The 144,179-nt window shown below is 43.8% G+C and overlaps 4 protein-coding genes across 6 annotated transcripts; all 4 read right to left on the reverse strand.

Annotated features, from left to right (window-relative positions):
- Window positions 1-506: 506 nt before the first annotated feature.
- PGAM2 (phosphoglycerate mutase 2) lies at window positions 507-9,347 on the reverse strand. The gene is made up of 3 exons (XM_072149039.1): window positions 8,791-9,347; window positions 4,053-4,233; window positions 507-730 (listed from the first exon to the last, which is right to left on the reverse strand). The coding sequence occupies exons 1-3, from the start codon at window positions 9,199-9,201 to the stop codon at window positions 561-563; spliced, it is 762 nt and encodes a 253-aa protein (XP_072005140.1). The 5' UTR covers window positions 9,202-9,347; the 3' UTR covers window positions 507-560.
- Window positions 9,348-28,250: 18,903 nt separating this feature from the next.
- Window positions 28,251-45,000, reverse strand: LOC140127869 (peptidyl-prolyl cis-trans isomerase-like). The gene is made up of 5 exons (XM_072149040.1): window positions 44,896-45,000; window positions 36,127-36,157; window positions 32,809-32,897; window positions 29,649-29,821; window positions 28,251-29,400 (listed from the first exon to the last, which is right to left on the reverse strand). The coding sequence occupies exons 1-5, from the start codon at window positions 44,962-44,964 to the stop codon at window positions 29,250-29,252; spliced, it is 513 nt and encodes a 170-aa protein (XP_072005141.1). The 5' UTR covers window positions 44,965-45,000; the 3' UTR covers window positions 28,251-29,249.
- A 3,830-nt stretch (window positions 45,001-48,830) lies between these two features.
- LOC140127870 (peptidyl-prolyl cis-trans isomerase-like) lies at window positions 48,831-52,339 on the reverse strand. Its single transcript, XM_072149041.1, has 5 exons — window positions 52,206-52,339; window positions 50,697-50,727; window positions 50,516-50,604; window positions 49,457-49,629; window positions 48,831-49,167 (listed from the first exon to the last, which is right to left on the reverse strand). The coding sequence occupies exons 1-5, from the start codon at window positions 52,266-52,268 to the stop codon at window positions 49,035-49,037; spliced, it is 489 nt and encodes a 162-aa protein (XP_072005142.1). The 5' UTR covers window positions 52,269-52,339; the 3' UTR covers window positions 48,831-49,034.
- Window positions 52,340-86,021: 33,682 nt separating this feature from the next.
- ZMIZ2 (zinc finger MIZ-type containing 2) lies at window positions 86,022-118,224 on the reverse strand. 3 transcript variants are annotated; one of them, XM_072149043.1, is made up of 20 exons: window positions 118,115-118,139; window positions 117,783-117,883; window positions 96,957-97,031; window positions 96,312-96,426; window positions 95,905-96,110; window positions 94,691-94,877; window positions 93,995-94,258; window positions 92,071-92,244; window positions 91,181-91,255; window positions 90,810-90,981; window positions 90,264-90,405; window positions 89,960-90,170; window positions 89,032-89,137; window positions 88,788-88,945; window positions 88,620-88,687; window positions 87,817-87,885; window positions 87,423-87,667; window positions 86,857-87,032; window positions 86,287-86,490; window positions 86,022-86,195 (listed from the first exon to the last, which is right to left on the reverse strand). In XM_072149043.1, the coding sequence occupies exons 3-20, from the start codon at window positions 97,004-97,006 to the stop codon at window positions 86,088-86,090; spliced, it is 2,730 nt and encodes a 909-aa protein (XP_072005144.1). In that variant the 5' UTR covers window positions 97,007-97,031; window positions 117,783-117,883; window positions 118,115-118,139; the 3' UTR covers window positions 86,022-86,087. The 3 variants fall into 3 exon arrangements, with proteins under 3 accessions (XP_072005144.1, XP_072005145.1, XP_072005143.1); XM_072149044.1 differs by lacking the exon at window positions 117,783-117,883 and having other exon boundaries at window positions 118,115-118,224; XM_072149042.1 differs by lacking the exon at window positions 118,115-118,139 and having other exon boundaries at window positions 117,783-118,102.
- Between the last annotated feature and the right edge of the window lie 25,955 nt (window positions 118,225-144,179).

Raw genomic sequence — 144,179 nt, forward strand, 5'->3', positions numbered from 1 at the left:
ATGGGTTATATGAGAGCCCTCGCTTCATCCAGTTAAATGGGATCAGAGGAGTAAGTCTATACCAGACCTCTCTGGTGGTGGCTTATCTTTCCTAAGTATTAGGTATTTGAAATTCAGCATGTTGGAACACCTTCTGTGTTCAGCCGACTGTGGCTACATTCACACGACGATGTGCCCTCTGTACATAGTAGCACGGTGCCCGGGAGAGGAGGAGCGCTGCTCACCCCCGCCCCTCTCCGTGGCGATATATATGGCACGCGGCGCCATATTACGGGGAAAGATTGGACATGTCGGCACCTTACGTGCGCCCATTGCCGTCATTGCCCATTATGTCCCCCATATGGCCGTGTGAATGTAGCCTATAACCAAGTCTGTGCAGTTTGGGCTTCCAGTATTCACAGCATTGAGAGAGAAATCAACATAAAATGGACTGATTAAGGAGGCATTAACATCGGAATAAAAAAAGGAGAGAATTTGTATAATGATGAGAAAATGCTAAAAGCAGGGACGCTGAGAGAAGGTTTTATTCTAATAGTCCACTTTTCTTTATCTAAGTGCCTTTACTTCTTGGCCTTGCCCTGAGCAGCCACGGCTTCCATTGCCTTCCTCACAGTCTCCTCATCTCCCAGGAAGGACATGGGCTTAAGTGGCTTCAAATTGTCATCAAGCTCATAGACGATAGGGATTCCGGTGGGGAGGTTCAGCTCCATGATGGCCGCGTCAGACATACCTGCATCAAGGAGAAGAAAGGCAAACGTGTCAGATAATGGAGGGGCTGATGAGTATGGACTGTCATGACCCCTACAATGCAAAAGACTGAGAGAAATGGAGATTTCTGATGCTCTGAGAGCCGGGTATAGAGGGAGAGAGGCTGAGCTCTGAGATATATATGGGTTTATATCATTCCTGTGGAAAATGCAAAGTAAACCCTGACAGGGTTCTTAAAGGGGTTTCCCCACAAAACAAGTTAGGCGCTATCTGCAGGATAAGGCCTAACTTGCTGATCAGTAGAGGTCTCAGTGACGGGACCCCCACAGATCACAATAACGGGGGGGGGGGGGGTCCAATGTATCCCAGTCGGACCCAATATCTATGGAGCTGACAGAGATTGCCGAGCACCGATCCGCCCATAGAGATGAATGGGGCAGACTGGACATGCCCGTCCTGCTTCTCCGCTCATCTCGGGGAGTAACAAGGGGTCCCACTGGGATACATTGGATCCCCCGTTCTTGTGATCTGTGGGGGACCCATCACTGATGACCCGACCAATCAGCAAGTAAGAGATAGTAAGAGTCCTGGTGACCCCGCCCACAGACAATGATGGACAGTAACAGTCCTAATGACTCCGCCCACAAACAGTGACTGACAGTAACAATCCTGATAAGCCCTCCTTCACACTGTGATTGACAGTAACATTCCTGATGACCCCGCCTACACACAGTGTTTAACAGTAACAGTCCTGATGATCCCGCCAACACACTGTGATTGACAGTAACAATCCTGATGACCCCGCCCACACACAGTGATTGACAGTAACAGTCCTGATGACCCCGCCCACACACAGTGATTGACAGTAACAGTCCTGATGACCCCGGCCACACACAGTGATTGACAGTAACAGTCCTGATGACCCTGCCCACACACGGTGTGTACAGAAGTGTGTTTGCGTCTGGTTATATTTGACTACTTGTAACAGTTATGGTTTAGTCTGGCACCGACTTTACAATATCGGATGCAAAAAAATTTCGATTGTGTACTATTTAACAAATTCTTGAGCACAAGTCCACAATAAACTTATTACATAAATTAATATAAGCATTTATATCCCAGGTGCTCTTCTCAACTTTAATTCATATTTTACTAATGTTAAAATCAAAGATTAATCTGTATATAAGACCAAAGCTTGAGCAGTTTTCACCATACATAGTGGCATACAATGTTTGGTATTGGCCCTGGAGATCTGTGAAATCATACCTTTGTGTGTGTTGTTAGCAGCAGGACTTTGAAGAATGAATTTATATTCCAGGATTGTAGCAGGACTTGGTGCACTGGTGTGTGTGTGAGATGTCTTCACTGAACACAGAACAGTGCTGTAGTTTTCAAACCGAAGCTTCTACAACAGGGGGAGGGACTGTGCCGCAGTAGATTGAAGAGATCTCACACACCAGAGTGCTCCAATTCCAGCTGCAATCCAGGAAGATGAATGCATTTTTCACAGTCCTGCTACTAACACCACCGAGGGATTATAGCTGTCTGCAGCTTTGCATGGTGGAAAGTGCTGACAGGTTCACTTTCTACTGTAGAATATTCATACTATGGGTATGATTGAAGAGATCAGTACATTGAAGAGATCTCACACACCAGTGTGCTCTAAATCCAGCTGCAATCCAGGAAGATGAATGCATTTTTCACGGTCCTGCTACACAGGGATTATAGCTATCTGCAGCTTTTCATAGTCAAAAGTGCTGAAAGATTCACTATTTATTGTATAATATTCATAATATGTGACTTTTTGGAATTTTGCACACTGTTTGTGACTCCTTAAAAAAGTGAGCAGGGATCATAGCAGGTCAGATTTACTATATAACTTATGTCTGGCACAGGCTGTAGCTATAGTCTGCGCCAACCCAGGCCCATCTGCAGAATTATAAAGAGCCAGGACCTTCAAATATTGGATCTCAGATAATTCAGGAGGAATAAATCCGTTCCTATGTTGTATCATCTCACAGACTATTACCACTACACACCACAAGGTGGCGCCAGGAGAGGCAGAAGGAGCTGCGGCAGCTGCAGATATTTATGTATGGCTCCTACACTGCATCAGAAATAGTAACAGCAGAGACCATAGACATTTTTGGGGAAGGGGAAAGGTTATATAGAGGTCTTGCGGAGAGTGAATTTTGGTGATGAAGTAATAAGTAATACTATATGATGCTTTGATTGTTCAGGACATAATGATGCAGAATATAAAGGGCGGCCCTATAGGGTAAAATATTAGATGTGTCTTGCTAACCCCAGCAGCAGGAAGGTCGTAAGGTCAATTTAGAAAATGTCACTGTAAGGTCAACTGGAAAAGGTCAGAGTAACTGCACCCACCAGATGAAAAGGGGGACAGGTGTGAGTGAAGTAACAACAAGCCAAAGACTGAAGGTGACATTTGAGAGGGGACTGACCTTACTCTGTATGACCTACCCTGAAAATGTTGCAAATTACCTGGCTTGAGTCCACCATTGCTCTTAGTTATTTTTGGTGGGCACAGTTGTTGAAGTTTCATACATTTCTAGAGGTCTAACACCCCTCAGCTGTTCTCAGCAGAATGGACCATAAAGAAACCGCTTCCATTTCAGCTCAGTTTTCTTTTTATCAGCTGCTGAGAACAGCTTATCTGTGCTGGGGGGTGCTCAGTTGGACCTCACCACTCTGACTTATTCTATTCATATCTTATCAATCATTTTAGCCTGGAAAACAGCAGTTCTGGTGTCATTTTAAGCTTGGAATCTCGTCTTTAAAATAGGATCATGACTAAAGCCTGGGAAATCCCTTTGAATTTCAGTCTTCTTTATCTATTCACTGATGAGTATGTTTGGAATAATATACAGTAAATATATATATTAATTGATACATTTATAGTTCTTAAAAGGATGTTCCAGGGGAACAGAAAGATTCTTATAATGGCTGAACATGGGGCATCTGACATAACAAAATGTTACTTCTCTCTGATCCCCTGCCGCCAGGTCCCCACTGCCCTGGGAGAATATGAATGAGGTGCTGAGACGGGACATCACGCTGCCCATTGATTGGCTGATCAGGCATATCTAAGCATTTCCAGTGTTTTTGAAGGGTGCAATCGGGACACAGCATGGGTGCATTGGGGTACATGAGTACTAAGTGGGTATGTCAGGAGCCCTATGTTCAGTAATTTTAGGAATATTTGTAATTTACTGGAGAATCTTACCGTTGTGCATGAATAACAGCTACTGAACACAAGCTAAACAGGGCTGATATATATAAAGCATGCTGGCACGATGTGTAAGGACAGTCCAGGCGCTCACCTTCCAGATGTTTGACAATACCCCTCAAGCTGTTGCCATGGGCAGCAATTAGCACCCTCTTGCCAGCAAGGATCTGTGGGGCAATGACATCATTCCAGTAAGGAAGTGCCCGGGCAATAGTGTCCTTCAGGCTCTCACATGAAGGCAGCTCAGATGCTGCCAGGGATGCGTAGCGGCGATCCTGTAAAATGATAAAATGCAACGTGAATGATTATAATCAATATGATGGTGATATACACACATGCAGATGATGATGGGTGGAGGTCCCAGTGATGTTACCCACATAGATCGTGTGAATGGCATCCATTGTACCACAAATGAATGGCGCTCTATTCGCTGTTTAAAATGTACTGTCCATAGCATCTAGAGATGAATAAGGCTGCTACTCTGTTCGTTTGGGGGTACAAATGACCCTGGTTCTCGTGATCCGCGCGGACCCCACCACCAATCAGCAAGTTATCCCTTAAACTTTGGGATAGGGGAAAATTTGATGTGGCTGGACAACCCCTCAGTTCCTTGATGCCCATAGGATCCGTGTGCTGAGGAGATCTCCAGAACCAAACCTTTAAAGGAAACCTACCACTTCTGATGTAAACACCGGGCACCAGCTCAGCTATATCGCGGTTTAAACACATTTTGATTTACAGCCCCGAGGTAGCTGGTGCCCGGTGTTTACATCTCATACCTACCTTCAGAAGTGGTAGGTTTCCTTTAACTACAGAAATGTCAATTCATTCCAGTGATCAGAGGTTCGGGTCAGGAGAACGCTTGAGCGCACAGCGCAATTTTCACTGACTGCACTCCCTTGTGGGCAAGAGGTCTGAGGGCACATTCACACATGGTGCTAGGTGGCATTTGTGGATCAGGCCTCAGTCCAATCACACCTGAGTCTCCAGTGAAATGCATGCGATTGGTAACCAGCACCCAATGTGTTGTGTTAAATAATTCAAGACACCGGGTGCTGGTTACCAATCACATGGTACCGGGCACTAGCGTTACATTTGTACTTGGGGATTTGTTACAGATTTGACCATTTTTACCCATCACATTGAAAGAAGCCGAATGTACATTTAAAATTCACAATTCATCCATCCAAATCCATTTTGAAAATGTCTGCACCTGATATGATTTGTTCAAATGTCATACTTTTTTGGTAAATTCTCCCCATTCTTCATAGGTAAATCACCATGTAATATATTTCACCTTCATGTCACCTAAGCCCAGGGTCGGATCCAGGTTCAGTAGGCCCCTGGGTGACTCTGTGGGCCCCTTTGCATTAAAAATTCGGAAACTAAAACCGTCTCCTGTTCCCTTAAATATGGTTATTTTATATACTGTACAGCCCCTTTATATTTATTTTATGCAGCATAAAGCCCCATCACTCCCTATGGATTCATTAGAAACAGCCCCCTCACCCTTCTAAATTCCTTATGTACAGCCATTATGCAGATTCTTAACAAATTTTTGTCTATGATTTTTTTCTAGGATTTTAATAATGATGACTTATCCTTAGGACTCCCAGCTCTACCGCTTCTCAGCTGTTCAAAGAAGGAGTGGCCTATTGGTTGTTGTCACACTTAGCATGCATATAAGGTTCTCGCATATGCGCATGACAGTGTGGTCCCATATGGGCATACGTATGTATTGGAGCGGAGCACTGCTTACGTGGGCATGCGCCGGCGTGTTTGGTGTGCCGCATTATAGCCCCGGTACCCCTGAGGATGCCACGTTCTGTGGCGAAACATGTCCGGGGGGGGCTAGCTTGCACTTCATAATTTTAGATTCAGCAGTGTGCCAAAGCGATCCGCAATTCAGCGCTAATACAAATTGTATGTGTGATGGAATGACTGGAGACTAACTATAGGGCAATATATAGGAATCCTCCCTTACTCCCCCTTCCCCTCCTCCCTTTAGATTGCGGAGGCTGTATAATAGAAATGATGTTGGTCTCTGAATGTGCTGTATCGTAGTTGACAAATAGGAGGCTTAAAGGAAACCTACCATTTCAAATGGTAGGTTTAAGCTGTAAACACCGAGCACCAGCTCAGGGTGAGCTGGTGCCGGTGCTTAGTTTCGTTAGTGTTAAAACCGCGGTATCGCGGTTTTAACACTTTTTAAACTTTATAGCAGAAGCCGCTTCGGCGCTGCGCGCGACCGTGCGCGCGCAACACCTGCGGCATTTCCTACGCAGCGCCGAAGCAGTTTATGCTATAAAGTTTAAAAAGTGTTAAAACCGCGATACCGCGGTTTTAACACTAACGAAACTAAGCACCGGCACCAGCTCACCCTGAGCTGGTGCTCGGTGTTTACAGCTTAAACCTACCATTTGAAATGGTAGGTTTCCTTTAAGGGGCTACACCTTAGTAAGGCTACTCAGCTAGGAAGAAAACTGATGGTCCGGACAGCTCACACAGAGACCAACACCTGATGGGACCTACTACTATTTGCCCTATATGCCTTGTATTCCTGATGTCCAATTCGCTGCGCACCACTGTCTGATAGTTTTAAACTTCACTCATAGTTGAATGATCCTTGATCCATCTTTTTAAAAATTAGAAATAAAAGTTAAATTTTATGTGACAAATGGGTGATAATGTCCCCATAGGACAAATTTCTTCCTTTCCTCAATGGTGTGGAGTGGTCACACCTACTGCTAGCTGTGATAGGGTGTGGTGTGGTAACACCCACTGCTAGGTGTGATAGAGTGTGGAGTGGTCATGCCCAATGCTAGGTGTGATAGGGTGTGGAGTGGTCATGCCCACTGCTAGGTGTGATAGGGTGTGTAGTGGTCACACCTACTGCAGCATGGGGGCAATCCCATGCATTTCACTGGAAACACAAATGAGATTGGGCCAAGGCAAGTCCCAATGCGTTAGTGCTGGGCATGTAAACGCACAGCTATTTATTGTTAGGTGTGACCACACCCTGAAAGGTTCCATCCCCTATGGCCCAGGTATATCATTGTCTCTATCTATTCGTACCCTAAAAAAGGCGAAATACCTGCTGCAATTACTGGGGCCCCCATTTTTTGGGCAGAATTTAAAAAAACCCAATGACCCACATATATTAAAGCTCCTGCACCAGTTTTTTGCCTGACTTTGCACGTTCTTTTTATTGCAAACAGCTTGCACATGTATTTATAAAGTGTCCACAAAACACAGGAATGCCCCTTTCAGTGCAGAATTTTGTGTTGCGTTGAGTATATTTGGGTGTCACGTTGGGTATATTGATGCCGCGCCACAAAATTCTGCACTGAAAGCGGCGTTTCTGTGCGCCACATTTATCATGCAGAGTCCTGTTGCATGCTCTATGTCAGTGATTTTCAACCTGTGTGCCGGGGCAAAGTTCCCCGAACTAAGCTGCCCCGGTGTCGAGCTGCCGCCGCGCCCCTGTATTTCTGCCCCATACTTACCTCCAAGCCCCGCGTCGGCGATCCGCCCATCTTCTGTAGCTCCTGCACCGCGCGGCCCATGTCACGTGACTGACGCGACGTGACGTCAGGTCGCGTAAGTCACGTGACCAGAGGCGCGCGGTGCAGGAGCTACAGAAGGTGAGCGGATCGCCATTAGGAGTGAAGGTACGCGGAAGAAGACATCAAGGGTAAGTATATAGGGTTATTATTTGTATAGGGAAGGCAGCTAGGGTCTTTTTTTTATTAGTAAAGGGAGGCTGAGGCTTTTTATTTGTTAAGGGAGGCCTTTAGGGCCTTTTAATTAGTAAGGGAGGCCTCTAGGGCCTTTTAATTAGTAAAGGGGGGCCTCTAGGGCCTTTTAATTAGTAAAGGGGGGCCTCTAGGGCCTTTTAATTAGTAAAGGGGGGTCTCTAGGGCCTTTTAATTAGCAAAGGGGGGGCTCTAGGGCCTTTTAATTAGTAAAGGGGGGGCTCTAGGGCCTTTTAATTAGTAAAGGGGGGGCTCTAGGGCCTTTTAACTAGTAAAGAGAGGCAGCTACGGGCTCCTAATTTGTAAAGGGAGGCCGCTACGGGCTCTTAATTTGTAAAGGGAGGCCGCTATGGGCTCTTAATTTGTAAAGGGAGACATCTAGGATCTTTTAATTAGTAAAGGGAGGCAGCTAGGGCCTTTTTATTAGTAAAGGGAGGCAGCTAGGGGCTTTTTATTAGTAAAGGGAGGCAGCTAGGGGCTTTTTATTAGTAAAGGGAGGCCGCTAGGGCCTTTTTATTAGTAAAGGGAGGCAGCTAGGGCCTTTTTATTAGTAAAGGGAGGCATCTAGGGGCATTTTATTAGTAAAGGGAGGCCGGCAGGGGCTTTTTATTAGTAAAGGGAGGCAGCTAGGGCCTTTTTATTAGTAAAGGGAGGCCTTTTATGACTGTTTTAGTGTCATTTTGTGCTATTTTGGTTGGTGGTGTGCCTCAGGATTTTCTAAGTATAAAAAGTGTGCCGCGGCTCAAAAAAAGTTGAAAATCACTGCTCTATGTTAAAAGTGCACCAAAAAAACCTGTTGCACTCAATCGGAGCAGTGCAGGGGGCAACTGATTCATGAAGACAGGCGCTTTTTTCATTGTCTGACCACTGGGACCCCCTCAAATATTGAGATCATTGGTCCCCCATGCACCAGGCATTACTTTGACAGCCTCTGTATACAAACAATGACGGCACTGGACCACCAGAGAGAAGTAATTAAAGTGAGGTTGCTATTTTTTACGCTCCCTGGGATACATATAAATTTAAAAAACACTCATCCCAAACGACCCTTTAATGGAAGTCCCAATGGTTTCTTACCTTAGATATGAGCTTGTAGTATGGATGATCCTCTCCCATGGGTGGTGGAGGGATGTCATAAGACCTCCTCCAGATCTTCACTTGTTCCTCTCCATGCTTCTCAGCTGTTTCTGCCTTGTTGAGTCCAGTCAGTCCTCCATAGTGACGCTCATTCAGCCTCCATGAACGGTGCACTGGCAGCCACATCTGGTCTGTGCCCTCCAAGACATACCACAGTGTTTTCACCGCCCTCTTCAGGACAGATGTGTAGCAGATGTCAAACTCCATCTTGGCCTCTTTAATGGCTTGAGCTCCGCGTTTAGCCTCCTCCCTTCCCTTCTCGCTGAGATCAGCGTCAAACCAACCACAGAATCGATTTTCCTGGTTCCATGAGCTTTCGCCATGACGTACAATTACCAAACGGTGAGGCATGGTGGCTATCAAAAAGTTGACCCTTCACTAAGTTGTCTTAGGCAGATCGCCTCTGAATGTTCTTCTACGTGGGGAAACAAAGCTGTGAAGTAGTCTGAAGAATGTCCTGGTCCCTGATATGTCCCCACAGTCACACCCAGGTCATGGCGTTTATATACACAGCGTTACTTTTCATGGTGTCCAATCACTAGACACTAACAGGTGTCCAATAGGAGAGGAGGAAGACGCTTAAAATAGTCTCACCCAACAGTGACAGCTGGTACTGACCTTTAACAGGGCAACTGCAGAGGTATCAGCTAAAGGTCACTTATACCTTTACGCAACGGGAATGTCTGGTATGGAAAGGGTTGTACTATATTTTGTAAGTTGAAGTAGTTCTGTGCTGCTTGCTGATTGTTTCTTTTGATTATTGTGCGTTGCTCTATACTATGTCCCCATCTTATAGCAATGTACAGGGGCCAAGTAGACCAATACTAACAGATTAAACAGTTTGCTTTTAGTAAAAGGACAAAACTCCTGTACAGAGCTAGTCCTACTCTCAGCAATCCTTAGTACATTAGCACTGCACTAATTACACTGAGAGTTTGCTACAATGTATCAGTTCAGGCAGTGTATCTTAACTGTATACAAGACTCGCTACATGGATGTCTTGACAAAGCTTCTTTATGTATCAGCTCTGGGCATGTGGGATGGTTAAAGAATTGTAAAAATTGGGATTTTTTTGATTGACATGAAATATTTGCATGTCCATTCTGCACATACATATTTTTTTTCTGGGGTTGTTCAGCCAAGAAGCTGATTTATATCTCATAGCTCAGAATGGTGTTATAAGAAAAAAAAAGCCCAATGCTAGGGACCGTGTTCACAACGCTCAGATATCCCCATTTACAGATATCACTCTCATTTACTGCCTATGAGATAGACAAACATACCTGAGCGTTGTGCTCAGCAATTTTCAGTGCCCCCATGGTACTTAATGGAACAGGGCTGGTGGGGCCCACATAAGGCTGTACATAAGGAATCCATGGGGTGACGGAGCTGTATCTAGTGAATCCATAAGGGTGGCTTTATATAAAATACCCATGAGGGGACTGTTTGGTATGATATACTTTATTTTAGGGAACATGAGTCTGTTTTAGTTTCTGTAATTTTTAATGCTGCCAAGTGATTTCACTGCAAAGGGACCCACTGAGGCTCTGTCGCACAGGGGCCTACTGAAACCTGGAGCCGTCACTGTAATAATAATAAGAATTCTTTATTTATATCGCGCCCACAGATTGGGGATCCCTGTCCCCAATGGGGCTCACAATCTAATCAACCTACCAGTATGTTTTGGAGTGTGGGATGAACCTGGAGGACCCGGAGGAAACCCACACAAACACAGAGAGAAAATACAAACTCTTTGCAGATCTTGACCTTGGGACTTGAACCCAGATCCCCAGCTGTAATTGGGTCAGCAGGAAATGTAATAATCAGTTGTCTTGATTGGCAGAGGTGAGGAATGGAGGACGTGTCCCTTCTGCCTGCTTTCAGTCTGTGGTTTCGGGACCATTGAAGGTGTAGAAATGGCTCTTGTGTACATGTGTATTGAGAGAAGGAACAAATGTACAAGATATTCATGGGTGAAAATTCCTTCTGAGTATAAAATTTGATGGGTGGTTTGCGTGGCCATGGGCCCCCTAGCAGGCTTGGGCCCCGGGCTACCGCCCAAACTACCTTTATTATAATCCACTACTGAATCCACCGCCTTGTGCAGGAGCCCATGGAGTGCTAGCTGCTGAAGCAATGGCCAGCACACATACCAATCTCATGTTCATGTGCATGGGCCGAAGGCTAAGGACACATGTAGCAGGAGCACTGCACAATTACCTTGTGGATTTAAAAAACATAAAGCGCACATCATTTTGCTCCACAGTCCTATTATGCAACATGTGAACAGGATTTGTCGATTGTAAGGATATCGCCATAATCCCGGGTGATTACAAGCCTTGTTGCCCCAGCCTAAACATATACATTTGTATCAGCATTTATACAGGTTATGTCCCTGGGTGACAGAGATAAGCAGCTGTCAGACACCTCTGGCGCTGCTTATCTCTAGTGTATACAGAGGATTGAGCAAGTTAAAATGCTAGCTGACAGCTGTGAGTATATATTCCCTTAGGATATTCCGCTGTTATTCGCACTACAGAATGAGCAGCTTCCTGGATTCACACATCCAACCTGATCACATTCATGTATACAGTTTATATGGAAGCAGAGGGCTGGGGCATGCATTGTGTTCTTTGGTGCTAATATCTGTAATCTTTCCTCCTGGGATAACATTTCTTAATCTGTGACATGTGACATAATAGGGCAAATTTACTAAGGGTCCAAACGCCACATTTTATGTCGGGTTTCGCAGGTTTTTTCTGTTTTCCCCTTAATTGCCCCGGGTTTTTGGCGCACACGATCGGATTGTGTCGCATCGGCGCCGGCTTGCATGCGGCACAAATCGGGGGGTGTGGACTGATTCAGACAAACCGTGGAATTTACATGCACCGGGAAGAAGAAGGTGAACTCTGGTATCTCATATATTTTTAACCAGTTTCTGATTTCAGTTGCATATTAAGACACAGGGCTGGTATTGCACAAAACATGTACCTTATGGAGCTTTGCATCTTACCACCACCTCAATGGGAAGAGCATGGAATCAGGGGTGCAACAATTTAGTGTAATTTATAGATGACCAGGAATGGGATTTTTAGCTGCTGATGATTTTAAAAATGCCATTTTCTAGCATTCCAAATTATATCTCTAGTTTTTAAACTTTATAAAACGTTATCTCACATTACCTGACCTGTGGTGAGTCTCCTCATGCATTCTTCCTCTCCTCCCTCCCCTGCATGTTCAATGCACATGACAAGGAGAGGGGGGGGGGGGGAGTTGGATGAGTGTGAAGGAAAGGAGACTGAAATACAGGCTGCTAAATTTGCTCTCCCAAGACTCACCACATCCTCCTGATAATGTGAAATAGAATTTTATAAAGTACTGAAATAACCCGACTTTCATGCGACACAAATCGGGGGAAGTGGCTGTCAGACAACCCGACTGATTCGGAAATACCGCGGAATTTAAAATTCAAATTGTGTTGCAATGTCAGCACTCACATACACCGGGAAGAAGATGGTGAACTCCGGCGGACCTCAGCCGCACACTGTAAGTGAATCGCGGCAGCTCCGAATCCTCATCGGACATCCTGGATCGGCGGACGCAACAGGACGGGTAAGTAAATATGCCCCGATGTGTACAAAGCAAGGTCCACATAGACATATGTGAGTTTTGTGTGGGTGATCTCAATGCAGCACCGAGCCCTGACCTAAACCCTGTTCAATATCTATGGACTGAATGAGACCTAATAGCCAGACTTCCTTGTCCATTATCAGCGTCTGACCTTATAATTGTATGAATTCCCACGTAGACAATCCGAAATCCTGAAGAATAGAGGCCAGGCCAACTCTATATTACACCCCTAGGTTTTGGAATGGGACTTCCGATGAGGTCGCATTGGTGACTTTGGGACATTAAGTATAACAAATAACATATTACTGCGAGCAAGTTCTGTTGCAAGACCAAAGATCACTGTGTTTCTATGTGAGTAGTGTAACTGAATATGGCCCCGGGGTCTCTAAGATTGTGACTCTCAGTCATAACAAAATACAGCAATGATCGACTTTTTTAGCAACTTATGGCTAAAATCATAGTATAGCCCCAGGCTTATTGATCCACAAGTGACTGCAACACTATTACTATGAAAAATATCATCTACTTTTATAACACCCACAATGCCACAAATGGATATGAACGATAAATAGAAAGTCAATGAGGGAGATTTATCAGAAGATTCTGAGGTAAAACTGTTCTAGCTGCCCATGTAAACCAATCAGAGATCAGCTGTAATTTTATTTACAGCTGTGGGAAAATGAAAGCTGAGCTCTTATTGGTTGTCATGGGCAACTAGAACTGTTTTACCTCAGACCCTTCTGATAAATCTTTCCCAGTGACTACAGTACTGATCAGTAACAATAGATACCCTGTACCCCATAGATAGATTTTTATAAAGTAAACCCTAAATAAATATTTTATTCTCTAACAAATTTGGACACTCCCAACTGAAACATATTGAAGTTATAGGTATATAATAGAAATTGACAAAAGTCCAAACCTTCAGCTTTCATTTTAAGGGGATCCACATTAAAATTATATGAATGGTTTAGGGTGCGGTCACACGTTGCATTTAACGCATGCATTTAAAAACGCATTGCATCAGCTGAAGACAGATTTGCCTAATTAAACAGCTGTTAACACTTGCGTTTACGAAACATGAATGTTAATATTGCATTAACAAATGCATGTGTTAATGCGATGTTAATGGAGCCGCCATTTTGCAGCGGATCGTCGCTCCCAGTGACGTTATCGGGTAACGCCGATCCATCGCCATGACAGCGTCGGGTCTTCCGAAGACCCGAGGCTGTCTCGTTTTAACCCATTCATTACAATGTGCTATCAGCACATTGTAATGTATGAGGAATAAAATCCCCATATACTGCCATACTGCAGTATGGCAGTATATGATAGGATCAATCAGACAAGCTAGGGTTAAAGTACCCCAGGGAGTCTGAAAAATAGTAAAAGTAAAAAATAAAAAAAAAAAGTTTAAAAAAAATTATAATAAAAAAACCTAAAAATTCAAATCACCCCACTTTCCCTAGAACTGATATAAATATTAATAAACAGTAAAAATCATAAACACATCAGGTATTGCCGCGTCTGAAAATGCCCGATCTATCAAAATATAATAACGCTTTTTCACTGCGTTTTACCCCGTAACGGAAAATAGCACCCTAAGTCGAAAATGGCACTTTTTTGCCATTTTGAAAAATATAAAAAAATCTATAAAAAGTAATCAAAAGGTGGCACAGTCCTAAAAATAGCAATGAAAACTCCATCAAAAGTCGCAAAAAATGACACCACCCACAGCTCTGTACACCGAGGTATGAAAAAGTTATTAGCGCCAGAAGATGGCAAAATTAAAAAAAAAAAATTTGTACAGGAGGTTTTCAATTTTTTTAAATGTATGAAAACATTATAAAAGCTATACAATTTTTTTATCCCCATGATCGCACCGACCCAAAGAATAAAGTAGACCTGTCATTTGTGGCGTACAGTGAAAGCTGTAAAATCCAAGCTCACAAGAAACCGTCGCAAATGCGTTTTTTCACCAATTTCACTGCATTTAGAATTTTTTTCTTGCTTCCCAGTACACGGCATGGAATATTAAATACCGTCACTATGAAGTGCAGTTTGTTACGCAAAAAATAAGCCATCACAGTTATAGATTTTTGAAGGTGGTGAGTGAAAAATGGAAGTGAAAAAACTAAAAAGGACCAGGTCGTTAAGGGGTTAAAGAGATCAAAAGTAATTGGACAATTGGCTAAAAGGCCGTACCATGGGCCAGTGTGGGTAATTCCTTCATTATGCCATTCTAAAATAAGCAGATTAAAGGGCTGAAGTTGAAGGTAAAGTTTGCATCTGGAAGATTTTGCTGTGAAGAAAACATATTAAGAGGAGCTCTCCATTCAGGTGAAACAAGCCTAAGTTGTAAAAACAGAAAAAAAATATTTCTTAAAAAATTAGTGGCAAAACCTACAGTTTGGTAAATCCTGGGAAAGAAAGAAAGCATTGGTGAACTCATCAATGAAAAGAACCTGGATGCCCACGGAAGATAATAGTGGTAGAAGATGGGAGAAGAGAACAGCCTTCACAGCAGCGAAATAAGTGACCGGCCCTCTCCAGGATCAATATCCAAACCCACCATAAAGAGAAGACAACATTATAGTAAATTCAGAGGGTTCACTGCACGGTACAAGCCCCTCATAAGACTTACCGTATATACTCGAGTATAAGCTGAGTTTTTCAGGACAAAAAAATGTGCTGAAAAACCTAACCTTGGCGTATACTCGAGTCAAGAAAAAAAAAATACAGTGTATCCACCATCCGACGCCCCCTTCGACAGGTCCTCTTCTATACGGCTCTGTGTGCCCGTGCGGTTCGTTGCAGGGATCACGACTAAAATCAACCTCTACAATTTATGATCAATGAAGGAAAGAAAAAGGTAAGGTGAAGGTAGAGTACAGCTCATGATCCAAAAATAGTACATCACCTATATGCTCACAGCGGAGGTAGTGTGATGGCTGCCAGTACCACTGAGTCACCAGTGGTACTGGCCCCTGGGGGCCCGTTTCTTTTACCAGGCAGGGGAAACAGGAGCATCCTTACACTGCCCCCAGCACAAAAAAAAATTACTCATTAATTAACTTAGTACTTACCCTCCAGTGCTCTCCATTTTGCTGTTGTATATGCGCCCTCCCATACCTTAGTGTGAATGCAGCCTAATAGACATTGCTAATGAACCTGAAGGTCTCTGTTGGGTGTTTTCAGAGCCCCCCATGCTGCAGCTTTGCAGGCTGTTACTATATTTCGAGAATATTGGATTACCTTACAACCCCATTCAAGTTCCCCAAGAAGGATGGTCACCCTTTAAAAACAAATGCAAGAGAGGACAGGATAATGCAAACAATCTCCATGGATAATCGTTTCACCACTGCAGCTGGAATCGCCTTTAGTTAAGCACTGAACAGGGTAAGGATCTGTCTTTTCATACAGTGTCTCAACATTTTCGAGCATTTAGACTGAAAGCCCACTCTACAGTGAGCAAACCTTTCCTTAGCAGAAAGACTCACCATAGCAGAGGAGCATGTTGTGTGTACAGAGGAGAAGTAGTCCGCATTTCATTTTAGTGAAGCAAGTTTAATTTATTTGGATCTGAGAGAAAACATTAGGTTTAGCGATAAACTGTGAAAAGACTGAAACTAAAGTGTGTAAAGAAGTTAGTGAAAGTGGTGAAGGAAATGTTTTCTGTCATACAGCTGGCAGAGAATGGCAGAGTTAATGCAAGTGTGTATCAGAACCTTCTTCAACAAGACAATGGGGGTCATTTACTAAGGGCCCGATTCGCGTTTTCCCGACAATTAACCCGAATATTTCCAATTTGCGCCGATTTCCCCTGAATTGCCCTGGGATTTTGGCGCACGCGATCGGATTGTGGCGCATTGGCGCTGGCATGCACGCGGCGGAAATCGGGGGGCGTGTCCGAACGAAAACCGCATTTAAAACAAAAAATGTGCCACGGAGCTTGCACTTACCTTCACTCAGCCCGGCTCGGTGTATTCCAGTGCGTTCCAGGGAACTTCAGAGTAACCGCGCCACCTGGTGGACGTCGGAGGAACTGCCTTAATAAATCCCGGCCGGACCCGAATCCAGCACAGAGAATGCGCCACTGGATCGCTAATGGACCGGGTAAGTAAATATGCTCCAATGGGGCTCATTTACTAAGGGTCCGCAGACCGCACAAACGTCAGATATTCCAAAAATTACCGTTTTGCGCCGCATTTAAAAAGGGATTGATCCGATTTTGGCGAATCCGACGGATTCGGACTGAGCGCGGGATTTAACATTTGAATTTGTGTCGCAAGCCAAGCACTTACATGCATCGGGAAGAAGATGGTGAACTCCGGCGGACCTGAGCGGGGAAGAGACACATGCAGGAAATTGGGCGTAAGATCTTAGTGAATCGCGCTGGAGTCCATGATCGTCGGACAACGCACAGCGGGGATCGCGCAAGGGACGGGTAAGTAAATGTGCCCCATGGTTCCTTCCTTGTATTTTTCATTCAATCATCCAGCAATTTTCATGCAGGACAATGCTGCCTCAAAGACAGCAAAACGGGTAAAGCATTTCCTTGAAAGAAAAAAAATTGAAACAAAGAAATGGCCACAGTCCAGATCCAGAAAAGACCTGTGTACTTCCTACTGATTGGTACTGGTTGTAACTTTCAGAAAATTTTGTTATAATCTTTCATTGCTCTTATTATGAAGATCACATTTTTTGCCAAATAAAATTTTCATGTTGATAGATTTGTAAGTTTGAAAAACACTGATTTAGTGGCATGGTGTACTCCTTGCAAAAAAATCCATCAATGTAGATTGTCCTCTAAGTGTGTATGTTGCAGTGTATGTACATACATTCATAAATACTTAGATAGATAGTAAAAAAGTAGCAGCACAGAAAATAAAAATAAAACACAAAACCCTAACCAAAAAGATTCTTCTAATTTTTTTTTTTTTTAAAAAAGACAGCGCTCCAATATTCATAAATAGTAAAATCCCTGTGCTTTATCCCCCTCATGTAGCTGTGTTTCAGCTGTACAATACAAGCTTGGTAGACCAAGCGCTGTGATTTTCTATTTATGAATATTAGAGCGCTGCCTATTTTTTCTTTAACAATATTTTTATTCAGGTTTGCCAAAAGTCATAAAAACAAGAATGCACAAACCTACGCACCATGAGGGGCACCAGGCAGCATCCGAAATTGTAGCAAAGCGCTCTATGCATAGTACGTCAAGTAAAGAGAAGGACATAGGGCAATCTATAACAACCATAAATAACTGCACTAGAGACCGGATTTTCATATATTTACAGTGGGAATCCATTAGGAGGCTCCCAAGTTTGAAAAAGTTTTGGAAACAATTGAGCCGAGACTTGACCAGGATGGATAGATCTACATAGATAGATAGATAGATAGAGGCTTGAAAAAGGTGTCCAACACCGAAACGTTGCCACTTGCCTCAATAAAGATCACCAACTTTTGAATTCTACCTTTGGAGTGCTGCTCACTTTTTCCAATTTGTAGATAGATAGATAATAAATCCACTTTTCTCGATAACTATTTCACTACTTCCATTTGCTTCAAAACTCCTGGAACAACATGTCCATCTAGAACTATCTTCCTACCTTTTGTCCAACTGCAATCTGGTTTTCGGCCCAATCACTCCACTGAGACTGCCTTGACCTATGTCTCTAATGACCTACTGTCAGCTAAGGCAAAAAATCACTCCTCTGTTCTCCTCCTTCTTGATCTGTCCTCTGCCTTTGACACTGTCAACCATTCTCTCCTTCTTCAGTCGCTATGTTCTCTTGGTATCAATGACCGGGCCCTCTCCTGGATCTCCTCATACCTCTCCAACCGGACATGCAGTGTCTATCACACCACCTCTTAACCTTGCCTGATCTCTGTTGGTGTCCCTCAAGGTTCTGTTCTGGGACCCCTGCTCTTCACTCTCTACACCTATGGCCTGGGACATCTAATTAAGTCCCATGGCTTCCAACACCACCCCTATGCAGATGGCACACAGATCTACATTTATGGTTCAGATATCTCCTCTCTTCTAGCCAGAATTCCATATCCTCGTTCTTCTCTTCCCGTTTTCTAAAGCTTAACATAGACAAAACACATTCCTCCCACCAGACCTGGCCGTCACAATTCTTGGCTCCACACCCTCGGTGATCCCTAAAGTCTGCTGCCTTGGAGACTTTACCTTGCCTTATCTTTTAAGATAAGAATATGCCATCAGAAACTGGCCTAAGAAACTCCTACCAGAATGTTAACTAGCAGCTTTACACCTTACAGATGATGTTTCTTTCATAGTCCAGGATGGCTCCATCACCCAGAAAATCAACATTGAAGTGAAATGTAAATTGGTAGTATAAAGTCGAGGAGGTGGAGGGTTTAACAGTGAAGTTCAGCTCTCCCTAACTCTGAACACCTCTTCCCGAGACTTACATCATGAACCAAACTTCAGTAGATCTGATTAGCAATGTCTCTGGGTGCAGGACCATCAGTTACAGTGAGTGGGGCATGATGGCTGAGTGAGTAGCACTTCTGCCTTGCAGCGCTGGAGTCCTGGGTTCGATTCCCACCCAGGTCAACATCTGCAAAGAGTTTGTATGTTCTCTCCGTGTTTGCGTGGGTTTCCTCCGGGTACTCTGGTTTCCTCCCACACTCTAAAACATCCTGTTAGGTTGTTTAGATTGTGAGCCCCATGGGGACAGGGACCAATTTGACATGCTTTGTGCAGTGCTGCGTAATCTGTGTGCGCTATATAAATAAAGAATTATTATTATTAGTGGGGATTTCTGAGACAGAGGAAGCTTGAATTCACTGTTCAACTCCCCACCTCCTTGACCTTGTACAACAAATTCATACTCACTTCAAAGTTGATTTTCTGCATGATGCCACCACACTGGGCCATTAAAGAAACATGATCTCTAAGGTGTAAAGCTGCTAATACTTGTATTAGTTTATTAGGCCAGTTTCTGATGACGGGTTCCCTTTAAAGGATAAGGCAGAGTCAAAAATGACTCCAAGGCAGCTGCTCGACAACATATTGGTAGTGGTTTATTAGGTATATTTCTGCTGACAGGTACCCTGTAAACCTCCCATACAGGCCCTTACTACAACCTGCCGCCTCCATCCCAAGAACATCTCTCACATCCGACCTTTCCTCAATCCAAAGTCTACAAAATCTACATCTACATCTCTATCTTGGACTACTGCAACATTCTTCTCTGTGGTCTCCCAGCTAACTCCCTAACAACCCTCCAATCCATCCTAAACTCTGCTGCCCGGCTTATCCATCTGTCTCCTCGCTTCTCCTCTGCCTCTCCTCTCTGCCAGTCTCTCCACTGATTACACATTATATGGCAAATTCTATTTAAAATACTAACCATAACCTACAAAGCCGTCCACAACATGTCCCCTCCATACATCTCTGACCCCATCAGACAATACCGTCCCGCTTGTCATCTCCGCTCCTCACAGGACCTTCAGATTCTTTCTATTACCATCTGCTCTTCTCACAACCGTATCCAGGACTTCTCCTGTGCATCTCCCATACTTTGGAACTCTCTACCCAAAATGTGTCATATTCCAAACCTTCAACCGGAAAATCCACCCGTTCAGGATCTCCTACAACATACTATAACTGCTCTGCTCCCTCACCTCATGTCTCCATCCCCTTCCCCATATACAGATTGTGAGCCCTCACAGACAGGGTCCTCCTACCACTTGTCTCCCAATCACTGTAGTCTTGCATTTGTTCTTGTCTTAATGTAATGTAAGTGAACCCCTTTCTGTTTGCGCAGCTCCATGGATTTAATGTTGCTCTATAGATAATAATGATTGTCACGAAAGGCCATCGTGATCAGAGAAGACAAGTACTGAGAAATATTTTATTCCATTACAGCAAACAGGTTACACATCAGCCACGTCCTATGGAAGAGCCGCAGCTTGCTATCCAGACAAAGGTTCCTCAACAACACTTTTCCCCAACAAGTTTCAAACACAAGACCCAGACCCAAATCCTCCTCCTCTGCTATCTGGTTATCACCTGGTAGGGGGTGGTGGGAATTTATTACACTAGTATAGCAGACCCCCCACTGAAGCTGTGGAATGACTGAGCCTTCTGGAGGACCGTAGGGATTTCAGAGGTCAGTGGTTACGCACATGATTATAAAATAATGAAAATCAGTAACTACACATGTAACTCACTAGCAACACCAATTAGTGATAATTATGATAAAATACCTCCCAATAATAATAATGGATCTGTAGTATATAACTAGTGGAATATTACTGGAGTAGTGACTAGTTAATGTGCTGAGAGCGCCCTCTAGTGTTCTCTGTATTCAGATGCATGATCCTCTGAGGGCTCTCAATTGTCGTGTCACTTTAAAAGTAAAAGTTTCAGCTGGATTGCAATTTCACTGATAGGATTATGATAATACCTTTTTATTTTGACTTTTCAGATGTCTTGTTTCTTTAAGGCCGTGTTCACACGTGTTTTGGTTGCGTTTTCATTGCGTTTTGAAACGCATTACTACAGCTGAAGAGAGGTGATTTGGCTAATTACATTACTGTTTACATTTGTTAATGCAATGTTAACACGTTCATTAACCCCTTAAGGACGCAGCCATTTTACAGCTTAAGGCTCAGCCCCATTTTTTGGATTCTGACTTGCGTCACTTTATATGGTTATAACTTTTGAACACTGTTACTTATCAAAACGATTCTGAGATTGTTTTTTCCCCACATGTTGTGTTTCATTTTAGTGGTAAATTTTGGCAGATAAGTTTTGCGTTTATTTTCCAAAAAAAGAAAAAATGATGAATTTTTTGAAAAATCTCACTTTTTTAAAATTCAAAATCATTACATTTTCAGGCAGATAGATTTACCACCTAAATAAGTTGCTGAATAACATTTCCCATTTGTCTACTTTACATTTTCATAATTTTTGAAATGTCTGGATAATTTATTTTGATGTCTCGCGGCCTACAAATCGAATAGCGATTTTCCGTATTTTCAGAATTTACTCTTTTGCGGATAAATACAGTTTTGAATGAAATGTTACATATTTAGTATCAAAACCCCCGTATATGATCAACCCATTTTCAAATCTGCACCCCTCAAACTATCAGAAACAGCTTTTAGGAAGATTGTTAACCCCTTGAGATCTTCATAGTAATTAAATCAAAATGGAGGTGAAATTTAGATTGGTCAAATTGTTCCGGTTATATGCTCATTTAGCCCTAAAATTTACACATTTCCAAAAGATATAAATAGAAAACCCACCATACAATTTGTTCTGTAATTTCTCCCTAGTGCAGAGACCCCCCACATGTGGACGTTACTTGTTTTATGGGTGCACAGCGAGGCGCAGAATGGATGGAGGGCGCTGCAGCTGCCAGGATTTTAGTTTCCTCTTTGGTCCCTTTTGTAGGCTATAAATTTTCGCTTTTTCGTTATTGGGGCCATTTGATGGCATTTTTTTTTGCGGGATGAGATGCTTTTTCCAGTGTTGCCATTTTGGGGTTGGTATCACCTATTGTTGAAAATTTATGAACTCGTTTTTGAGGGTATGAGTAGAAAAGCATCAATTCTGTACTGGATTTTTTACTTTTTTTTTTTTCGTGTTCACCGTTTAGCCTAATAATCATGTTATCTTTATTCTATGGGACGATACGATTACGGGGACACCAGACTTGAACATATTTTCTTACATTTTACTAAATTTGTCAAATAAAACCGTAATGTGGGAAAAAAACTATCATTTTTGCATTGCCGTCTTCCAAGTGGCATAACATTGTTACTTTTTTGACTTGGGAGCTGGTTGATGGCTTGTTTTTTGTGGGATATGCTGTACTTTGCAGCAGTATCATTATTGAGTACATATGTTTTTTTGATCACTTTTGATGGCATTTTTTGTAAGATTGAATAGGTAAAAATGTTAATTTTTGGTGGGTTTTCAATAGTTTTTTTTAACGGCGTTCATCGTACGGGTTCAATAATGATTTACTTGTATTCTACGGGTTGTTACGGACGCGGTGATACTATATATGTGGGGTTTTTGTTATGATTTAGACTTTTTTGGGGTTATATGTCTCTTTATATGTTATGGAGCTTATGGGCATTTTTATTGATTTATTACTTTATTTTTTATTGAATAACATTTTTTTTTTTACTTTTTCACTTTTTCCACCATGGGAAATGACCAAGCAATCATCTGATTGCTTGTTCATGATAATACTCTGCAATAATCATGTATTGCAGGGTATTATCAGTGTCAGCCTATGCACTTGCATAGGCTGGCACTATGCCAGTAAGATGACGTCACAGTGCCTGCAGGCAGTGCTGGGGACCAGATCGGACCCCAGCACTTCCATAGCAGCGATCGGCGTCCCCCGAAAACGGTTCAGGGGGGCCGATCGTGGGGGAAAGACCCCCAAAGGCATGTTAGATGCCACGGTCGTGCTGACCGCGGCATTTAACGGGTTACACACTTGCGATCGGAGCCCACTCCGACCGCGGGTGTTACACTGGGGTGCCGGCTATTAGTTACAGCCGGCACCCCGTGTTTCCCGAAGCCGGTTCGGCTCTGATCCAGAGCCGAGCCGGCATAGGCGCCGTGGCGGATATATCCGCCACTGAGCGCTAAGTCACTGCGCTCCGTGGCGGATATATCCGCCACTGAGCGTGAAGGGGTTAACAAACCACATGCCTTAACACAATTTTAATGCATTTGTTAACATCACGTTTACGTGAACGTGTTAACGCGGTCTTTCATGCTCCAAGAGTCAGCGAAAAGAGGACAGGGCCCTGCTTTATGTTTTTCATACCATTGACATCCAATTAAGTCAATAGGACAAAGCTGATTATTCCCCTAACCTAATAAAAAAACATTAAAGTGTAGCTATCATTATATTAATATTATCAATATTATAATCATGAAATGGAACCTCTATGATAAAACCAAAATAATAAGTGGCTCCTCTGAATGGCCCCTTTAGCCCTAACCCCAGCTTCAGAAGTGGTGAAGTTTAGAACTAAGGTCACACGTTTCACTAGCGTTGCGTTCATAACTTGACGCACAAGGGGTGGACCTCGGCCCGATCGCATATGCTTTTCTAGGGAGACGCATGCGATCGATAACCAGACGCAGGTGCCTTGTATTGTATCAGGCCGAGGCCCGTCTCCTGTGCGCTAGCGTCGCATTATGAACCCAACTCTAGCGGAACGTGTGACCGCAGCCTAAGAATGACATATGCAACATCCCCCACCGGGGCCAAGTCTTTTCTTGGGGCCTGGAGGCAGCCGGGGCCCAGAATACCGGAGTGGCTGGCTAGTGCAGCCTTGGGCACGCTAGTGTCACGGTGCTTGGTATGGGGAGCGGAGGGCTGTCCTACAGCCTGGCAGGTTTCCAGCAGGGTGGTGTGTGCAAGAAATATGGAGGGAGAGACTGATGTTCTGGTTCTCCCTGGGGCAACCCCTTTGTGTCTGTAGTATGAGTCCCTGGGTAATGAATGGAAGATCCCATGGTGGTAGACAGCCATATCCAGGCATCAGACGGAGGCAACATTGTGCAAATCAACTCACGGTTCTTTATTCAACAGCAGGAAACGGACAGAAATGGATAACAGCAGATTCTTTAAGCTGGAAAGGTGCACGCAGCCTGATGGTAGATGCAGGTTGGGGAGGTTCAGATGGAACTGAGTCCAAGTGGTGGAAGCTGCAGTTCTGGGCTTAAGTTTCCAGACTTGCTATATGTGCCAGGCAGTAGGCCTGAGGCACAAGAAGTTCCTGTTATCAATGGCTGTGGTAGCACTGAAGGTGTTCTGCTCACTCTCTCTTGACTCTGCTGAGACAGACCATGTGCTCTCACCCAGCAGTGGTTTATACACTCCCCTGGTCATGTGGTAGCACCTCTCCAATCACCTTCCAACTCGCATAACAGACACTTCATTGGCTTATTACATACACCAGTTAATTGTTGCCTTGCTGGGCAGTATCTACAGCTGCAATTACACTAAGTTCTCCCTGCATTATCTTCTGCAGGAGTTGTGCAGGCTCACCAGATAGATCCTGACATGGAGAGGGCACTATTTGCAACTACCACCTTGCCTATGCGTTGGCAGGGTTGTTGCACTTGTTCATTCTAATTGATAACTAAAAGAGAGCCTGTTACCAAATTGTATCCCATTAAACCAGTAGCCCCCTCAGGTAGGGTATGAAAAGTCCTTCCTAAGATTCCCTTTTTTATGTATTTCTCACATGTTTACCATAAAAAAATCTGAGATACAGTCATATTGGGTTAAGATACATCAAGTTCAGTGGCTGCAGGGGGATTGGAACAGACAGCGCCATAAGATTTTTAATGCTGCTTGTAATGGTAACTTTATCAAAGACCAGCAACTGTCCCATTGAGGAGCAGGGCTCATGGGTGAGATGGGTCCAGCTTCACTTTCTCTACATTGTTTGGGGCTGCAGAGGGAGCCACAGATGTTTCCATGTCTTTTTCTTGGTCTGTCATCCACTGTAGCTCATGTTTTGTTCGCCAGGGGCCCGGTCATGCACGTGTTGCTCAGATTGTCACTTGGCTCAGGGACAGGTGTCACAGCGTGCAAATGACACATGTTTTATCCTCTGCACATTGCTTAAAAAAATGCCTTTGTGTGCTCAACCCTGGGCACGTTGGGTGCAGGGGTGTACCTCGTCTCTCTGCTGCAATTTATAAAAAGACGCCCCCCCCCCCATCACCCTCCCCCCCCGAATGGTCAAAGAGTTATATACTGGGCTTAGAGGTAATAATCTATTGGGGTAGCCATGGATCACAGATTTGGTAGAGAGGTCAGTGACACATGCTCCCTGCCATGATGTGCCACTTCCAGCACCTCTCAGTCTAAAACGGCCCTTTCCTGCAGATGCCCCCCTCTGTAGCTACTCCTCTTTTTCTGTTGTCCGTCTATAAAAGAAGGGGCTACAGAAAAGGGGACCTTTATAACACCCTTGTCTTTGGCAAAATATACATACAGTACATACCCAAGTATAAGCCGAGGCGCGTAATTATACCACAAAAAAAAGAAAAATGGGAAAACTTATTGACTGGAGTATAAGCCTAGGGAGGGAAATGCAACCACTACTCATTTATAAAATGTCCAGCAGCCTCCCCTCATTGATAAAATGTCAAAATGTCACTGCAGAGTCTCCCTATAATGTAAATAAATTTGCCCAAATGGGATTACCCCTTCAAGTCATTTGCCTATTCCACTGTGGGCAGAGCAACTGCCCTATTATTTGCACAATTTTTTAGCTCTCTAGCCCTTAATAGCCCCATTTTACAGCATTTTTGGATGTTAAAATCCAAAGTTGTGGTCAAGGTTCAGTCCAAATCCCAGGTTCCGAACCCATCAAACCCGAATTTCTGACCTGTACATATACTAGAACATGTTATTACAAGAAACTTTGTTATATATTTTTTCAGAGTACCATAATAGGCTTTCAATCTATAATCTGAGCTAAATTGTATCTTGCTAGCAACAAGAAAGACATGGGCTTTATTGAGAAGGGAGGGGGGCAATGAGTCGCAGCAGCTAGGTCTGAGGGTCTGCAGGTCATATAAAATCACTATATGACTGACCAAAAATCACCCTTTTAACAAGGATACCTCTCCAAATTGGGCTTTCAGAAATCCATGTGCCAAAACAACCAAATTCAGAACGTGCCAGACTTGAACATTGAATAATAAGGGGTTTCCCTTCTCACAATGTATATGTAATAATCAGGGCAGCCATCAGGAAATTCGGGGCCCCATACAGCAAAAGTGTCTGGGCCCCAACACACCCCAAAACCGAACAAGCCTCCTGCCCCCCGCAGTGACCTTTCACAAACAGGGTTTGAGGCCTGTTGCTACGACAAGGCACACTCTTCTGGTAGATTGCCAATAGGAGTCATACTATTGAACGTCACGTGCAATTTTTCACATTTTCATAAAAAAAGCTAAATCCTGCTATTGAGGGACCTGTTCAGGTTTCAAGTCACTTTGAGAGGCCTAAATAAAGTAAAACCCCATAAATTACTCCATTATAGAAACTACACCCCTCAACGTACGTAAAACAACTTTTATGAAGTTTGTTAACCCTTTAATTGGTTTACAGGGGTTAAAACAAAATCGGATGCAATTTCGAAATTACATTTTATTTGGCTAAATTAATGTGTTTTTCATAAAATGTACAAATTCTCAGTGGATAAAATTCCAAAACGCTCCTCAAAATTTGATCCCCCATCTCTCCCGCGTATAACAATACCCCATATGTGGTGGTAACCTGCTGTATGGGCACACGCCAGGGCATTGAGGGGGAGCTGCGCCATTCAGGGCAGATTATGCATTGTCACTTTTTATTGGCTATACAATCTTTATTTTTTTGGCAATTTGGACATTTAAGGGCTTATTTTTTGCGACATGAGATGCACTTTACAAATACTTCATTTAAGTGGGTCTATAGCTTTTCGATGAGATTTTATTAACTCTTTAATGTATGGAGGAAAAGAAAATTGTCAATTTGGGGTTTCTTTTTTTTGTATATTTTGGGGGTCGTACACCATACACTAAAAATACTATAATATTTTCATTCTATAGATCACTACGATTACGGTGATACCTCATTTATATAGTTTTTCATTTATTTTTACAATTTTACTGGAGAAAAACTAATACAGAGGAAATCTTATTTGTTTCTGCATCGCCATCTTTTCGGGAACTTAACCTTAATATTTTTTGGTTGACAGAGCTAGTTTAGGGCTTATTTTTTACGTGTTGAGTTGTTCTTTCAATTGGTACCATTTTGGGGCACATAACTTTTTTTGATCACTTTTTAGAACATTTTTGTAAAGGGATTTTATGAAAATTTATATTTTTGGCGAGTTTTTCGGGTTTTGTTTTTACGGCGTTCACCGTACGGGTCCAATAATGTTTCTGACTTATTGTACAGATTGTTACGGACGCGGTGATACCAAATATGTGGGGGGTTTTGGTGATTTTCAAGTATTTTTACTTTATTAGATGTGTATAGGGAATGTTTGTGTTTAGGGGACTTTAACTCTATTTAATTAATTATTTTTATTAAAAATTGTGTTTATTCAGTGTTTTTAACTTTTTTTTCTTTACTTTTACAGGTTAGCTTGAACAAGTGATCCACTGATCACTTGTTCAAGCTATTCTTCACCTAATACAGTGTAATACAGATGTATTACACTGTATTATGTGAAACACTGAGCATGCTGCGCATGCTCAGTGTGTCACAGCCGGGTCCTGCCAGGAGGCACGGACCCGGCACCCGGAAGAAGATCGCGCAGCCCCGGGCACCGGCAGTCCCGGGGCTGCGATCAGAGCAGCGGGACCCCCCCGGTAAGCGCCGCGGGGGGGTCCGAATCCTGTTAAATGCCCCTAGCACGCCGCGGTCAGCGCGACCGCGGCGTGTTAGGGGTTAACACCCGCGATCGGAGAAATCTCCGATCGCGGGTGTTAGAGGAGGGTGTCGGCTATAATATATAGCCGACACCCGCAGCTTCTGGCCCCGGGCCCCCCCCCTAGTGTCTTAGAGTCCGGGCCCCATAGGGCAGTACCAGTTGTACTGCCCTATCGGCGGCCCTGGTAATAATAGTCATTACCCTCCTGGACCAGCTGGTTCTGTTGGTAGAAGCCATGTTGCTATACCTGCTATGACTGTGACATCTGTATATCACAGCTCTTATGGTATACATTGAAGAAACGTAGCACCAGATGTGTTATCAGCATTTTATTTATACGATTAGACATCGAATAAACATTGATAATGAAGAACCTTGGGAGGTCCTCCAGACGTAAACAGGAGAGAAGAGCGGACACAATGGTCGGGTTCCCTATGGCTAGGGGCATCGATTTGTGATGGTTATTGCTGTCAATTGGCTGTTCAGCTGGCAATTAGTCTAGCTCAGGCAAAAACCGGAACACCGAAACCGGAACCAAACCATCGGGTCTGCTCATCTCTAGATAAAAGTAAACATACAGCAAGTCAGAGGGCTGTGTCTTTGGCGTCATGTAAGTTCTGAACACAAATGTTGCCAAATCATATTTCATATACAAATCTAGGTTTAAAAAGGAAAATTAAGAAAATTCTTACACAAAAATAAGGCTCCGACTAACGTAAAAAGAGCCTAAGGTTTAATCGAATGGGTGGATATTGGTTCGGATATTTAGGCAAGGTCTTTCTGCAGGTCGTAAGCCTATAGCCCACAGCCACGCGCCATTATCATTCATATTCTCAGCAAAATTTCAGAAATCCTTGTCAACATCCGCCATGTGAATAAGCCCTACATGAGATATTACTTAGCAAAGTGATGAAACTAATACTAAAAGGCTAGCGCTAAGTGTACACATAAGATAAATGTCAGTCACGATTGCGATTGATATTAAGGGAGATGTGGATCGGGATTGCCTTGTTCTAGGGGAGATAAACTAACGGCAGCTGGGTAATGATAACGATTACTGGAGAACTATCGGATTTGTACAAGATCAGCTCCACTTTACTAAGGCTGTTATTACTTCAAGCAGCATGGGCAATGCCCTAGTATTCAGTAGAAAGAGTTGATGAGTCCTAGCATGGTAGGACATGGCAAAGAGGTGGGTATGTGTTGTCGAGAGGCACGATGCTCAGCTCTTCTACATGTTGCATGCAGTAAAGTCATGAATGTCAGTCATATGGTGCAGTGTGTTATTCTCTATATGGTTTAATGAATGGTTATTAAGCAGTAGGTGTCTCTTCTAGAATCCCACAGTCAGCAATAACAATCTTCTTGCTGGTCTTTCCACTGTTGGAGCCATAACTTTCCATCTTCTTTATCACCTCCATTCCTTCAACCACGCAACCGAACACCACGTGTTTGCCATTCAGCCTGTGGACACGAAAGAAAACTGTAGATTCCGGGTGGATTAGACTTAGGCTACATTCACACAAACGTATGCCCACTGGGCCGTAGCCTGTACTACGGGGAAAGATAGGACATGTTCTATCTTTTCCCTGTGTACGGAGTGGTAACCGTATCGCTCTGTATGGCGATTGCAGTTTATGGGTTGTGTGCATGGGGCCTAAGTTGGGGCAAGATATGAGGAAATATACACACAGCACAACATCTTTACTCACCAGTCCGCCTTTATGGTTGAGATGAAGAACTGAGAGCCATTGCTGTTAGGCCCGGCATTGGCCATGGATATAGTACCTGGAGCGCTGTGCTTTAGTATAAAGTTCTCATCTTCAAACTTACCACCATATATAGACTTACCCCCTGTGCCATTATGATTGGTGAAGTCACCACCCTGGAACGAGGGGCAAAAGAGAATAAAGATAATAGTTTGAGAATGACTTGTTCTTATGTCTGACCCTAGACTCTTCCATTACAGACGGTGATGCTATCACAAGTGTGAGGGGCCTTAGGTCTTAAACTAGGACAAGGTAGCAAGCTTCCATTTTGATTTGGTTACTGTATTTTCTGGACTATAAGGCGCACATAAAAACCTAAGATTTCCTTAGAAATCCAAAGTGCGCCTTATGTATGGAGGAGGGCGGCGGACCCTACTAAAGGAGAGCAGCGGACCCTACTTACATAGGTCCCCGTTACCGTAGACCGGAGACAGCAGATCTCCAGCGGGAACTGCAGACCACGCGGCACGAACAACAGGCGCCATAGCGCGAACCAACTTCTGCCGCTGGAGATCCGCTGTCTCCGGTAGCGGGGACCTATGTAAGTAGGGTCCGCTGCCTTCCTCCACCTGAACGGACCCCCTTCCCCATCTCCCTGGGGAGACCGCTCACCTCTTGCCGGGTCTGTGGAGAGTCGCTGGTTGCGGCCTCTCCGCTCAGTTTTCACACCACGCCCCCGGACCTCCTCCACGCCCCCGGACCCTGCGCCTTATAGTCTGGTGAGCCTTATATATGGAATTATTCCATATATAAGGCCTTTTTTAGTAATGCGCCTTATAGTCCGGTGCGACTTATCACCAGGAAAATACGGTACACTATTTTTTACATCTGCCGTAAGGTCTCCAATTATAAGTCTTGAATGACCAATGGCAGGGCCGCATCTGCCATGAGGCGAGATGAAAATCTCGCTTCAGGCGGCAGAATGCGGGTCCCTGTAAAGGGCGGCGAAATTCGCCGCTCTAAAGTGGGCGATTCGGGCGTCCATTAACGCCCGAATCGCCCACCAGCTAAATAAATCGCGCCTGTCTCTTTAAGACACAGGCGCGATTTATATGCGGAGCGACGCAGCGCCTTTCCGGCAGCTGCGTCGCTCCGTTCTAAGCAGTGACACAGGCGCCATGACGTCATGGCGCGGCGCCTATGTCACTGTGCGGAGCCGCGTCTCACAGGAGAGTCGCGTGAACACCGGAGCCGCGCCGAGGGAGCAGCTGCCTGCAGGTGAGTGTGATTTTTATTATTTTTCATGTATTTAATTAATTGTGGCTAATAATTAATACTGCGGGGGGGGGGGGGGCTATATATATCATATGGGGCCAGAATTATTTTAAACTGGGGGGGGGGGATCATGGAATGCTATTTTATTTGGGGCTATAATTATTTCTTTTTTACTGGGGGGGATGCAATATATATTTATATTATTTGGGGCTATACCGTAATTATTTTATACTGGGGGGAATGCTATATATATATTATTTGGGGCTATGATTGTTTAATACTATAGATATTATATGGGGCCAGCATTATTTTATACTAGGGGCGGGGGGGTTCTGTATATTTTATTTGGGGATTTGGAGCTATAATTATTTTATACTGGGGGGATGCTATAGATATTATTTGGGGCTATAATTATTTTATACTGGGGGGGGAATGCTATATATATTATTTGGGGCTATAATTATTTTATACTGGGGGGGATGCTATAGATATTATTTGGAGCTATAATTATTTTATACTGGGGGGGGGGATGCTATATATATTATTTGGGGCTATAATTATTTTATACTGGGGGGGATGCTATAGATATTATTTGGGGCTATAATTATTTTATACTGGGGGGGGAATGCTATATATATTATTTGGGGCTATAATTATTTTATACTGGGGGGGGATGCTATAGATATTATTTGGAGCTATAATTATTTTATACTGGGGGGGGGGATGCTATAGATATTATTTGGGGCTATAATTATTTTATACTGGGGGGGGATGCTATAGATATTGTTTGGGGCTATAATTATTTTATACTGGGGGGGGATGCTATAGATATTATATGGGGCTATAATTATTTTATACTGGGGGGGATGCTATATATATATTATTTGGGGCTATAATTATTTTATACTGGGGGGGATTCAGTATATATTATATGGGGCCAGAATCATTTTATACTGGGGGGTGCTGTATATATTATATATCACTATATCACTAAGCTGGGGGGATGTATATGGGATACAGTATATCACTAAGCTGGGGGGATGTATATGGGATACAGTATATTACTAAGCTGGGGGGATGTATATGGGATACAGTATATTACTATGCTGGGGGGGGGCTGTATATCGGGTACAGTATATTACTTAGCTGCAGGGGCTGTATATGGGATACAGTATATTATATGTATATAGATTTTATCCCTATATAATGAAGGGATGTGTTATATGTGGGGTAGCGTGCGGTCAGTTGTGTTGTGAGGGGTATATATTATTTAGGAGCGCAGTGTTGTTTTCCAGGAGACTTTATACTGTAAGTGACTGTGGTATTTTTAGGGACGCCGGGTGGAGATGCTGCACGGAGCTGAAGATATCTGCCCGTGAATTCAGCAGTGATACGTCATGGATTGGAGAACCCGGAATAAAGTCCTCCTGATGGAAGAGATTGTCATCTATAAGGTACTAGATGCCACTAATGCCTCTCAGATCCTGTAGTCAGTCACACAGTGTCAGGGAGCTGTCTGTAGGGTTGTTAATTGTTAGTAAAGTTTTCAGCATTTACTTAACAGGGAGCGGGGGGGGGGCAGCATTTTAATATTCGCCTCAGGCAGCAAATATGCTAGAATCGGCCCTGACCAATGGTACCCAGCTTACCAACTTATTAGACTGGGGTTCCTTGGGCCTATTAGATAAAATTATTCAGTAGAAAATTATTTAAGAAAAACCCATAGAAGTCAGACCCTGCTTATAAAAGGGAGCTTTGGGTTATGCTGAGTTGTCATGGTGTGTGGACAGGGGCCCATGACCATTGCCCCTTCTGAAAAGCATAAACTGTATATAAATAAACAGGAAAGAGTCTACAAATTACATAATAGATAGTAAAAATCAATTACCTGGCACAAGAAGTGTGGGATGATGCGGTGGAAAGTGCAACCCTTGTATCCATACCCGACCTCACCTGTACAGAGCTTAAGAAAATTTTCTGCAAGCCAAAAAGAAGGCAATTAGTCCATATAAAGGGTTGGAATAAATTAAGTTTTTTTAAGGAGAAATGTAGGATTGACAACATATAGCAAAGTTTCATTGTGCTCAGTACAGGCAGTCCCTGGGTTACTTACAAGATAAGTTCCATAAGTTTGTTCTTAAGTTGAATTTGTATGTAAGTTGGAACTGTATATTTTATAATTATAACCCCAGGCAAATTTGTTTTAGTCTCTGTAACAATTGGATTTTAAAAATGTTGGATTGTCATAAGAACCAGGATTAACAAAAAATCTTCATTACAGACGCTTGTAATAACTGTTACAGCTGATTATTGTAGCCTAGGGCTAAAGTGCAGTAAATTACCAACATCCGGAGGTCCGTTTGTAACTAGGGGTCGTATGTAAGTCGGGTGTTCTTAAGTAGGGGACCGCCTGTATTGTGGTTTCCAGCATTAATCAGAGACCATCTAAACAGCAGCATCAGATGCTTCGCGATGGCCTCCAGGACAGCCATGTATGGATATATTTTAGGCTCTGCCAGTGCCTATGTCGGACCAAGAAATAGCATATAAAAGAATTTAAAAGATCTTTTTGGAGTATAAAAGCATAATAATAACACTTCTCCATAATGTGAGCACTGAAAAAAATGTAATCAAAAAGATGGTTTTAGGCACGATGCAGCCCATGATAGGGACATCTGAAGTGACGCTCAGCCTCCAGCTTTTCCGCATGACTCATCTCAGGGAACAGATTTCCTGTAGCCCCCATGCACACTACTGCATGGGGCCCGCATCACGGTCCCTGCAGAAGTCTATGGCCCCGATCCAAGTGTGGTGAGCACACAGTGTCTCATCACACCGTGACCGAGCCAGGGGGGTGCACAAAATATAGGTCATGGCTTTCAACCCTCCTGCGTCCAGCTGTATGCTTGTGTATGTTCGTGTGCCTGAGGCCTTTTCCTGCATGGTGATCGTTTTACAGCATTGCCTGCTTCGTGATCATTAAATAAATGTAATTGACTTGTGACATTGCCCACAATATTTGTCTGAGATTAGAAAATTAGATTGTCAGCCTCACTAGGGACAGAGAAGTGATGGGAGTGATGACAGTCTCTGGACACCGCTAAGGCCAGTAATAATCTGCAGCGGTCACATGCCTTCACCATGGTGTCACCACTGGATCCCCTGTATACAAACAGAAACTGGCGGCGCCATAAGCCATAAACTGTAATGGTGGCTTGTCACAGCCCCTCCAGCTGCTACATACCCCAAAGTATATGATTTATCTAATATTACCACATCCAGTATCCTACAGAAAATTCCTGTGCTCCCTCTCTTCAGCTGGGTCATGTGATCCCATGATGTCCCGCTTGCTGATCATTGGAGATCTCGTCACTTGCGGAGATGAATGGAGCAGAACGGTCATGCACGGCCATCTGTTCCATTAATCTCCGAGAGCGACAAAGGGTCCGACTGAGGTAACTTGGACCCCATTGGAACCCTTGTGCTTGTGATCTATGGGGGTCTGTGGATAGGGCCTAACTTGGCTTGTGGGAAACCCCCTTTAAACATTACATGCCTCCCTTTCAAATTGGTCAACATCTAAGGCACTGGGTAAAATGTACTGTACCACAAGGGAAGCACAAACACATTATAGACACTACAGAGTATTAGGTAGGCTGCGGTCACACAGTTATGATGTAAAGGATCACAGGGCAGCCTCCAGACTGTATATTTATACACTCACCGGCCACTTTATTAGGTACACCTGTCCAACTGCTCGTTAACACTTAATTTCTAATCAGCCAATCACATGGCGGCAACTCAGTGCATTTAGGCATGTAAACATGGTCAAGACAATCTCCTGCAGTTCAAACCGAGCATCAGTATGGGGAAGAAAGGTGATTTGAGTGCCTTTGAACGTGGCATGGTTTTTGGTGCCAGAAGGGCTGGTCTGAGTATTTCAGAAACTGCTGATCTACTGGGATTTTCACGCACAACCATCTCTAGGGTTTACAGAAAATGGTTCGAAAAAGAAAAAACATCCAGTGAGCGGCAGTTCTGTGAGCGGAAATGCCTTGTTGATGCCACAGGTCAGAGGAGAATGGGCAGACTGGTTCGAGCTGATAGAAAGGCAACAGTGACTCAAATCGCCACCCGTTACGAAGAGCATCTCTGAACGCACAGTACGTCGAACTTTGAGGCAGATGGGCTACAGCAGCAGAAGACCACACCGGGTCCCACTCCTTTCAGCTAAGAACAGGAAACTGAGGCTACAATTTGCACAAGCTCATCGAAATTGGACAGTAGAAGATTGGAAAAACGTTGCCTGGTCTGATGAGTCTCGATTTCTGCTGCGACATTCGGATGGTAGGGTCAGAATTTGGCGTCAACAACATGAAAGCATGGATCCATCCTGCCTTGTATCAACGGTTCAGGCTGGTGGTGGTGTCATGGTGTGGGGAATATTTTCTTGGCACTCTTTGGGCCCCTTGGTAAGCTGGAATCATCTCAGACTGGTTTCTTGAACATGACAATGAGGTCACTGTACTCAAATGGCCTCCACAGTCACCAGATCTCAATCCAATAGAGCATCTTTGGGATGTGGTGGAATGGGAGATTCGCATCATGGATGTGCAGCCGACAAATCTGCGGCAACTGTGTGATGCCATCATGTCAATATGGACCAAAATCTCTGAGGAGCTTCCAGCACCTTGTTGAATCTATGCCACGAAGAATTGAGGCAGTTCTGAAGGCAAAAGGGGGTCCAACCCGTTACTAGCATGGTGTACCTAATAAAGTGGCCGGTGAGTGTATATAGATTATTTAGGAGCCTATAGAGAGGAGGGTTATGTTTCTGTCCTCCTAGCAGTCACAAATGCTACTAGCTCTAAAAGCCCATGTGATACCGCGCTGAGGCATCATGGAATTGATCACAGAGCTGGAGAAATCTAGTTGTCAACATAGTCTGATTACAGAGGAGATTTCCCCCTAGGGAAAAAGTTTCTTCAGAACTTTCTACATTGTAATCATGGAAGGGTGACATAAGTTTTGCTGGCGTGCTCCTTTAATATTACGATATAGGCCTCGTATTTTCATCTGACCATTGCATCAGGCTTAAAGCTGTATGACCATCTTTTACTCGTGTAATTAGACCATGTAATGTAATGCAGCCCTGTGCAGAAATGTATTAGTGCAACACATCACGATTTTCTCATGTATCAGTTACCTGCAGTCTTGGGAACAACATCAAACCGGAGCTAAGGGACAAAAAAGAACACAGATTAGTCCAAGTCGTGTTATAACCAGGTAGATATATGACACTGCCTAGGACTAAAGATGGTGGGGGCAAATTGCCAACATGCAGTTCCCAACCCTTTATTTCCTACATTGGGGACTCCACAATTCTGCCTACCGTTACATATCTTATGTTTACATGGAGAAATATATACCGTATGTACAAATCCGATGCCAATCTTTTTTGGACCATCACCATTGTATTCAATTCTTTATACCTTCTCCCGTCTTGGATTGGAGAACAGAGCTTAAAGTGGTTTTCCCACAAAACAAGTTTAGGCCCTATCCACAGGAGCGGAGCAGCCAGTCACGCATGTTCGGGCTGCACCGTTCATCCCTATGGAGCTGACGGAGATTGCTGCATGCCGCACTCTGCATCTGAGTGAAGTTGGTTCCCCCAAAATCTGATCACTGAGACCACCACCGATCCGCAAGTTAGGCCCTATCCTGGGACTGTCCTGCCTATTCTGGAATCGTTGTTACCACTGGCAGTATTACCAACAAAGAGGAAGCAAGAAGACTGATTCTGTCCTGAACCTGCCCCCAGCAGCACCAAGGGGGTCGCATAGATGCCAAAAATTAAGAAAAGGGTATTTTGATGCTTTTAAGCAGTGCATTGTGCATTACTTTAAAGGAAATCTACCATCAAAATCAAGTCGAGGACACTTACTCATAGATCCAGGCAAAGTGGATTTGTTATCCACAGTCTCCTTCCTTCTAAAATCCACTTTAAATTTATACTAATGAGCCAGAAGGGCTCTACCTGAGCCCCTCAGTTCTCTGTCTTCACAAGCTGTCACAGTGTCTCAACCTCCCTGCTCCTCCCCCAGCACTTGCCCCATCTCTCTGCCTGATGTAATCTTGATGCAGAAGCGAGTTTCGGAACACAGTGGGAGCGAGGAAGTGACAGCCTGTGAAGCTACAGCATAGTAACCCTAACCCTCTGGTAACAACCCCCTAGAGCCTTTTTGGCTAATAAGCATAATTTTAAAAGTTGATTATTAGAAGGAAGGAGGCCATTGAAAACAAATATAAGAAGATTACCACAGTCACCGTGCCTGGATCTATGAGTAATGTCCCTTGGCATTATTTAGAAGAACATGCTGGAGTTTAGTGCAGTGCGGAGCATGTTTGTGGTGTGCACATGATGGGGCTTGCTGTCTCCCTGGTGATGACATATTCTGGGTGTCTTGCTTTGTCTGAGTCAGACGCTGGCACATCTTGCGGTCCTGCGTTCTGCTCCCACACATAATGATGTCATAGCTCCTCCTCGCTGACAGCTTTGTGCTAAAGCAGCAGCATCCCTGGGGCGACAAACCCTGCAGTGTGCTCGGCCTAAATCCTGCAGCAAACTAACAACTTCCTCACCGCAGAGCTATTTCGCTGTCATTACTTATTTCATTATTTCCCATTATTCCCGAATACTTAGCAGTCCTATCCCCAGTGCATTCACTCACACCAGTCCCTGCACCCAGTGGGGCTCACAAGCTGAAGCCAATTGACCTACCAGCTTTGCTTTGAAACTAAAAAAACGACATAAAAATCTACGCCACCCAGACCTAGACACACGCAGCTGTATGGGGCCGATATCATTTAACCCCTGATCTACTAGCACGTTAATCCTAGGATTGTAATGAAGCATTGCTGAGGGCAGGGGGAGTTTAAATCGGCTCCAATGCGGCTGACTGAGGATTAGACAGATTTGGGACGTAATGCCTTTGTCCCTTGTTTTAATCAGTTGACATCTGCTCCTATATCATTACATGTCCCATTCGATAGCTATATAGAGCAAACACCAACAATAGACTATTAGTGATCTCCTTACATGAACACTATATTATTTTTGTCTATGAAATGTGTGAGTGAAGGAGAGGGTGTCCTAAATTATGCTTTAAATTTGACAGTCCAGAATATCTATAATCCCTTCTCCCTTCATATTTGTATATACAGGGCACATACTTCAGCTATTCTACATCGAGGCGTATTATAGACTACAGAAGCAGAGAGGACACATTTAGATAAAAGAGATGAGGATCAGATTCCTGTCCCCAGGAGCTTACAATTTATTAGCGACATGTAGCTTAGGACTGTGGAGGTATCATGCATCGCTGTGACATGCCTTTGATCCTTGACAAGAATGTATTTCCATTATATCGGAGGCTTAACCAGACATGGGGACATCCCCGAAAAAGGTTAGTTGAGCTGAAAGGATGGAATTTATTTGTCTTCTGAAGTGATATGGGAATTAGGGCGCTGGCATCTTCTTCATTACACTTTCAGCTTTGTCCTGCCGCTATGGATCAATGCAGAACACACTACTATTATTAGTCCTCACTATTAGTCCTCCCTTTTTATTTGGGTAGTGGGTGACTTCATGTTTATGTGTTATAAAATCTAAATATCGCCATAGTATACTGTAATTTATGACATGCATTTTCGACTTTAATAATAATATTAATAATAATTCCTTTATTTGGATAGCACACACAGATTACGCAGCGCTGCACAGATCTTTGCCAAATTGGTCCCTGCCCCCATGGGGCTCACAATCTAATCAACCTACCAGTATGTCTTGGAGTGTGGGAGGAAACTGGAGGACCCGGAAGAAATCCATGCAAACACGTAGAGAACATACTAAGTACATGTGTACACAAGAGTCATTTCACGACCTGTAGAGTAGACCTGAGTGTTTAAGGAAGGTACCCCTAGATTGGGGCCTGATGTTATTAGATGCAAAATGGTTAAAATTTGAGTACTTTAATGGGATTGGTGATTTGTGCTTTTAAGATGTGTTCCCACCCCTCCCCTGTTGCTCCCAGGTTTATATGGCTGATGACTCAATGTTATCTCCCATTTGAGGAAACTCTCAAGCTGTCCCTCCCTCCCTATGTTTTTGAGATGTTATGTTTTATTTTGTAATGCTTTTCCTTAGTATTTTATAGTTAATTTCAAGTCACAGCAGGGTGAATGGTAGAATATTTGAGATGGTGGTTGCTCGGTGGGCCAACATGCCAGCTGGACTCCCAGCTGGGCACACAGCTTCCAGAATTCAACAATGTGTGATTTTATTCCAAGTTCTTGGTTTTTTTGCATATTACGGGTTAATATACTGTATATAAAAAATAAAGATGTGACCTAATTTTCCACCCAGCAAGAAGTCTCTGTCATATTTTGGAAGTAAACTTATACAGTTAAAGTTTAGTGATATTTCTGTTACTGGTATTTATTAAAGTGCCTTTACAGGTGGTTTATATAAGGTGTTCTGTTGCATGTCCTCCAGTCTTTGAAGGTCCTCCAAAGGTCCTAAAGCCACAGATTGAAAGCAGTCAGATCCTCCATAGCCCAAGAAGCTGATTCTAGTACCATATGTAGGACGTGATTCCAGACTTGTAGGGGCTATAATATTCATAAAGTACAGAACCCATTGCAGTCTTAATCCAAACCTGGGTATGTCATGGAAATGCTTTATGCAGTTACACTATAAGAATATACCTTATGCTAAATTCAGACAAACGCGTGCCCACCATACCGTAGCACAGCGGGCACACGTCGGCACCCCTCTCCATTGCGATGTATGGTGCATGGTGCTGTAGGACATGTCCTATCTTTCTCCCAGGTACGGTAATGTGCCGCACGTGTGCCACTTCATACGGCGCCGTGCACCCATTGCCGGCCTATGGGGGACATATATCCGACGTATATACGTCGGCCATATATACATCCCCCAACGGCTGTCTGAATGGAGCCTTAATTAATAATAAATAAAGAACTATTATTATTAATTAGTAACGTTCACTTGTTGATAATTTGATGCCATTTGCTATAAAATATAAAAATCCTCCTTTTCTCCCTATTTGGTTCCCTAGTCCTGTTTACTACTGGGTATAAATTACTTTGGTCATCTACTGGTTTCTGACTACAAACAGTCCCCAATGTAGTCAGGTTCTATTTGTCACTTCAAATTTGTTGCCAAATTCTGTGACTGAAAAATCAATTCATTTGAACCAGGTTTTTATATGAGTGAGGCAGTGAGCCACAAGTGATATTAGATGAATAGTAGCTAAATCTGTATATTTTGGAAACATTTTGAAAATTTGATGTGCCCGGGGAAGCCATAATTCTTGTGACACTTTTTTTTGTCAAGGGCCAACCTAAATTTCTGGAGATGACATAGGTATTCCCCTCTCACTTTGTCATTACATGCAAGCCTGGCCAAACTGAGCATTTATTGGGGAGAGAGGAGTCAACCAACTGAGAATTCAGCTGTCAAGTCTTATGTGTATCTCCAACTTTAGGGTTACAATTAAAGATGTGGCATTGACAGCCCCAAACCCAATTCAGCTCATGTGAACTGACCTGCATTGCCACATTTGGGCTAGTAAACAATCAGATGGAGTTTGCACACCCATACTTGGCCTTACAAGTGGCCTTAAAGGATGTGTTCACAAATACAAGACAAGTAGCGGGAATGTGGATGATATTTAACAAAATTACAGCAGTAATCAATATGGATTTGCTGAAAACTCGTTGCGGAAGTCAAAACTTAATTTTTTGCCCGTTGTGTACCCCTTAAATATATGGAAAAAGTGAAAAATCAGTAGGTTATTTCTCTTTATTATGAAACATTATCCTTGTAGGGCTAAGACATATCCCAATAGGGTCGAGGGAATATTTATTACTGTGTTGTATGCTGGTCTGGTATGTGATGGCAGTACTGGCAGATATTGGACACAGATTAGGATGAATAACTACAGTGTAATGTGAGCCTAATAGTGGGATTTCCCTTTCTGGTATGTCATCTGTTACATTAGACACAGATTATACTGGACTAAATGGTGCTGCGGAACGAGCAATGACATGTGTTGAACTCTATAACCTCAATAGACCCAGTATTAGCCCCGGACACGCACACAGGACCACAATGTCACTTTATAGTCTGATTTACTAGATTCATAGCGGTGCAGCGATAGGCACGGTCATTGATGCTGATTACCTATGCTACAATGCTCCAGATGATAGAGCGAGGCTCAGCAGGGAGGACTGTACCCAGCATAAAGACTACATTGTGCAGCTCTCCGAGGTTTTCCTCCCATTGACGTTGTCCGTACTGCGGCTGCATTCCACCTTGGGATGTTTCCAGCATGAGGCGGACAGGCCGGCTCTAGACAGCTGCTTCATAAATTAACAGTGCCCATGTAGCTATGCCAGTTATCCCCTATGACTTACCATGGAATTACCATAAGTCCTTCCTATGCAAACAGCAAAGCTCTAGCGCAAAGCTACGGCCAGACTCCCTGAGATCCAGGGAGAATGATTGATCTGTCCGGCTTGTGATTCTGGGTAACAGGTGGGGGCATGGGTCTATGCACCATTAGTACTGGGCAGGGCTGGCACCAGCACTGGGCCTTCCTGAGCAAGTGCCGGGGCCCAGAGCTGCCTACATAGGTAACTCAGGCTTTATATAAAATTACCATGAGGGGGCTGTTTGGTATGATAAACTAGGGAATATTTTAGGGAACTGGACTCTGTTTTAGTTTCTGAATGTTTAATGCAGCCACGTGAGTTCACTACAAAGGGGCCCACCGAGGCTCTGTCACCCAGGGGCCTACTGAGACCTGGAGCCGACCATGGGACAGGAGCATATCTGCAGACCAGTGAGGATGCTGTGATGCTAAAGAGTAGGGAAGTAGCATATGGAAAGTGCATTTATTTACATATATTAAATTAATATATCAATCTACATATAGAAGATTTTGAAATAGTTAAATGGCTTGTCCAGTGGAGAAAACAACTCTTCAGTCTAATATTTTAAGGGTTTCTGTTCCCTGTCCACATACCATGGAACAAGGAGTATAGACGAGCCACTGAACTCAATAAACACTGTGTAATACTTCATTCCCCCTGTGGTGGCGCTGCAGGGAAACAGAACACTTACTGTCAGTTGTTCTGCAGGATCGCTACACTTTATGACCTGCTGATAATTTAGGGACCATTCAGACAAGTGAGAGTTGTTCAAAATATTGAATCCCTACAAAGGGAACCCAACAGGGTTAATTGGGACGCAAGTTTTTATTGAGGGTGTGTCCACATGTTCAGTTTCTCAGATGCAGTTTTTGAAGCCAAAAGCAGGTGTAGAACATAATGGGTTGGGACAAATAATTGAAAGGTGCTGCTCCTCCTCCTCAATAACTGGTTTGGGCATCAAAAACTGCATCTGAAAAACTGAATAAATAGTTGATAGATATGGGTCTCACTGCTGGAACTCATAAATTTCTTGGGAGCAGAGGTCCACCCACCTCCTTCATACTTTTGGACTAAGTGGAGAGTGTGCTGTGTATGAGTGGCCTTTCTCAATTTAATTCTCTTGAAATAGTTGGTGGATATGTCATAAATAGTGTAGATGGAAAATTGCACATTGGGATACTTAACTCATACGCCCATGGCCCAATGCCTATGCACTAAAAGTAGGTAATTTTACTTCAGTTTCAGTGAAGATCTGAACCTCTTCCTGGAGTAGCAGGAGCCAAGGGCAGGGGCGCACCAGCCATGAGGCCAGTTGAGCCAATTGCCTCAGGCAACACCACATGCAGCAAGATTGGGGGCAGCATCAGGGGGCGCAAATGCTAAAAAGCGGAACCTGACACTTAAAATGAATGTCACAACCGATCAGCTTCAAGAAACTGCATGAAGAACCCAATTACTAAAATAAATATATTACTGGATGGGGAAGAGGCGGATCCATCCTATAGTAAGCCTCAGGCAGCAGAGAGTTTAGGTTTACCCCTGGCCAAGGGGGTGAATTTTTTTTCTTTTTTTTCTCAATGCAGTCCCAGACTATGTTTATACAGGACTTTTTCAATACTGACCGCAGTCTATAAAAACCTTGTGTCTAGTTATATATCATTAAGGATGGGTTCAAACAGTTCAGTACAGTTTTTCAGATGCAGTTTTTGATGTCCAAACCAGGAGTGGAGGTAGAAAACAGGAGGAGGAGCAGCTTCTCTCAATGATATGTTCTCACTCATTATCATCCACACCTGCTATTGGCTTCAAAAACTGCATCTGAAAAACTGAACATGTGAACACACCCCTAAAAGCCTCTTACTGGTGCCCTTAATGAAACGGAAATGTAAAGTAGAGGTGTTATATTTCCACAATTTATAGTATTTTAGCAGCTTAGTGTATAGTTGGTGTAGTTTAGGTTTGTATTCACATTTTTGCTATAAGTTCTTAGCTGGAGCCTCCATCACCAGTGGTGTAACTAGAAGCTGATGGGCCCCAGGGCAAAGTCTGTGCCAGGCCCCTGACTATAATGTATGGTTCATAGTACTAGTCTTCCCTTATGGGAAAGTGACACCATAAGGGCCCCCTAAACCTCTTGGGCCCTCATGCTACTGGAACCTCTGCCCCCCCCTCAAGTCCATCACAGTTTCCATTAAAAATAACTTATAAATAATTGTACAGCACGTCTATGAACACCATATTGGAATCCACATAGAACCCTTAACAGTGAATGGGATGTGATGGGACGCAACTAGTGTCCATCATGTAGATCCAGCACTGCCATTGTTTTTGTACAACGGATCGCCACAACAGAAATAAATGGCGCAGATGTGAACAGGGCCTTATCCTGGTGAAGACTGAAAACAAAGCAGCATAATTATTGATCCCTTAATATGTCGTAATCCTTATAGAAGTGGCGAGACTATGCAAGGCACGCGGATAAGCTCATGAGGAATGCATGTTGTGTGATGTCAGGAGAACATATTTGCTTCACATTGGGGCACATGTATTATAAGTCTGTTTTTGGGGACTTTTCTTGGCTTTTCTGCTGGTCAGATGTAGCAGTTTTTTCCTTATTCATACATGTGACGTTTGGTCTTTAGTGAATTTGCGACTTTTTAAAACAAAAGTCACAATCAGTTCTCAGCTAATTTGTACGGATGACAGGGACAGCCATAGATTTGCGACTTTTTAAAAGAAAAAAAAAGTCGCAACTTTCACATCTGGATTCAGGTGATAACTCTAGAACACTAGAAAACGAGACAATAGCGAACTTTGAAGGGTGCAAAAAAAGTCGCGAATGAGCACCAGCACCATGAAAAATTTCAAAAACTGAGGGTGATGCCACACATGGCGTTTTTGGTCCGTTTTTGGCCGTTTACCATGTGTTTGGCTGCTTACAACCTGTTAATCTATTAAGATACTTGGGAAAAATGGACTAAAAACGGACCAAAAACGCCATGTGTGGCATCACCCTAAGGGTGCAGTCACACGTTCAGTTTTTCAGATGCAGTTTATAACGGGAGAGACCCTATCATTGAGAGCTTATATTTCTCCCTTTTTTTTTCTCTCCTGGTTGTGACATTGAAAACTGCATCTGAAAAACTGAACGTGTGAACACACCCTAAAGAAAAAGGCAAGCCAAAAGTTTGATACAGTATTTTCACTTACTTTGGACCATGATTTTGTATAAATACGGTATAAAGTTTTTTTTTTTAAATCTAGTAAAACTATGAGCATCCAGGACCTCAATCAAAGGGACACAGCCAAATATACAGAAGAAGAAACATGAGCAGAATGACATAGCATATGCACTCACATAAAGGGATGTACTCAAGTATCTAAGCAGGTATCGCAAGTATCTGAACTGTGATCTAATCTAATAATATCCCCACTTTATCCCCAAAGTATATCGTACCTCTATCACCACTTGGCCCAAGGGGCTGCCATCTGCGGTTAGGTCAAAGAATACCCGTTTCTTCTCCATAATGAGATCCGGCACCTTGTGAAGTCTCTGAGATGCTGAATTGGGGTCTCTGCGCCCGCTGCCTTATATACATAGACATACTACTGCCTGCTATGTCAATCACACAGGATAACACGTCAGGCCGCCCTCCCCTTCCCAGGAATATTTGATACCAGCTCAGTATATTCCCCTTCTAATCCTGTTGGATATGTCATGGGTAGCACCAAATGCTGTGTGATTAGGGTGATGGGGGAGCGAGGGCAATGAACACAAGGCTATTTCAGTAACCGCACGAACATCTGACAACTCTACTTGTATTGTTCAGGCTCCAAATAGCCCCCCAAGTGCCCGTCATTACAAGGGGCTATCCCTGCTTTCCATCAGATCCCAGTCCTTCTTGTATTACACATTGTCAGTGTGCGGCTTAGATAACACAGAGAATAAAACATTTTAATGGCTCTCATATTTGGCTATGTTACCCCCCGTTTTTTTAGATATTACGTACTTTGCGTTGTGTTGGCCGCTGCAGTCTCAGCGGATTTGGGTATGATAACTTACATACAAATGTCTGCCAAGATCTTTGCGCATCTCTATAAATAAACCCATGGGGGAGATGGTGATTTTTTTTTCTTTCCTAACCCCTAATCCCACGATTAGGGGCTTCCTAATCATATGTTCCCCACCCATACCCATAAATCTTTCATCTAAACTAGAAAAGGACTCTTGCCATAAAAAGGCACAATACACAAGCAGAGCTGGCCATACACTTTACATAGCCGTCCAATGAGGGCTTGTTTATCTGACAGACATTACCTTAATCCCCCAATACACACATACACGCTCGGTTTAGCCAGGAATGCATGTGTTCTGAATGGAAACAGGGGAATAGAATATTGTCACACAGCTCTGGCAGCAACTTATCTCCCCCGGATGAAAAAGGATGGGGCATGTTGACATCCAGCTGTCTGATCTCTGTTTCCTCATAATTTGGAGTAGTTAAAAAGTTGGGAAATCCCATATACACTATAGGGTTAGTGGTTTCTTAAAGGAAATCTACTATCAAAATACATTATGATAAACTTACTCAAAGATCCAGGCAACACGAGTGTGAAAATCTTCTTGTATTTGTTATGCATGCCCTCCTTCCTTCTAAAAATCAGTTTTTAAAATCAATCTAATGAGTCAGAAGTGCTATGAGAGGCATTACTAGAGCCCCTCTGTACTGCAGCTTCAGTGGGAGGGGAAAGTGTTCCTACACAGTGTAACAGCAGACGAAGCTACAGCACAGAGTTGCTCTGGTAACACCCCCAGGAGACCTTCAGGTTCTTAGCATCACTTTCACAGATGATATGAGAAGTAAGGAGGCCATAGATAAAAAAGAAGATTACCACAGTTACGGTCCCTGGTTTATTAGGCATGATTTTGATGTTAGATTTACTTTAAAGGGGTCTTCCGGAACTCATGAAAACGCCTAGGGGGCAGGGGTATAAAAAAAAAAAAGAAAAATGTACAGACAGTCTCCGGGTTATGTACAAGGTTCTTTAGGTTTGTTCTTAAGTTGAATTTTTGTGAATTGTAACTCTATAAAAAAAAAAAAAATTCTGTCCCAGTGAAATGAATTTTCAAAATTTTGTGTTGTCATGGGGACAAGGATTATCAATAAAGCTTTATTACAGACACCTTACAGCTGATTATTGCAGTCTGGGACTATAGTAACATCCAGAGAGCTTCACCAGATGTCGCAGTGGTCAGTCTGCAACTAGGGGTTGTCCAAGTTGGGGACCGCCTGTATACTTATGTTCCATCTTCAGGTTCTTACATCTTTTTCAAGGGACATCACTACTTTGTAGTCCGTTGGTCCAAGAAGTCCAAGGTAAAATTGGCCATTGGCTGAAGCGGGTGCTGAAGGCCACACACCAAAAGTACCAGGGAGGTTTTCCAGATTCCCGGATAACTCCCCCTAAAAGTAGCAGGTACAGACAACTTTAATACATATGGCCAAGTGAAAGGTTCGCCCCTATTCACAGGTTAGATTTTATGATTAGTGGAGCTTCCATTTGGGGGGGGGGGGGTAACCCAAAAATCAGGAGAATAATCTTAATGATTTGTTGCGGTCCAGATAATCACAAGGTTCCACTGCTAGAAGCAGGAATTCTACCCATTATAATAGGGGATACAAATAGCTTGGGACATTTCTTGCTCCTCAGTTATTCTTCCTGGAAATGCACAAATTAACCATCGTGTTTTAATTCCTCATATGAAAGGGACCAGCTCCCAAAAAAGGCTGACACCATCCACCCTACACTTCCAGGCAGACTATGCAGGAGATACAAGTGTGTAGGTAATTTAGATATTTGCAGTGTGAATAACAGGAACATAACAATACAGCGTTCTCCAACTTTGTGGTTTTAGGAGGTAGTAGAGGGGGATATTAGGAGCACATCTGTGCTGTGAGATACTTCCTGATATGGAAAGGATATCCTGGAATCTTGCACAGTGACTGGTTGCTATGGGAAACAAGGACACTTCCTGTTTTGATAAATCAACCCCCTTTTCATCAAAGGAAATCATTTAAGAGCACTGACTGAACTACTAGTCTTCATCTCACTCAACATATACTGATACTGAACTGAGACCAAAATCCAATGATCTATTAGAAAGTGGAAATTAGTATATTAGTAAAATTGAGGGAAACTATAGAAACAAGCTTCTAGGCCCAATAGGATCTTGTGCAGGTGAAGATACTTGCAGAATGTGCAGATCACTGAACTTGCTACTGCAGTCTATTCCAAACAGACTTCTCCCATTTCTCCCGCCAACCCCCCCCCCCCCCCCCCAAAAAAACAAAACTGTTCTAAAGCTCCTAGAACATGCTCGTGTCATATTAAAGAGAAGTATTGCATCTTTCAGAACACATCAGGCCTGCTTTAAAGGAATTTGTTCTTAACCTGTATCTCAGTCATGTCTGACTAAGTCTTAACTGTTGTGTATATTTTTTTACTTTAGGGCAGTTACATTGATTATGGGAATGTTAATGACGCATTACCCTCTACATAATATCACTGGGCAGGGATAGTGAAGTGTCCTAACTATTAGGCAGTGTTTATTGTGTGGTCTGTACAGAATACTTCCCTATAATAGGTTTCTAATACTCCCAATTTCCAAGTACTACATGGCCACTCACCTACAGCATAGCAGTGGACACAAGTATGAAAACAAGTGTTCTAGCTGCTCAACTTTAAAAACCTCTGTATGAAGAACTCACAGCCAAGTCAGTTCCCTACACTGTACTGAAGAGATGCAACAATATTGAAACCGTGCTGTCCAGTTGGGAATCTGTTCTTGCTGCATCCACACATGGCATTTTGATATACAAGGCTCCACCAGAGCATTTCCACTATTAAAATGTAACAGAAATGCAACTTTACACGTAAACACAAATTGAGCCCTGGGGTGCAGTCACACATGGAAAAGCATGAGTTTTCAAATGCATCGGAAAAGCTGAGGAGATTTGCCCAATTAAGTCGCCCTTGATGCGTTTATGCAGCATTACCAGCTACAAGGCAAGTCTATTTAGCTGTTCTGATGGGTTTAAGAGCGCATTTGTTACTGCCATGTGACCACACCCTTATTGAGATTGCATCTCAAACCACCACATGTGGACATGTCCTAAATCTGCCAGTAATTCATGTACTAGTGAGAACCAAGAACTGCAAATAAAAGTAGATTTTTCTACACTAGAAATACTAGGCATAATCCAGCTGTAATCATATGGGCACAACTACACCCATCATACACACACAAATGTGGGGGTCATTGTCTAGAACCCTGCAAAATGTCTAACCCAACCCAGACAGCTGTGATATAAAAGAGGCAGGGCCAATACATCAATTTCATTGTTTTCTCTTTTATTTAATCTCAGTGTTCTGCTGACAGAACTTATGAAAAAAAAAAAATGAATTTGAAAACCAAAAAGATGTTTCAGTGTGTAATGTTACGCTCCAGCAGTCCACAAAGCCTTGTAATAACCGAATGAATCCGAAGCAGTCAGGGAATAAGGAATGCTTGTGATGTAAGACGGGAGGTGGTCCCTAGCACCGACCGCAGTCGGCGATGACAACTTTCTTGGTTGGTTTTCCGCTGTTCTGGCCGCAGGATTCCATTCTCTTTACAATGTCAAGACCTTCAGTGACTTTGCCGAACACCACGTGCTTTCCATCCAGCCTGAACAAAAAAAGTGACATGGGTTAAACACCATAAGAGGCCCAAAACCTGCGCATCTCCCACATGAGTAACATCTAGTTAGGAAATAGCCATAGCAGATTACTGAATAGTTTCAGTACTGGCTGGTGTTGCAAAAACAGCACAGCTCTGCTATACCATTTCTGCAACTCCACCAGCATTAAGATACCATCAACCACTATACTTGGGTCAATGGGCATCCAATTTAACTATGGCAAAGTTACCGGCCACTCTTAAAACAGACAGCAAGGAGATAGCTGCAGTAACTCACCAGTCGGTTTTGGAAGTACAGATAAAGAACTGGGAACCATTTGTGTTTGGTCCAGCATTAGCCATAGACAGGATTCCAGGTCCGGTGTGCTTCAGGGTGAAGTTCTCATCAGGGAACTTGTTTCCATAGATGGACTTTCCGCCAGTTCCATTGTGGTTAGTGAAGTCTCCACCCTACAAAATACACAATGTAAAGAGATGCACATAACTGTAGAGCCACTACACCCGTGGCTTCTAATGGTAGTTCAAGAAAACAAAGGCAATACATGTGTGCACAAAAATAAAAATCCCCTGAGGAACTTAGGTGCTGTAGTCTGAGCACCCCAGGGTAATTTCCATAGCTTTTTAACTATATCTCTGCAGGATAGTTATACTACAAGTCCTTAATAGAACTTCTTAATAGGACACATCCACTGATGGAAGATGTCACGCTCACATACATCATGTACCTTCACTTCAACAAGGCTGTGCCTTATGGAAATCAAGGGAGAAGTCCCATATCACTTCCCATGCAGAAGACAGGAGATGCAGGAAGCTTGAAATTCCCTGTTCTGCCCATTGCGGAGGTTCAGCAGCTGAAACGTCCCCACATCTTTGGAGGTACATAGTATGGACACACATTTTAAGCTAGATATGAAATGTTCACCACTGCAGCGTTAAGGCCTTCAGACCTTTACACACCCCAGTGTGCGGATGTGAAATGGCACAACATCTCTCCCCACTCACTGACAGTAAGCCAAAAAGGAATGGCAAGTATGTTGTATGAATAATCACAGCCATACAAGTTCACTGCCAAAAATTATAGAAATGGTAAAATACCACAACATGGAGAATGACTACTACAGGCTTAAAAACCCTTTACAGACAGGTGGATAAGCAAGTAAAACTAAACAAAGTTGTTTGCAAAAATAAAATAAAAAAACAAGTCCTCATCCAGCTGTGGAAGGAAAGTAACGACTGCAGATTAAACCTAAAATAAGCCTCCCCAGTGGTTGAAGCTCTTCCTGCACAGATCTATGGGGCCCTTTGTGATTCCCAGGGTGCAGGGGCTTGTACATACCTGGCACATGAAGTTGGGGATGATTCTATGGAAGGAGGAGCCCTTGTAGCCGAATCCTTTCTCTCCAGTGCACAGCGCAACAAAGTTCTCTACAGAAATACAAGATGTGAATTACTGACAATGCTCCATCATATGATCCATTTTATCCCCAGCCCCAACATTTGGATAAATGGCTCCTTACCAACGGTCTTGGGGACGACATCTGGTCTCAGCTGCAAAGAAACCAAAGAGATGTGATTAGAGAGACGTCCCGGCAGAGCAGAAGACCCGACTAAGCCGAGGGAATCAGCCGTGCGGTCTGTTTATGTAGGCCGGCATGTGGCAAATGCCTCCGGCTCTAGGTCATTGTCATGCAGGATGCCATAGCCGGGGTCTAGGGGCTTAGACACATGAAAGGCTACCAGTCACGTCAGATTATTCACTAGTGTGCCCTCCAGGTACACCCCGACAGACAGGGATAGGCACCAAGAAGGGAGGGGCAACCGAAATGGAATAATCTGGAGTAGCAGAATGTTATATACAGCAAGAGCTCGGCAGCCATGTTGTTGGAGACATCCTTGTTGCACAGATGCTGCATGGCACATGAACCCCTACAGACCATGCAATACAAGACGTGTGATTGGTGCACAGGGAGACCCCATTGTTTTCAGCAGACACCTAATGCTGCAATAACCTTCAGACACGGAGACAAGGAACTAAAACCCATTTTATACTATATTCAGAATACTGAGACATTGCCCAAGACATTATTAAGGGAGGAGGATAGTCTCCCAGGTAGGGGTTTGATGTATTGAACTCCTGATTGACCCCAGATGAGGTCATAACCTCATGAGAGGATACCCCACGAAATAATAACCCCTTCATGTCAGTACTACCCCTGGTTGGCCTATATAAATGTGGGGATAGATGAAGTGGTCACCCACGAGTCCAAATATGGCCACCCTCCCCTCCGCTATCCCTCATGTGCTACACAGCAGCCATTATAGGGCGCAGTACTGCACCCTGTGCCATCCACTAAACTATAATTATGGGTAAAAATTAAGAAAAATTCAACTACGCTGCAAAACTGCAGAGTAATCACAATCCCATGTGCGTCCATGTAAAAGGACTGTTTAACAAGATTTTTAACATGTTTTATTACAAAACTTGTCTAATGCAACATTTTTTCCAACTTTTATCCCTCAAAAACTGCATCAAATGTCTCCAGCAGTGTGAACAGTGCTCACAGCTCAGAAACAAAAACGCAAGCTGCAGCCCACGCCCGCATCGCTAGATAAGATGGCGCCCCCATCCTCCACCAGGAAGATACAGAGGAGGAAGCAGACATTTTACACAAGCACCCTGCCCAAAATGGATTCCTTCCCGCAAGCCCCGCCCACCAGCCTGCCGAGACGAGGGCGGGGCAAGAAGATACCGACCACGCCCCTCTGCTGTTATTACAATCGCCAATAATAAGCCGGTAACCGGGGGATTACAGCCCCTGCAGGTCCGCCATGACCCCCCGCTGCTGCAGCTAGAAATGATCGGCCGATTGTGCAAGATACCGTACAATGCGATTAATCTTGGTTTGCATAGACGAGGAAATAAAAAATCCTCGGCGCCAAAGCCGCACCACGTGACGCCCCCACCCATTGTGCGAATGAATCAGCAGAACATGAAAACGTAGCACTAAAAGTGTCCCTGTCCTCACCTCCATAATGATGCGGCCGGCGGGCTGGCCATCGATGGCGATGTCGAAGAAAACCTTAGCCATGGTGCAGGGTCGCGGATGCTCAGAGCGATGCCTTCCGGTGCGAGAGAACAACCGAAAAGAACCTACAGAAGGCGGCTCGGCGGCTATTATATGCGGCTCTGACTCCGCCCCCGGCACGCCCACCCGCGCGCGGTCAGGGCATCAGGGGCGCGAAATCAAAGATCGTACCAACCAATCGTTGGTGGAATGACTGTATGATGGGCGTGGCCTACATAAGGTAAGTGGGCGGGGCCTGGGAAGGCGCGGTAGTGGGTGGCGCAGGGATGTGTGTGACGCAGGATGCTGATGGACGGCGCGATTCCTGAGCCGCGGTCACACGATGCCATGCGGTTTTTTTTACGCATTCCAACGGATTCAGCCGTGATCACATGCAGCGTTTTGCAGTGAAAAATCTCAGCATGTGATCACGGCTGAAGCCTTTAGGAATGTGTCAAAAACGCAACGCACCATGTGAACCGGGTCTGAGGAGGGTTATGGGGTGTTCATAAGAATAAGGTCGTTCATCACCTTGTTTATTATGAGGGGGGGGGGGGTGAATGGAGTGAAGACATGTAGGCAGTGGGATAATATAGAGCACATGGCAATGGATAAGCAGTAGGTGTGACAGGCTACATAGGTTGGGTTTAGTAACGCGCTGTATCAAAAAATTAATTTGCGTTGAGAATTTGGGACACGTTCACACGTCCCAATTTGATTTACGTTTCGGAGCTCAATGTACTCTCCATAGTGATATATGCTGTATTCAGGGGTAACATAGGACATGTCCTTTCTTTTCCCTGGGTACAGTATGGCGCCCTTATCACTGTATAGGCACACAGCGGGATACGTCCTTGCCATACGTTGTAAAGACACATGAGGAATAGGGGGATTCCGGAACAAAACGAAATGTGAACCCAGCCTTAATCGTCAGGGGGCTTGTATCAAGAGCAGGGCCACCATCAGGGGAGGGGGGGTTTAGTGTGACGGTGTTTAGGGGGCTCCAAAGAGGGCTTCCCAGGTGCAGGGAACTTACTGTGCACACACAGCCAGATTATCATTCTGTGGGGACTGCCAAAATTTATCAGTCAGGTGCCCCCAAACTTTCTAGGAGTGGCCCACCTTGTTATAGTACAGCACAGGACTCGTCAGGGATGGGAGTCAATTGTAGCTTGAGCCTTTTTGTGTCAGTTTTTGGATCCGGTAGAAACCGCTTTTCACCTCACCCCTTTTTTGAAAAGTGACCTAAAAAACCCCTAAACCTAAATTTGCCTGAATCTTTTTGATGCCCCACATTCACTGAATTCAGGCAAATAATTCAGCCCCCATTCCTCCACCACTGCTCACCTTATACTTGCAATATGCTGTATATTTGGGACAGATGCAGCTCATCAACAGAGTATTCTGGTCAAAATCAGAGAACCATTCACTCCAATGTTGTCATGTTGATGGCCCTTCAATAGGTCTTCAGTATATTTTGGGTGGAAAGGGCATCAAGGTCCATAAATACACTCCTCAAAAAAATAAACAGCTCCATGTTACTCAAAGTCACAGACATTTCTGTGAAATCCTGTCCGGTTATGATGGTTGTGAATCAGATTCTCCTGCTGTTTTGCAAATGGAACAGACGACAGGAAGAAATGAGAAGCAATGAGCTATCCCTATAAAGGAGAGGTTCTGTAGGTGGGGATCACAGTCCACACCTCTGTGCTCAATCTTTATGAATGTGAATGTTGTTTTCCTCACTTTTACATTTTCTTAGTGCTCTTCGAGTTTACAGTCTATGAGGATGAGGGGGTGACACAAGAGCTTACAGTCTATGAGGATGAGGGGGTGACACAAGAGCTTACAGTCTATGAGGATGAGGGGGTGACACAAGAGCTTACAGTCTATGAGGATGAGGGGTGACACAAGAGCTTACAGTCTATGAGGATGAGGGGGTGACACAAGAGCTTACAGTCTATGAGGATGAGGGGGTGACACAAGAGCTTACGGTCTATGAGGATGAGGGGGTGACACAGGAGCTTACAGTCTATGAGGATGAGGGGGTGACACAAGAGCTTACAGTCTATGAGGATGAGGGGGGACACAAGAGCTTACAGTCTATGAGGATGAGGGGTGACACAAGAGATTACAGTCTGAGCATGAGGGGGTGACACAAGAACTTACAGTCTATGAGGATGAGGGGGTGACACAAGAGCTTACAGTCTATGAGGATGAGGGGGTGACACAAGAGCTTACAGTCTATGAGGATGAGGGGGTGACACAAGAGCTTACAGTCTATGAGGATGAGGTGGTGACACAAGAGCTTACAGTCTATGAGGATGAGGGGGTGACACAAGAGCTTACAGTCTATGAGGATGAGGGGGGACACAAGAGCTTACAGTCTATGACGATGAGGTGACACAAGAGCTTACAGTCTATGAGGATGAGGGGTGACACAAGAGCTTACAGTCTATGAGGGGGGGGCACAAGAGCTTACAGTCTATGAGGATGAGGGGGTGACACAAGAGCTTACAGTCTATGAGGATGAGGGGGGGGGGACACAAGAGCTTACAGTCTATGAGGATGAGGGGGGACACAAGAGCTTACAGTCTAAGAGGATGAGGTGACACAAGAACTTACAGTCTATGAGGATGAGGGGTGACACAAGATCTTACAGTCTATGAGGATGAGGAGGTGACACAAGAGCTTACAGTCTATGAGGATGAGGAGGTGACACAAGAGCTTATAGTCTATGAGGATGAGGGTTGACACACGAGCTTACAGTCTATGAGGATGAAGGGGTGACACAAGAGCTTACAGTCTATGAGGATGAGGAGGTGACACAAGAGCTTACAGTCTATGAGGATGAGGGGTGACACAAGAGCTTATAGTCTATGAGGATGATGGGGTGACACAAGAGCTTACAGTCTATGAGGATGAAGGGGGTGACACAAGAGCTTACAGTCTTAGAGTCCAAGGAAGGGCATTCCAGAGAATTGGTGCAGCTCGGGAGAAGTCCTGGAGACGTGCATGAGAGGTTCGAATTAAGGTAGAGATTAATCTAATATCACTGGCAGTTCGAAGAGCACAGGTTGGGTGATAGACTTAGATGAGAGAAGAGAGATAGTGAGGTGCAGCATTATGCAGAGCTTTGTGGATGAGGGTTATTATTTTAAACTGTTACATTTTCTTAGTGCTCTTCGAGTTTACAGTCTATGAGGATGAGGGGGTGACACAAGAGCTTACAGTCTATGAGGATGAGGGGTGACACAAGAGATAACAGTCTATGAGGATGAGGTGGTGACACAAGAGCTTACAGTCTATGAGGATGAGGGGGGACACAAGAGCTTACAGTCTATGAGGATGAGGGGTGACACAAGAGATAACAGTCTATGAGGATGAGGTGGTGACACAAGAGCTTACAGTCTATGAGGATGAGGGGGTGACACAAGAGCTTACAGTCTATGAGGATGAGGGGGGACACAAGAGCTTACAGTCTATGACGATGAGGTGACACAAGAGCTTACAGTCTATGAGGATGAGGGGTGACACAAGAGCTTACAGTCTATGAGGATGAGGGGGTGACACAAGACCTTACAGTCTATGAGGATGAGGGGGTGACACAAGAGCTTACAGTCTATGAGGATGGGGGGGGACACAAGAGCTTACAGTCTATGAGGATGAAGGGGGTGACACAAGAGCTTACAGTCTATGAGGATGAAGGGGGTGACACAAGAGCTTACAGTCTTAGAGTCCAAGGAAGGGCATTCCAGAGAATTGGTGCAGCTCGGGAGAAGTCCTGGAGACGTGCATGAGAGGTTCGAATTAAGGTAGAGATTAATCTAATATCACTGGCAGATCGAAGAGCACAGGTTGGGTGATAGACTTAGATGAGAGAAGAGAGCTAGTGAGGTGCAGCATTATGCAGAGCTTTGTGGATGAGGGTTATTATTTTAAACTATATTTGAAAGGACAACCAGTGCAGTGACTGGCACTAACTGGAGGCATCCGTGTAGCATTTGGTCTGAAAGACGAACCTGACTGCTACAATAAGAATGGATTGTAGAGGAGAGAGTTTAGCGAGTGGAAGAGCGATTAGTAGGGAGTAACAGTAGTCTAGTCTAGAATGAATCAGAGCAACAGTTAGCATGGGAGCAGGCTCACACTAAGCACGAGTTTAGAGACACCATGGAGAACGTTCTTCTGCCCGCAGCATCCTCCACTGTTTTTTCAGTGGGTCAGTAATGGTGTGGAAAGGCATTTCTTTGAATGACCACACAGCCCTTCATGTGCTAACTAGAGGTTCCCTGCCTACCATTAGGTTCTGAGATGAGATCCATAGACCCATTGTCACACCATATGCAAGTGATGAATTTCTTCAGGCAAGACCTCTTGTGGCTGTAGTGTGTCAGCAGCTCCTCCATAATGAAGGCATTAATTCTGTGGACTGGTCTTACCTTTCCCCAGACCTGAATCCAATCCAGTACATCTGGTACACCATGTCTCGTTCCATCCATGAAGGAGTGAAACAGAACATCCGCTGCCTCATCAGAAGAATGACAAGAGTTGTAGGGAGGCCATACAGGCATGTGGAGGTCACACACACTATCGGGCCTCAGCAGGGGCATGCCTACACATTGTAGGGAGGCCATACAGGCATGTGGAGGTCACACACACTATCTAGCCTCATCGGGTGCGTGCCCACACATTGTAGGGAGGCCATACAGGCATGTGGAGACCACACACACTATCGGGCCTCAGTGGGGGCATGCCTACACATTGTAGGGAGGCCATACAGGCATGTGGAGGTCACACACACTATCTAGCCTCATCAGGTGCGTGCCCACACATTGTAGGGAGGCCATACAGGCATGTGGAGACCACACACGCTATCTAGCCTCATCAGGTGCGTGCCCACACGTTGTAGGGAGGCCATACAGGCATGTGGAGGTCACACACACTATCTAGCCTCATCAGGTGCGTGCCCACACATTGTAGGGAGGCCATACAGGCATGTGGAGACCACACACACTATCGAGCCTCATCAGGAGCATGCCTACACATTGTAGGGAGGCCATACAGACACGTGGAGGCCATACAAACTTCTGAGCCTAAAATATGCTCTACTTCCTTCTTAACCGGCCAATCGGAGAGGCTTTTATGAATTGATCCATTAATTATTGCTTTTATTGTAGCTTCCTGGTCTAACATTAATGTGACTAGGCCTTAAGAATGTAATTTCATAAAAATCTTCAGTAGGTATCCCAATGCTTTTGTCCACCAACAACAGCAGAGAGAACAAGATCACCAAAAGACACGGCCACATGCATTCAATGCACATCAAGCATTCCGATTTTAGAAATTGCGACAAAAACACCACATCTGTCACCGGCCTAAGGAGCTCAAGAAAGCACCTACAAGTTACCACAAATACAATCCAATTTCTGCTCAAGAACAAAGATTTCTCAAACTCGTTCCTTGTGGGAAATAAGTGGCGAGGTGCACGTCTATTTCTTGAACAGAAAGATGATTTTCCGATTTCCGATCGTCTAGTTTCAATAACATGTACTACTCCATCTTTAGTTGTTATATCCCAAAGTGGGACTCTGGCAGCTGCAAGCAACCAGCATAGATCACAATGTACAATCATCTACAGGAGCTTAGACCCAACATAGACAATGTGGTTTGGTGATTGTTTTTGGCCCTAATGAAACTGAAACCTGAGGCCACTGTTACAGATCATATGTCTTCAATACTGAGTATAACGTATAACCTGCTGAATGATTTATGTCTTTTGCTATACACCTTGCTAATAGAAATTGGAGTTATGACTGCACCTTCTGGCACCCTTCCATCTGAGCCTCAGGAGGATCTTGCTTTGCTTACCTTGTACTAGTTACCAATTGTACAGACCTCAGAGTTGAATTCTCCCAGCATTCTAGAACTGGCCTTATGATTATAGATATGGACTGCCCTATTGAAAACTTAGAATAGTGAAAGTCTAGCTAATATAATGTAGTTTGTACACGGTGATTAGCTCAGGGTGTGGTCCTCAACTTGTATTTGAGAAGCTGCTCCTGATCTCCAGGGAAAAAACAGGTCCACCTGGTGCCTGCCATGTCTCTATTTTCCAAGAGATTCCAGAGATAACTCTGATTATTATAGCATCACTCTTAAAGGGGTTTTCAGAGCATTGTAACAACTCAAAGCTTATCAGGGGCAGCACGTGGCTCAGTGGTCAGCACTACAGCCTTGCAGCGCTGAGGTCCTGGGTTCATATGATATCCCATCCAGGTCAACATCTGCAAAGAGTCTGTATGTTATCTCCGTGTTTATGTGGGTTTCCTCTGGGTCCTCCGGTTTCCTCCTACAATCCAAAACAAACTGGTAGGTTGGTTAGATTGTGAGCCCTACAGGGACTGATTTGCCATGCTCTGTGCTGCGCTGCGTCATCTGTGTGCGATATATAAAGAATTATTATTATCTCTACAATAGGTGGTTGGTACAAGCACTGCTACTCGAGGGACATAGGTTCTGCCACTTGATATATTACGAATAAAGCTTTCTGCTTAGTGTAACTATGCTTCATAGAGGTAACTCCTAGACTACAGTAGATAAGTTTTAATTTAAGAAGGAAGTTGTCTCTTTGATACCTTCCTGATTCTTTGTAGTAGTTAGGCCTTGTGTGCAGTCCATAGATACATGCTTGTATGTGGGCCTGACCCCACTGACTGCACACCTTACAGAGGAAGGAAGTCCTTGCATTATATAAAAATATTGGGGGTCATTTACTAAGGGCACGATTCGCGTTTTCCCGACGTGTTACCCGAATATTTCCGATTTGTGCCGATTTTCCCTGTATTGCCCCGGGATTTTGGCGCATGGGCGCTGGCATGCACGCAACGGAAATCGGGGGGCATGGCCGAACGAAAACCCGACGGATTCGGAAAAACCGCCGCATTTAAAAAACAAAAAGTGTTGCGGAGCTTGCACTTACCTTCACCAGGAATAGGCCGGTGTACTTGAGTGCATTTCAGCGTACTTCAGCGCAGCAGCGCCACCTGGTGGACATTGGAGGAACTGCCTTAGTGAATCCCGGCCAGACCCGAATCCACCGCAGAGAACGCGCCGCTGGATCGCGAATGGACCGGGTAAGTAAATCTGTCCCATTATGTGCATTATCCCCCACCAGGGCCTAGACTTTTTGGGCTTGGGGGCAGCTGGATTCCCTTTAGTTCCTGAGTAGCTGGCTGAGCGTGGCCTAGTGCTCGACGGGGTCTTGGTGCTGGATACCGGAGGAACAGGTCACATTTGCGGCGCGCTTCAATCACGTTTTGAACATAATTGAATATGGGTTTACAATGAAACACTCGGGAATGAGCACAACATGTTTTGCATGGGTTTTTTTTTTTTGGGTTTGACATTCTTCAGGTTTGTCCTGTTATTCATGTTTGACCCATTCTTAGGAGGGTCATATGTTGGAGCTTGTGCTGATGATGCGAGGGGCGGCAGAAGTGGTCAGGTTCTTCACATACAATGCACAACGTTCAAACTCTACGCAGCACGAAATTCCAAAGGGTGAATATTCTTGGTGACCCATTAAAGGTCCAGTTTCTGGAGTGTGAAAAAATGTGTTGGACTGGCCTCTCTAGTTCGTTCAGGCTTTATCTTCAGTGTTTTCTAGTCTAGCCGTCTCCTTTGTTGATAGTGGACCCCATATGTTTTTATTTTGGAGGTATATATGGATATAGGAGTTGCATGTACTTGTTCTGTTGTATAGTTTATATAAGTTGGGGTGGGGGACAAGGGAGAAACTGATTCATAAATCTTCATAAGGCTACTGCACAATAATGAAATGGGGACGTGTGCTGGCCATATATTCTATATCTAGCACACATCCCCATTACGTTTTATTGGCTTATGCACAAGGACTTTGAATCCAGAACCCTAGTCAGGAGGCGAGTGCTAGAGACATAAAAAATAGAGCAGATCCTATTCTTCCTTGTATTCCTATCCGTGTAGCCTTTTATTATGGTCATCAGTAGGTGTGTGGCACTCCTATATATAAAGAATTATTATTATCTCTACAATAGGTGGTTGGTACAAGCACTGCTACTCGAGGGACATAGGTTCTGCCACTTGATATATTACGAATAAAGCTTTCTGCTTAGTGTAACTATGCTTCATAGAGGTAACTCCTAGACTACAGTAGATAAGTTTTAATTTAAGAAGGAAGTTGTCTCTTTGATACCTTCCTGATTCTTTGTAGTAGTTAGGCCTTGTGTGCAGTCCATAGATACATGCTTGTATGTGGGCCTGACCCCACTGACTGCACACCTTACAGAGGAAGGAAGTCCTTGCATTATATAAAAATATTGGGGGTCATTTACTAAGGGCACGATTCGCGTTTTCCCGACGTGTTACCCGAATATTTCCGATTTGTGCCGATTTTCCCTGTATTGCCCCGGGATTTTGGCGCATGGGCGCTGGCATGCACGCAACGGAAATCGGGGGGCATGGCCGAACGAAAACCCGACGGATTCGGAAAAACCGCCGCATTTAAAAAACAAAAAGTGTTGCGGAGCTTGCACTTACCTTCACCAGGAATAGGCCGGTGTACTTGAGTGCATTTCAGCGTACTTCAGCGCAGCAGCGCCACCTGGTGGACATTGGAGGAACTGCCTTAGTGAATCCCGGCCAGACCCGAATCCACCGCAGAGAACGCGCCGCTGGATCGCGAATGGACCGGGTAAGTAAATCTGTCCCATTATGTGCATTATCCCCCACCAGGGCCTAGACTTTTTGGGCTTGGGGGCAGCTGGATTCCCTTTAGTTCCTGAGTAGCTGGCTGAGCGTGGCCTAGTGCTCGACGGGGTCTTGGTGCTGGATACCGGAGGAACAGGTCACATTTGCGGCGCGCTTCAATCACGTTTTGAACATAATTGAATATGGGTTTACAATGAAACACTCGGGAATGAGCACAACATGTTTTGCATGGGTTTTTTTTTTTTGGGTTTGACATTCTTCAGGTTTGTCCTGTTATTCATGTTTGACCCATTCTTAGGAGGGTCATATGTTGGAGCTTGTGCTGATGATGCGAGGGGCGGCAGAAGTGGTCAGGTTCTTCACATACAATGCACAACGTTCAAACTCTACGCAGCACGAAATTCCAAAGGGTGAATATTCTTGGTGACCCATTAAAGGTCCAGTTTCTGGAGTGTGAAAAAATGTGTTGGACTGGCCTCTCTAGTTCGTTCAGGCTTTATCTTCAGTGTTTTCTAGTCTAGCCGTCTCCTTTGTTGATAGTGGACCCCATATGTTTTTATTTTGGAGGTATATATGGATATAGGAGTTGCATGTACTTGTTCTGTTGTATAGTTTATATAAGTTGGGGTGGGGGACAAGGGAGAAACTGATTCATAAATCTTCATAAGGCTACTGCACAATAATGAAATGGGGACGTGTGCTGGCCATATATTCTATATCTAGCACACATCCCCATTACGTTTTATTGGCTTATGCACAAGGACTTTGAATCCAGAACCCTAGTCAGGAGGCGAGTGCTAGAGACATAAAAAATAGAGCAGATCCTATTCTTCCTTGTATTCCTATCCGTGTAGCCTTTTATTATGGTCATCAGTAGGTGTGTGGCACTCCTATAGGCTGGAAACAACTGTCCACATGAACAATACCAATATAGGTATATAGGACTAGAGTCCCCCAATAGTCATAGACTATGACACAACTTGGAATAAAACAATAATATCAATCTTTATTAACACAAATTATAGCAATCAAGACAAATTATTAAAAGCTACAATAAAAATTCCACAAAAGCACAAAGAAATGTGGTGGTGGTGGCCCTAAGTAAATCAATGTATATACATCTCCAATATCATGTCCAAATAGACATGACCAAAATTATGCAAATTCATATTACCCACCCGAGCGTGACATCATAAAAGATTTAAGGGGAGAGACTTGAAAACCAGCACAACACCCTGACGCACGTTTCGCCGTCGCTTCTTCCTGGGGGTGTCAACTGTCCACATGGACCCCCCACGTTATGTGCAGGTTACCTTAGGCTACATTTGTTCGAAAGTGTGCTCGCCCTGCCGTATCATGGGCCCTGCCGCAGCATGGGCGAGCACACGTCTGCTGGAGAGGAGCAGGGATGAGCTCTGCTCACCCCTCCCCTCTCCATTGCCAAAAACACTGGGAAAGATAGAGCATGGTCTATCTTTTTCCCATGTACGGTATGTTAGTGCCACCCCGGTCACATAGGCATCTATCAGGACATATATCCGGCTACATCTTCACAATAGCCATCTGAATGCGGCCTTAGTTTGAGTTACTTCTGGACTAGAAATTATAGATATGGACTGGAGCTACAGAATTTGGGGCCTGGGTGTATAGCGTGTATACAGTGATATATAAGAGGTGTGTGGTGTGTGCCAGTCATTGGATGATCATTGTTCACATACACTCACCGGCCACTTTATTAGGTACACCTGTCCAACTGCTCGTTAACACTTAATTTCTAATCAGCCAATCACATGGCGGCAACATCAATCACATGGTGCATTTAGGCATGTAGACATGGTCAAGACAATCTCCTGCAGTTCAAACCGAGCATCAGTATGGGGAAGAAAGGTGATTTGAGGCCTTTGAACGTGGCATGGTTGTTGGTGCCAGAAGGGCTGGTCTGAGTATTTCAGAAACTGCTGATCTACTGGGATTTTCACGCACAACCATCTCTAGGGTTTACAGAGAATGGTCCGAAAAAGAAAAAACATCCAGTGAGCGGCAGTTCTGTGGGCGGAAATGCCTTGTTGATGCCAGAGGTCAGAGGAGAATGGGCAGACTGGTTCGAGCTGATAGAAAGGCAACAGTGACTCAAATCGCCACCCGTTACAACCAAGGTAGGCAGAAGAGCATCTCTGAACGCACAGTACGTCAAACTTTGAGGCAGATGGGCCACAGCAGCAGAAGACCACACCGGGTGCCACTCCTTTCAGCTAAGAACAGGAAACTGAGGCTACAATTTGCACAAGCTCATCGGAATTGGACAGTAGAAGATTGGAAAAACATTGCCTGGTCTGATGAGTCTCGATTTCTGCTGCGACATTCGGATGGTAGGGTCAGAATTTGGCGTCAACAACATGAAAGCATGGATCCATCAACAGTTCAGGCTGGTGGTGGTGTCATGGTGTGGGGAATATTTTCTTGGCACTCTTTGGGCCCCTTGGTACCAATTGAGCATCGTTGCAACACCACAGCCTACCTGAGTATTGTTGCTGCCCATGTCCATCCCTTTATGACCACAATGTACCCAACATCTGATGGCTACTTTCAGCAGGATAATGCGCCATGTCATAAAGCTGGAATCATCTCAGACTGGTTTCTTGAACATGACAATGAGGTCACTGGACTCAAATGGCCTCCACAGTCACCAGATCTCAATCCAATAGAGCATCTTTGGGATGTGGTGGAACGGGAGATTCGCATCATGGATGTGCAGCCGACAAATCTGCGGCAACTGTGTGATGACATCATGTCAATATGGACCAAAATCTCTGAGGAATGTTTCCAGCACCTTGTTGTATCTATGCCACGAAGAATTGAGGCAGTTCTGAAGGCAAAAGGGGGTCCAACCCGTTACTAGCATGGTGTACCTAATACAGTGGCCGGTGAGTGTATGTCTCGTGGTTGAATATTGGGAATAGGATATGAGGGCTTCGGAGATGTAGTGGTGGCCGTTCACCAATGTACAGCCAATGCATATGAGACTCGTTGAGGTGAAGAATCCAGTAGTGGCCCATGACAGCAGGTGCCCTACCAGTCAAGGCAATCACTCGATGTCCACTCACGTATAAGTAGGGTTAAAGGAATGTAATGATTCTAGTTTTAGAGTTTGTTTAAAATTTGCAATTGGTTTAGCATGACAAATACGCCATGATAGGGTAGGTGCAGCATATTTTTATATCTCCGTATTTCTCCTTAGATCCTCAGCAGACCTGGAAAACGATTGTATAAATATTTGGCTTATTGTCTGGCTCCAAAAAAATGTATACATTGCGGAAGTCCTACCCCACAGGAAAGCTGGAGACGCGCCAGCTTAGAGTATGTACAGTACAAGATGCTCAAGCTGTGACATAAATCATTAGTATTCATGTACTAATCATTAGTAATGACTAATCCCAGCTACTACGTCCTACACATAATGACAGCTCAGAATTATACATAGCTGGAGGTAGGAAAATTATTCCCATATTCTCCCCCCTTTCTCCTACTGCTTCGGTACCAGCCATAACCCACCAAAGAATTGTGAGGTCATTAACATTCCAAACATGCTTGTTCCATGGAGGAATTCTTGCCAAGAAAAGTTGCCGACCATGTCCGATCATTAGGAACCATTTACCTGAGCGTGGTCCGGGTGCTAGTATGATCTGCAAGGGTAGCTGACCACCGAGCACAGGGGGTCATCATCTTTCATGGGACTGGGAGCATCTACTCTGGTAGGGGAACCAGTAGCCTCACTATTGAAAGTCAGTTGATAATAATGGCCACCAGTCATTGTGCATCTGCATTGAACAACACAGGGCCTAATATCATCTTCATGGAGGACAACGTACCAGCTCATCGAAGTCTCATCAACTTTTAACGCTGCAATCTGATTGCCAGTCAACCATCTTGTTTTTAGCCGTCACTCCATCATTGGTGAAAGGTGATCATTTGCCAATGCCCGGCTTGGGTCTTTGTAAGACCCGAGGCTGTATGGCTTCTACAGATTTGTTACAATGTGGCATTGGCATAGCTCCCAACTGTCCCAGATTCGCTGGGACAGTCACGGTTTTTGGGCACTGTCCCAACCTCCTGGGCGGTAAGGAGAATGTCCCTTTTGTCCTGCAATGTCCCATCTCCTGGTTTCCGTCCCGAAACACTAGATGTTGCAGAGCCCAGACCAGCTACTGCTGCCTCCTCTCTGTTTACTTACTTACCTTTCCATCATTCCCCCAAAGTCCCACTTCCTCCTCCCCACTGGGCTCTGAGATGATGAGGAGGGGGTGGCAAGCACTGATTGTCCCTACCCCTCCTCCTCCTCGTGGGAATGATGGAAATATTTCTTTTGTTTAATAACTAGAGGGAGAGAGAAGCCACAAAATAAGTGAGGATGGAGGACAGAGGCCCCAATATGTAGAGGATGGAGGGCAGGAGGCCACAATATGAGGGAGGATGAAAGACAGAAGGCCACAATATGAGGGAGGATGAAAGACAGAAGGCCACAATATGAGGGAGGGCACAATATGAAGTAAGATGGAGGACAGGAGGCCCTAAAATGAAAGGAATGGAGTGCAGGGGGCCACAATTGGTAGGGGGGTAAGAGAGGGGCAACAATATGAGGAGTGGAAAGGGAGAGGAGTAAAGTATATATATAAGGGAAGATGAATTAAAGTGGGGGGATGAAATGTAAAGGGAGGATAAAGAGGCGATATTATATGTTGCTGAACATTAAGGGGTATCATATGGGTCCTTAGGCCACAGGGAGGGGCAATATTCTATGTGGGGGCCATTAAGGAAGATATTATAATATGTTTGGGGGTGGTGCAATGGGCGTGGTTTATGGAAAATGGCTTTTGTCCCTCTTTCTCTAGCCCAAAAGTTGGGAGGCATGCCAGTGGCACATTGCAATGAATCATGTGTAAAAAAGTCATATACTGCAATACAGTAGCATTGCAGTATATGGTATGAACAATCAGACTCTCTAGGGCAGGGGTCCCCAAACTTTTTACGTAGGGGGGCCGTTCACTGTCCCTCTCAGACCGTTGGTGGGCCGGACTTAAGTTTAAAAATAAATAGCGGTACATGTGACCACATCTATAATACACTGGCACCCCCCTCAATTAATTATTTAATATACTGCAACCCCTTGTGAACTATTTTATATATTGGCCCAATTAATTAATTAATATACTAGAACCTCTCTCCATTAATTATTGAATATGCCTTCCCCCCATTAATTACTAGACTGCCCCCCACCATTAATTATATCCTATGCTGCCCCTCATAATTAATTATTTCCTATGCTGCCCCCCACCATTAATTATTTCCTATGCTGCCCCTCATAATTAATTATTTCCTATACTGCCCCTCATAATTAATTATTTCCTATGCTGCCCCCCACCATTAATTATTTCCTATGCTGCCCCTCATAATTAATTATTTCCTATGCTGCCCCTCATAACTAAATATTGGCCCCCGGCCAACACAATCTTTTTACTGTCCTTTTTAATAAAAAAAATAAAAATCCTGTACTCACCTAAGCACTTGAGCACTATACAGTGACGGGCAGGAGCTTCCTGTCCAGACGGACGGAGGCTCCTGCCCGACTGTGGCAGGCCGCAAGGTCCCGGCGCTGCCGCGGCAAACGTCAGGGGCCATATCGAAACGGTCCGCGGGCAGCATGTGGCCCGTGGGCCGTAGTCTAGGGAACCCTGCTCTAGGTTTTAAGTACCCTAGAGCAGTGATGGCTAACCTATGGCACTGGTGCCAGAGGTGGCACTCAGAGCCCTTTCTGTGGGCACTCAGGCCATCACCAGAGATGACTCCAGGTATATACCTGCAGTCCCAGACAGCCCAGGACTTGCTGTGCACAGAGCTATTTTAAAGTGACAGCTGTACCTGGGACTATTTTCTGCTTTATTAGTGTCCTCAGGTGCTGGTATCAACGAAAACTGAGACAGAGAAGGGAGTATAAAACACAAATTAAATTTCTATGTTGGCACTTTGCGATAAATAAGTGGGTCTTTGTTGTAGTTTGGGCACTCGGTCTCTAAAAGGTTTGCCATCACTGCCCTAGAGGGTCTAAAAAAAAAATTTGTAAAAAAATAAGAGTAAAAAAAAAATTTAAAAAACGAAAAATTCAAATCACCCCCCCTTTCCCTAGAACTGATATCAAAATAAATAAAAATATTAAAATGGTTCTTTCCGGCGGTGAATCCTATAATGGAAAAAACGTCCAAATGTCCCGAAAATTGTAACAAATGAAAATGTCAGCTCATTTTGCAAAAAATGACGTCACACAGCTCCATACACCAAAGTATGAAGAAGATATTAGCGTCAGAAGATGGTGTGCACAATGTTTAAAATTTTTGAAATGTATTAAAACACAATAAAACCTATATAAATTTGATATCACCACGATTGTACCGAAGCAAAGAATAAAGTAGACGTAGATTTTGGAGCACCAAGTGAAAGCCGTTAAAAAAAGTGGGGGTTTTTGACAATTTTGCCACAGAATTTTTTTTCCAGCTCCTCAGTACATGACATGGAATAATAAATAATGTCACTGAGAGTAACAAATTGTTACACAGAAAATAAAAAATGTAATGATTATAGATTTTTGAAGGTGGGAGTAAAAAAATGAGCGGAAAAAGGCTGCCATGCAAAAGTGTGAGGGAATGGCAACTGGAGATCTCACATGGAGGGGCCTGAATCCCATGGAAAACTTATGGGATAAGCCAAGTCTCTGGGTTACATTACCCATAGATGATGAGGCCTCTGCTCACCTTCCATCCCGGGTATATGACTATACATCACTTATGCCTAGTATTCAGCTGTGGTTATGTGACACACTAGGAGACTGTACAGAATGCTATATAACATTCCTATATCTCCTGCATGTAGGAGCGCTGTCCATCAATGTCTATGTCTGTAAGTTCCGGATCAGGAAGTTCACGTTCTTCGAGTTTTTCTGTTTACGCCTTGTTTCAACAAGGAGTGTTTTTTTTATCAGCTCAGTCGCTGGTTTTCTAGACTTGTCTGGATGATCTTGTTTCTGTCTTCCGTTTCCCCTTTGGCCAGGTTTTTGCTCCTGCATTTTATTGGATTACAGCTTTGTACTTTTACTGTGAACCTTTTTTTTTTTTTGACTCTTCCTGAATATTTGTTTTAACTAATTGAACTCTAGATTTCACTATTTTCAAAAAGCCATAAAAATAGAAGATTAACCTATATTTGCCTCTCCGAAAGTATCCCTGATCCAAGCGATTGCTCTCTAGTCTACAGGGCTTCTGGTGCTGATGGACCAGATGTGATCACATCTATATTGTGCATGTGACTAATGGCATTAGCGGTGACGTGCCATTCATTCAGACAATATACATTATATCATCCCTTCTGGTTTGATGGCCCTAAAGCAAGTCTCTTCCGATACCAAATTCAAATCACAATAATCCCCCTCATTCCCAAAGCTCTGCACAATGTGGCACCTCCCTACCTCACCTCCCTCATCTCAGTCTATCCCCAATCTGCCAGTGTTCGAAGATTAATCTCTTCTTTAATTCTAACCTCTAACTCACGTCTCCAGGATTTCTCCTGAGCTGCACCAATTTCCTGGAATTCCCTACTTAGACTAATAAACGACTACCAATGTTTCAAAGGTGCCATAATAACCTCTTCAGGCAGGCTGATCACACTCATTCAAGGAAATCTACCATTTGATTTCATGCATTGTGAACCAAACATACCTTGAGAATGCTGTAACTACACTGATACAGAACCATATACACTGAGCTGAGTGTTTTTGCTGAAAAAACAATTATAAACTTATGATAATGAGGCTCTGTCGCCTTTGTGCTGGGGCTCCACTCTTCTGCTCTCACATTAAGTATACACTGCTCCAGAGGATGATGTAATCACTGTGTTGTGCCTGCAGGGAGAAGTAATCAATCGCTGCACCATCCTCCAGCTGCTGTGTATGAGTCATCCAGCTCATGTTGATTAATCTTGACCGGACAGTTCAGCAAGCTTCGGATAATGGGGCTCATTTACTTAGGGTCCGTAGACAGCATTTTCTATGGGTTTCCCAACAATTTCCGATTTTTGCCACAGTTAATATGTTTTTTTTGCGCACGTAATTGGATTTTGGCACAATCGCGCCGACTTTCATGTGACGTAAATCGGGGGCCGTGGCCATCGGACAATCTGACGGATTCGGACTACATGCAAAATTCTAATTGTGTCGCAAGACACGCACTTACAAGCACCGGGAAGAAGAAGGTGAACTCCGGCGGACTTCAGCGGAGAAGCAACAGATGCAGGAAATCGGGTGCACAAGCTACGTGAATCACGCTGTACTTAATCTTCGTCGGACCGCCCGGATCGGGGATCGCGACATAACTGGGTAAGTAAATTTGCCCCAATGTGTTTATGAACTACAGACTGAATCCAACCCAGCTTTCCCAAGGTCCTGAATGTTATAATTGTTTATTCAGCAAAACCACTCAGCTCAGAGATCAAACAGGATGTGTTTCTGCATCAGTGTAGTTGCAGCATTCTCAAGGTGTGTATGTTTGGTTTATAATGCATGAAATCAAATGGTAGGTTTCCTTTAACTGCATGTAACTTTCAAGATCTAAAATGTATGGCTGGATTTTTGGGTAGTGTACTTTTTGGTCAGCCTATTCCTTTCCGTATGCACATGACTAGGAAGCTTGGGCAGTACCCTTTACCAGTATGTGTGTTATACACATGGCACATTGTGATACAGAGCCTATGGCATGGCATCTTCAGCACTGAATAAGCAATGAGGAGCCGTATACTGGAGTTATTTATAGATGGGCTTATATTAGCTCATGTGTCATTTCATGTCAGCTGCCCCCGATTTTTATTCCTAGTTTGCTGCCTCTGCTGTGGTTTTGGGTGTAACATAATAAGTTCTATCTTCTGGGTAATCTATTTTAGATTTTCTGCATCTCCTCTTCCATATTAAGCATGTAACTGCGGTCTACATCCCTGAACGACCCCTTTACATTAGGGTCTCTGGTCTTCATAATTAATTCCTCCTGATAACCTGAGTTAACGACATACCTAATTATTCACAAAAACACCCCCCTAGTAACAGATCTAATCCTGGCACACATATCATGGAGAGTATAGAAGCCTCACTAATCCTATCCTTCCCGCACTACTGAATACAAGTGCCACCACTTAATCGGATATCTGGTCTGATCCCTGGCATCATGAGCTCCGCTGGCAGACGCTATTTTTGAGAAGCTCCTGGGTATGACCGCCGCCTCCGGTGCTTTGAGTCTGGGGGACTTTAGACTTTGCTTACACCGTGCCAGCGACAAATAGAATAGCTTTACTCTCCCTAACCTGTAAACTTTACAATACATGGAAAAGTACTGCATAAAATAGCTCTCAGTACAACATAGTAGATTTCCACATGACCTCCTGAAGACAGTCCAAGTCAAGGGCGGACACAGGCGGCAGAGGGATCTTGCGGAGAAGCATGTCCTCCCTGTGTCTCTTTAACAATCGGCAGTGATTGATCCTCCTCTATGTACTCTGCTTCAGCTTATTACACAATTGAGCTCTGGTATTCTAGGTCAGTCCCAGGGAGCTCAATTCCTTCACATGCAATGTAATTGAGAAAAGAAGGTTTATTTAAGAGGGTAGTGGACGCCATGGGCAGATTAAGACTGTCATGGGCCCTGGGCTGTATGAATATTACTATCACTACAAGTCTGGAGTCACTTCCTACATATTGGGGCACATTTACTAAGGGTCCGTGGACCGCATTTCCGTTTTGTTTCCCGACTATTTTACGATTTGCGCCGCATTGAACAGGGATTTTTGGCACATGTGATCGGACTTTCATGCGACACAAATCAGGGGCGTCCAAATTTTCACATGATATCGCCTTCACCATAAAGTAACAAATCAATGAGAATTTTTCAAATGAAACAGATCAAAATTACGACGTTTCGGTCATCCCAACCTTTGTCAAGTTAGATCTGACTGCAAGTTGTATGTTAAGAGGTATTGGTGAGGTGTGGCCATCGGACAACCCGACTGATTCGGACTAAGCGCGGAAATCGGCAACCACAGAGCTTGGATGTGCCCCGACACTCCCATTCACGGTCTATAAAAGTGCCACAGAGCGCTGTGCTTGGCATTGAACGAGGCGGCTGAACACATCATCAGCCTGTTATATTATTCAATTAGTGAGAGCAGAACCCCCCGTTACATAAAAAGTGAAAACCCCACGAATCAGTTTGTTACCCCCTTTCCTTTGGATATGGGATAACAACGATACTTGGTACAAATATGGGAACTTTGGATGTTGTATTGGGGCCCAAATGTTAATTTGAGAGGAAGAAAAAAAGAATCGGATTAAAGGAGAAAGAAGAATTTATCTCAGGAATTTAGGGCATCACAGTGGCTTAGTGGTTAACATTACAGCCTTGCAGCGCAGGGGACCTGGGATCAAGTCAACATCTGCAAAGAGTTTGTATGTTTCCTCCGTGTTTGAGTGGGTTTCTTCCAGATCCTCCGGTTTCCTTCCACACTCCAAAACATACTGGTAGGTTGATTAGATTGTGGACAGGGACCGATTTGACAAGCTCTGTGCAGCGCTGCGTAATCTGTGTACGCGCTATATAAATAAAGGAGTTATTATATCTCTTCCCTATTTGATAAAATATATCACACAATTTCTTATATTCATATCTACTATTGATGTATGAAAAATATATTGAAGTCAGTTTTCGGGGTTAACCATATTGATGGCACCGTTCTTATGTGCACTTAATATGCTGGGAGCGGGAGCTTCATAACCTCATGTAGATTGGAGCCTCTAAGGGTTACATCTCCCGCTTCCACCGCCCTGTGGCATCTTTATTCCCCGCTGACTGTCCTGACCTATTTACTCAAGCTGCAAATCACTGCACATCGCTGCTCACAAAACCAGATGAAGCCGAGCTATTTTCAGAGCTGCAGCATTATCTCACACTATATTACAAAAAATACATTTCTGAGTATTCAGTCATTTAGGGAAAGATAGCAAATTTTTATCATAGAGGAACCTCTAGTGGTGTAAATGGGGGGTGTGGGGCAGTGGCGTTACTTGATGCTGATGGGCCCCAGTGCAAAGTCTGTACCAGGCCCCGGACTATAATGTATGGTTTATAGGAATAGTCTTCTCATATGGGAAAAGTGACACCATAAGGGCCCCCTAAACCTCTTGGGCCCTGGTGCGACAGCAACCTCTGCACCCCCTCAAGTGTAGCATCTAGTAACCATAGGGCTATGCTAGGATGAGCATACCCAAGGCCTATCCTTAGATCACCACCAGTCAGATCTAAGAAGTAACTGAGCAACTTGTGCCAGCACAGCAAACTCTTCATTATTTACCACAACCGTCTACCTAGACGCCATACTTATTGTAGTGGTGAAGTGGGGTATTGCAGCTTTGTGTCAAGCTGATGCACCATAGATAAATGGACCATTACAAGCATGGTTGAGGTCATAGAACTTGTAATGTAATAACTCCACATATTAGTTTTTAGTAGATGAAGATACTAATTTTGTGTTGCTTTGATGAATGACTTGTTTGCAGCTCAGCCTTATTTAAAGTCATTGGCACGAGCCTGCAATACCTGGGACAGCCACAGTACTAAGGGTGGTGCTGTACGTGGTAGACAGGGCTGGTCTGAACACAGGGGTGTCTTTAAACAGACAAGCAGAGTAGGCACTGGGTATGGAACATCAGCCTAGCTAAGGATAGGTTCATTGCCTAAATCTCTTCCTATATTTCATCCCCAAATTTTAAATATCAGGTAGAAGACTGATGAAAATATAAAAAAAAAAAAAAAGTCCAAAAGATCCTGGGGGGGGGGGGGGGGGGATGAAGGGGCAGGGAGATTTATCACTACTCGTTGTGAACCTACTTCCGATATACCTAAAGGCTGTGGAAAAATTCCAAATGTGGCAATGTCTATAATCCCTGGATCAACCTTTCATCACTGGTCATAAAGAAGACAAACATTTGTTTTTGGGTTCTTCTACTGCCATTACTACCTCTTGGGGTTAGACCGTTCCATAGTTAATGTAACCCACCTGTAAAACATAAAATGCTTCCTTATAGAGATACTTAAATCTCCTACAATGTGTGTAGCTGTGACCTTTGTACAGTTCTTAGAAAGAATAAATCATGAGCTACATCTTTGTAGTGTCTGTACCGATAGGTCTAAGTGTCGTGGTACATACAAGTAAATCCGGCATCATAGTCATCTATCTAAGAATCGTTGCCTAACCATGGGACGAATATCCTGTCCTGAAAAGCGTGATCACAGGATTCCTATACAAACTCCTGGCATCATGCACAATGCAGTGTTGGGTCAGGACCGGCTGCGCATGAGAAAGTATGTTACAACCAAATTGCTCTGTGGGGCATATTTCTTAATGTGTGGCGCAAGGTCTGTTTTCGGACGTCCAATTATCTGTTTTGTTATATTGTGACACACGGATTTAATGTATTTGGCGCAACGTAAGAAAAACAAATGAACGCCAGAAATGACAAGTTCATCAAGGGGTTTAAAAGTTGTCAGATTTGCTTTTTGTTGGCCCAAAAATTGTTTGAAACTAGAAGTGCAGGAAAAATGTCAGGATCCAGAAGCTGCGCCCAAATTGAGCGAAAAAAAAAGAAAAAGTCGCAAAATAAAAAAAAGTTACGAGTGTTGGATAACTTACGTTTTTGTGGCGACGACACACTGTAAATCTGGCGGTACGGGCACAAAATAAAAAAAAAACATAGGATTTCCCCAAAAAAAAAAAAAAAAAAAAAAAAAATAGCAGGTGCAAAACCATGAAGAAATCTGTCCCCACATGTCTGCCGGATTTACAGAAAAAAAAAAACAACATAGAACCGCGGAACTGAACTTGACACACTGAGTTCTACAACCAGGGTGGGGAGTCCCGCAGACAAGTTTGTAGGAACACGCTGCCCTCCGCGCCCCTTACACACTAGTGGGTGTGAGGTATCACATTAGCAGCGTGTGCTCGCTGGAATGTCCAGCCCGAAAACAGACAACCAGAACTGAACTCACATGTTGAGTTCAGATCCAGTTGTGTTCAATGCCCAGACCAGACATTGCAGCAAGCACCCGCCGCGAGTGTGTAAGGGGCTTTATACTAAGCAATATTTCAAAGGATGGTTTGACACATCACAGTTATTGGTGCAGCTTCATTTATTTGAGCTGGGATTAGATCCAGCAGGAAGGAAAAGTAAAAGTCCTTCCTTTAGATTACCCATTCCCATTATTCCGCTCTCTGCTTTGGCTCAAATATGAAAAGAAAACAAAAGAAAAAGTGAAAATAAGATAAAAGCTGAGTTATATTCATCAAGTCTTATATAGACTGTGTTTAATGGGAACCTGTCACCACATTTCCACAAATACAGCTAGTGAGAGGTTCCCAGGAGCCCTATTAACTAACTGACTCCCTTCTTTTAGCTAAAATTTGTTTTCCCTTACATCCATAAATCAACTTTATCTTATATTCCTTTTTATATAACCCCTCCCCATGTCCGATGCCTCTTCTCAACATGTCATGTGACCAGGGTAATGTCATCTAAGGTTCTGTTCAGGGCCGGATTATAGGCGGGGCTCAGGGGCCTCCACCAGTTTGCACCCCCGCGGCTCAACTCCTCTGCCGCCACCTCCCTGAAGCCCGGCTGCCCCCCGCCACAGGTGACTTCCAACTGCCCGCCTCCACGGCATAGGTCACCTCCTCCCCACCCGCCTCCATGTCCGAGCCTACCGCCCCCCGTCCATCCCCCTGCAAGGCCGAGCTGCACGCCCACTGCACAGTCGACCGCCAACACGCCTGCCCATCCACCTGCGCTACAATGTTAGTACTCCCGCCGCCCCCCGCCCAAAAAACGCCCTCCGCAACTCCCTCCGTCACAACCCCCTTCCCCCCCCCGCTGGAAAAAACGCCCGCCCTCCGCAACTCCCTCCGTCACAACCCATCCCCCCCCCCCCGCTGGAAAAAGCACCTGCCCTCCGCAATTCTCTCCGTCCGCCCATCCCCCCCCCCCGCCCCGCTGGAAAAAGCACCTGCCCTCCGCAATTCTCTCCGCCCGCCCCGCTGGAAAAAGCACCTGCCCTCCGCAATTCTCTCCGTCCGCCCATCCCCCCCCCCCCCCCCGGCTGGAAAAATCACGTGCGCGAACACTGCCGCCCACCTCCGCCGAACAAGCAACCCTGCCGCCCCTCGCCCGAAAGAGCACCCGCCCTCCCCAGCTTCCCCCGTCTGAAAAATGCACCCGCGCCCCCCCCCCCCGGCCGAACAAGCACCTGCAAGACCCCCCACCGGCTCGAACACCCGCCTGACGCTGTGGCCAGTAACCCTTAAAGGTAAGTATATAAATATGTATTTGTGTGTATATTTAATGTATATTATGTGTATATATGCATTTACTGTATATATGTATATTATGTGTATATATGCATCTACTGTATATATGTATATTATGTGTATATATGCATCTACTGTATATATGTGTATATAATGTGTATATATGCATCTACTGTATATATGTGTATATACTGTGTATATATGCATCTACTATATATATGTGTATATACTGGGTACATATGCATCTACTGTATATACTGTGTAAATGTGTGTATATGTGTATGTATGCATCGACTGTATATATGTGTATAATGTGTAAATGTGTGTATATGTGTATATATGCATCGACTTTATATACGTGTATATACTGTGTAAATGTGTGTATATGTGTATGTATGCATCGACTGTATATACGTGTATATACTGTGTAAATGTGTGTATATGTGTATGTATGCATCGACTGTATATACGTGTATAATGTGTAAATGTGTGTATATGTGTATGTATGCATCGACTGTATATACGTGTATAATGTGTAAATGTGTGTATATGTGTATGTATGCATCGACTGTATATACGTGTATAATGTGTAAATGTGTGTATATGTGTATGTCTGCATCGACTGTATATACGTGTATATACTGTGTAAATGTGTGTATATGTGTATGTATGCATCGACTGTATATACATGTATATACTGTGTAAATGTGTGTATATGTGTATGCATACATTGACTGTATATACGTGTATATATGTGTATATACTGTGTAAATGTGTGTATATGTGTATGTATGCATCGACTATATACGTGTATATATGTCTATATACGTGTATATATGTGTATATACTGCGTAAATGTGTGTATATGTGTATGTATGCATCTACTATATACACGTGTATATACTGTGTAAATGTGTGTGTATTTGTATGTATGCATCTACTGTATATACGTGTATATACTGTGTAAATGTGTATATACTGTGTATCTACTGTGTATGGGTACATTCACACGAGGTATGCCCAACATGCGGGCACCGCCATGTGCTGGAGAGGAGGAGGAGGTGATCCCTCCTCTCTTCATAGAAAAAAGCGTTGAGCGGCCACACACACGCAAAAAGATAGAGCATGCTCTATCTTTCTGCAATGTATGGCACGGATTGGTGCCACACATGTGTGGCACTGTACCGCTGCCGGGCCGCCATTGCCCTCTATGGGGACGTATATGAGGCCGCAAATTTGCGGCCGCATGTACGTCCCCCCAGACGGCCGTGTGAATGAGCCCTAAATATGTATATACTGTGTATATATGTGTATATATGCATCTACTGTGTATATATGTATATACTGTGCATATATGTTTATACTGTGTATATATGTATATGCTGTGGATATATGCATAGATGCATATACAGGCAGTCCCCGGGTTACATACAAGATAGGGTCTGTAGGTTTTAACATTTTTTGTAAAGCAATTTCATAAAAAATTTACATTTTTTTTTTTTACCTCGTTCACTGAGCAGGTCCAATTATGATTTATTGTACAGATTATTATGGAACCGGCGATACCAAATACAGGCAGTCCCCGGGTTACATACAAGATAGGGTCTGTAGGTTTGTTCTTAAGTTGAATTTGTATGTAAGTTGGAACTGTATATTTTATCATTGTAATCCCAGCCAGAACTTTTTGGGAATCTGTGACAATTGTATTTTAAAAATGTTGGGTTGTCATAAGAATCAGGAGTAACAATAAAGCTTCATTACAGACACCTGTGATAACTGTTACAGCTGATTATTGTAGCCTAGGACTAAAGTACAGTAAATTACCAATATCCAGAGGTCCGTTTGTAACTAGGAGTCGTATGTAAGTCGAGTGTTCTTAAGTAGGGGACCGTCTGTACTGTATTTATACACGCATAAATTTATATGCACATATATAGGTGCACCTTTAAATATATGTATATATGATGTGTGTTTTTATATATGCTATGTATATGCTCTATATAGTGAATGTGTGTGTGTGTGTTGCTGTGCGGGCTGAGGTGTATGTTACATGGGACTGCAGATCTGGTAGCGGTGAAGGTAGATATAAAGATGTGTTACAGGGGGGCGAGGCGGCTGTATGTAGCTGTGTTACTGGGGATGAGGCGGCTGTATGTAGCTGTGTTACTGGGGGCGAGGCGGCTGTATTTAGCTGTGTTACTGGGGGATGAGGCGGCTGTATGTGGCTGTGTTACTGGGGATGAGGTGGCTGTATGTAGCTGTGTTACTGGGGATGAGGTGGCTGTATGTAGCTGTGTTACTGGGGGTGAGGCGGCTGTATGTAGCTGTGTTACTGGGGATGAGGCGGCTATATGTAGCTGTGTTACTGGGGCGAGGCGGCTGTATGTAGCTGTGTTACTGGGGGTGAGGCGGCTGTATGTAGCTGTGTTACTGGGGATGAGGCGGCTGTATGTAGCTGTGTTACTGGGGGTGAGGCGGCTGTATTTAACTGTGTTACTGGGGGATGAGGCGGCTGTATGTGGCTGTGTTACTGGGGATGAGGTGGCTGTATGTAGCTGTGTTACTGGGGATGAGGTGGCTGTATGTAGCTGTGTTACTGGGGGTGAGGCGGCTGTATGTAGCTGTGTTACTAGGGATGAGGCGGCTGTGTATAGCTGTGTTACTGGGGATGAGGTGGCTGTATGTAGCTGTGTTACTGGGGATGAGGTGGCTGTATGTAGCTGTGTTACTGGGGATGAGGCGGCTATATGTAGCTGTGTTACTGGGGCGAGGCGGCTGTATGAAGCTGTGTTACTGGGGCGAGGCGGCTGTGTGTAGCTGTGTTACTGGGGGCGAGATGACTGTATGTAGCGGTGTTACTGGGGGCGAGGCGGCTGTAAGTAGCTGTGTTACTGGGGATGAGGCGGCTGTATGTAGCTGTGTTACTGGGGAGGAGGCGGCTATATGTAGCTGTGTTACTGGGGAGGAGGCGGCTATATGTAGCTGTTTTACTGGGGATGAGGCGGCTATATGTAGCTGTGTTACTGGGGATGAGGCGGCTGTATGTAGCTGTGTTACTGGGCGATGAGGCGGCTGTATGTAGCTGTGTTACTGGGGGATGAGGCGGCTGTATGTGGCTGTGTTACTGGGGATGAGGCGGCTGTATGTAGCTGTGTTACTGGGGGTGAGGCGGCTGTATGTAGCTGTGTTACTGGGGTGAGGCGGCTGTATGTAGCTGTGTTACTGGGGATGAGGTGGCTGTATGTAGCGGTGTTACTGGGGATGAGGCGGCTGTATGTAGCTGTGTTACTGGGGATGAGGCGGCTCTATGTAGCTGTGTTACTGGGGATGAGGCGGCTGTATGTAGCTGTGTTACTGGGGGCGAGGCGGCTGTATGTAGTTGTGTTACTGGGGGTGAGGCGGCTGTATGTAGCTGTGTTACTGGGGATGAGGCGGCCGTATGTAGCTGTGTTACTGGGGGGCGAGGTGGCTGTATGTAGCTGTGTTACTGGGGATGAGGCGGCTGTATGCAGCTATGTTACTGGGGGTGAGGCGGCTGTATGTAGCTGTGTTATTGGGGATGAGGCGGCTGTATGTAGCTGTGTTACTGGGGACGAGGCGGCTGTATGTAGCTGTGTTACTGGGGATGAGGCGGCTGTATGTAGCTGTGTTACTGGGGATGAGGCGGCTGTATGTAGCTGTGTTACTGGGGATGAGGCGGCTGTATGTAGTGGTGTTACTGGGGACGAGGCGGGTGTATGTAGCTGTGTTACTGGAGGCGAGGCGGCTGTATGTAGCTGTGTTACTGGAGGCGAGGCGGCTGTATGTAGCTGTGTTACTGGAGGCGAGGCGGCTGTATGTAGCGGTGTTACTGCGGGGACAGTGGATAGTGAGCAGGAGGACGTGTGTGCACGCTACAATCAGTGGGGGCCTCCACCACATTTTGCGCCCAGGGGCCCCCACCAACCTTAATCCGGCCCTGGTTCTGTTACATTTTCAACATCTACCCCCATGTATGTATCGGATCACATGAAATCACAGAAGCCTCCATGGGTTCCTACTCCTCCCCATCCTCCAAGGAGACTGCTGTGATTTCATGTCATCAGATACATACATGGGGTAGACATTGCAAATGTAATAGGACCTTAGATTACATAAATTTGGTTACATGACATGAAGCGCTCTCTCAATGTTTGACACATTGGACCTGTCAATCAGGAACAAGGCAGGGTAAGGCCGAGCCTCATTGGACTCATTGTCATTGGACAGGTGATTTGCATACAAGTTTACAAACTGATTTCTTTTACCATGGAAAGGATTTAGGGATAGGGGGCATGCTTTTTAATCAGAGTTTTTAATGAAGTATTTATTTTTGGTGGGTTGATTTGCATGACAGGTTCCCTTTTAGAGTTCCCGTTCCTAGACTGTATTCGATGGAGGTATAATGTCCCACAAAATGGGTCATTACCAAATTCAGCCCTGATTGGTTTTCTGGTCAACTGGAGAGGGTGTAGCCAGTTCCACCATGCCAACTTTAAACTCCTATCAACTCTAAAGGGGTCATCAGACTATTAGAAAAATTGAGCAGGTGGGTTGGGGAGGCCATTTTAAAAGAAATAAAGCTTTACTCCCCTCTTGCGACAATCCCATTGTCCCACACTACGGTCAGTCAGGACTGTGCCCCATTTCTATGTCCCAATGTTGTGTCAGACGCTGGGACAGGAGATGGGTGGGTGAGCCAGGCTGCCAGAATTTGCTGGAGTGGTCATGCCCTGCCCCTTGTAAACAAATAGGGACATGGCACCAATGGATTGTGGTGTGGGACACCTGGAGCATTGGAGGAGGTGAGTAAAACTTTCTATTTTTTAAATTAAAAAAAAAAAAAAAGCCCTCCCCAGCACACCTGCTAAATTTTCTAATAGTCTTCTAATAGTCTTATAACCCCTTGGAGTTCCCCTTGGTTTATCAACTAATTCCTGCTATCCAATAGTGATCAGTCGCTGCAAATGAAGCGTTAATGGGGTATCTATATTATGAAAGTTTAGATCCTGACAAATCTTCCATTAGTAGTTCATACAAAGACACCAATTATAAACTATTGACCAGGTGTCACATAGCCCCACATTTTTCTTACAAGATGTTCCCAGGGAATCTACCACCTGGATGTAAGATTGTATGCAAATGAGCCCGAGGGGCTCCATGCTTCATTAACATTTACGGAACCTGGAGCCCCTCAGGCTCATTTGCATACAGTCCTTCACCCTGGTGGTAGATGCCCTTTAAGCAGACCATTCTATGCAGGATAATGATGGCTTTTACCTGCTCACTGCACTATTTAGGGATCACAGGTAGGTCCCCATCTCCTATATCAGAGACGGCGATTAGCGTTTATGGAGCGTCTCTGGAAACCCCACACATTACATGTGAGATTTTCATTCCTCCTTTTCTTTTTGCAACACCCATAAATATAGACAGACTTTTTTTTTTTTTTTTTAAGGACGTAGTTTTCAAAGCATTAAAAAAATTAAATAAAATGCCACTTAAAAAGTAAAATGCAGGAAGAAGCTTAGTTAGTTAGTAACATTACATACAGAATATTGGTACCTCCAATCTATAACAGTAGGGAGCCAGTAACAGCAGAAGTGTTAGCAATGAGTGGACGCCAGGTCTGTGTATACAAGAGAACAAAGCTCTGCCTGCGCCTTAGCCCTATATGGACAGATGCATCGTGACCTGCGTGTGATCACACGATCCACAGCGTGCCAGCGTCACTGTGCCAAGGCTGGGTTATAATATATAAGGCTATGGACCACATTACCCTGAATTTTATCCATATTGTGCATCTGATTTAAAGGAAATCTACTATTAAAATCCATCATGATAAACCAGGGACACTTACCCCTAGATCCAGGCACCGTGACTGTAGTACCTTTTTATAGGTTATCTTTGGCCTCCTTCCTTCTAAAAATCAACTTTCAAAATGCTGCTAATGAGCCCCGAAGGCTGCTGGGGCGGTTCCCAGCACCTCTCCATGCAATAGATTCAAAGGCTGTTACACTGTCTCCCCCTCAATCTGCTACTGCTCCCCCCCCCCCCCATCTGTTCCTGCTAGACACCTCCCCCTCCCTGATGTAATTTCACTGCAGTACAGGACGTTCCAGCACAGTGGGAAGGGGAAATGCTTCTGCACAGTGTAACAGCCTGTGAAGCTGCAGCATGGAGGGGCTCCAACAACAAACCCATTTGGCTCATTAGCGTTATTTTAAAAGTTAGAAAGAAGAAAGGCCATGGATAGCAAATATAAGGATTACCACAGTTCCTGGATTTATGAGGAAGGGTCCTTGGTTAATCATATAATTATATTTTTTTTTAAATCAGATATTTCTTTAGTGTTAAAGTACAACATATTAACACACAGACCCCAAACTACTCCCTCTCATCCCTTCCTAGACCAAGGTTACAAACATATTATGGCATATTAAGAGTTATTTTGGCGTGGTAGCATCTGCACAAACTACTTTAGATAGCTGGCTGTGCTGAAGTTCCAGTCTCCTCCTGTTATTCCCTTATTACAGTATTTACTCTTATAGTAAATTACTACAAAATTATTACTTTTCTGCATCCTGCCTTCCCAAAATGGAAAATGCTAAACTAGTATAATAAAAAATAAAATAAAAAAAACATATTTGGCATCTCAAATCATGCTCATCCAGAGAAAAATTTTAGCACATTAAAAAAATTTGTGCCATGCAGAAAAAAAAAAAAAAAAAATTATGACCCCCAATTTTCTTACAATAAGAATGTTGCTATTAAACCGACCATAACAAAAAGGCCCTTATGTGTCTGCGTCAACAGTAAAATTCTCTAGAGGATTATGAGAATGGAGGAAAAAATATATATATATCAGATGTTCACAGATGCATCACTACCAATTAAGTTTTCCATTTCAATTACAGGCAGTCCCCGGGTTACATACAAGATAGGTTCTGTAGGTTTGTTCTTAAGTTGAGTTTGTATGTAAGTCGGAACTGTATATTTTATCATTGTAATCCCAGCCAGAACTTTTTTGGTCTCTGTGACAATTGCATTTTAAAAATGTTGGGTTGTCATAAGAATCAATATTAACACTAAAGCTTCATTAGGGACACCTTTGATAACTGTTATAGCTGATGATTGCAGCCTAGGACTAAAGCACAATAAATTACCAACATCCAGAGGTCCGTTTGTAACTAGGGGTCGTATGTAAGTCGAGTGTTCTTAAGTAGGGGACCGCCTGTACTTATTTTAAAAATAGATTTTAAAGGGGTTGAAAGGTAGCATCTTTCTTCCAACACACAGCTCCACACCAGACCATGGGTAGTGCATGGTGTTGCATTTGTTAAAGGGGTTGTCCACTTTCAGCAAATAATTGACATTTGTGTAATGAACAGGTTTACAATTTTCCAATAACCTTTCTGCATCAATTCCTCAGGGTTTTTTTTTAGATCTCCGCTTGCTGTCATGCTGCAAAAAGCTTCTATGTTTACTCCAGTGAATAGAAATCTCTCCATGGTTATGTTTTCCCACAATTCATCTCCATACAGTTTACTTGCAATACCGGCACCGACCATAGTCAGGTGTGGCGCTGTTTTTGGAAGAAAGCTGTTGTGCTTTTAAACCCCTTTAAAAAGGAAGTTTTTAAATTCAAAATTTAAAAAAAAACCCCACACCTTTTAGTCTTTTAAACAAATTTCATGTCCTTTCAAAGTTACAATACAATCTGTAATAGAGAAATCTTCTGCAATCACCACATCAGACCATTGTTTCAATATATAGAGATATATATTTTTTTTATTTATGCAAAACGCACATTTTTTTTTTCTCCAGCACGTAGCACAAACCCTAAATATTTAAATAGACACCCGACATGTCACCACACTCCCCGGCATGATATATCCCTGGCTAGTTTGCCCGTGTCTGGAAATTGTCCTCATATTTTTTGGCTTTGCAATAACTCAGTACTTCAGTCACTGAGGAGCGAGGCTGCGGGGGCTCCAGCTGTATCCGGTGGTCCCTTTTTGCTCGGCGGCCGCGCCTCGGCTCACACTCCTTCATGGCTTATTTAAAAACAATCTGCAGGATTTTTCTTTTTCCTTAATTTTTTTTTAAATCCAGAAATAAACTAAAATAATAAATAAAACATGACTATGGCTGATTGGTGTGTGTGGGGGGTCTCTGCAGCATTTTAGATGGGTTATGCCCGAGGCACAGATGGGGGAGGGAGCAAAAAAAAAGCCAACCTCAAAAATTACATTTTTTTTTTTAATTTATTTTTAAAACAAGACTTGAAAGTAGCTTAAAAATGTTAAAGAAGCACTTCAGAATTTTATTTATGGACATACAATAATAAAATCACCAGCCGTAACCATCCCCCCCCCCCCCCCCAACCGGACAGGGAAATGTACTGAACTTCTGTAAATCACGGGATTAGACCCCTCCCCTTTCAGAAAAATTACAGGCGTCTTGTTCCTCTGTGTGTCCGACCATACATTGGACTCAGTACAATGATTGGTTAGGTTTATGCGGCGAGTGACGTGTGCAGATTTTGCAGTGTATTCCTAAAGGGGAAAAAAAATCAAGGCTATGCTAAACGCTAAACTTTGTAATGGAGCACTTCCCGCGCCTCTTATTAAAAAATTATGTCCCGGTCAGAACTGTTTTTCGGGATCACTCAGATCACAGTTTGAGAATCAGCAAATAAGCTGTGAAAAACCTGCGGTAATGTCCGTCCTTCACAACCGATTTTGCCCATGTTCTTGTTCAGGAAGCCATCGGCTACATGCACGCATACCGCGTGCAGAAACAGCCTGAAGGGACATCCCTTTTCGGGTGGATGGAGATGGGAGGTCTCCTCACCCCTCGGTTCTCTGCAGGAAGCTGAACAGATGCACCGAAAAATCAGGGTAGAAATAGACCCTGCTCTATCTCTAACAGCGCACAACAGACATCAAGGGAAGTCATGAGTTAGCTTCCGTTTTTGCGGAGAGTTCATGGTCGACATTTACAGTTCGTGTGTATGAGGCCTTAGAGATGCCGCTTTATACAGACCCCCCTCCTGCTTGTAAGAGCCGATAAGAAACTGATCACAAGCAGGAGGCATGGAGGACAGGCCAAAGCTGCATCACACAGGAATACACCAAGACTTAAGCGGAAGAAACTTTATCACTTGTGTAATATAGGACTAAGGCTTCCTGCACACAACAAGGGACTTTAGAGAATGCACCTGCGTGTGGCAGGATCGTCCTGCGCCCCCATGTCGCGGAAGTGCAGTGCTCAAGAAATCACGATTATTTCAATGCCTTTTACACCAGAAAACTGCTGTAAAAATGCTGATAAATCTCCCCTATGTCTGTGTGCATGTTGCCAAGTGCATGAGAAGAGTTGGCCAACAGGGAAAATGATATCTGCATTACAGGACAAGACCCCTACAGTATTATCTAATAGATACCCTGCACTATATAGGTCAAAAATAATAATAAAAAAAAAAATTCTGAGGTGCTTCTTTAACCAGGAGACATCTGGTATTCGGTATCTCAATAATGGCCCCCCTCACCCCAAACTGTGCGGGCACCAGGTAAAATGTAAGACGTTTATGTACATGCTGCATCCTTCCCGCGGTCATGTGATATTATCACACAAAACATATATATAAATATATATTTATATACTGTACACAGATTCCCGCTCTGCTGCAGAGCGAATAATGCAGGTGTTGCAAGGCTGCAGGCCCTGGTTTATTGCATGTACAGTGGATGGCGCTGCCCCGGGGCTACTGAAGCTTTAATATTGGAAATAACGTACAACGACAAGGACACGTAACTACAGGGTTAGCTTCCTGTATAATAATAATATAGATATATGTAGCAAAGTCACCCCAGACTACGGCTGAGATGGTAGGAAATAGAATGACGTGTGGCACCAGGATCTTAAAAGCGTCCATTATAACCAAACCAAACCCTCCCCCACCCCACAAAAGGAATGAGTAATGACGTATGGACCAGCAATATTATACAGATATACACACACAATGTATGTATTTATACATTACAAAAAGAGGGGGGGGGGGTATTTGTGTGTAGACTGGTACACACATCTGCGTTGTGCTCTTAGCTTCCGTCTCCCACGGGCTGGGGGTCTCCATAGAATAAAATGGGCTACCAGCCCGGCAACAATCTCTTGTCTTACTTCTCAGGCTGGTGCTTTGTGGCAAAATAAAAAAAAAAAGGAGGGAGGAAAAACCAAAAACAAAAAAATTCATGGTCGTATACAGAAGTCAGACAAAGCTGGCATACGCGGCACCTTAGCCTGGTAGCGGAGGTATTAACAAGAGGAACATTGCTGGTTTCATTGATCTGCAGAGAACACAGTCAACAATTTTCTATTCACAAAGTTAACGAAATTTCTAATTCTGCAGAAAAAGTCTTTTCTAAAGCTTCCGGAGCAGCGCTGAAGGTTTACCATATAGTGCAATGATCTGAAGAGTCTGTATTCATTGTCCATACCCAGATCAAGTCTTGTGCTCAGCGCTGCTCCCGTGTCATCCGATAGGGTAAAACTTGGGCATGATGGTTAAAAAAAATAAAAAAACTAAAAAGGTGGGGGGAAAAAAAAAAATAAAAAAAATAAAATTGTGAATCAGTTAGTTTCGAACAAGGAGAGAAGGTCATCGTTTCCGCTGCTTGGAAGGTCCGGAGGGCCAAGGTAGGAAAGCAACTCGTCTGGATTTGTCAGTTCTGGGAGAAGCTGTAGAGAAGAGATGATGGGTGCGACGGGTTAGAACACGGAACAAGAAGGACAAGACACAGAATGTGCAAAAAAAAAAAAAAAATCTTACGTCAAGAGAGGGTTCTGTCACATCGCCCGCTGTGGGGATCCCCACTGAAGGGTTAAACGCCATGTCGCTGCCGGGCTGGGCCAATGGCTGCCGCTGCTGACCCCGATGGTGAAGCTGCTGCTGCGGCGAGTGATTGCTGAGATTGGAGGGATGGAGAGACTGCGCAGGATTGTGTGAGGCTTCTATCCGCCCCGTGGGAGGAACCTGGGAATATAACAAAAGCAAAAAATGTATTCAGTAATCAAAGTTCCATCAATATAAGGGGAAAACTGCTGGGATTTACCACTGTACTAATAGATTGTGAGCTCTTGTGAGCACGGCCTTCACTCCTCTTATTCCATCTGACTGTTATACAGACATCATAAGACATTACAGATTCATATAATACGGAAAATTAAAATCGCTGCAGCAAGGTATCAGGTGTTGATATGTAATTGACAATGTTAGTAGTGTCCAGCTGAGGAGGGGGGCCAAAACCCAAAATGTCTGTCAAGGCCACAACGCGTTCCCATTGTTCAGTGCTGTATATGTGACATCATGAACTCAACATGACAACAATTTCTCTCTTACCTGCCCGGGTAAGGGGGGACCTCCGCTCTTTTCCTGGTTCATCATGGGGTTTGGAATGTCAGACTGATAAGAGATGGGTGGCGGACCATTGGGGGTGAAATCATTCATCGTGGGTGTACTGGGGTTGGAGGATGGGAATCCGCCTTCAGGAAATCCTTGATTCTGGAAAGTCGGGCCTAGAGGGGGTAAAAGACTGCATGAGGCTTGGGCTTTCCAAAATAATAAAGAATCCAAATATTCTGTTTTTAAATCGGATTTAACAAGTCAAAACTGGTCATGCGTAGAATCATTGCACGAATTTATAATAGACGCCAGCTTTAGGATCTCTGCTTGCAGTTAATGGCACAGTGATCATCTACATGCAGAGGCTGGAGAATTTCATTCATAGATCATATGTAACATGCTGTGTGATACTGTAGGATGTAGGTCTCCTGCAGGAATCATATCCCCCATGCACACAATGCTTAGGCCACCACACAGTTGTCCCCACCACATATACAGGGGTAGCACAGAACAACATAAGATTCTACCCTCCAGTCCAGGCACAGACACATGGTATTACCCACCCTGCTGGCTGCTGTAGTCTGTTCGCACACCCCCACCAGACTGCATACTGTTGAAGGGAGAAGAATTTGGTCCCAGTGCAGCGATCATTTCCATAACATTTGGCATGACCATGTGTGCTGGGCTCAGGCTCCGACAGCGCTTGAGTACTGGTCCATCTGCCTCTTCCTTCACGTGGGTGTCAGGCTTCACGGGCACCGGCTTCCAGCAACACGAAGGGTCAATGGTAATCTCTTCGTAGTCAGAGCTAAGACAAAGAACGCAACATTTTATTAAAAATAAATAATCAGCTAAAATGTAATGTATTTTCATACAGAAACTTAGCTTTAGCCAAGACTGTACAATCCACAAGTCTAGCAGAGCAGGAAGCCATGTATTATGCCTCGGCATACTCACTTCTGGATATACAGCAAGGTTCCCAGCATGTACTGATCAACTTCTAATCCCTCCAACAGGGCGGTTTTACTGAAAAACAATAGAAAAAAAATCTAGTCAGACAGGGACACAGTGATATAAGGAAAGGCAATGCCTCTGGAGGTTATTATAAAGGCTCAGAGCCAGAGAAAACGTATCGCGCCATTCACAAATATCGTGAGTATCTAGCACCATCTCCTGGCTGTTAGAGGGTACTGCAAGTATGAAATGCATTTCATTCTCATTGTGGTGTACATACATAGTAGTTCATTGTAAATGAATGGAGCAAACTTAACATCGGATCCTGGCGCAGCAGCCTACATATTGTGCTTAAGATGTAGGTCTTAGGCTGCATGCACATGAATGTATTTATACGCCGTGGATCTCTATGGAGAGAGGTCACCCCCTCCTCCTCTCCATGGCACCGGATGCATGCCCAACATACGCTCGTGTGCTTGGAGCCTTAAATTGGTTGAGTGTGTATGAACGTAAAATAAATAAATGATTGTCCCTGCACGTGTGCATTGGTAAGTATAACTGTGCTCCGGTTTCGATATATACCGTATGCGTCCGTATAACCCACTGCAAACGATGTGTCAAGACGTTGAAGTGAAAATCAATAACCCGCCGTATGAAAACCTATGGGTTCCATATGTATATCTATGTTTGTAAACCAGGTCCGTCACAATGGCCTGATTTCAAAGAAAGTGGTGTGTGAACAGGATCCTTCAGAAAACATGGATAAGAAGTTTTCCGAAGGGGGAAATAATATTAATGTCACTTACTTGCACACAGGGCATCTCCAGGTGCCGCGCTCACAGTTCAGCTGTAGATATGATTCCAGATCAAAACACTGTGGAGGTAAAAAGAACAATTGTAGAGAAGGCAGCAGAGGGATAATGGCTACCGATGACTACCAGCGATAACATAAAGCAGCTATAGCAGCATATTACCTGGATGTGCCGACAATCGTGGCCTCGGGCAGGAAGCTGGATTCTTCGGAAGGTGATTGGACATTTTAGGGACACTTTGATTGCCGTCTGCTCCACACCGTCCTCGCCATTGGGCCCAGGGGTCCCGGGAATGCTGCCATTGCTAAAATTTCTTTTAACTGGGAGAAGAGTTAAAGTGTTAAAAGCTGAGCACTTACAGAGCAGATAAACCAGGAGAGATTGGGAGAGGTGATGCCAATATTACTTTTTGTGATGCAATGTTCTGCAGGCAGCAGCCTCTTCTTTATCAGACCCTGGAGGACGGATCTCACAGAGGGTCGGTGAACCAGCTGTAGCACGAACAGATGAGACTGAAAGGAAATATAGAAAACACCTGTTAGATTATTATCTACTCATCCATCACTTGTACAGAAGGAAATGGCTGCTTGCCGGGTCCCTTTAATTTCATTCAACAAATTAAGTGGGGTATTTTTGACCCCCGACAAAGGAGCCATTTTTGTTTTGGGTAGTGAAAAACCGGTTAAAACAAGCACAGAGTCAGCAAAGTCACAGGGAACAAGAGACTCAGCAGGTACGCAATACACTGGATTGTTGTAAAACATCTCCAACTCTTCCTAATCTCTTAATTATGGGAGTGGGCTGGTGAGACATCACTTTGTTAGGGTACGGCCACATGCTCCAGAAACTGAGTGTGGCCGAATGCCCGGCCTCCACTGACAGCACGAACTTAAAGTAATATCTAGCCGAATTTGTGCTACGATGGGTTACTGCAGAGGGACAGGGATTGGACCACATGCACGTCTGGCCGTAACCCTTCAAGAGGGTCGAGTTGTAGAGAACGGTTTTGAGAGCGTAAATAGCATGGCACAGGAGATTTGGGACCTCTCGAATACACATTAAGCTCTTTCATATGAACGTATGCCAAGGCCTGGGGCGCAGCATACAGCCGGCTGTACCATGCCATGCACTTTATGGCACCCGTATACTACCTGCTGTTCATAAAGGCTAGCATACAGCCGCCATATACATCCGTGTGAAAGGATCCCCTGATTAATCTTGTGGCCACAAGGGATAAACAAGTGGTTGCACGTGCAAAGGCTCTCTCCATCCACTATAGGAGCCTTATAGCCCCACATAAGTGAAGATAGGGATACTATGTACACTGTACTTACACAGCAGCAGGCACTGACGGTGATCTGGATGCTGTTGCGGCCAGGCTGGCACACATGCTTTATATACAGGGGTTTATGGGAAGTTTTGTTGTCCCCCCGCTCAATACTCAGCGGTGTGGAGTTCACGCTAACTTGTACAGAACACGGCCAGTTTGTGTTCATCTGTCGATCCTCGTGGTGGTAGCATTTAAACTGCAGCTCCAGATCAGGCCTAGAAAGAAGAACAATGTAATACGTTGTATGACTGCTGCATATGGTGCTACTATCACAGCCTGCACACTACACATTAAAAACCTTGGTATACCTCATCATAAGGGTCTTGTACACCGAATCCCGAAGGTGGTAGACGTGGTTACTGACTGCCAGGTTGTGCTGCAATCTGAAAGGCTCCAGAACAATGCCATCCCGTACCGGGAACGTCAGTCTCAGCTCATCGTTGGAGCCACCTAATAAGGTAAAGATAAGAAATATAATGGGCAGTCCTCGGGTTACGTACATGAAAAGTTCTTAAGGTTTGTACTTAAGTTGAATTTGTATGCAAGTCGGAATTGTATTTTTTAATAATTGTAGTTCCAGACAAATTTTTTTTGTTTCAGTGACAAATTTTTGGATGTAATGGGAACAAGGAATATTAATAAAGCTTTATTACAGACACCTTACAGCTGATCATTGCAATCTTGGACTAAAGTACAGCATCAAAAGAGCTTCACATTGGGCAGAGAGGTCCCTCTGTAACTAGGGGTCATCTGCAAGTCTGGTGTCCTTAAGAAGGGGACCACTTATACATTGTTTACTATATTATATGTCCAGAATAGTGTCAATATTTCTTCCTACTGTGGCAAGAACTTACCTGTGGGAGACTGGTGCAAAGAGTTGTGTGTAGGTTTGACATCGGGCAGAAATGGAGACTTGACGTCTTGACCAGGCGACATATAAGGTGGAGCGCTGCTTCCTGGAGTCATTGGCGGTGTAGGATTTCCTGGTAATGGGGAGCTGGGATATCCAGGCATGGGACGCCCTGGCTGTAAGACAAGGCCATTGTATATATATATTATATATAACTGAAGATTATATACATACAAAAAGACACAAAGCAATGTAGCAGATTGAAATCCACCCTTCCGGAATCTTAATATCCCATCCACCTGAGTAGAATATGTGCAAACTCTACCCCATGATTTTCATCTACGTCCCTGTACATACCAAGGAATGTGCACTTACCCCACTGATAGTCTGATTATAGGCAAAGTTTCCACCATTGAAGTTATTGCTCTGTCCATTGTATTGATCTGTGAGCTGGAGAGAAAGTGACAGAATAAAAAAAATACATCTCGAGTCTGACTAATAGAATGGAAAAAACTCTACAGAACACATGTCCTGCATAAGACACCTTAAATAGAAGCAGAGCTAAAGTCTGTATGCGGATCCATTTGTTTAGGTTTTATAGATCTCATCAGCAATGATACCGAGAGAAAAAAAAAAATTGAGAAGAAGGCTTCTGTGAGAAGCGACATAAAAACTTTCCACTGCACAGACTAATAATAAACGCGTAGGACTGTGTCACTTCCTTTTCCATTAACCAATTGTTTTCCTCATACTAGAGGACTGTACGTATGAGGTACAACGGACACAGATTGTCCATGATGGAACTGATAAGGATGGAAGTGTCACTAATGCACACGGATAACAGCAGGACACATTGTATTACACATGATCTGACACCAGAAATATACAAGAGACAGCGGAGGAGTGTTGGCTTGTTTTTTGCAGGACAAGCTGTTGTTTTTATACAGCACATAAACTTTAAACACTGGGGGTGATGCCACACGTGGCGTTTTCAGTCCGTTTAAAAAGTCATCCGTTTACCACGCGTTTGGCTGCTTTGAACCCAATCTATGAATCTATTAAGAGAAACAGTTTCTAAGCAACCAAACGCATGGTTAACGGTCAAAACGGATGCGTTTTTTTTAAACGGACTGAAAATGCATGCTTAAAAACGTCACTTGTGACACTAATGGGGGTCATGGAGCGCGCTCTGACTGGTTATTCTCCAATATAATCACACGCTCTATAAAGTAAGGCATCTGAAGAATTATATGTAAATTCCTTACCTTATAAAAATGGCCACCAGGACCTGCCTGGGACATGTACTGCGACATATTCTGCTGTACGCGATGCCCAGGATAAGAGGGGGACGGGGCAGACTGTTGAGGTGCAGATGGTGCATATTGACCCCCGTGGGGTGGATACTGGCCTCCTTGAATGTACTGCTGAGGTGCATAGCCCTGTAAAGAAATATGGCGTTATCATCAAAATGGTACAAATGTTTAATATGTGCACATAACAGAGACATCCACTTGCAGCTATCACACAACCCCATTCATATTAGCAAGATTGCACATTGCATTCCACACGGACCTTTAAATGTGGTTGAACTGATATTTTTAGGACAGGTGCAGCTCACCATGATAGTGTGACCATGATGACCATAATACTAACTCAATATACAGTGGGTAAGTAAAGTATTCAGGTCCTTTTAAATTTTTCACTGTTCACTTTCACTTCATTACAGCCAATTGGCAAGATCAAAAAAAGTTTTTGCTGAATAACATACATCATGCACCTCATCTTGACTGCGCAAAAAAAAAAAAAAGTTTAATAGAATATCTACAAGAAAAAGTGATATATCACATGGTCATAACTATTCAGACCCTCTGCTTAACTCACATGCTGGTCATTTCCTTCTGATCCTCCCCGAGATGGTTCTACTCATTCATGATTAGGAAAGGCACACACCTGTCTATATAATATCTTACAGCTCACAGTGCATGTCAGGGCACATGAGAACCTGAGGTCTAAGGAACTGCCCAAGGAGCTCAGAGACAGAATTGTAGCAAGGCACAGATCTAGCCAATGTTACAAGAGAATTTCTGCAGCACTCAAGGTTCCTAAGAACAGTGGCCTCCATAATCCTTAAATGAAAGAAGTTTGGGACAACCACAACTCTTCCTCGACCTGGCCGTCCAGCAAAACTGGAGAAGAGCCTTGGTGAGTGAGGTAAAGAAAAACCCCAAGATCACGGTGTCTGATCTCCAGAGACGAAAGAGGGTGAAGGTTCCACAAAGTCACCAATCGCTGCAGCCTCCACCAGTTGGGGCTTTATGGCAGAGTCTGCAGACGGAAGCCTCTCAGTACAAGACGTATGAAGCCGCATACAGTGTGCAAAACACATGAAGAACTCCCAGACTATGAGAAATAAGATTCTCTGGTCTGATGAGATGAAGATTCAACTTTCTGGTGTTAATTCTAAGCGTTATGTGTGGGGAAAAAAAGGGTACTGCTTATCACCTGCCGTACACTTATGTTCCAACAAGACAATGACCCTAAGCACTCAGCTAAAATAACAAAGCAGAGGCTTCAGAACATCTCTGTGACCATTCCTGACCGGCCCAGCCAGAGCCCGGACCTAAACCCAATTGAGCATCTCTGCAGAGACATGAAAATGGCTTCCACCAACGTTCACCATCCAACCTGAGGGACCTGGAGAGGATCTGCAAGGAAGAAGCAGAGGATCCCCAAATCCAGGAGTGAAAAATTTGTAGCATCTTCCCAAGAAGACTCTTAGCTGCACCAGCACCAAAGCTTCTACTCAACACTGAGCAGAAGGTTTGAACAAAATTTTTTTTTTTTTGATCTTACCAATTGGCTGCAACGAAACAAAGAGTGAAAAATGTAAACATGTCCGAATACTTTCCACAACCATTGTATCAGCGATAGCACAGGCCTTCAGAGAGATCCTCCTTTGCATCTATGTACTAATATCAGCACATCATAGCTGCAGAATATTTCCAATCTGAGGGAGATATGCTAATCAGATGACTAAATCTTTCATAGTTGACTCTTAGAATATATATAAATTATCTTCTTTTATTATAACAAATAAGGTGTAAATGTGCAAAATAAATCCCATAGATAAAACAAGGACTGCATTTCCATTGTAGCTTTTAGCTGGAGATGTATTAAAGCTGAACTTACCTCATTGGAGTAGGTCCTTTTAACTCCCTGGCGTGACATTTGTTGGCCTTGGAGTTGCCCAGGGTAGCCGTGGGGTGGTATCCTCTGCCCAGTATACACTGGGTTCATACTTGGCGCTCTTGCAGTGTTCATGCCCATTTGGGCCATTCCTGCAGGTCCCATAACAGACCCCATACCCCCAGATGTCATTCCACCCTGGATAGAGGGCCCTCGAGGACCAGAGTGAGGCATGAACTGTCCACCAAAATTATGGCTCGGCCCCACCTGTGTAGTGAGAGAAAAAAAAAAAGTCAGTAATTTTAATGGTCACAGTTTTCCAGTCTAAGTACGTGTTCATGTTACGATTCAAGTGCATCAGGGAGGATTTACACCAAAACTGAGACGGGTCTAGACCTAAACGCTTGTGGAGATAATTAATGTGTTGCTATCTGCGTTTCTAGTTCCCGAATACATATTTTTTCCAGTCTAAACACATCTGTGTCCGGGAGTGTCCAAAATGTGCATGTGTGAACATGGTCCGATTGCTCCGATGTTTCAAGATTACAAGTATCATCAATGTGATCCACTCACATGCATTTAACATACCTCATGTCGGCTATGACTAAACTTCCCCTTTAAGCGTCATCACAATACAACTGGTATCACAACGCTGCAATATGTTTCTCCATTTTAGAAGCGTTTTGACTCACAACTCACCCCGCCATATTGGTTCATCTCCTGGGTCTGTTTTTCTTGCAGTGCAGCCACGGTAGCTGTGGCGGTCGCTGTGGCGGTAGCAGCGGCTACTGCTGCGGCAGCAGCTGCCTGTGTGAAGTCTGTGGGACCGCGTCCCGTGTGCTGGGCCATGCCCATCCCGCCACCAGCTGTGGGTCCACCGGGGTAACTGCAGATGGAAGAAAAGAACACACTTGTGAAATGGAAATTTGGCATTGAGTATACAATCCCACATGATCTATAGACAGGTCATCAAAAGAAAAAAAAAAATATCACACTGACAATGAAAACAAACAAACAAACAAAAAAAAATCACCACAGGGCATCTTTTCTTACATCCGAGTGGTACCGTCCCTCTGTTATACCTCCTGGACATGTATAAATTGACAAAGGTGTATTGTATTCCTGCACAGCCTGACAATATTAAATCAATGCCCAGGTCAGAGCCTAGGGACACAACCATGTTAATGCCAACACCTGCTTGTCAATTTAAACATTTCCAAGAGGAATTATACAGGAAAAACATTTAAAAAAACCTAAGAAAAGATGGAATATGATGGGGAAACACAAGTATTTACTATGGAAGTGTCAATAGAAGGGGAATTCACTGAGCACGTGAGGACACCCGATTCTAAACACAGAAGTTTGGTTTGTTCCTATGTTCAATTTGTGGCGCTTCTAAACTGTGGCTAAATGGCTACTTAAAACTACAACTTTAATTGCAATTCTATTTTATACATTTAAAATACATTATATAGAATTGTGTGTATTACAGGGATACCCCTGTGTCGGGTGGTGTCCGGCCTTGGTCTATATATAGCCGTGTATGTGTCCCTTGTCCTCTATTATTCCTCTGGGTAATGTGAAATTCTTGTTGTTTTTAAGCGAATACCTTGACTTGTTCTGAGGACTATACTTTCTATACAGGTCACTGCGATCCATTTATCATGTATATTTTGTTATACCACCATTGGTGGACTTTTTCCTGATTAGGTTGTCTTTTTTAATGAATTTGCTTTAATTAATCTAATTAAGTTAATTTTATGCTTTCTACATTTTGGTGGCGTTATTGGATTTTGGGAACAACCTAATTAATCTGATGGGGGTACTTTGTGTCCTCTATTGTTTGTATTGGTGTTCTATAGGTGTGTAACATATCATACAGGTAACACACACACACACACACACATTTTTACCTGTTAGAATAGGCAGAGCCTCCCGGATAGCCGCCTCGTCCATACATGTTTTGTGGCAGATACCCTTTTCCAGCGCCACCTTCTGGAAATCCTTGCTGCCCAATGAACTGAGGGCTTCCCATTGCACCACTATTGCCAGCCAGACCTGGCATGACTCCGCCTCCTGTGGGGCCACCACTGGGCACCATGGGATTCCCAAGAACCTCCTAAAAAGGAAGGACACAAAGCATGTGTTACTTTACATATTATTTCAGTTAACGACAATAATGAAAGGGATTATGTGCATACCAGAGACAATAGCGAGGGGGAGGAGGAGGATGCAGGGAGAGGAGGCAGGAAAGGGTTAACAGAAGCACCGCCGGACGGGTGTATAACAGTGGAGCGATTAGGGTGACGTCATGCGTTACCTGGCTCTGCGACGTGTTGCTCAAACCCCAGACGGTGGTTACTACGGAGAGCGATCCTGCAGGCTGATTGGTGTTTGGTTGCCAGGGAACAGAGTCATATGCAAATGAACCATCACTGTTTCGGGGGCAGAGACGGGTAGTTATAGGTTTGTGCACGAAACCATATGAAAATGTTTAGATACGTCTCATACGGGAGGCACGGAAACAAGAGATTATGCGGATATCATTTACACATACAGATGCAGAGAGAGCGATCCAGACACGGATATACAGCAAGACATACAAGCAAATTGCCAAATTTGATAAAAAATTAAAATTACGAAACATATTTATGGTATGCAAAAAAAAAAAAACCCTAATAATTTTTTTTTTTAAATTATACATATGAAAATAGAAAAATTAAAAACAATATAAAACAAACACTCAAACTAAAAATTATTCAGGTTTACAAATATTCACATAAAAATTTAGTTTGCTCATTGGATAGAGACACCGTTTTTGGTGTACGTTTAACGATTATTTTTTAAAATGCACATAGTTTACAAAAAAAAAAAAGCCACAGGTGCAAGTAGAAGCATCCGAGGGCTATTACTGGTGAACACGCAATGTAACAATTCCCCAGGATCCTGGTTCTATGGCGCTTACCTGTGTCCTGTGCCTGGATGAGATGGTTTCATGGGGTTCATTGAATTCATTTGCAGGCGACTGTTTTGTCAGTGGCTGCGGAGAGAGAGAGAAGAAAGAAAAACCTCAGTCATCTATTATGTCTGTTCCCCCCCAGAGGCTTGTCACCGTGCACCTTTAAATTGCTCTGCAACACTCACAGCTTCTCCTTTCTAAGATCTTACATTGCTAAAGGATTTCCTTACAGCAAGGGGTTAATAACGCTCCTCCGCTCATCTGACCCCCCCCCCCCCCCCGGCCTTCCCTATGGTCACATGATCATGCATTCTGTACACAGGACGTGGAAGCTGGCACCACGCCGCCACTTGGCACTCGTTATATAGACAACCTTTGATTAACCCTGGGGCTGCCATGAGCAACCAATCCATTGACCATCAGCATAGAAAAAGACATGACCTCCCCATTATGCAAATGGGAGGGGGGTCTCAATCTTGCTTATATATATAATATAATATAATATATATATATATATAAATAATAATATATATTTATATAAAATATATAAAATTAAGTGTAAGCCACCATGGTGCAGGTGTTAGAAGATGACAACCACAAAAGGAAATTCCGGACAATGTAGGTTGGTGAGGCCAGCTGACATAATAAATGCGGGGTACTACCACAGTGGAGGGCGTGCTCAGGAAGAGGGGGCGCAGGGCACGGGAGTGTACATGGGGGTGACAGGAAGGAAGCAAGCAGAGGAGGGAACGGAAAACAAAAGTCATAGCGGGTGGGAGTAAGCAAAGTGCAAAGTCAAGGCTAAATCGTGTATGGAGGACAAGTAGCCTGAGGTAACAGGTGTCACAATCCTTGTCCTGACATACTCCGCAGCCCATAAAGGAGCAATATATAACACAGTGAAGAAAAAGCGACCTAAATCTCCACCGATAATACCAGAGGAAGTCCGTCCTCTGTGGTTACAGTGCACTCATTGCCCGCTGCAGCCATTTTGTACATTCCTGGAAATACTCATTCACTAGACAATCGGCATCATCCATGACTCATGAGGTAAATCCTCCCTCATGTCTCCCATCATGGAAAGCAAATACAGAAGTGTCACCAATTTACAAGTTCAATCCTTTTTTTTATGGTGGTCAGCATTAGAGAGAAGAACAAAACTTTATCGAATCTTAACTTCACGTTTTGAGGCCTGACTATAAAAGTATTCCTTGCGTCACGTCCTGCATGTTTACCACAAAGACCACAATGAAATCTTAAGTGTGAAAAAGGAAAAAAAAAAAAAAACTAAAAGGGCAGTGAATATGGACAACATATACAGCAATAATGGAATCGGCCCTCAAATGTGTGAAGCAGTGACAAAGCGCCCCATTAATTTTATATTGCTTATTACACAATGCTATTAGGACATATTGATCCTACTCCCCCATTTTAGTCGCGGTTGCTCTTAAGATCTGCCCACAGATCGGATATTGCTAGGGCTCACCAGTTTGTGAAATTTGCCCAGATACAGGGTAGTATGTGATTGGTTGTTGCTGCCCAGTGGCGGGAAACCTAAATATACAAGAAAATTGGAGGGTCAGAGTATTTTTTTTTTTTTTTTTTTTTTTAAGTAAATGACCTGCACCCATTTCCTATAGTATGTTATAGTTTTGCTAAAGGGTTTAGTCACCCAGCTGATCGGTGGTTTGGGTCATCCGATCTTTCAATGTTTGTTGGTGGCCTCTAAATAATTGATATTTAAGAATTACCAATTTAATTTTAATAATGAACTCCATTGTCAATTATTTCCAAAATAATATTGTGTCTGGGTCTTTATTTATCCAAAATGAGGAAGGTGGCACTTGTGTCACTGAAGGAGGAGACCACACACTCACACAAAACAGGAATCTGACCAATTACCATGTACCTAGTAGTAGCAGAGCGCAGTAAAATTAAGTTAGGACACTTTCTTTTATCAGTTTCTGGGTTTGCAATACACGTAAAAGGTCACCTTCAGATCACAATGACATGTAATGACACTCCATCGTGTCATTTTAAAAATGGAGACCATAGTGATAAATTCCAGGATTTTTACTCACAACTTTGTCCCTTTCTCCACAGGTATTATCAGTCACAACCTGATATTGTTATCACTGGCTTAGGAAGTGACAGCCAGACTAATCTAGTGAATGGAGGAAAAAGATATGACCCAGCAGTCGCAACATGAAGCGGCAGGGGTGTGATCTCCTTTATCATACTTTTCCAAAGTTGAGCATAATGGGACAGTCTTCACTGTAATATAGATGTTCTAGGTACCTCTATGTATAGCTCAGAAAACGTATATAGCAGGTTTTCAAAAGTGTCAACAGCCCTCCTGCTTTATGGTGGGTAACCACAGTTGTCAGCCGCTGGTAGTGAAACCTGTTGCCTTATACAATATAGAAGGGGCGAGTTAAGAAGAACCAGTTTTTTAATTAAAGGCAAAATCCAGTCAAAACAAAAAAGTCTGACCTTAGCCCAGATGAAATTTCGGAAATAAAAGGGCTCTAAAGAGCGCTCGAATCCTTTTTGCTACAGTTTCAGAAGCATACAGAAAGTCTTCAAGATCGCCAAGTAGTCGGTTCCTGCATTTCTTTACTCAAGAAATAGTTGAACGTTTGTAATTGTGAATATTTTAAGAGCATGTGAACATGGAGGATGAAGGCTATCAATTAAATTGCTTTTTTTTTTTTTTTTTTTTTAAATTAATAAACCTACCATATATCCCTTACAATTACAGCTTGTGACCACTGAGGTACACATTCGACTAGTGCTAAAGAGTTGCTATAATGTTCGACACTTCTGCCGAAACACCAAGGACCTCCTGGACATGATAATACACATCTCCTGGACATGGCAGAAGCCTTCTTCAGGAAAGAAACGCCCCCAGTTTACTGTGTGCTGCATACGTACGAGCGAGAGGCCTGAGGGAGTATAGTGCCCCTCCATAATAAATCCAACATACGGTAAATAAAAAGATGGTGGTGAAAGGCTTATACCACCAAAACTTAAACTGCCCTATACTCCCAAGACTCCAATAAGGATATATATTGGCAAGTATGGAAATGAAACTTAAAATGCAGAAGATATGCGATTTAGTGATGACGAAGGCAGACATTTTTCTGGAATTCCTGCCAGTCTTGAACTCGGTTTCCCTCTGACCAACCTGAAGTGGCTGATAACAGGAAACAATAGTCTATTCAGTTCCACAGTAAAGTCATTCATACAAGACAAATGATCGACCACAACATGGCTAATCAATGTTCAAGGGAACCATTCCTATGAATAACCCCACCAGTAACCACCAGAGATGAAGGCTGACTAAGGGGGGATTAAAAATATATATAATATATCCTAATATCCTTGACTAGTGAAAAACAGAAAATGATCAACCTAACCTGGCCATTTATGCTATATTTTTTAACCTGGCTGATTGCATTTTCCAGCAAACGTTCACTTACCCAAATTTAGCCAAACAGCAGTCAACTTATATTCTACCTGAATGACCCCCTTAAAACCATGAAGGGAAGGTTAAAAAAAAAACCAAAAAAACAAAAACAAACCACGATTGACCATCAGGACAAGGACATTAATAAAGATAGACCATCATGAGGAAAGTGGACATGCTCTACTTCTCCTCCATCTTCCTTAGTGTTGGTGTACACAAGCGCTCTGCTTCTTAGAGATCAATCACTATTATGGATTACTTTTTCCCTGATGTTCCCTTTTTTTGACGTGCGCCGTGCATCAGTGCAGACAGACATCCACCCACCGCCAGACAAATATTTATTTAATACTGGAACATTTGTATAATATTTTCAGACGCGGTATAACCCACTTGGTCAGCGGAATTATTCTCAGGTCTGCCACCGCTTTTACCTCAGAGACCTGTTCAGTGGCAAAGCATGAGGTTGAGAGAGAACATCTCAGGGATACTTAATGGGAAACCACTTGTTTATAGATCCACCATGGTCAATATTGACCGGGGCGTGGTAAATTTATCTAGACATAGAGACAACACCAAAGTCATGAGGTAAAAAGTCTGTGGGAAACATGGTGCGGATGTGGGTGCACGGTCTTGTATTACCACAGAAAGCTAGGCCCAAATTCACACCCTATGACTCCTGTGAAGTAACCAAGTTATTTTTCTAATATTGGAACCATTACATATTAAAATATTTGATGCCTGACAGTACACAGCCATTCATCCCTAAGCAGAGGACCTTAATGAATCTTACATGCAAATATAAACTGTGCCATGTGACATCACACATGATAGTAGATAGTAATTAATAGTAGACATGATAAAAATTACCGTAGATAAATTTTAGTTGCAGGAATGGTTTATTACTATAGACGTAAATTATGGATTTTAGGGTCCTAAAAAGGTTGGGTGACCTGAGGAAGCTTGTAAAGAGGCCATATTAGTCATTTATCAACCAGATTTCTTTGATTAATTTGTCAATAACTAACATTCCTTAAATAACAAATTTACTTGGTAAGTAGCAATAATTTTGACTCCAATGGACCAGGATCAGAATTCCTATGACTACAGATGTGGACAACGAAAAACCTCCATACACAAATTTGGAGCCCGCAGCTATCTCCTCAGACTCCCCCGTACATATTCGCCTCAGATGAAAATGCATGTCTAATATATAGAGAGACACTGTTAGAGGCTTATCTCAAAAAAACATATGGATCAAGCCCTTACATTCCGACTTGCTTGCTCCTTATCACCCCACCATAACGGTCCTCAGAAGAAAAATCAGGGGGGCCAGTCTGCGATGGTGGGCCAAACCAAATTTTTATCTAATGTGTATTGTAGGGTCTTAATCTTTTGAAGCCCTCCATACAAATGATTGACTTGTAAAGTTACCTGATATGCAACATGTCAATTCGGTCAATTAGTCCCAGCTTAGCTGGCGTTAACGGGATGTGTCTAGGCGTTTTTTTTTTTAGAGTCCTTATAAATAATCAATAACAAATTGGTTCCATGAGATGGATCACATTAGACGCATACACTTATGCACTTGCGAGAAGAAAAATCGCTAAATTGCAGTAGTTCTAGAATCGTTTGTTCTAAGCCATTGTCTCCATTTCCAGGAAACCTCTGGGCCTATGAGCAAATGAAGGATTCTAAGAACAGATGTGAAGTATAATACAGGGAACAGTCAGACGTCTATAAACACACAGGCAGGACAGGGTTAATAGCTGTATTGCAGTATGTACGGCTGGCATCTCTACACAAATCCTCATGATGCTCCCTCCCTTCCTCCACCTCCTCCTCCTCTCCCGTCATGTCCCTGGAACATCGGGTTCTGTCTTGTTCTCTCTCACCAGGATCTCTCTGTCCAACCCAAACACAAAAATGTATGAGCCCCCCTCCCTAAAGCACAGTGCCCCTCCATCCCTCCCAACCCCTCCCTGCACTTCACACATAAACCAAATGCTTCTTAAAAAGAATGCTGCAATCCCCATCGCATTCTCTCCTGTGCCGCAGCATCCCCGCACCATAGCCCACACATCCAGAGACATCCGCTGTACACATCCCCACCGCGCTATAATAAACCCAAAGCTACCACCTCGCTCCATCCGTGTATCCAGAAGCATCTTAGGCCCCGGTGTAGATAAACACACAAATACCTATCCAAGGACATGACTATAAACACCAGAATAATAAAGCGTGTATTGTATAGTTAGATAATTATAACCTTCCCCCATACAGAACACACGAAGGTGGAGCAAACACTGGCGTTGTATAGGACAAGGTTAGAAAAACATGGCTCCCTTCTTTCAGAACACTGCCCCACCTGTCGACAGGTTACGTCTGGCATTGCCGCAATTTATACGAATAGGGTGCAGCTGCAAGTCACCTGTGAAGGTGTTGCCCCGGTTTCTTAGGTTGCGGTCACACATTCTGCAAGCCTGATATAAGCGCACAGCGTTAATGTACGCAACACTAGCGGAACGTATGACCGCGACCTTAGATATATAGCCATATACGTTAGTTCTGGTCACTTCCATTAACATCTGAAGTTCACTTTTACGCGTTCCTCAAATGAGGAGTATCGCCCGAAAAAGAGACCTAGACGCGCGCGCTTGGGAACTAGTAACACGTGTTTTGGCGTTTAACAAGGCAAAACGCATGCAGTCATTAGATATAAACGCTTGCGTTCCGACAAATGCATCTGTGTTTCATTGTGCTTGAATCACGTTTGAAAATGTGTGAACCTTGCTGAAGAATTAGGATCGATTTTAGCGTCTTTCTCGTAAACCCACAAACGCCAGTAGCCACTTTGTCTTTTTGTCGCACAAAAATAAAAACCAAAAGGGTGAGAGTTTACTCTGCCGTTCAGAGCCCTAGGAAAGCGTGATAAAATTTGATGAATATCTGAAAATCGCCCAGTTTGTCGAGAAACCAAAAGTTGGCGGCAGGAGGACCAAATTACTTTGACATTTTCACTTCCCTGACTATCTGTGCTGCGGCTGTAATACAATCAATAGAGGCCTGCACTGGGCGCAGTGTGACACAGCCCGGGTTGTGCACTGTCACAACCACTCATCAACAAGTTCATGTGACTCATGGACATATGACCCCGCTGCGATGTCATGACTCGCTCTAGTGTGGGTGTCAGGCGAGATCTCTGTGTAGCAGGAATATGCACATAAAGACGCGACTACGTTTGTCTGTAGATTTACATAGGACTGTGGACAAAGATGCTCCAAAAGTAGTGTAGAAAATAATGAACAACAAACTAAACCTATAAATGTAACCCAATAAAGAGCAAATAAAAAAAAAAAAATATATATATATATATATATATATTACAAAATGAAAACACAATAAAAAACCCTGAAGGTCCCCACAGTCCAGCACCATAAGTCCAGTCCCTCCTGGAAGTCATACTTACTACGTACATGCTGCTGCAGCCAATCATTTACCTCAGTGGTAACGTGTCCAGGCCAGTGTTGAGGCCAGTGATTGGCTGCAGCAACGAATGCCGAATACTTTAAAGGAAATCTGTCCTCCGGTCCCTGCCTATTGCATATGCTCCTGGGGGCTACTCAGGGCGTGGCATAGCCTTAGTCCCTGAAGTTCACAGAGGCTACCCCACACCCTGAGAAGCCTCTAAAAGGTAATTTGCATAATCACACATTAAACGTTATAACACCATAGGCTGCTCTCTAAGAAATTATTTAAAAAAACCCGATTAGCCAGACATAGGTTATCCATCTCCGGAACTACCAAAAAAAGTTGTTTCCTTTAAACTTCTGGTTATTATTATAGGTATTTATTTTACACCATTTCCTGGTCTTATACTTAAAATTTTTTGTTTTAAATACCAGGAAATTGAGTTTAAGACGGGTTAAATTTAGCACATTACAAGTGCAGGACCAAAAAAAAAAAAAAAAAAACACACAAATACTGTGGTGAGCCTGAAGAAGGGGTTCAGCCATCATTACCGATGTATGTTACACCAAAGATTTGTTCCCTCTACATGCACTTCTTCCTTGCAGCGCTGGGGACCTGGGTTCTAGTCTCAGGTCAACATCTGCAAAGAGTTGTATGTTCTCTCAGTGTTTGCGTGAGGTCCTCCGGTTTCCTCCCACACTCCAAAACATACTCATGGGGACAAGGACCAATTTGTCATGCTTGTGCAGTGCTGCGTAATCTGTAGGCGCTATATAAATAAAGAATTATTATTATTAAAATATATAGGCAAATACGGTATAAGTACGTTGGTCCTAAGTTTCTCACAATGGGCACATAGTTGTATCTGCAACTGCATTCCGGTGCAACCCACGTGATCAATGGTCATGCCTCCATCAATCCATTATCGGGTTGACATTTCACAGCACATTCAGTAGCCTACCACATAGATTTGTCACCCATGAAAAGGGAAATACAACAGGGGAATCTGACACCTCAGACTAGCACAATCCCAAAAACAAGCAACTCCTGAGAACGTAATAAGAGGAAATCCTTAAAACGTTTTTTTTTTCTTCAAGCTCCTTCACCAATGCGCCTCATGTCAGTGTCAGGTCATGAACCAGATGAGGAAGTCGTGAGAAAGTTGTAGAACCTAATTAGACAATTAATACTTTTTATTTACATAAGGGATCATCCCCTTTAAGCTATAACATTGTGACTATATGTGTAATGCCCGCTCTATAGATCCATGCCCACTATGTCCCGAGATTTGGGATCACATGTACTCAGATTATCATTGATTGTGCAGATAGATCTAACACATTATCGTTATGTCAATATTATTTTAATTTGTTCTCATCAGATCCTGCCACGCCGGAGCCGACAAGCCGTGCCAAGTAACACGCTCACGTACACAAACTACTCAAACACCAGTGACAATATAGCCAGAAGCCAGTTACCACTGCCGGGCTATATACATCGTGGCAGGGCCCTATATCGACAAACCCTAAGACTACAACGGTGTCCTCGGCTTCACAATATCGACAGGATGAGAACCAGGAACGGCAAACATCAGCTGGCATGGAAGTAGTCGTTAACAGGCTGGTATTAAATCAACTCAATATGTCAATATCCCACAGTCAAACCGTCACAGTGGTTTTCCCAAAAATAAATATTAACTTAAATCAAGAACATAGTAATTTTATACAACGCTCCAGTTTCTAATCTAATAACTGGATGTCCACCTAATCTCTAGTGCAGGTGGTCGCACATACTCAGTCCTGTTGCCATAATCATCCTTTTGCACAAACACAGCACTTTTTGGCATTTAAAATTTCTCCAACAGAAATACAGGCAGTCCCCTACTTAAGAACACCTGACTTACAGACAACCCCTAGTTACAAACGGACCTCTGGTAATTGGTAATTTACTGTAACTTTAGCCATAGGCTACAATAAACAGCTATAACCGTTATTAAAAGAAGTCTTTAATTAAGCTTTATTGTTAATCCTGGTCCTGATGACAATCTAACATTTGCAAATTTTCACAGAGACCGAAAATTTTTTGCTGTGGTTACAATAATAAAATATACAGTTCCAATTTACATACAAATTCAACTTTAACAAACCTACAGAACCTATCCTGTATGTAACCCAGGGGACTGCCTGTACTATAGATTGCCTGTTCAAATATTTAATCTTGACGTTCTGGAGTTCTCCTACAAATGGGTTGTCCCATGATTCGTCTTGCACAACGTTCTGCTGAATACTAGCCTAAATATCAAATATAGACTTCTATTTACAGTTCCACACCTAGTCCAAACTTGGTTCTGGTATGGAAATACACCAAATATTGTAGGAGTTAGAGGACTACTAGTGGCATAGTGACAAAAACCACTCTAAATGGACCCATCAGCAGACTATGGGCTGCAGACAACTGATCACAAGCAGCAATCTACAAGACGCAGACAGATTCACATGGAAACAGAGAGTCATTTTACATTCTTTACAAGTGACCAATACTTGTCCTTACTTAAAGGTAACCTCCTCCTCCACCCAACACATCTGTTAGATCAAGTCCCTACACAAGTCCCATCCTATACCCACCTAGCACTAGTGTGCATCTTACTCCTGACTACAGACTCAGCCTCTTCTCTGTTCCCCCCCCCCCCCCCCCCCATCTATCCCTCCTTGAACAATTCTTTTGCTTTGTCACACAAGATACTTGGAATTCTCCCAATTATTTAAATCTGCAAGACTTCTGCCAATTCTCTCCCTGCCCCCTCCCTGTCCAACCTGCTGTGCAAAGCCTGTGCCTGAGGTAGCAGGACTGTCACACCTCCCCCGTCTCAGCCCTATCTGTGTCACACAGGAGCAGGACTATGATCTCCATAGCCAGTGCCACAGGGCAGACATGGAATATCGGGAGGGAGAGGGAATTAGATGGAGCTAGTCCATCATAGCATGGTGACATGGGCACAGGAGGAAGCCATCGCTCGTGGCCCAGAGCAGCGGAACCGTCTGCTGTATGAAAAGCAGAGTACAGCGACACCCTGGGTGCACCGTGTGGGGGCGGCCATTTACACTCTGTACCCATGTACCATCATGATGAAGATCCTGCATGGAAAAAGAAAAGGGCCTGGAGGGTAACAATCATGTAGCAGGAATAGAGAAAGAAGACATACATAAGAAATTCAGCATTTTGTTGTCCCGAAACAGAGATTCAAATTTGTATATAAATTTGTGCTAAAGCTCCACCTACTGGCAACAAAAACGTTATCGAGTTTAACACAATATATTGTAGGCTGCCCACATATCTCCACTTGAAATTGGTAGATGACGTCAGGGCAATTTGGGGTCTTTATCACCCACAAGCCCCATTGTCACCACTGTCCGTAAAAAAACAAAAAAAAAAAAACAAAAAAAAAAAACAAAAAAACCACAACAATAACCTAGAGATGGTGCTGATGCTTCTCATTGGACCTACCTCTGGTACTCCCGCCACCTGTGCAGCAGTACAGCCCATGCTCTGGACTTATGGCTACTGAGTAGTTGAGACGGGGTGTGCCAAGCAAACTTCTTCTGAATGACTATAGAAAGTGCCAGAAGTGGTGGACCAAAAAGAGTACCAGTGTTACACATATAAGTTTTCCTTATTGCGGCCTGGATAGAGCTATATAGGGCCACAAATCACAACAATAACTTACTATGACAAGAGGGCAGCTCTCTAAAATGCCAAAAATATAATTGGGAGTCGAACCCCCGATGATTGGAAACTGAAGACCTAACCATATAGGATAAGGAAGCAAAAAGTTTGTCCTACTGGCTCCAACTAAGATGAAAAGATCCTGCGCATATTCAAAGCCCTATGAATAAATTTTTGAAGTGTGTAAAAATTTCAGCGACTCAGGCCAGGACACTGGTTGGGACTCCGGGTCAAACTGCACAATCCGTTCATGTATGACATAATGACAATAACCACTCCATTCACTTTTTTTTGCACCTTTCAGGCCTCATACTGTAACATACGAGGAGAAGCCTAACCTCACAGATGGTAGATCTTCTCTAGTCTGAAGATGTGGTTTCCTTTTCCTTTGAACTACCCCCCAGCCCAATCTCAAAAACTGCACCCGAGGCAGCAAACACTCACTAGTCAGGCCTGGAACAACATAAAAGTCACCAATTTGTCCCTTTTTGTCAAAATTCCCTTTTTAGCAGTTTATTATCAACCCCGAGCCCAGAGTCCATCTTTGGATTTCATGACAATGTAAGGAATTCTAGGTGTTGGGGGGGGAGGACTTAAAAATCTTGATTCTTTAGGATGTGGTGTAAAAAAAAAAAAAAAAAAAAAATGAAACAAAAAAAAAAAAGACCACACATGTTTTTGCACCTCTCTAGTGAAGCAGGGTAACCAGGAACTCCCCTTTTGTAGATCTGTGGGGGTGGGAGGGGAAGGGCTCTCTGGCTTCCTGCGGATTTGATCTTTACAACAGGTCATAAACCTGCTGTCAACAAAAGTGGGCACCTCAGGAATGACCAACCTACACATAAACACTGTGGTAGTTTAAGGCTACACGGCAACACGATCCGACTATGTTGTACTACAACGTCAAACCTAGCGATTTCGCAACCCAACACCTAGTAGAAAAACAACCGCAGGGGTTTAGATTTACCTGGGGGGGGTGCAATATTTGGGTTTTAGATACACTGTTTATGGGAATAAAGTGTAAGGCCTCTGCACAAGGACATATAAATTTGTCCCCATGTATTTCTACATGGACTGCCCGAGTCACAAACTCTGACAGGAATAAGACCTGCTTTATCCATTTACAGCCTGGACTGCCAGCTCACAAACGAGGACCGTAAAACCTGCAACCGTAAATATGCGCCCATAGAAATACATGGGGACAAATTATATTTACGGTTGCGGTTTTATACAGCCCTGTTTGTGAGCCGACAGCCCAGGCTGTAAATGGATAAAGCAGGTCCTATTCCTGTCAGAGTTTGTGACTCGGGCAGTCTTGAATGTTGTCATCATTTCGTAGGAGGACGTCAGACAAAGGACCTGTTCAAAGGCCAATGACAACTAATCCAATGACCCGCGTGTGGTTTGGTGTCCCAAATCACCCATTTTAATGGTAATACACAGGCAGTGTCAGATCCAGGTATCAGTAGGCCTCTGGGCGACAGGGCCTTAGTGGTCCCCTTTGTACTGAACTCACATGGTGGCATTAAAAATTCTGAAAACTAGAACAGTCGCAAGTTCCCCAAAATATTTCCTGGTTTATCACCCCAAACAGCCACCTCATGGGTCCTTTACTTTATATTGGCCCCTATGGATTCATTAGATATAGTTCCCCTTAAAACTCATGGATTCCTTATGTACAGCCTTACTGCGCTGTACACATGGCAGGATATCTGCTCATGCCGAGGACCACCCACCTGAAAGTAGAGAGCCCAATTAAAATACCTGGTGTCAAAATTAATGACACTCATTTTTTCAAAAACGTTCTAATCGTTTTAAAAAAAAAGTTCCTACTCCAAATATCAGACCGATATTGGGCACCTCTCCCCTATAAATTATAAGATGATGCATTTGGAACTTAATGCACATGGACATATACCAGGTACTAATATAAACGTAAAATCTATAGTGCCACTTCCTATAATACATAAAAAGAGAAAAACATATATGATGACCCCCTCCCCCCTTACGCACCAATCCCCGGCAGAGTCTCCAGCCATCCTGTGTAGGAGTACAATTGATGACGCAAAAAGACATAAAAAAAACAAAAAAACAAAACTGGAATCCCCTTTTATTACAAATGATGAGATCACAAGGCTTTCTTGTTATAAAATGTGGAAGTTCATGATATTCACTCCTGTGACTCGTCACCATCCCTGCCTTAACCCCATGTGTACCGATCAGAGCCATGAACCAGTTTAATTGGTTACTGGTGAAGCAAACCGAGTCCACAGTTTTTCCCAGAAGGATTAGGAACGCCATGCCAGCTGCACAGCATCACAGTCTCATCTTCTGGGAATGGAAAAAATGCACAAGGAAGCAGATTTTTTTTTTTTTTTTTACAATTTTTTTTTTAATACCGTATATAAACAGAGTTATTGACTCCCACCTATGTACGTATCAGCATTGCAGGGACGGAAGAGAAATTGATTAAGACGAGGCATAGTTTTACACGTTTTTACCCTTTGGAGTAAAATGAGTCAAGATATGTAATAAAGGATGAATAAAGAAAAGAAAAATAAAAAAAAAAATCTACATGGGAAAACATTCCTACAATACAAAACAGTCTGCCCATATAGGGAGCAAGTAAATAAAGAGCAGCGATGGCATTTCCAAGCCCGAGGCTTTCACATGAAAAAGACCCCAACTATCTGACAATCTATCGCTAATTGGAGCTCGATCACCGCCCACATTATTTCCCTGAAGACAACAAAAATTCACGGCGTCCTATCCGTGATATAGAAAGGGGCTCTACGGGTAGGTTATTTTTATTCCTAGCAGCCGTGTTTCCCTTTTAAGGTCTGAACTATGTGCCTTTTATGTGAGCTTTATAAAGCTACGTTGTCATGCTACCAAACTATGGCCCAACGTGTCTGCTCACCTAAATCATTTTAGTGATAATTAAAATATTAAATTGTGTCAGAGCGACTTGGGACACTAGGCCATGCATTCCAAGTCACCATGTTACAGCTTTATCTGGCAATTAAACACACACAACCCCCCAAAACTGGGGTGCACTATAGTAGTTTCAATACATCAGTACACCAAGTGCTCTGGACCAAGGGAAAATTTTTTTTTTTTTTTTTTTTTTTTTAAACAAGCGTTTTGGAAGGGGCACATTTTGCATTACTGACATGCAAAATAGGTATGGCTCATTCCAAATCGCATGCGCTTCAGTGAAACCGCATATGGGTTTCGACCCCTTCCCACTCGCGTTTTGGATGTGTTTAAAAAAACGCATCTAAAAACGGAAGTTCCCTTTTAAATACACAGGACCCAACTTTGGACCTGAACAAGTAAGACTGCCCATCCAAACTTTCTGTCCAGTGTATGTGAAAGAAGTTAAGGGTAGAGGCAATGTTTTGGAACATTGGACCGATACGTCCGTCAGTGGCATAAAAAGGACCTTCCAAAAACTCTATTTTTATAAGAAGATAAAAAAAAAAATTTTTTTAACATACACGTCCGCCAAGGCACGAGAGTGTCAGAAATATATTGTATTACATACAATATAGGTACAATTAGCTCAAATCTGTGTGGCGGATCAGAAGCATTGTTCCAAGAACAACTTTTTGCTCCCGCCCCCCCCCCCTCTACCATTCCCCTATGCTGTGCCATTTTTGTTGATTCAATATGCTAAGGGCTGAGGACCACACAACTGATAAGAGAGCCCAATCAGAATGTCTGGTGCCAAAATTAACAACACCTACTGCTCTGGGAACGGAGGGGTCTAGAGAAAGAATTCCTAGAGAAGGAGAATTCCTAGGGGAGTTGACGAAGGTGGCGATGGATCCTCAAACACAAACGATATTGAAATATTTCAAGTTATCGGCTATAGTACGGTAAATATTTTTCTTCTTGCAAAATGTTAGAAAAATAGTAATAGAAAAAAGTTCTATTCCAAAATGTAGTAAATCTGCCAAAATTCTTTATGTATTATGTGGGGGAACTTTATTTTTTAATGGAAAATGCTCCTAAAACTAAAAAAAAAAAATTATTGCTGATACAAACAAGATACAACCAGCATGGAAAAGTACAGGCATTGCAGGGCACAGGTAAATGCAAACCTATCGGGTAATCATTGACAAACATTAGGGGGTCTTGGAAAGAAGGTATTCGCAAACACTGCCCAGCCCCTTGGGGAAAGAAGTAAACCTGTACGGATGCCAATGGTTCCTGATAAATATTTAGAGATACAAGGAGGCATCTGGTAAACATTTACAAACGTGTAAGCTGGCAAAAAGCAGAGACGCTACGTTAAACAAGAACATAATCCGTTCTACCGCAAGAGGCAAGTCCTTGGACTTCTGGAAATTGCCACCATGAAGAAATGATCCGCCAGGGATACACATGGTCATGTCCTAATGAAACAGGCAGCAAACGAGCAGTAATTATCATCAGGTAAACAAAAAATGTAACCAACGTTCAGCTTTACACAAATAGCCAAAAGGCAAAGTAGACAAGGTGTATGCGGCTAATGATATTCCCATCGTTTAACTGCTCGATCTCAGGTCTTGTGATACAGAAGGGACAAGTCCTTTCATGAGGAGTAATTTTAGGTAACGCTCAAGCTTCCCACTCCCCAAAACACTTAAAGGGAACCATGTCACATTGAAAATGTAGTTGTATCTGCAGGTAGCATGTTATAGAGCAGGAGAAGCTGAGCAGGTGGATAAAAAAAAAATTAAAAATTTTTTTTTTTTAAATAATAATCTGTTCGGGCTTAGGAGGAGTCAAGTCAGAGGTTCTACTCCATGAATGACTGACTATTGCCAATCCTGACAGAGTAGGCATACAAAACTTATTCACAAAGTAGGACAACTGGACTCCTAACCTGGAGCAAATTTCTTTGAGATGAGATGGGATGGGATGTCCAATAATATTTATTCTTTGCCAGCCAATTATTGACCATCCCTAATAAAGTTGCTGGGTCATTCAACTGGTACGCCATCCTAGTGCCCAAGCTGGACCCAGGACCAAGGTGGTATATTATGCCCAACTTTATGCTAGCTTCTCGGCCAATCACTATTGAATAATGAGAATCTAATACTGATTTCCATCAAGATGATGAAAGTCTCTTCTAATACACGATCAGCTACTACAGAAGATCCGCCAAAGATGAAGAGAAAAGACACAAGCAGCTAGGTACAACTCAACCAGGAGCTCCTAGGCTTTCTGCGGTAATCAGCCAATGGAAATCATGATCGAGATCAATAAAAGAAGGCACGGCTTCAGGGATAACTTCAGTTCTGGCCTAATTGGAGATCAATAAGACATTACAATAAGGACTTGAAGATGTATTAGAGGTCCCCATGTACATAACTGGAGAGGCTCTTCAAGCAGATCCGCTGTGCTTGAGGGTACAAGAGCAGACAACTGATCAAGGTCATAGCGAGAGACTCATTTACGGAGCCAGGGGAGTACACATAATCCTTACACTTTCCAGGTAGTAGAGGACAACAGAGAGTACACTGGGATGAGTTGTCTCTAATAACCCCAAGAAGGTGGAAGGCTTTTCAAGAAATACAGCCAACGACCAACACCCAAACCAGTCAAACTACGAGCACTATGCAACGTACGACCAATCCCACAGAAGTCAGGCTCCAGCCTAATAATGCAATCTGTAACAGGTCTATCATTACCTCAACTGATTCATACAATATTAGGTCCGACTCACAGCAGAGCCGGGGAACGGCACTGGTACAGCAAGGCACAGGGTAGCGCATGCATGAAGCGACTTTCACCTAAGGGACATCTCCATAATACCTGGTGTTTGACGAAAGATCCCGCCAATTTTTTCTGTAGGCCTCCGTATCCAATAGATGGCCCACTTACCCCATGACTACTAGTTCAAGGCTCAGTATAACCTTAATATGCCCAATAGTGAGGTTTAAAGGACTTATACCAACTATTTGAGTTATTGATTGACAGGATAAGAAATAACAAGCTGATCGGTGCAGATTATGTGGACTGGACTGGACAGGAACCCCCCCCCCCCTGTCAATCCTAAGGACCTGCTCTCACCAATTAAATGTATAACTCCATTCAATCTTATAGTCATTTGGAAATTGCCAAACACTGTGCTCAGCTATCTCCAACACTACGCTAAGGAATGGCGTGACAGGACGTGCTCCACCAATTTGTGACAACCCGTCGGTAGGGGAATTGCTTATATAGTTGGTACTAACCTTGTGAAAGAGGACTTGACTACAACCGTCAACGCGTCCATTTTATACATGTATCATGATAGAGGATGAAAGACGATCCAAACGGGAACCAATAATGCATTTGTGTATCCCGGGAATATTCCAGCCCTGAACTAACGGGAAATCCTATACAGAAAGTCCCCTATTATACATTAGGTGAATCCATTGATTTGATAGATTGAGATGACAATCTGATGTTTATGAGGCCTCTTGACTCTCTAAATGGAAGTTATCTGAGGAGATGAATTTATCTCCCCTGACCCTTTTACTCGGTGGTAGCCATTTTACCACTTATACCGATTTCAATATATAATGGCCATTGTTCCCCTGCTCTAGAGAGTGTATTAAAAAACATAAAAGCAGCAGCGATAATACACCAGTGAATATTCTACATTACAGAACCGGAAAATGCAAAATCATGATGACAGGTCAGGCCCGATGCTCAGTTGTTCTCCTGACAGAAAAAGAAGACGCCGACTCCAATTTCCGAATGCAAAACAGCAGAACAAGGCAAAACGTGTGTCGAGAGACCGAACAACGACAATATGGATTATGTATCTAATGACCCAAGATTGGCGCAATATCCCAATAGTCCTACGTCCAGTTCCTTCTGTATCACACAGATCGGTTCAAAGACACCTATACAGAGGCTTCATATACCAAAAAGTCCCACTATCTCGCCATTTCAGTAATCCCTCCATAGAAGTTATAAATAAATTGACAACTGGGCGTATCCACAAAGCGAATAGGGAAGGAACAATTGTCCCCACGATTATTTCTCCCAAACCCTGCTGTATTGCTTATGACAATGTGTTTTGTTTATTTACCCAGGGAAAGGTGCAGCCAACGTCTTGAATCTTCTTATCGTTGGCAGCGCTATTAGTGTGCCCATACACAATGCTGCCCCATGTGCCAAATTCTGGGCCACACCTGCTCGCAGAAAGTATGGGTGCAGCCAAGCAATTAGAGGACGCACCATGTACGGGCACCCACAATTAAGAAACGGCCCTTCTAAACTTTAGTAGCTGATAACAGAGAGCAATAGATTGTATGACTGGAATGGCGCAAGATATTCGTTAACTCTGTTTCCAAACTGGTAAGAAGATATAGCAATAATTAGAATAAACGTAAAAGTTAAAACAACAAAAAGTGCCCCGCCTGTGTATAGCAATTAACGCTGGCGCTTCAGAGCTGCACTCCTATAAAGTAGGTCATGCCAACAGGCTGTCACCAGTGTCCTCATGTGGCCCGGGCAGCTAGTTTGGCACATGGACTGATGGGATAGTGCAAGGTTTATGAGGTAACTGAAGATGGTTCAGTATACATGGTAGAAAGGCGCTTCACAATCTGTAATTAAAGGGGTTGTCCGGGATCTTATTCTAGGTGTCAAAACAACTTAGATACGCATCAGTCATTCCTCCCGATCCATCCCATACACATGCACTCTCTGATCAGACAACGTCAGATTATGATACCTCTGATGGTGGTTTATATGCTGCAAAAATCAACTTTATTGATCTACAAGAAATCGAACAATACTCCTCCATGTCAGGGGAGAGACATACACAAGAGGCGTCAGTCTGGACTCGCTAAAAATCAGCGACTACATCTTATGTATGTAGGCACCTTAAGGCCAGAAGGAGTTGCCAGACTCCAGCGAACACCTTTGTCTCGGGCTGTCATGACCTGCCCCTTAGCTACTTTAAAAAACGTAACAAGGAAATGCAAGAACTACAAAGGTCAAAGACGTACAACGGCAGCGACTGGCTTGACTAGTTACATGGGGGAAGTATCCTCTCCAGCTACAATTTTCCTATGTTTATGTACTACAGAGAGGGACACACTCAAAACCCAACGATGGAACCTACACACGAATGTAGGGTTAGAATATAACAACTTAAGACCAAGTTCACACTAAGGCAGCTCCATTTACCCTCAAACAGCACAAAAACACCATAAACCTGTGCACTTGGTTAGTTTCTATATTCTGCAATCATAGTGTGACATATGTCAGGAATACAGATTACAATGCAACCTTTATCTTCAGCATTCCAGCAATGACGCAAGGCGTATGACCCTATAAGGCTTCCTCATACACACCTGTAATACAGCCCCATACAAGCTACAAGGTAAACGGTCGTCATAGGGCTCACACAGAAGTGTAGGGGGGCCATACATAGGAACCCAATGGACAAATTGCCAAATGCCGAAGAAGTGGACGGTTATAAACATTATTCATTTGAGGGCAGAACCCAAAGATTTTGGCAGAATTCTACAAAAGTCTAAAGCTTGCTCAGTTATCTTGCCCTCCCAGACACGTGCACACTTGGCTCAGCTGAGTGTACATGTAGTGAATGGTAGTGCAGAGTCTAGCAGTGGCTTATTTCCTCAAAAGCATGTAGAATCTGGGCAGATAAAGTCCTGCCAATCGTTACTGCCCCACTATGGTGTCTGGAGGCCACCATAAACAATAGGTGGTCAACCAGTCCCGTCACAATCGCAACGTACAGCTTAAGTGAGTAGCCACGTTAACGTCAGTCATACCCATCACATCCTACATCAGGTGGGTGATCAAAGATGCATGAGACCAGCAGGACAGTCGTCCAACATCTGTTGTATTTTAATGCACCTTCAAGGAGATAAGCGTCTACCAGAGGAGACCACAACAGAACGTGTCAAGAGACTGGTGACATTGCCCGAGCATGCTCCAACATGAGTCAGATAGAAGCCAGAAGTGTGGGAAAGGCTTGCATCTCCCAAATTTTACCAAACCATATACACACACACAACACTGGGAAGTCAATGCAACCAAATGGTGCCATCCTATGAGGCAGCATTAGGGTCAAAGGAAAAGGCACATCCATCAGTGCCCAAGATTGTCGCTTCCAAATCCCCTGGTTATAAGACACGTTAACGACCAAGAATTGTAAAAGCATCACTACTTGGCAGCGTCTAGAGAAGACTGCCCCCTCATTCACTCATAGACGTCATAGAGGAGGTGCCCCAACTCAAGGCCCCCCTCCACTAACCAGAGCAGAAAAATGTGCAAAATAGAATAACCCGGCACGGCAAAGGATTTTGTGGCCGTAATTGTGGTAGGTGGCACCTATGGATCAACCAAAAGCATCTTGAAAAGTTTGCCAACCTGGTAAATGTCAGGAGGGTGCACGCTTACCATTCATCAGGCACGTGAGATCATATGGATAGGTGAAGATGCCGTGTACATCATGGCCAATTCACATGCTCTACTCGTCGCCATAATCCAGGTTGGACAATTCACCAAATCTATTTATCACCAGTCAGGACCCAACTATGATACATATTCTACCTCCATCCCCAATCTTATATGATCAGAGAACTTAGTCATCAGCTGATCCACCCATGTCCTTCTGCTGACCATACACCACCATGATCCATCAGCTGACCATGACTGTATGGTGGAGGCTCAACAACCTTCTACAGCGATGAAGAGGACAGCCAGATCATCCTAGGTTTTTATGAGCATGCCCCGTACTAAATCGGAGAGCAGTACACCCCCCCCCCTTAAACCTACCTTTCGGTAGTAGCCACAAGACCGGACCGTGTCCTTTACCTTACTACACACCAAACAAAATATCCTTCAACTCATCAACCACCACCGGCATCAGCTCCTACGTACCCCATAAGCTGCTAGTTCAACTGCAACCCCCTAACCATACCCTTATGCCGGGGGCTATGGGTGATGGCCCCAACCGTACACTGCCAGGTAGGTCAACAAATACTAAGGATTGCATTGATAAGATGAATGGCACAGTCACAAAATTGGCAAAAAAAATATTTAAGTCACTTGTCAAACAAGCCCAGCGCATGCCTGGCACCAACCATCCATGAAGACCACACTATGCCCACCATCAGACTGGCCCCCACTTACACACCGATGCCACTTACCTCGCCTAGGAAGCTGGATCAGGCTGGGACACTTTCACCTCCCCATACTAGTCAGGCTCCAGAGCTGGGGAGCAGCTGCCCCAAAATAACCCAAGCAAGAGCTGAGAGAGGGAGAAGGGGGTAAGTCCTGGCACAAAGGAAAGAGGTGAGTGCTGAGAAGGTGCAGAGCATGCACAGCACAGGGAAGTAGTGGGGAAGGTGCAGTGCAGGGAGGAGGAGGAGGGGGGGGAGGGGCAGTGGGAAGTGCCAGCCACATATAGAGAGAGAGATCCAGTGACAATGAGCCCGGGCGCCTCACACCGTGCGCCCCATGCCGCCGCCTGCTCACCCACCTCCTCTCCTCTCCAGCCTCACCGCTTCATCTCCAATTGCACAATGCTGCTCATTAATATTCACAAGCTTCCTTCTTCTCCTCCAGCCACAGACCACGCCCTCCCCTCCGCCGCGGCACCGCCCATCATCCTCCCTCCCCAGCCCCCGGAGCGCGCCAGGCCCGAGAAGACGAGCGCCCATCACATCGAGCTGCTAACGTGCAGGAGAGGGGGATGGGCTCGGCATTGTATCACCAGACACAAGGGTTTAACCCCTCAGCGCCCGGAGCTTAGTAGTAAATGCTCCTCCACCTCCCCCCCTTGTATCCTGAGTGATAGGAATGGCCCCAGCACATGGTTATTGGATGTATGAGGAGAAAATGTGCTAAATTAGGCGCCGAAGTGATGATAGTGAGTGTTATGTGGTAAAATACTGAGAACATAAAGATGACTGCAGGTTATTACAACAATGTCCTGGTAATGTGTATATATGACTATGGCTGTAAGGGAATGCTGGGAGTTGTAGTTTCATAACTGTGAGGAAGGATCAATATGTTGTATTTATAGGGATATATATATATATATAAATATATATATATACACACACATATATATACATATATGTGCCTACTGTTCAAGATTCATCTATATTAAGTGCAAGTTATGATAAAAAAAAATGGCACATGTGAGGCCAGCATGAATACAGATCGCACCATACCACCAAAATATAGAGAGACCACATATCTGCCCCCCAAAATATACAGGGACTACATATCTGCCCCCCAAAATATACAGGGACAACATATCTGCCCCCCAAAATATACAGGGACAACATATCTGCCCCCCAAAATATACAGAGACTACATATCTGCCCCCTGAAATATACAGGGACCACATATCTGCCCCCCAAAATATACAGAGAGGACATATCTGATCTCCAAAATATACAGAGACCACATATCTGCCCCCCAAAATATACAGAGACTACATATCTGCCCCCTGAAATATACAGGGACCACATATCTGCCCCCCAAAATATACAGAGAGGACATATCTGATCTCCAAAATATACAGAGACCACATATCTGCCCCCCAAAATATACAGAGACTACATATCTGCCCCCTGAAATATACAGGGACCACATATCTGCCCCCCAAAATATACAGAGAGGACATATCTGATCTCCAAAATATACAGAGACTACATATCTGCCCCAAAAATATACAGGGACCACATATCTGCCCCCCAAAATATACAGAGACCACATATTTGACCACCAAAAATATACAGAGACCACATATCTGACCCCTGAAATATACAGGAGCAACATATCTGACCCCCAAAATATACAGGGACCACATATCTGCTCCCTGAAATATACAGAGACCACATATCTGCCCCCCCCCCCCCGAAATATACAGAGATCACATATCTGCCCCCCGAAATATACAGAGACCACATATCTGATCTCCAAAATATACAGAGACCACATATCTGCCCACTGAAATATACAGAGATCACATATCTGACCCCCAAAATATAAAGAGAGGACATATCTGCCCCCAAAATATACAGAGACCACATATCTGATCTCCAAAATATACAGAGACCACATGTCTGACCCCCAAAATATACAGAAAATACATATCTGACCCCCAAAATATACAGAGACCAAATATCTGACCTCCAAAATATACAGAGAATACATATATGACCCCCAAAATATACAGAGACCACATATCTGACCACCAAAATATACAGGGACCACATATCTGACCACCAAAATATACAGGGACCACATATCTGCCCCCCAAAACATAACCCAAACAGACCACGCCGAAGACCTAAAAACACGCGTGACGCCCAATTTATATACAGACTACCAAAGACCTTTAAACACACACAGAGTACACAACGGACCCCCCAATATAGATACAGGCAGCATCACAGACCCCGCACACATGTATATACCACAAACCAGACACCCAATATATATATAGACCACCAAAGACCCCCACACACACAGATCACACAACATACCTCCAAAATATATAGAGACCACGCATCAGACCCAGAAAACATGGTTATAACCCAAACAAGACCCCCAATACATATACAAACTATGCAGAAACATGTAAATACCACAAACCAGACCCCTAATACATACAGACCACACTGAAGACCCCTGAACACATTCCAGACCCCCAATATGTACAGACCAAACCACAGACTCCATAGACACGTATATACCACAAACCAGACGCCAAATATTTCTATAAACCGTGCCATAGACCACTAAACGCATATATACCACAAACCAGAACCAAAATATACACAGGCCAAACTGAAGACCAAAAAACAGAGCAAACACCAGACCCCCAATATATACAGGCCATACCACAGACCCCATAAAGCTCCACTGCCCATGAGATTTATTAAAATGGCTTTGGTCCTTTAACCCCTGTGTGAGGGTTTGTTTTCTGCGTAACAAATTGCACTTCATAGTGATGGTATTGAATATTCCATGGCGTGTACTGGGAAGCTGGAAAAACATTCGAAATGCTGTGAAAATGGTGAAAAAACGCATTTGTGCCTTTTTTTTTGTGGACTTGGATTTTACGGCTTTCACTGTGCGCCCCAAATGACAGGTCACCTTTATTCTTTGGGTCGGTTCGATCATGGGGATGCCAAATGTACAGGCGGTTCCCTACTTAAGAACACCTGACTTACAGACGACCCCTAGTTACAAACGGACCTCTGGATATTGGCAATTTTCTGTACTTTATCCTTAGGCTACAATAAACAGCTGTAACAATTATAACAGGTGTCTGTAATGAAGCTTTAGTGTTAATCCTGGTTCTTATGACAACCCAACATTTTTAAAATCCAATTGTCACAGAGACCAAAAAAATTTTTTCTGGGGTTACAATTATAACATATACAGTTCTGACTTACATACAAACTCAACTTAAGAACAAACCTACAGACCCTATCTTGTATGTAACCCGGGAACCGCCTGTATATAGGTTTTATAAAAAAAAAAAATTTCATTTTGCCATCTTCAGGCGCTAATTATTTTTATACTTTGGTGTACGGAGCTGTGGGCGGTGTCATTTTTTTGCGACTTTTGATGACCTTTTGATCACTTTTTATTGAATTTTTAAAAAGTGGTATTTTCAACTTTGGGCGCTATTTTCCATTACGGGGTTAAACACCGTTATTATATCTTGATAGATCTGACATTTTGGGACACAGTGATACCTAACATGTTTATGATGTCCGTTTGCTCTAATTACTGTGTTGGATTTTTTTTTTTTCTCAAAAAGTCTCAAAATGCATAAAAAGTCCAAAGAGCTCGGAGCTCAGTTAACAATAAAAAAGTAATGTAAAAATGAGCAGAGAAGAGTCATTTTTCCCTACCTGAGATGAGTTTAGTGACTGCAGGGGGAGTGTCAGTTCAGGTGTTCTATCTTTGGTTCTGTAGAACCTAGAAAGATACTTTTGGTGTCTTGTTAAAGATATGGATCTCATCTTTCAGATCACATCAGACTTGTGGTTCTGTGAGTAACTGGAGATAGAGCCATTTAAAGACATAGCTGGAAATGTGAGATGCAGATCCAGTATCTTTAATATGGCACCATGAGGCACATGTATCATTATTGTTCTGCTGCCTCTTCTTCAAAGTTGTCTGCTGTCTGCACACTTGTGTGTTCTTTTGTTCTATCTCATTCTGAGATACATAAATACATGTGCTTTATCTTAGTGGTGTAGAATTTGCACATTTGTAAACCAAGCACACTGACATACTGGTGTGTTCCCCCTCTGGCAGGATCTGATCTACTTTTAGCTCCTTATTGTCAGGCCTCGGGGGTCAGTGAACCCCCTGGAGCACCGCGGGAGATGAGCCGACACCTGGGACCGGAGTCTAAGTGGCACCTGGTCTTCACCAGAGCCCGCCGCAAAGCAGGATGGGTCTTGCTGCGGCAGGGTGCCACCAGGTCGTTCCACAGGTGCGACTAGCCCGCAGTGGCAGCCGAGGTTGCGATACAAAATCAGCGTTCAGGCTCGTAGTCAGGAACAAGCTGGGTATCAGGGCTGGCGGCAGAGATGCATAGGTCACAGGTCAGGTCCAAGGTCACAACAGGAATACTAGGCAGAGCGGGAACGAGAACAGGAACTATCGTAAGGAAGCTTTCTCTTAGGCTATGAGCTCAAAGATCCGGCAGGTCTTTATGGGAAACCCGGAAGTGCCAGCACCAATCAGCGGTGCGTTGGCCCTTTAAATTTTTCGAGTGGCGGCGAGGGGCTGAGCAGCGCCGCCACGGAGAAGGGGCACAGGTGTGCCTGCGATACACAGCATGGATCACAGGGACACCCTTCACACTTATGTCCTTGTCTTAACAAAAAAATTATGTAAATAAACCTGAGGGGCTTCGGGTTCCATAGCTGTTAAGTCTGGAGCCCCTCAGGCTAATTTGCATAATAAAAACTTTTTTTTTTTGTAATAACCAGGGCATAAGAAGCTAAAAGCAGAGCAGGGCACACACACCAGCATGTCTGCTTGGTTTACAATCCTTCATTTCCTTTGACATCCTGCCGTTGGTGCAAAAATACTACCAAAAAGGCGCAAAAATTCAAAAAATGGGCAAGAAGAGAAGAAAAGAACAAATCAAAATAAAGATCCATGTTTCTACATTGCATTGAACTGAAAATAGGGGCGTTAGAAGTGACCCTCCCCCTGCAGCCTCTAAACTTGACTCATCTCAGACAAATATGACTCTTCTCTGCGCCTTCTTTGGAGGAGATTTTTTTTTTAATGGTAAACCAGTGAGATTTCCCATAAAAGAGGGAATTCTAGGGCATTTCATACCCTAGGGGGCTAGTAGTGTAAATGGGGTATAATCCTTTAACCAATGTTCGATTTGTAAACACTTTTTAGTCTATCCATTTGCTGCAGGTATTTGTGGCTTACACTTTGGGGCTGTGTAAAAGCTTTCTGTGCCATTCTGATTCATGGGATCCTGGGAAGTGTTTCGCTGTTCCTATAACTTCCACTAACACTTAGCGGGAGATGAAGTTTTTCTTTGGCAGGAATGTGAACATCTATATCAGTAATTCATACAATGTGCCAGGAGCTGTGCCACGTCATGTGAGTGATGGTAATGTGCGCCCATCCATTTACTCAGTGCAATATATCTGTGAGAACAGTACGGTGTGAAGCTGGCGGTGATGGACTGGCATCCGGTGGGCACACTCCGCTGACATACCAGACTCGTTTGTCTTGTGCTACTACCTAGACGTCACTCACATATTATAGTCAGTGATTTGTGCTGCTGCCCGGCTGCACCGAGAACCTCCATTTTTTAAATCTAGGGCATCATCTGCATTGGACGCCCTATAAACGAGGCCGCTGTATTTTCACTATATCATTATAGTATCATAGTTTATACGGTTGAAAAAAGACACTTGTCCATCATGTTCAACCAAGGAAGGGAAGGGATTGGATGAGGAAGGGATTTAGGGGAAACAATTCTATATAACATAACCATCAATGTTATTTAGGTGTAAAAGGGCATCTAGACCCTTCTTGAAGCTATCCGCTGTCCCTGCTGTGACCAGCGCCTGAGCTCAGCTATTCCACAGATTGACAGTTCTCATAGTAAAAAAGCCCTGTCGCCTCCGGTGATTAAACCTTGGTTTCTCCAGACGGAGACAGTGTCCCCTCATGTCTTTTGATTTGATTTAATCTGAAACAACTTACCATATGATTTGATCTTCCTAAACAGGTTCGAATTGAAGATGAATGTGTAAGACGCAGGTAAGGCAAGGCAGTTTTTCTTTAGTAAATTTTCTCCTTATCCATCTCAATCTCTTCATATAGCTTATTCCAGTGCATATGGGAACATGGAAATAAGACGCTCACAGACATCTCTGGCATCAGCTTATCTCCCCTGAAAATCAAAAGATCAAGCATATTAAAATCCAACTGCCCAATCTTTCTCTTTTTTCAACATTTGCCATTGTAAATAAGTGCGCACACCCCACTAAAATCAGTGGCGCTGGCCAACAACCACAGCATAGAAGATAAATGAGTGACTGGTGGTCTGATTGTCAGGGATCCCTGTGATAGATGGATCGAAAGTCCTCCTTATCTGTCTATTCTACTATTGACTTAAAGGATCGATTCCTCCTTTAAACCATCAAGTTCATTCATTAATATCCAACATTAGCTTTGCAGTTAGTATAATTGGGACATATAAGCCCCACCCCTGAATAGCCCTGGATCCGCCTCCAAAAGCTCCGCCTCCTAGTAGTAGGACATCCCACTTCCGGATGGGGGTTTCTCTAGTCCTATATAATTACCAGGGACAGTGCAGACAAAATTCTGAATAATTATGACCCGACATCCCGAGTCTCTAAATACTATAACGATCTTATATAACAGGCAGCTATATACACACTGATATACATACACTCAAGCACAGAGCCCAGTAATAGTAATAAAATAGTAGCATCACGTCAGGGTCACGCAGCTATAATCCTGCACATAGGTGTGCACAGGTGTGTATCACTATAATGTGCACCCAGGAAGTGAGCTGCCTATATTAGGGTGTTTCAGGGCACACCCTATGTTCCTGTCTGTGGTCCTGATAACCCCTAATCCTATAAATAGACTAAGCCCAGGTTTATGTTTGTTGATTCCAGCTCATTGGATAACTAGATACAGAGACCTACTGCAAGTATACTTATACTTTGTAAGTATCAAGTCCTTGCAGCAGGCCAGGGCATGCTGGGAGTTGTAGTCTTGCAGCAGCTGGAGAGCCACAGATTGGAAATGCTACAAGATAGAGTAGATTATTCCTTTGGCGATACTTCAAGTATATGTCATCCTGCCCAAGATAAAGAACAAATTACTCTGCACCCTTATGACGCACCTTATACTGCCATCTGGTGATTATTGGAGGTACTGCAGTGCTAAAACTTAAAGGGGTCTACCCATTATTGTCTGACTGATGGGATCCCCATTATTATAGGAATGGGGACCTCCAAACGCTTAGCTGGTGCCGAGCAGTCACATAGAAGTGAATGGGGTATTGCTTATGCAACGCCCCTGACAATGCATAGGCTAGGTGGTTGTTGCGATTAACGCCCTCTCCTTGTCCGGAGCCATCTGGTGAGCCTGCCCAACTCACAGCCTTGCAGCCGTAAGTCACTGCCTGGTAAGGCAGGAGTTAACATGTGAAATGTTATTAACCAATGATATCCTTTGTACTATTGTAAAGAAAGCTGGAAGCTGAGTGCTGTCACCTGACAAGGGCAGTATAAAAACCCCTGGTGGGCGGGAGCACGTGGTCAGAGTGAGAGACTCCATCTTGGAGCACATGTCAGTTCCAGTAAGCAGAAGAGAGAGCAGCACATGTCTGTGCTGCACCAGCCAGTGCCATAATGCCAGGAAGCAGAGGAGCCTCAGGCTATTGTCTGACACCTTGGGCAATTCAGGAGACTAAGCCCCAGAGCAGAGGTCCATCACTAGGACTCTGCTCCATCTACCAGCCCAGGCTGAAGTTACTACCGGGCTCTGAGCAAACTTTCCTGCGGACTAGGTATTTCCCACCAGCCTGCTGAATACAGCTGCTGATGTTTGGCCGTTGAAGCTGAAAAAGAACTGTGAGTTGATTTGCACAACATTGCCTCCGTGTGATCCCTGGATATGGCTGTTTAACACCACGGGCTTCCCCATCTTCCATCATCCAGGAACTCCAATATACGCCCCAGGGAGAACCAGTACACCAGCCTCTCCCGCCATATTTCTTGAACACTCCACCTGCTGGAGACCTGCCAGGCTGTAGGACAGCCCTCCGGTCCCCATACCAAGCACTGTGACACCAGCGTGCCTAGGCCGCAACCGCCAGCCACTCCGGTATTCTGGGGGATGTTGCACTCAGACTGCCATGGGCCCTCGGCTTTATGAATCATAGGCCCTACATATGGTACTAGAATCAAGCTTCTCAATCTGTAGTTTCAGGACCTTTACAGGACCTTAAAAGGCCCTGAAGTGGCTCTTGTGTATAGGTGTATTGAGAGTAGGAACAGATGTGTGAGGATTTCATGGGTGAAGATCTTTCTCAGTATAAAATTTGGTTTGTGGTTTGGATAACCATGGGCCACCTAGAAGGCTTGGGCCCCGGGCTACAGCCGAAACCTCCTATATTATAATCCACTACTGTTCAATGCTCACAGGCACCTCAGTGACCTTGTCATCCCCATTTATATGACTCATGTTTTCATATGTTGGACCTCTAAGAACCTTACAATCTATCTAATCTATTAACTTAATGCTCCCTGGTTGTTATACTTCATATTTTGAGACAAACCTATCCTGAGCTGAGGTTCTGTTACAATGTATGGGTATAGGTAAGAGCTATAAGCCCTAGAGATACTGACATGGAAAAGAAAAAAAAAATATGATGGGAACCAGTTTCTTTTCACGGCACATCGATCCAAGGATTTATTTTGGCTGCCATATTGGAGTTGGGAAGTTCTTACCTCACATGACCACACACCAAATTCATTCAGGGGTACAAGAGACCCCAGTTTTCACCATAGCCCAGTAAATAACCCTGCATAACCTGTAGTAATGTCTTGCACCCTTCTTAATAACCCATTTTGCATGGCCAGAAATAAAAAAATTCCAATTCCATATCAATATGCATTGTCTAAACCAGTGATTTTCAACCTTTTTTGAGCCGTGGCACACTTTTTATACTTAGAAAATCCTGGGGCACACCACCAACCAAAATAGCGCAAAATGACACTAAAACAGTCATATTATACATATAGTTAATAATATAGATTCTAAATTTATTTTACTGGAACCTGGGCCTGTTTCGATAAACACAAAAGGGATATCCTGGCAGGAATGGTGGAAAGACACACACAAAGCTCTTCCTCAACAGTTCTCAGTTTCTCCCTGTTTTTAGTATATGGTGCTGATTATTATGTGGCTCATATACTGCAATATAAAGGGGTACAATGAGAAGTACTATGGCCATGAGGCCAGAGAACTAGTGCCAGCTCGTATACTCAGCATATGAGCTGGTACTTGTAGTACTCCAGCCTCATGACTATAGTATTTCTCATTTTACATTTCTCTGGGAAACAAAACACAGGTGGCACCATAGTTTGGGGAACTTTCCCCGCGGCACACCCGACCATGTGTCGCGGCACACTAGTGTGCCACGGCACACAGGTTGAAAATCACTGGTCTAAACCATAAAACCTGAAGTACAGTGAAATTTGGGCTTCAAACCAAGTTATAATTGTAATGTAATTAATATACCATGAATTGTCTCATTAGTGAATACTCTACATATACAGCAGCATCAAGAGTGACATCTGCAGGACGGATAGAGGTAGTGCGGTGTACTGACTGTCCGGGATCATTCCTCTCCCAGTACGGAGGATCTCACCATGTAATTCCCTTCTTATGCCATTGTCTGTGGGATTCCTCTCCATCATTCCCTTCACACAGACATAGATGAGACGTGGTATGTCAATGGTTTTACAATTCTTGTTGTATAGCGCTCTAAATGGATTGTATAGGACATGTATGGCTGTTTTATTCCATGAACAGCGCCACACCGGTCCAAAGTTTGCATTTGGTATTGCAGTCCAGCGCCAGTAGCTGGGTCAAAGAAGATAGAAATTCTTCATATTACACATCCACATTGTACAACATGTTAAAGCCCATGACGTCCCTCTCAATGGATTTACATTTAAAGGGATTATTATATTGAAGCCTTTAGAAAAAGTATGGCAGCCATATAGCCATTAGTGTGTGGCGGCAGAGTAGAAATCCTGGCTCAACTCACCTCATGGATGATGCACCCCTGGTCAGACTGTCCTACCAGAGACTCCTCCAGTGGACCCATGCTCAAACACACAATGAATGGGTGCCCTAGATTCAAAGACAAACACATTTATATGTGAATGGAAGAAATCACTTGCCACTATGTTCCATTTCTTATAGAATGATTCTGTTGATGATACACCCGACATTGGAATTTTATGGATAAAGGGTGGGTCCTCAAAATTACCCTCTCTGGTAGGCTCATCATACCCCAGTCCAGGACCGGGAAGAGAAGTAGGCGATTTCCTAGGGCGCAACCCTCGCCTTCCAACCTGGGGCGCCATTCCGCCCTCAGTAGCTATATGCAATATGTATATCTTTAAAATACACATATCACAGCCAGCGCCCTCTACGACCCAGGCACGATGCAGCCGTCGTTGTTGTTTAGGCAACGACGACGCCTGGGTCATAGAGGCAGAGGACACTAGGGACGTGGGACAGAGCACTTGCAGGGAACGCAGGTAGGTAAATATACTATAGTAGGTGGATATATACTGGGGTCTGGGGACAAGGGGAGGCTGGCTATATACTACAAGGGGGGTAGGTTGGCTGTATACTACAGGGGGGCTATATACTGTGGGCAGGGGACTGGCTGGCTATATTCTAGGGGGATGGCTAAATATATATTGGCTGGCTATATACTGAGGGCATTGGCCACCTATATACTGGTGAAGTGTGCTGGGGCTACCGGATTAAAGAAGGGGAAATTATAGGGTAGTATATATTATAGTATATTGATGGGTCACAGTGTATTATCAGTATATGCAGGTGGCACTTAGCTGTTATCTAGGGAACATTATATTGACTGTGATTTTTTTAGGGACAGAGTGTGGAGATTTTCTCCAGAGGCCACAATCACCCGGGTGCCAAATTCTGCAGAGATAAGTCACGGCCGGGAGAAGTTCCCATGAAATTCTCTACCTGTTGGAGGATTGGCAACAAGGAGGAGACTACAGGAAGAAGAGTTAGATGGACCGGACCAACACCGACATAGAAGGAGACAGCTGTGGCCTAACAGTAAGTGATGTCTGTGCCCTAGATGTGCAGTATATTTACTGCTGGTATATATTGATGTGTGTAGTAAATTAATTCTTGGTGAATATTTATAAGTGCTGGATATTTTCATCTGTGCTGTTTGTTTATTGCTGGTAAATATTTATATGTGCTTTCTAGTCATTGGTGTCTATGCGCTTGGTGTATTCATTGCTGGAATATATTTAAGTGTTTGCTACATTCTTTGCAGGTTAATATTTTTGGTATAAGCATCGCAGGTATTTTCACTGGAGGGGCATTTTTTTCTATATTCACGGCTGTGATGACTTATCGTAAATGTTTCCATACCACTTAGGCTTCTTTCTTATTTTTGATGGGGATCATTTCATATTTCCCATTAGGATCTGCCCTAATTTGGCCGCGGTGTGGGGGGGAGGGGGGACAATTTTGATTTCTGCCTAGGGTAACAAAATGCTGAGTCCTGTCCCTGCCCCAGTCCCTGACTGAGAGAAGCTGTGACTTTCTAGTTATCAGTGTTAGGCTCCATTCACATGTCCGCAAATAAGCCACATAAACGGCAGCTAGTTCACAGCCGCAATAAAGGTGCATTATGCACGGGCACAGTGCGGAGAGTCTCACATCCTCTACATGGATAGACGATTTTGGATAGAGCTAGTCCTATGCCTGCCTGGTTATTGTGGTGTGGCTGCTCAGCTCCCTATGGAAAGGGATTGGTGAGGATTGCTCACCCCCTTCCTTCTCCATTCGGCCATGGGCTACGACCTGGGTCAGCACACAGAGGTGTGACTGGAGCCTAAGGCTACATGCACAAATGATGTCGGTTTATACGGGCTGAGGATCCATTGCCACCTTGTATGTGTTAGGATTTTTTCCTGTTTCTCCCCCGTATAGATGATAATATGGTCAATGTGTCACCTCCAAGTTCAACGTATTTACGTCTAAATAACATAGGGAAGGCTGGCAAATGATGTCATTGGCTTTTTCCAGTGACTACATTTTGTGTTACCTATCAACCGATCCACAACTATGGGCAGCATGTGCATAGACTCCAGCTCCATAGACTTCTATGGGTTCTGGTTGTGAAACATGGATACAACCTATGAAAAAAATGGCAGTGTGCATGACTACAATGAGTAACATGAGACTGCTGTATAAAATGAGCACAGTTGCCATACATAAAGGTGTCTATGTGCTGGTCATGGTTCTTACTTGTGGAGCCTCGGACAGTGAATATTGTTTATCCTAATCTTGACCTCAGCCCTTTCTCTGGATACATGGAATTGTCTACAAAGTTGTCCACAATCTGTCCCTTCCATATATGATGTTCCATACATCATCTCCGTTCCTCACAGGACCTTCTGGAAAAGCTGCTCTTCTCACAACCGTCTTACGGACTTCTCCCGTGCTTCCCCCATACTCTAGAACTCTTTATCAAAACATGTCAGACTGTCCCACAGCTTCCAAACCTTCAAAAGTAACCTTAAAACCCATCTGTTATCGCCTACAACATGCAATTACTATGCTGCTATGCTCCCTCACCTAGTATCTCCATCTGCCCTCCGTCATGGGCAGGGTCCACCCTCCTCTTATTCCACATGACTGTGTCAGGGTTGGTGGTGGTGGATACACTGGACCACTGTGACTGATGACATAAGCCGACACCTGGGAGCGGAGTCTAAGTGTCACCCGGTATTCACCAGAGCCCACTGCAAAGCGGGTTGGACTTGCTGTGCCGTGTGGTACCACCAGGTCACCAGGTAGTGGCCAAGGCCAGGTACAGAATCGGCAAGTAGAACAGAGTCGTGGTCAGGCAGGAGGTCAAGACAGGCAGCACAAGATTGGAGTAGGGGGCGAAGCATAATTGCAGGCAGCAGAGAATTGGGGTCAGGAACGGAAACAGAGGTCACAACAGATAAATCACTATAGTCACAATAACGCTTTTTTTCGGGCAAACAAAGTACAAAGATCCGTCAGGGGTCACAGGAAGAGGCAGGCTATATATCAGGGCAGCAATTGGCTGATGGCAATTAGCAGCATACTGTCCCTTTAAATTTCACAGAGTCAGCGCATACGCGCCCTAGGGGGCGGGACTGCACACGCTGGACTTCAGGTGCCGTCGCTGGAGCGTGGAGAAGTGAGTACCGCTGCCAAGACGTGAGTGACTGGAGCACCCGTGACAGACTCCAGTTTTTGTGTCTAGGTGCTTGCATTTGTCTTAATGTACATCAACCACTTATTGAATGTACAGCGCCATGAAATGAATGGGGCTTTATATATAAATAAAAATACCTGTTACCCCTTGTTCTACAGCTCTTCTCCTTAGCTCCATATCTAGACTCCTATCTTATCCTCTGGCTTGACGCCATTCCGAATCCTCACCTAACATCGAAAGGTTACAGAATCTGCATGACATATAAAACGGTAACAGACCTGAGATTGGAATAAATCAGATCTTTACAATATCCTATAAAAGATAAATCCGGCACATATTAAGAGGCTGCACGCTGAGCTTAACTACATGAAGATCAGCCCCATCGACTTTTACAACTTTTGATTAGTCAGCAAATTTCAGTAGAGAAATAAAATAAGTAAGAGAGCGGCAAGTGGTAAAGGAAGCGGCAGCAATACTCCTCTCTGTGTGATGAAAGGGCAAATCCTGCTTAACTTAGATCGGCTAACGCTGACACGAGTTCATGAGATCAAGTGTATGATCCCTTCTCTGCCGTGTCCCAGATAGGTGACCTCTCCGAGAAATGCAACTCATGCTCAGCCCATCATCCTCTGTATAGTCATTGTCAGGCTTCAGCGTCTCTGTATCTTTCCTGCAGGGAGCCAGACACACAATAAATATATTGACTTCTCCTGGCCATGTGAGCTCCGACCTTGTGTGACCTTGAATTCTCTGCTGGCTAGAACTGAAGAGATCCAGCTTTCTCCTGACTATGCCGGGCCCCATGTCCCCATGCTGACACTAAGCCCTGAATGCCCGGAGGGCAATATACACAGATTAGGCACAACATTAAAACTGAAGAAGTGAAAAACACTGATTATCTGGTGACATAAGGTGGGATATGTCAGGAAGCAAGGGAACGCTTTGCTATTGAGGTTGATGTGTTGAAAGCCAGAAAAATGGTCCAGTGTAAGGGTATGAGCAACCATGACAAAGGGTAAATTGTAATGGAAAGATAACGGAGTAAGGCTGCAGGTCCTGGTATGCAGTGGTGCAAGAGGTCCAAGGGAGGACCACTGGTGAACACGCAACAGGGTCATGACTGTCCAAGCCTTTACAGACGGTATGATGTAATGGACAATGTTGTGGCAGGAAACCTTGTGCCTGGTCATCATGTGGATATTACTATGACATACAGGGCTGAAACTCCACAAATATATAATACCATTTGATCAATGCAGTATAAGATGAATATTTTTTCATAAGTATTTTGGAAAATTATGAAATTTCTCTTAAACGTCAGTTCTATTACTGATTTATACTAGGGTAGAACAACCTAGGGCCAAAATGTTATACTGCTCAACTTTATCGGGCCGCACCAGTACCCAGCACCCTAGAGGCATCAACATTACAGCACAAAATACCGCCCCAAAAATTATAAATTCCACCGTAAAGCAATAAATACCATCCCAGCAACCAAATACTGTACTGCATCCAGAGCAGACAATAATAGTGGAAACCCCAGAGAAGATAATAAACATGGAGACCCCAGAGCAGATAATAATAATAATAATGGATACACAAGAGCAGACAACAATAATAATGGAGAGACCCCAGAGCAGACAGGAAAATAAATCCACTCTTTCCCTGGCTCGTCTCCTGCTCCCTGCACACCAATGCAGCTTTTTCTCTCCTCTATGTGTTGCCGTTCAGCATCCTGTGCTGGTTGCATGTGACGGCATCAGGACCCAGAGCAGAAATTGACTAGGAAAGCTGTAGGACCTGGGAGCTTTACAGTACAGGTGACAAGTACTTACCACTCCAGGGTCTTCTCCTGCTCCTGGAACCGCTCTGCTCTGGGTCTTGATGCCAGCTCATACAACCAGAGTCTGGACACAAGAACAGTGAGGATGCTCATTGGACTCTTGACTGTCTGCAGGGTAAGGGAGGCAACGCTTCATAGGCTGCATGTGGTCTGTTGGTATGGGTTGTGCTCCCCTTTTCTAGGCTTTTAGTTGAGATGAATGTGTGCTGCACTTTATGTACATGCTCAGTAGTGAAGCTCGACTGCTACAGATCAGAGGAAAAAGGCACTGGGAAGGAATGCCTGCATTTATCTCAGCACGGCTAGAGTCTTCAGGAAAACAGGGCCGAGGAGTCGGAGTCATAGAGTGGGATTAAGAGAAATTGAAGAGTTGGAACTGGAAATTTGGTTTGCCGATTCCACAGTCCCAATGATATGAACCACCTATAGACAAAGTAGCACTTCACAGCAGCAGTACCAATTGCAGTGCTCTCTGTCACCACAATAATGCCCCGCCCCACTGCAGAAATTGTTAAAGAATGATTCAAGAAACCTGACAAAGAGTTCAAGGTGTTGTCTGTTGTCTCCAAATTCCTCCGAATGCAAACCAATCGATCATCTGTGAGATTTGCTAAAAAGTAAGTCTGAGGTTCCATGGAAATACGCAAATACGTTTTCCTAGATGGAGAAAGGAAAAACGCACCTCTTTTGCTACCTTGCAGCCCTCTTGACATCAAGCATGACTTTCAGGAAGCCTAATGACATGATGTGGGATTAAAGGCAAACCAGTGTATCTATTCCAGAAGGAACAGATTCCCAACTGTAGACAGTTTAGCTGAGTGAGAGGCTTTCACTAGGGTCAGGGAGTAAGAGTTCTCCTTACTGAGAGTTTGCCCACTAAGGTCTCCTTGCAGGCATGTGGAGACTTATAGCCATTGATTCTCCACTAGGAGATTCTGGGAAGTATGCAAATAACTTTTCCTAGATGAGGCAAGGAAAAACACACCTCTTGTGCTACCTTGTAAGGCAGATCGAAACAATCAGTTGGCAATTTGTTCCTTATGGAATAGATATAATGGTTTAATCCCGCATCATGTCATTAGGCTTCCTGAAAGTCATGCTTGATGCTGAGGGGGCTGCTGTAGAAAGTAATTACTAGGGATAGTGTGAGCAGCGGGGAATAGGAATGCCAGAGCCTAAAGGGGCATGGAGGTTTCAGAAAAGTTATAGATGTTACACTACTTTTGTGAACGCAGCCTAAGACTTCCAAAGTATAAAGACTGACACCTCATGGTTAACCAATACCCAACACCAACCGTTTGCTACACAAAAATGCTTTTGCATCTGTTTGTGTTTTTTTTTTATTTTACACCTGTTCTGACAGATTAAGAGAGTGTCCACAACACAAAAACCACAACACAAAGACTCTTTTTGTCAGCATTTGTTTTCAAAACTTCTAGTTTCCCAACACCTATTTTAGGTCCACATTTAGACCGCCAAAAAGCAAATCTACCAACTTCTAAACCCCATCCTGAATGTGGAGCGTCATTTCTGACACCCCTTTTTTTCTTCTTGTGATGCACCAAATACATTAGAGGAAATCTACCACCAGGATGAAGGATTGTAAACCAAGCACACTGACATACTGGTGTGCTCCTTCTCTGTCAGGATCTGCTCTTCATGTAACTTCGTATGCCTTTGTTTTTAATAAAAAGAGGTTTTAAAATTATGCCGATGAGCCTTCGGGGCTCCAAGCTCCAATGACATCTATAGAGTCTGGAGCCCCTGAGGCTAATTTGCGTAATTTATAAAACCTTTTTATTGTAAAAATAAGGACTTGCCAGAGGGGGCACCCACCAGGATGTCAGTGTGCTTGGTTTATAATTCTTTATCCTAGTGGTAGATTTCCTTTAAGGCCGTGCACCACAATGTACAAGCCCATGGCAAATGTCGGGCGTCAGAAAACAGACCTTGCGCCATTGATAAATAAATTCCCCCCAATATGTTTCTGTATAAATTACAAGTAATAGCTAAATAGGATTTCTCTGCTTGTTGTAACACGCCGCTGCAAATTGCAGAAGGATCATGGAAGATTTTGCTCAGACGTGTCACGGTGCCAGGCTGATGACGTTTATTTTAAGGACCGGTGCGTATGTGTTGTTGTGCTGTCTTACTTCGTTTGCCTTTTTTTTTGTTTTCTCTGACTTCATTAGAAAAGCTCGTAAAGACCCGGCATGTATCAGTATAAACTAACACCCGGGTGGGTGAGGTTAAGTACTGTAGTCATGATATAAAATATAATGCTTAGTTCAGTCCAGGTCACACGCGGGGCAAAAACCACCTCAAGCGAAATAATTGGGAACATATTAACACAATCATCTGTGAGTCACGTATCAGTAGGAGAACATCCAACGCCACCAGTAAGATAACGCAGCCTATGTACATCACTAATATTCTTATGGAACACAAGTTGTCACCCCAGGTAGATGTATAATTATCTCTCGTAATTAAGAATGGCTTGGACGTCTTTGTATGAGTGGTATTTACCTCCGTTAACCCAAGACTGAGGACTCTTTATAGGATCTCGTTCACACTTGAAATTTGTGAATGTAGTGTGGATGTGGCTGGTTTAAGGTTTGTGGAAGTGAAGACATTTCTAAAAGGTGTCCCCTAGAGCAGGTAGATCTAGAAAAGCAGGGTGTAATATTGGCAATAAGGGTTCCCCACACATATAGAGGGGAGCTTAGGAGTTGGGACGTACCTCCTGCTGCCCGGTGCAGCGCAACAGCACTATAGATGTCAAGAAATAAAGTAATGTGTAATAATGAGAAATTACACAGTGGAAAAAAAGCCACAGAAAGTCTTGACACCAGCTGAAATATATCAGTACCTTATATACTCGAGTATAAATGGAGTTTTTCAGCACAAAAACCCTTACTCGGCTTATACTCAAGTCTGTACTCACCTTTCCGACGTCCCCTGCAGTTGCTTGCCGGCATCATAGTGTGTACGCCGCCATCAGCAAGCGGCTGACATCATGGTATATGCAACGGCAGCGTGCGTGCTGGCTATATACTAAGGGGGCAGGCACTGGCTATAGACTAAGGGGGCAGGCACTGGCTATATACAAAGGGGGCAGGCACTGGCTATATACAAAGGGGGCAGGCGCTGGCTATATTGTAGGGGGCAGGCACTGGCTATATACTAAGGGGGCAGGCACTGGCTATATACTAAGGGGGCAGGCACTGGCCATATACTAAGGTGGCAGTACTGGGTATGTACTAAGGGAGCAGGTGCTGGCTATATACTAATGGGGCAGGCGCTGGCTATATACTAAGGAGGCAAGCGCTGGCTATATACTAAGGGGGCAGGCACTGGCTATATACTAAGGGGGTATACACTGGCTATATACTAGGGGGCAAGGGGCAGGTGGCTGGCTATATACTAGGAGGCCGCTTGCTAGATACTAGGGGGCAGGGGGCTGTCTATATACTAGGGGACATGGGTTGCTGGCTATATACTGGGTGTAGGCTGTGACCAATACATTTCCCACCCTAGGCTTATACTCAAGTCAATAGGTTTTCCCATTTTTAAAATTAGTGTTAAAATTAGGTGGCTCGGCTTATACTCGGGTCGGATTATACTCGGGTATATACGGTAATTAGAAAGCAATCCTGCCCCTTAGGGAAAATAAATATATCAGCTGGTCCAACACAAGAATCATCCCATGAGGGGTAAAACAAATGAGCTTTGTAACGTTATTGTTAATACTGATGGTCTTGGTTACAGAAAAGGGTTGTTGTGAGCACTGCTCGGGACATAATCTGGAAGTGGAAGGAACATCATTTCACCATGAACCGGCACAAGTTTATAGACAGAGGCTTGAAATTAATAATCATAATAGTTGCCCAAGAGCCTAGGAACCATCCAGTACAAAGGTATAAGAGAAAACAATAAGTAATGAGCTCAATCTCCATGGCCTGTATACATGCTCACCACACAAAGAACATGAGCCAGGATGAAGCAGGTCGACAATCCGGCTCCCACCCGTTACTTACTGCAGCTGCATTGCTCTTCTTCCATTACACAGGCCGCCATGGTGCATTGTGCAAACGACGACTCATAACACACCTGCCAGCGCAGGGACAAAGGTGACCTGGCGCAGTCGGATGTGAAATGTTACCATGCGCCCCCTGTGCCAAAGCTTTGTGATCAAGGCACAAGAAAAGTAACAAGGTAAGTATGTTTTTTTTTTAATTTTTTGCTACTGGAAGCATCAGTGTGATAACTGGGTACTGCTGCATCACTGTGACTACTGGGGCATCACTGCGACTACTGGGGCATTATTGTGGCTACAGTGGGCATCATTGTGACTAATAGTTACTGGGGGCATTATTGTGACTACTGGGGGCATTATTGTGACTACAGAGGGCATCACTGTGACTACTGGGGGCATTATTGTGGCTACTTCTGGTATCATTGTGACTAATAGCTACTGGGGCATCATGTGACTACTGGGGCAGACACTGTGACTACTAGCTACTGAGGACATGATTGTGGCTACTGGGGGTATCATTGTGACAACTGGGGGCATTATTTTGGCTACAGGGGTCATCACTGTGACTACTGGCTAATGGGGGCATCACTGACTCCTGTGGGAATACCTGTAATTACTGGTTACTAGGGGTATCACTGTGGCTACTGGGGGAGAGCACTGTGACTACTGGCTACTGGAGGCATTATTGTGGTTACTAGGTATAAGCACTGTGACTAATGGCTTCCAGGGCCTGCTGTGTGACTATTGGCAACGCTCGATAGCTGTGAGTACTGTCTACTGTGAATTGTGGCCATTGGCTTCTGTGTGGGGGCACTGTGACTAGATAAGCTACAGAGTGGGACCATTTGTATGTACTTAGCTGGGTTCCTGTAGTGTTTTTACATACTGGACTGGGCTCTGAAACTTTATTTATTGATGGAGCGAGGTTTCAGTGCTGTAAATATGTACAAATTTCTTTTTAGTGCTATATTTGCTGTAATACTGGGCTTGGGTTGCTCCGCAGTAGCCCTTTTTGATCTGAGTAAAAGCCATAGATATCTAGTTGAGGTCTACATCATTCATGCTGAGGTAGAAGCACTATGGGCCAGTTCTGTGCAGAGAACACAGCAGTGTGAGGACATTCTCCCAGTGCACATTAAGGGACTATAGGAGAACACAGCAATGTCCCCATAGGTAAATCAGCACTACATTACACAGGGGCATACATTTATATACTACACGTTTTGAGTTCATCTGTTATAAACCACATTACGGGGTTGTCACACATAAAGGGCCTCTTATTTACGCCCTATAGACCGGGGCATGGTGAATAAGTAATAAGAGCAGGGTTATTGGAGATCAGCCATCACATTTTCCATCAAGTCATATAAAGGAGGACAACTCCACAACAAATGAGACATCACACCCGCATCCACCCACCCGCAGCGTAATATGTAATGATGATGGGTTCCTGTAGTTCACTATTGGCAATTTGGGGCGGTTTTACCCCAGCACATGAAGTGTTAAAATCTGGACAAGCAGCAAAGTACATAGCCCATCTTGAAAAGTGCATACCCTGACACAAACACGGATGCACCCACATCAGAAATCTTACCCGGAGATGTGTCTGACACTACATGGGGGGCTGACTAATAATCACATACATCTAAATTCATCTAAAAATTAACTAGTAATGGTAAAAAAAAAGTACAAAATAATCACAGCCCCTTTAATTCAAGCATAGCCCGGAAATTGCAGCTGAAGCACGGGGACTTTCAAGGACTTTACAGGATAGCCCATGTGACACTGCGCTGCTCAGCTTCTCAGAGCTTATACACTGAGTACATGGAGCTGGAAGCAGTTGACTCCCTGCTCCCTGTAGTGGCTAGAAGCTGTAACTAAGGCAAGTACAGAGCAGCTGTGTGTATATTGTGAAACTATGAGAGAGTTGGTGCCATTGCTGTTGTGCAGTGAGTGTTGTGTATTACATTTTCCAGGTATACTGCTCAGAAAGACTGTATAATGTCCTCCACGCTGCTACTGCTTCTCTTTGTGTGTGAGATGAGCAGGATCTCTGGATTTCTCCATGGGACTAGTCATCATAGCAGCATCATACAGGGCCATTTGTAGCCTTTATGCTGCCTGAGACGAAAACTGAAATGCTGCTGCCCCCCCCCCACCCCCTGCAAAAAAAAATATATATCAGAAAAATACTATCTCCTCCTATATTCAGCCCCTGTTGAATTTACCCGAAGGTATCTTCAGTTCCGTGCAGCAACTCCACACTGCGCCCCTAAAAATACAGCAGTCACTTACAGTATAATGTCACCTAGAGAACATTGTGCTCCTAAGCAGTATATATGCCAAACTACACAATTTAATATATAGCCCCCTAATAATTTAATAAATAGTGCCACCCTAAGAACTTAATATATAATACACCACCCTAATAAACTTATGGTTTATACAGCCCCCAATTAAATTATATACAGTACCCTTTAACAACCTACCCCATGAATGTCGCCCTATATAATCACCCCCATTTATGTTACATATAGCCACCCCCCAGTTCAATTAATATCCATCATTTATTTAAAAAAAAAGCCTCCTCCACCCCCAGTTTAATTATATAGAACATTTATATAGATATATATGGAGCCAGGGGCGTAACTTGAGGGGGTGCAGAGGGTGCGGTCACAACGGGCCCAAGAGGTTTAGGGGGCCCATAAGGAGTCAATTTCCAATAAGAGAAGACTAGTACCCCTTTTTAATCATGGGCACCATAGTGAGTCATGACTCCCCTTCCTCCAAGTTCTGTCATATATAGAGCCCCAATTTATGTAGGATCCGTCCCGATATTTAAATATCCCTCTCTGCCCCCACAGATAACGTTTTTTTAATAATTATATGGCCAGTTTAAAAAGAATAAAACTTTTACTTACCTCCTCTCCCACGCCGAGGTCCTCCCCTCTCCTCCTGGCTCTTCTGCCGGGCAATGAACGCTTCTGTAGATGGACGTAGGCGGCGTGACGTCATAACCCGCCACCTGCGTCCTCCACAGCCATAGAGCAGCGGCAGCGCAGACAAACGGGTCTGCACTGCACTGCGCTGCTGCTTGCAGAAAGTGATGGCAAACAGGCAGCACGGACTGTCAGCGGCAAGTTGGCACTGTAAGTGGGTGATTAGGGCAAGTGCCTGAATATCCCACCGCTGTTCTGCTGCTCTTTTTAGGGCTCCACATTTGCCGCCTGAGGTGGAATTCTCATCCCGCCTCATGGCAGATGCAGCCCTGGAATCATAGCAGCTAGGGAAATGTTTCACCACTGACACAAATCTGTCTTGGTCTCCCTAGATGTACTGCAGTGAGATAAGAGCCCCAGAATGAGGCAGAGAAGTAGATGAATCAAAATAGTTTATAGTCTCACCACCTCACAAGTATTATTCATCTCAGTAATGATCTTTGTTCTTAAAGGTGTTTCCCCCCAAAACAAGTAAGGCCCTATCTCAATGATAAGACCCCGACAGATCACAAGAGCGAGGGATCTGATGGGATCCGATGTATCCAGTCAAACACCTCCTCGCTCCCTGAGATGAGCGTGCACATGGCCGGGCTACCACATTGTTATCCATGGCCACCTTCTTTCTAAAATCAGCTTTTGGCTCATTAGCATAATTTTTAAAGTTGATATTAGAAGGAAGGAAGCCATGTATAACAAATATAAGAAGATTACCACAGTCACAGTGCCGGGGTCTATGGGTAATTGTCCCTGGTCTTCAAATTATTCCAGCTCTGGATTACAGCAAATGATCACATGACTCTTTTTTTGTGCATGTCGGAATTTTACTATATTCCATATTGATACATTATAAAACATAGGAAGGACATTTAACATTTTGGGGAGACTTTAGCTACAGATTAGTGGCGTGTAATCCCCTGCAGTCAGGAAGTAAGTGCCTACATGATACGCTTGTTTTGGAGGGGGGGGGGGGGTGCTTTGTATTTAGACACAGTGTCTCTGAGTATAGGGGGGCTGTGTCAATGTGGGCTAGTAAGTGCTCAGAACACTCTGTTCTCGTACTTCTTTCTGGCACAAACTGCATATTAATAGGAGGAGGCAAAAAAAAAATTAACTCCTTCCCTGATCTACGGCAGAAAAGCAGCAGGGACACAAGGCAGGAGCTACAAAATGAGAATAACAACAAACCCGATGAATTTGCCATGAAAGGAAAGCGAAGGCTCATGTTGAATGTTTTCCCGTGAGAAAGAGAGTCACAAAGACATCTATTAGTCCAGCAGGTTCATCCGGAGTATTGGATAATGTTGTATCCGGTGCAAACGGAATTCAACAAGTGTGAAGAGGAGATTTGCCCAACTGCATTGCGTTAACATCACATTGGGGCACATTTACTAAGGGCCAGAATCACGTTTTTCCGCCGGGTTTCCCAAATTTTTCTGATTTGCGGCGAATTGTGGTGCATCGGCGCCGGCTTTCACACGACAGAAATGGGGGGGCGTGGGCGAAAACCCGACGGATTCGTAAAAGCCGCAGAATTTTAAAAAAAATGTGTGTCGCAAAAATAGCACTCACATACACCGAGACGGAGGAGGTGAATTCCGGCGGACTTCAGCGCAGCAGTGACACCTGGTGGACATCAGGCGCACGACCTTAGTGAATCCCGGCAGAACCCGATTGCGACTGGACCGGGTAAGTAAATCTGCCCCAATGTTTACACTCTACAGCTGTTGAATTTTTCTTAAAAACGCAGTGTGAATGCAACCTATGATCGGACCCTTAGGCAAATCTCCTCTCCAACGCTGTCGAATTGTGACTGCAACCTCAAACTATCCACCTCCATAATCTGTTTTTATTCCTCTTCCTTCAAAACTTCTCTCCAGCTGCACCACTTCTCTAGAATGCACTACCCGAGGCAAAAGCATTCATTTCCATTATCTATAATTTGTGCTCTACAACACATGTTTTTAGGCAGGTCTATTACGTTAACTAATCTATCTCTTCTTCATTTCTTTACCCCTTACTTTATATTTCCGTACTTTGTCATCCAGCTTCATTTATACTAGGCATTGTATCTTTTGCCACTCTTACTTGCATACGCAGTGCCCAGGGAAGTAAAATTTAGTAAATTTATTCCTATGGCCCAGGGCTAGAACACAGTGACAGCACCTCAGCTCTGAATACTGAACACAAATTGCTGCAACTATTTATAGAGAAAAACAGATATGTCTAAGCTTCTTGCACACTGTATAGAGAGCCATAATACGGCTCCTATAGAAGTCTATAGGGCTTTTTCATACTGCAGATGTGGATCCGGCAGTGTGGTGTAATGTATAAAGGACACGTACACATTGCTATATGGAGGTTTGTTTGCTGCGCTTTTTATTAGGGTGGATCCGGCCTCTATCTGGATGAGAGTGGCAGTCATGTCCTGCTCTGAACTCATTCACCAGCCAGGAATGTCACATTTTGTGTCTGTGGAAGAAGAGCGTCCAAAACCTCCCACAGACAAAAAATCCTTCCCGACCTAATCAAAGGCGTCAGTTCCCTGCAAGACATCTGTAGTATCAGTGCATCTGTGACAGTGTTAACTATTACAGACGTTCTCCATAACTATTCTGTATTCTAGTTCTGTACATTTCCTGATCGTATATATGTCTACAGGTCTATAGGACACACTAGAGCTGTCACACAACTTTCCCAGAATCCTGCAGCTCATATATGCCTAATTACAATGTAATTTGTCAACAGACCAATGTGTCTCCATGGTAACAGACTACAATCAAACTTTGTGTAGTCGGATTCTAATTCTTTGCCAACTTTTTTTTCTTTTAAAAGCTTTAAGAAATGTCCCTGTTTGCATAAACTGCAAATATTGATCACAGAAGTAATTCCAGAAAAAAAGTTTTGTAGTTGTTACAATTACATTGAGCAAAGATGATCCTAAAATTTCTAGCAAGGCGTGTTATATGAATCACACTTTCCCTCTCCACAGCGATAAATGGCGCACGCCGCCGTAACATGGGGAAAGGTTGGAGATGTCCGCACGTGTGCAGCACCGTACCGCTCTGTGCGGCCATTGCCATCTATGGAGGGCATATGTACGGTGTGAATTCAGCCTTACACTGTCCTGCAAAACAAATGGAATTAACCCTTGTTCTCCCCTGGGTAATCTACACAAGGATTCATCTGCCTGCCCAAATGTAATGTGTATATACAATCACCAGCCACTTTATTAGGTACACCTGTCCAACTGCTCGTTAACACTTAATTTCTAATCAGCCAATCACATGGCGGCAACTCAGTGCATTTAGGCATGTAGACATGGTCAAGACAATCGCCTACAGTTCAAACCGAGCATCAGTATGGGGAAGAAAGGTGATTTGGTGCCTTTGAACGTGGCATGGTTGTTGGTGCCAGAAGGGCTGGTCTGAGTATTTCAGAAACTGCTGATCTACTGGGATTTTCACGCACAGCCATCTCTAGGGTTTACAGAGAATGGTCCGAAAAAGAAAAAACATCCAGTGAGCGGCAGTTCTGTGGGCGGAAATGCCTTGTTGATGCCAGAGGTCAGAGGAGAATGGGCAGACTGGTTCGAGCTGATAGAAAGGCAACAGTGACTCAAATCGCCACCCGTTACAACCAAGGTAGGCAGAAGAGCATCTCTGAACGCACAGTACGTCGAACTTTGAGGCAGATGGGCTACAGCAGCAGAAGACCACACCGGCTGCCACTCCTTTCAGCTAAGAACAGGAAACTGAGGCTACAATTTGCACAAGCTCATCGAAATTGGACAGTAGAAGATTGGAAAAACGTTGCCTGGTCTGATGAGTCTCGATTTCTGCTGCGACATTCGGATGGTAGGGTCAGAATTTGGCGTCAACAACATGAAAGCATGGATCCATCCTGCCTTGTATCAACGGTTCAGGCTGGTGGTGGTGGTGTCATGGTGTGGGGGATATTTTCTTGGCACTCTTTGGGCCCCTTGGTACCAATTGAGCATCGTTGCAACGCCACAGCCTACCTGAGTATTGTTGCTGACCATGTCCATCCCTTTATGACCACAATGTACCCAACATCTGATGGCTACTTTCAGCAGGATAATGCGCCATGTCATAAAGCTGGAATCATCTCAGA

The sequence above is a fragment of the Engystomops pustulosus genome, chromosome 4, assembly GCF_040894005.1.
Source record: "Engystomops pustulosus chromosome 4, aEngPut4.maternal, whole genome shotgun sequence".
Taxonomy (NCBI): domain Eukaryota; kingdom Metazoa; phylum Chordata; class Amphibia; order Anura; family Leptodactylidae; genus Engystomops; species Engystomops pustulosus.

Excerpts from the sequence above, each read along its gene's own strand:
- LOC140127869 (XM_072149040.1), bottom strand. The coding sequence starts at position 44,964 with ATGGAGAAGAAACGGGTATTCTTTGACCTAACCGCAGATGGCAGCCCC. Across the intron at positions 29,822-32,808 it reads TCCCACACTTCTTGTGCCAG|GGTGGTGACTTCACCAATCA; the intron begins GTAATTGATTTT and ends CCCTCGTTCCAG. Across the intron at positions 29,401-29,648 it reads TCAACCATAAAGGCGGACTG|GCTGAATGGCAAACACGTGG; the intron begins GTGAGTAAAGAT and ends TCGTGTCCACAG.
- ZMIZ2 (XM_072149044.1), bottom strand. The coding sequence starts at position 97,006 with ATGAATTCAATGAACCCCATGAAACCATCTCATCCAGGCACAGGACAC. Across the intron at positions 94,878-95,904 it reads GGCTCTGCCTATTCTAACAG|TTACCCCGGTGGACCCACAG; the intron begins GTAAAAATGTGT and ends TTCCATCTGCAG. Across the intron at positions 90,982-91,180 it reads ATAATCAGACTATCAGTGGG|CCAGGGCGTCCCATGCCTGG; the intron begins GTAAGTGCACAT and ends CTTGTCTTACAG.
- PGAM2 (XM_072149039.1), bottom strand. The coding sequence starts at position 9,201 with ATGCCTCACCGTTTGGTAATTGTACGTCATGGCGAAAGCTCATGGAAC. Across the intron at positions 4,234-8,790 it reads ACTACAAGCTCATATCTAAG|GATCGCCGCTACGCATCCCT; the intron begins GTAAGAAACCAT and ends ATCATTTTACAG. Across the intron at positions 731-4,052 it reads TATTGTCAAACATCTGGAAG|GTATGTCTGACGCGGCCATC; the intron begins GTGAGCGCCTGG and ends TCCTTGATGCAG.
- LOC140127870 (XM_072149041.1), bottom strand. The coding sequence starts at position 52,268 with ATGGCTAAGGTTTTCTTCGACATCGCCATCGATGGCCAGCCCGCCGGC. Across the intron at positions 50,728-52,205 it reads CCGGCCGCATCATTATGGAG|CTGAGACCAGATGTCGTCCC; the intron begins GTGAGGACAGGG and ends GTTTCTTTGCAG. Across the intron at positions 50,605-50,696 it reads TGTCGTCCCCAAGACCGTTG|AGAACTTTGTTGCGCTGTGC; the intron begins GTAAGGAGCCAT and ends GTATTTCTGTAG.